Here is a 144,179-nt window from a genome sequence, read left to right on the forward strand (position 1 = left end):
CAAACCGCAGCAAACGATTTTCCCACGCACAGCGACCCTGGCACATTCAAAAAAAGAAAAAGGACCTTGATGAGCATAATCGAAATTGAATTTGTTCAGAGTGCGCAGAAAAACTTCGATCGGGGTCAGGAGACAAAAAGTGGTGCAAGTTGCAGTTTCCCATCGTTAAAATTTGTCCGAAACAGAAAATAAAACTAATTGCAAGGCGGCCAAATGCGTCGCGTGCACGGCGAGGACTTGATTAAGCCATTGGTCCTTGCTGCGTCTCTCGCTGTCGCTTTCATCCCGTCCTATCAATTGCGCCCGACTGCCACTTGAGATCGCTCGTCAGAGGGGTAGGTTACGCATATCACTGGCAGTGGTTCGGGATCTGCGTGTACCTCTCCCCTGCGGCTTTATGAATTATGTGACTACTGCGTAAAATGTTTTCATTTGACAATGCCGTGACGCAGCAATTTCTTGTTGTTGTTTTTTTTGTTTTGTTTTTTTGACAATTGCCGGAGATTCCAGTCCTGTTGCTGCGTTTTTTGTGTTTTCATTAAATACACGTTGGATATAGTCTCGTCTGTAGTAGATGTGAGGCACTTGAAAAGGTATTCATGGAAATTCTGCTTTTGTGCCTTTCATGTTTATAGAGGACCAGAAATGTGCTGTTGTTCCAAATTTAATTAAACAAACTGCCAAAAGCAACACATGGGATATTTTTATGTAAACAAGCGGCAATCGGATGGGAAACTAGTTTCGGGCCTAAGGGGAGGTAAACTGTTCACCGGTCGTGATAAATAAAATTAGTTGAATAAATTTGTGCTCGGTATGCACATCAAGTGGGAAATTAGACAATAAGGTATTGAATAAAAGATGAACAACAATTCAAGCAGCATATGTACAAATTTCTCTTAACGATATTATTTTAAGCCTTTCAAGAGCACCCATGATAGCTCATAACAATGACACAGACTCTTACATCCGCATATAAGAGACTTCTTCCTATTCAGCAATTATAAGAATAGACTTTGGTAAAGGGAAAAGAGGCAGCTCAGCATGGGTATATTTATAATTCAATGATCAACTGATCTCTTCTTGTGGGAAATTAGTGTTTTTTTTATGGAATATAGTAGGCCAGGGACACTTTTCATAATATTTGCCAATACTCATTTAAAGATCAGTTTATTAAACGCACTCGGTCGACGGATTCACTGTTAAAGTTTATTGTACAGAGAAAGTTTATCGTAGTGAGAAGATGAAGAGATTGAAGAACAAGAAACCTTACTTCAAACACAGCTCGCTTCATATGCAAATCAGCTTGCAAGGATCTCTTAACTGAATTTTCAGCCACAGTCAATTAAGCGCAATTAATTGAAAAAAATATTTATTGTTAATCCCTTACAAAAAGCGGAGATGCAATAAATAATTAATTACACTACTCTTTTAAACTTTCAGAATGTGAAACGTATTTTCAATGGAATTGTTTTCATTTTTCTTCTTTTATTCAACATCTCATGTGTAAATTTCCTTAGTGAATAAATCTGAGGATTGGCAGAATTCCATTTAATTTTTGGAAGCACTCTGCTTTTTATCCTTTTGAAGAGCAACAATATATTTAATATTTAAGTTTTTAACAGAACAATATAATTTTATTCTACAAGTATTGGTTATAATTTAAATTTAAGTTGAATTTTGTTTCGCAGGGGATGAAATCCAAACAGATACGGAACCTGTTAAATGAAAACTGTTAAGAAATAATTTCCTGACCTGCGAGTGCGGAATCTAAATAATCGACTCAAATAAGTATTATTAAATTAAAATGTTAATTTATGCGTAGATCATTGTTTGAACTAAAGTTCTCGTAATAAAGTTGAGCGCATATTTGAAGAATATCGCTTGGAATATGTCTGCACCACTTAAATGGCCCAATAGTTTAATTTAACTTTGCATCGTAAATACAATTAATAATTATTATCATCTCACTTTTAATTTGAAACACTTTATACAAAAAACTGTCTAAAGTTAGCTCTGCAGAATTAACTTATTAGTCATGTTGAAGGCAACATCGAGTCCTACTACTTAAAAGTCAATATACAACTATAAATTTTTCTTTGATTGACTAGAGTTGTGGTGCCTTCCAAGCTTTAGATAAGGATTTGTATTTGTGCATCAAATTTGTAAAAAATTTGTAGAAATAACATTTTTCAGCCTTTTCTGTTGATTTATAGTTTTGCAAAGTGTAATGAACACGTTGTTAGGTAAAAGAATCATGGCCTGTTAACCAACTTGTGATTGCTGTTCATTTCACGTTTTCAATCAAAATTGAGTATTGCATTTAGGTTTTTAATTGCTGCTCTGATGGTAAAATAATTAGAACACGAAACTCTTCTCATTCATTCATATTTCTGTTTCTATTTAACTAATTTGAATGAAATATGCACGAATCCGAAACCATATTTGCACAGCTCGTTTTTTTTCTGTTTCCATTTGATTGTTTGCCTGAGCACATACATTTCACGATATCGAAAATATTTTCGTGTTTATTCCTTATCGTATTCCACTTGCAATTTTTATCGTTTTTCCTTACAATTTTTTGCTCAACATTTGTTGTTGGCTTCTCCCATAACTGAGCTATGCAGGTATTTGCACTCCTCACTGAACATATTTGCAGAATTAAATGCATTGCATATGCATTTCTCGCTATTGTTTGCCATTTTTGTTGGACCCCTTTCTGTTTTCTGTGGATGGACAGATGTAAAAACTACAAAAACCGAAATTGTTGTAATATATTGGAATGTGTATTGTTGTGCAATTTTTTATAGTTCATTTTTTTGTATAAATACTTGAACATTTTATTCGTAAAAAATTGCATTTATACAAGTATTTTCCTTGTTCATGGATGCGTGCCAAATGCAACAACAAAATAAAAAGACTACTCCTAGACTTTTGAATGACTGTACAATATTGTTAGATTATTAAAAAGGGTAAATATAACTTTCTCAAATTACTAATGAATATTTTGCCTCTCAATGGAGCACACAATACAAGTAATCTGATACATCAAATATGCTTTTGTAAATTTGAAAAATATGTTCGATGCTTTTGAAAGTATCCGCCATTTATTAGAAATTATAGTACCATGAATAGCAGAGAAGCTTTGCCCTCCCCCTTACCACTCACAGAACTCACACAACTCACACCTCCCATTGGTCCACAAGTGTACTTCAATTGGCATTTGCGCACGAAACAGACAAAACAATTGCCGAGATTTCTGAGATACTTTTTCAGTTGTTTTTCAGCAACTATGCAAAAGGAAGGAAAGAAACCGGTGTGGACTACACACAACACCACACAACACAACACAACACCACACCACTCCACACCACTTCACTCGACTCGACTGGTTTGCTAGTTGAGAGCTGTAGTGGTTTGCTAAATGGGACTGGGAATGGGTGCTGCGTGCCTTTTAGGATTGCTATTTCAATTGAAATTTGCTTATTGCAAAATGTTGTTCTGTTTTCGTAGATATTTTTGACTGTGTACATAGAAATATATATGTATATGTGTCTGTGTCTGAATGTGTGTGCGTGTGTTGTGGGGAAGAGGTTAAAGAATTTCTAGTGTGTTGCAAATTGGCGGTAGTGTGCGTGTGTGTGTGTGTGTGTGCATAGGCGACGCTCAAAAATATGCTGTGAATTTTGTAATAAAGTTGCCAAGTATTTTGGAAAGAAAGAGAGAGGGAGATACACGGAACATTCTGGCGTAGTCAGGGGCCACCTGAGAATTGAGCTTCTGCAGATAACCACTGACCAAATAAAGTACGAATTAAACTACAAGACTGTCACCACGACTTCTGGCCGGAAAAAAAAAGATGCCAAATTATGCTACGAAACTGTACGGAAATCGATGCAATTTAAGATGCTACCTAAATTTTTACTTCTCCCGTCATACTGATGAAGAATATATGTAAGTATTTACATATTCTTTGTGAAGTCTTTAGCATATAGGAAAGGTAGACAAAAATGAATAATTGTGACAAAATTATAATCATCAGGGAACGGCTTTTGATAATCCCACAATATAAGTATAACTAATTCGAACTGATTTTCCTTATTCTCATTGAGATCGATCACTTGGAAGTGCATCGTAATTCGTCTCTCTTTATCAAAAGAATATAGAACATTAAAATACGTTCTACTATAGTTATATGGGTTCTCCTTATAGGCTACGTTTTCTTCGTTTAAAGGCAACCGCACTACGTTGATATCCTTGTGAATTTTGGCCGGCACCTTAACTTTGCTATGGACATGGGGATTATCAAATGCGAGAGACTTAAATGACTGCAAATAGCTAAGATAATTGCACTATGGGAACCGCCTATAATTGAGACGGATAGACCCAAATAGAGAAGCGGAAGAGTCAGGCATCTTATTGCTTTGAATTGTAGAAATAAACTGAAGAGCCACATCTAGATATTAAATAAAAACCATTTATCGTTTGATAAAAACTATCACATTTGCTTAGTTATCTATTGTATTAACATAATGAATTTGGTGACTCACTGGTAGACTGGTAGCAACAGCGTTCTAGATAATACTGAACGAACCAGTTTTTTAACAAGCAATGTGCTAATGGATTATGAAATATTTATAGAACCCCATCATGCTCCCACATTTATTTTGAATGAATGAGGTCTAGTTTTGTTGAAGAACGAGTAAAAATTCAAAATATTTGCATAACATGAACTTACACATTTGGCAAAAATTAAAAAAAAATAAAAACAAACAAACATAAAACATTTACGGTTAAAAATTTCATTTTCTGGATTAATTTAATTCTGCTAATTTTTCAGATTACCGCATTTCCCACGTTTTATCACTGAAGAAGCTTATCAGTGTTTGTCAGCTAAAATTGTTCAAATCATTATTAAACAGCAAATCGAAACTCATTCTACAATTTTAATTAGCACATTTTGATATGACTTTGGATTGTTTGAAGAAGAAAAGTGAACACAACGAAATTCTACACCACAACACTCCACACTTTCACAATAAATAATTCTTTTCTAATCTACATGATAATTCATTTAACCAAGAACTTGGGTAATACTTGTAGATAAGGCAGTTGTTGCTAATTGGAAACTGAAATTTCAAACAGACGTTCAATAATAATTTTTTTATAATTAATTAAGACGCAGAGTGCACAAAAGAGTTACAAGTATTCATTTTTATGTTAACCTAACCATAACAAAATAATCGTCTATGTTTTCTTTACCTTTTTCTTGGATGAATGTTTGGAAATTTTTCTTTTTATAAATTTTCTATAAATAAACCTTACAACAAGCTTAGTTGCAAACAAAAACACTAACAACAAACTGATAATCAACGCATATACGTCCAAGTTGTGGGCGGCTATGAAGCTCATGTGAACAACAGGACTCTGAAGGTGGGGCGCACCATGATGTCGTAGGACATATTCCGTCCAGTAGAGTACGGTCTGACGGGCCGTCATGGGACGATCACGATATACCTGCGAGAATCGCTTCACATTCTCTGTGAACTGAGAATCCTCTAATACCTTAAGAATATTCTCATGGAAATGTTGTTCTTCCAATTCCAAAAGCTTCATACTCAGTCCGAAACCATCTTGCACCATTTTTTCCGCATTTACAGGTTGATCGCCGAAGACAGGAAGTGCTAACATAGGCTTGCCATGATATTGGGCCTCCGAAACACCACCCTTGCCGGCATGTGTGATGAATAGTTTGATCTTAGGATGTGCGAGAATGTCATCCTGTGGCAGCCACTTCGAGAAGAGTATATTTGATGATTTTCCAGGTGTTTTATCCAAGTTCTCCCATTTCCAAACAACGCGTTGCTTGAGTTTCGAGAGCACATTGAACATTTTTTGAACAGTTTCGGGCTTTAAATGTTCACCCTGAACATTGGAACCCAAGCTTAAGAGTATGGCATCATTCGGTGCTGTATCCAGAAACTCGGCTATATTTTTGGGCAACGGATCAGGCTGATCTTTGATATGGATTCCTCCAACTTCTATGACAGCGGGCACGTTTGGTCTGATGGGACCCTCACTGACCGCATGGGAATTAAAGAGAACCAAAGAGACGTTCTTGCCAAGATCCTCGTACCTTGGCATTTCGGGATCATCTCCAAAAATTTCACTGCAATTATGGTTGTTTATAAAATTTTCGTTTTTCCCTTCAGTTGTGAAATATCTCACGTGTAATATTCAGAATTGCGTTTCTCAATCACCATATATAAAGCTCGAAATGTTAAGCTGATGAACAAGGTCTTAACTCTGTCTGGCAACGTCATAGTCTCTCCTTGCTTCAAGGCCATATCAAAAAAAGGTACATACGAAAGTTCCCTCGGATTCCCCAATATATTCGCAAACAACTCATTTGTCGGCAAGATTGACGCGATCACCACAGGCACCTTTAACTTCTGCGCGACACCAATCTGATAGTTGTTCAAGAAGAATCCGACTATAACCAAATCAAACTTGTTGTCCTTGTTCTCATAGAGATCTTTCACGCGTGGGCTCATCATAACATTGCGCATTTTATCAAACATAAAATTCATTTGTCCCATAAGGTGAAACGCCGCTTTAATCATATTCGTATTATCTATGCTTGCTATATTGCCTAGGCTAGCTTGTCTTCCCCGTTCTTCCTCCTCAGTTAAGGGTATCATAATTACGTTAAAATTCTTGTGGGTGACTAGTGGCTTCATGACTGTCACTATCGTCACATTGTGTCCATTCTCGGCCAGCACTTTTGCCATAGACAATTCGACGATCAAGTGAGATGGACTGACACTAGTAAATAGGCCCAATATATTCGCGCTCTGTACATTTCCGATAAGCACGACCGTTAAGGCCAACACTGGAAGCAGTCCATTGTAACGAGCCATCTTGGCGGTTCGAGTTTAAAAAGTAGACTAATTTGCAAGAGACGATAGTGGGCCTTTTATAAACGTGGCTTATCATTTGCCAAATGTTATAAAAAACAGCTAATAAATATGGTCGTGGGGTGCATACATATATGAACATCATATCAACAAATTGCATTGATTAAACCGATTGGAAACCGGAATTTCTGATAATCTTTCCAAAAATAGAGATACAAGTTTCATAAACAAACACAAATTAAGATTAATAATACAATTTGGATTTAACTAGCTCAACAACTTCAACATTATCTTCAAATTGTTATTTCAAAAATATCTACATTATAAGTCCGAAGAATTTTGTAGAATCTTAAAACAAACGCTTACCAAGGTTGTTATTGGGAAATATGTTTAAGGCATAAGTTTGAAAAAAAATTTTATTTTATTGGAACTTTTGGCATAAATAACAATCGTTGCAATATAAAGCAGAGTGCACATAATAGCTATTTTTTTAAATGTAAATCTAACTATAACAATTTAATCGTTTATGTTTTCTTTACCTTTTTCTTAGATGCATTTTTTGATATTTTCTTATTTATAAATTTTCTATAAATAAACCTTATAACAAGCTTAGTTGCAAACAAAAACACTAACAACAAACTGATAATCAACGCATATACGTCCAAGTTGTGGGCGGCTATGAAGCTCATGTGGACAACAGGACTCTGAAGGTGGGGCGCACCATGATGTCGAAGGACATATTCCATCCAGTAGAGTACGGTCTGACGGGCCGTTGCGGGACGATCGCGATATAGCTGTGAGAATCGTTTAACATTCTCTGTGTACTGAGGGTCCTCTAACACCTTAAGAATATTTTCATGGAAAGGTTGTTCTTCCAATTCCAAAAGCTTCATACTAAGTCCGAAACCCTCTTGCACCATTTTATCAGCGTTTCCAGGCTGATCGCCGAAGACAGGAAGTGCTAACATAGGCTTGCCATGATATTGGGCCTCCGAAACACCACCCTTGCCGGCATGTGTGATGAATAGTTTGATCTTAGGATGTGCGAGAATGTCATCCTGTGGCAGCCACTTCGAGAAGAGTATATTTGATGATTTTCCAGGTGTTTTATCCAAGTTCTCCCATTTCCAAACAACGCGTTGCTTGAGTTTCGAGAGCACATTGAACATTTTTTGAACAGTTTCGGGCTTTAAATGTTCACCCTGAACATTGGAACCCAAGCTCAAGAGTATGGCATCATTCGGTGCTGTATCCAGAAACTCGGCTATATTTTTGGGCAACGGATCAGGATGTTCCTTGACTTGAATTCCTCCAACTTCTATGACAGCGGGCACGTTTGGTCTGATGGGACCCTCACTGATCGCATGGGAATTGCAGAACACCAGGGAAACGTTCTTGGCAAGAACACTGTAGGGTGGCATTTCGGGATCATCGCCAAAAATGTCTCTGCAATTAAGGTTGATTATAAAATGTTCGTTTTTCCCTTCAGTTGTGAAATATCTCACGTGTAATATTCAGAATTTCTTTTTTCAATCAACCAATATACGGCTTGAAATGCCAAGCTGGTAAATAAAGTCTGAATCCTTTGTGTAAAAGTCATAGTCTCTCCTTGTTTCACGGCCATATCAAAAAAGGGTACGTACGATAGTTCGCTTGGATTTCCCAACATATCTCCAAACAACGCATTTGGTGGCATGGGCGACGCGATCACCACAGGCACCTTTAACTTCTTCGCGACACCAATCTGATAGTTATTCATGAAGAATCCGACTATAACCAAATCAAACTTGTTGTCCTTGTTCTCATAGAGATCTTTTACGCGCGGATTCATCATGACATTCTTCATTATTTCAAACATAGATTTCATTTGTCCCACTACGCGAAACATCACTTTAAGTATACTCGTATTATCACTGCTAGCCATATTGGCTATGCTAGCTTTTTTTTCCCGTTCTTCCTCTTCAGTTAAGGGTATCACAATTACGTTAAAATTCTTGTGGGTGACCGGGGGCTTTATGGCCGTCACTATCGTAACATTGTGTCCATTCTCGGCCAGCACTTTTGCCATAGACAATTCGACGATTACGTGAGATGGACTAGCACTAGTAAATAGGCCCAATATATTCGCGCTCTGTACGTTTCCGATAAGCACGACCGTTAAGGCCAACACTGGAAGCAGTCCATAGTAACGAGCCATCTTGGCAGTTCGAGTTTAAAAAGTAGACTACTTTGCAAGAGACGATAGTGGGCCTTTTATACATAAATGCCTCTTATCACTTGATAAATGCTATCAAGAACCGCTACTAAGTGTGGTCTAGACATGCATATGTACATACACACTATATACGAGCAGCATATCATCAGCATATCAACAAATCGCATTTGGAAAATCCAATTATTGTGAAATAATGTTTGGTGCTCAATGCATATTTTACTTAATTTATTGTAAATATTTTCAGATATTGTATAGAATGCTTTATTCAGATCGTCAGAGTTCAATTATATTGATTATCATTTACAGAAATATTAAAGTGGAAGGCAGAAAGTTGACATTTCATGCTTAAATAATAATAGGTAGAATCTTATCAGTGGCTGGCTAGTCGCTGCGATGTGAACAGTCATCATAAGCCAACAAAACTAGTGACACGTTCCATTCTAAATTTCAGTGTATTGTCTACTTACGTAGGTCAGCCAATGACTTGAAGGTTCTCTAATCTTAAAATGGCCCTATTAGTGATTGTTGGTTTGATTTTTTAGCATTTTTCGTTCCTAGATTTTTTGTTCAAGTGCATCGACCCAAAAGTGCATATTAATCCTAGAAGAGCAAACTCGATGAGATCGATTTCTCTAGTCATGCTGATTGAGAATATACTTATAAATGCTATGGCGTCATCCTACAAGGGTCGCGAGGTACTATATGTATGCTACTGTTCCTTTACATAATATTTTTAATTAGATATAATTTTTTAATTATTGTGATAACTGATAACACACCACATTTTTAATATATCGTCAAAAAAGTTTGTCGTTTGCAGACCTGACATGGTCGGCTTCCTTTATAGTATGTGGGCCCGGCGAAGAGAAAGAAACTCCTTCGTGCTAAATTGCCTCGCGAATTGTGGCAGGCGTAGTAATTATTACATCAAGCAATATACTCCTAAGCTCCTAAATAATATAAAATCTTCAGCAGATATATACTCGTATAGAAATCAAATTTTGTTCCAGCATATTATTACTGGGAATTATTCACAGATATTCCCTTGATCAGAAGAACTGACCTATCGTAGGCGCGTGAAAAAAGTATCCTCACTAACACGAACAATCCAGAAATCATGGTATTTTTATGATCACGCAAGAATTTAATCAACATTTTGAAAATAATAGTCATACTTAGAGGTGTAAAATATACTTGTAAAAAGATTCACAATAATATGAAAACTTTCTTAGCTTACTTATAGAATGTGTTTACATCTGTAATGGACAGAAATGCACACCGTTGGAAGTATTATAAAACTTTACTTTATTTTAGTACACAAATAGTTTATGTTTTCTTTACCTTTTTCTTTGATGCATTTTTTGATATTTTCTTATTTATACATTTTCTATAAATAAACCTTATAACAAGCTTAGTTGCAAACAAAAACACTAACAACAAACTGATAATCAACGCATATACGTCCAAGTTGTGGGCGGCTATAAAGCTCATATGGACAACAGGACTCTGAAGGTGGGGAGCACCATGATGTCGAAGGACATATTCCATCCAGTAGAGTACGGTCTGACGGGCCGTTGCGGGACGATCGCGATATAGCTGTGAGAATCGTTTCACCTTCTCTGCGTACTGAGGATCCTCTAGCACCTTACGAATATTTTCATGGAAAGGTTGTTCTTCCAATTCCAAAAGCTTCATAGTCAGTCCGAAACCCTCTTTCACCATTTTTTCCGCGTTTCCATGCTGATCGCCGAAGACAGGAAGTGCTAACATAGGCTTGCCATGGTATTGAGCCTCCGAAACACCACCCTTGCCGGCATGTGTGATGAATAGTTTGATCTTAGGATGTGCGAGAATGTCATCCTGTGGCAGCCACTTCGAGAAGAGTATATTTGATGATTTCCCGGGTGTTTTATCCAAGTTCTCCCATTTCCAAACAACGCGTTGCTTGAGTTTCGAGAGCACATTGAACATTTTTTGAACAGTTTCGGGCTTTAAATGTTCACCCTGAACATTGGAACCCAAGCTTAAGAGTATGGCATCATTCGGCGCGGTATCGAGAAACTCAGCTATATTTTTGGGCAACGGATCAGGCTGATCTTTGATTTGAATTCCTCCAACTTCTATGACAGCGGGCACGTTTGGTCTGATGGGACCCTCACTGATCGCATGCGAATTAAAAAATATCAGTGATATGTTCTTGGTAAGATCCTGGTACCTGGGCATGTTGGGATCATCGCCGAAAATTTGCCTGCAATTTTAATTTCATATTCATATTTGGAATCATTTTCTTTTTAAGGTATTCCTCACTTGTAATATTTTAAATTCTGGTTTTCTAGGACAATGCTGAAAATAGAAAATCCAAAAGATGTGAGGTAGCTGGTTAAACGCTGCTTAAACGTCAGTGTCTGACCATGATCCACGGCCATATTAAAGGTTGGCACGTACGAAAGTTCGCTTGGATTGCCTACCATATGACTGAACATTTCCGATAGGGGCATGGCGGAGGTTATAACCACAGGAGTCTTCAACTTGTGCGCTATTCCAAGCTGATAGTTGTTTATGAAAAAGCCGACTATGACCAAATCGAACTTGTTGCCTTTATTCTCATAGAGATCAGTCACGATCGGACTCATTGTAATGTCTCTCGTTTTATCAAACATAAACCGCATTTGGCCTAGGGTTCGGAACATCATAGCAACTACATTCGTGTTATCATTGCTTGCCATACTGCCTATGGAGGCACTCATCTTTTTCTGATCTTCCTCAGAGAGAGGTACCCGCACAATGTTAATATCCTTGTGGGTGATCGGCGGCTTCAGCGCAGTCACCACCGTTACATTGTGTCCATTCTCGGCCAACACTTTAGCCACAGACATGTGGACGAGCAAGTGTGAGGGACTCAGGCTAGTAAATACGCCTAAAATATTCGCACATTGCCCACCGCTGATAAAAGCGGCGGTTAATGCAAGCAATATAAGCGAACAATAGCTACGAGCCATCTTGGCACTTTGATTATTTAAAGTTGACTGTTTAACGGACTGGCCGGTATTGGCCTTATATCAGGGCTACTTGTAGACAGCCGGCTGATAAGCACAATCAGCTCTGGGCTTATAAATTCAGACCTCGCTGGGCAACATATCAGCTTTGTTGCGAAATATTTCCTCTCTCAAGCATGTTTGCCTGGAAATATCATTGCTCTCCCTCTCTCTTCGCCATGGCGCTAGGCAACAATTAATAGCTTAGCGCCATATCGTGAAACTGGCGAAATATTCGAATTTCCATGCCTAGTCTGAGAGAGCTTATCAGTGCATTGCAGCGTTTATGCAAAGATTGCACAATCATCAGCACGAAACGCCAATAGCAGCTGATAAACAATATCACGCAAAGATTATCAGCCTTTTATTCTACAAATATAGTTGCTTTTTTGTTTCTGATAATACAGTATGATTATATGTACTTATATATATGTAAGTCCCAGTTTTTGATTTCACTCATTCACGCACGATTTCACTTAGCTTACGAATTTAAAATCGCGAATTCGAATTTTAGGGAATTTCGTCTACATGCTATATATTCCTTCTGATAAATATGTTTTACGTTTATTCATCTAAGACTAGCAATGAAATTTTAAATTCCAAAGCTATTTCAAAAAAATGACAAACAACAATATGAGCAACAATTAAAAAGCTTAAATATTATTAAAAATATGGGAATGAAAATGCATATGGGAATGATTCATTGGCGGATTTCCAAAAACAAACACGATTTAGCGGAACAATATATTAAATAGTGTTTGTAAAGCAGGAATATGCTCAACAAATAAATGGCCTAGAACAAGTTTGCTTAAATAATTTGGTTTTAAAAATTGTTTTCGTAAAATTATAAAACTTGTTTTTTAATACTTTTCAAATTAAAGTTAATTTTGCAAGGCGATGGCTAAGTATTTATGGCCACAATTTAACTCTTTCGAAATAAACAAAATTTATAAATAAAAATGAACTACAAATAAAACTTAAGTAAACAAAGTTGAGGGTATTATTTACTTACAAGATTCATAATAAATAAAAATTTAAATTAGACGACAAAAATAGTGAACTGTACTAAGTATATGTTAGGATTCAAGTTGGTTTTTCTTATGTTTGAAATCATTCACAAACAGCCATATTTTCAGCAATCAATCCGTCAAAATTTCCCGCAAATGACAAATAGACAGAACATCATATTCCGATAGTTTCCGTGTTTAATTCCTAACTGTGCTCCCCCTTTTCAATTAAGTTATATGTATGACTTCAGCTGTTTCTAATAAACTTGTCCACATCACTATTCCATTCCTCAAAGAGAAAAAATAATGGCTCATTTATATGATTATCGCACTAACTACTCTCATAAGTCGGGTTATATGGAAAAAAGCAGCATTCAGTATATTCATTTGGTTCTCGCAGCGATGACAAACGGTTCAAATTCGTTGTCGCACTCATTTGTTTTTCATATCGTGACCTTTCTTTTCTCTATAGCGAAGAATTTCCAGTTGTTTAGAGTAAGCTTCGATTCGGCAACTAGAAAGTTGAAGCGTCGCGAATATCGGTACAACACACACATTATTACCAAGGTTTTTAAATTAGTAATTCATTTACTGCCAATTGTTTTCCTTGTATTCGAATGGAATTATTCCGATGAGTGCAACCTTTTGTCGTTGGCAATAGAAATAGTGCAGCTATACGTAATCGCCCGCTGCTTCTGGACTGCACATAGCAGATTCTTTAGCGAACACCTAATTCGCTGTTACCAGAGCTTTGCGGAAATGTACACAGAGTACAAATCATTGCTGGCAGGTTTTGGGAACACACTCCTAATATTGGGACTGCAGTTGATTCTCTACGTGCTGGCTTTCTTCTACGAAACCTATAGCTACAGGTTCACAGATCTGTCTTGGCTCTGCTTAAACTATGTGGAATACTTTGGCTTGCTGTACATAATAGAACATCTGTTTCTGGTACAACTCTGTGGCCATTACCAACAACTCATTAAGAGTGTCAAATCGAACCCGTTCTCCAAGCGATACTATCTCTCAGTTATTTGTATATTGCAACGTATCCATAGCTTGCAGCTTTTGCAGTCGGAAATATCAAAGGGCATGCAATGGTTCGTCCTGGTCTTGCTATTACAACTCATAATGGCAATCGGTATTCTAGTACAGCCATCTTGGTATACGACATGGTATGATTTAAGCCTGTGGTTTCTACTGGAAATAGTGGGTCTACATCTGCTTCTGCTGCTTCTATGCGAGCTTTCTAAGCGTTTACAACGGGCTGGCAACAATGTTTTTGAGGAACTGTGCGGCATGACCGGCTACATTAGATGCGATGGTAACGTTGAGTTGAAAAATATTCGACTCTACAGATCATGTCATAAAATGGTACGTACAGTTTTTATAGCCTGTACCCAAAGGGTGAAAGGCTATACTAGTTTTGTGCGCATGTATGTAACACACAGAAGGAGGCGTGGCAGACCCCACAAAGTATATATATTCTTGATCAGGATGAGAAGCCGAGTCGATATAGCCTTGTCCGTCCGTCCGTCTGTCCGTCTGTCCGTCTGTCCGTCTGTCCGTATGAACGCAAGGATCTCAGAAAGTATAAGAGCTAGAATAACCAAACTTGGTTTCCATATTCTCCTAAGACCGAGAAAGTACGAGTTTGAGTTTTTTTTCGATGCACCCCCCCACTCCCCCGCAATTCGTGTTTTTTCTTATAACTTCCGTAATTCTCGGAATTTTGAAATCAATTTTGGTAGGTACATCCAGTTAGTACTAATGTGTCCGTGTGCCAAATTTCATCATGATAGGTCAATTCTGAAGAAAGTTATAGCCATAAGTAAAATCGCTGCTCATGCGCTGCCTCTGTCGGCAGCGCTGCCCGCAGCTGTTGTTGTTGTTGCTGCTTTGGTTCAACTTTGTGCTGCATACATACACGCATATAAACACGCATAGGTACGTGATGTAAATGTATGCTGTTAAAACTAAACATAAACATATATTCTAATTTAATTTAATTAATTAATTCATTAATTTTTTTTAATAATTTAATTTTTTTTTTAAATTTTTTTTTTTTAATTTTTCTTTTTTTGTGGAGAGTACAGGCTATTTTACTGTCGGGCTTGCTCGACTGTAGCGTTCTATCTTGTTATATTTTATGTTTTTAATAATTTCGCATTATCCAATCTTTTTTTCACGTGTACAGATGTTGATCCACATTAACTTTAGGACAATAGTTGGAGCCGATATACATTTCTACGGTTTGAAGTGTGACTATGGAATGATATTTGGACTATTCGCACATTTGCATTATACGCTTTTCATATGTTACCTGTTTAAGGCTTTCTAGTAAATTTAAGTAGGTTTAAAGATTAATATTACTTTCAAAATAAATATATGTTGCTAGAAGATAAAGACGTTTTTATACCCTATACACGTAGGAAGCATCTCCGACCGCATAAAGTATACATATATATTCTGAATCAGCATGACGAGAGAAATCGATCTAGTTCGTCCGTCCGTCTGGATGAACCCAAGGATCTCAGAAACTATAAAAGCTGGAATAACCAAAGTTGGTATCCAGATTCTCCTAGGTCCGAGAAAGGACGAGTTTATTTTATTTTTTTGGATTTGCAGAATTTTTGTTTTCAGATATGTCCCTGTGTCGACATGTCCTTCTGTCTCGTAGAATCTTTATGAAACTATATTAAATAAAATATTTAAGCAACTCTCTCTTTTTCCAACATTTTCACTTGGCACCTGGCACATTTTTTCAATCTTCAAAGTGTTGTACAGGGCGATAAGTTCAAGCAGTTTTCCTGCACTCCTTAAAAAGCTATAGCACTCAAAATATATGTCATATTTTTGATTTCCAATATAAATATTACTCGCATACACCAGGGCAAATCTGTATCTAAGATGGATGGTCGATTGGTTGAAGTGGCGAACCCCTCAACAGGACCTCCCCGCGTGCAGCCCCATACCAATATGCTTGCGAAGGCGTTAAACATTTTGTACAGGCGCTACAACCAGGAACAACTACGTTACATGGGGCAAGTCTACAACGCCTTGCTGTGCACCAATCTGGCCTGCGCCTTGGGCATGTGGATGCAGTGGCGCAAGCTCTGTCAGCTCAATCTCAGCTTCGCCATGTTCATGACATCGGTGAGCATCATACTGACCTACTACCACGTGCTCATGGGCTCACCAGCCTGGAATTATTTGCTCCTCATGGGCTTCGTTTCGGGCTTTGTGCTGGAGGTCTACGCTCGTCTGGCCTTTCAAGCTGTGGGCATGCTTACTTGGCGACTGCTGATCAGTGGCACCTTTTGCTTTGAATTACTTATTCTATCGGCGCTCTTTGCGCCGCTGGAGCCGCATCCCTCACGCACCACCACGCGCTGGCTGTGGCGCATACACTTGAGTCTGTTCGCCGTTAGCATCTTGAATGGCTACATACGCAGTAGGGGGCTCAAGTTCTTGCTCGTGGCCTCGCATTTGGCGTCCGCCTATCTGACCGTGCCCTACGACACCAAGAGCCTCCTCCGTCATATGATGCACGGAAACCTCAATGTGGTGCTCAGCGCATTGATCCTGTTCATGAATCTATTCGGTCTTATGCGGGACATTCTGCTGCTGACGGCCATGAAGAATACCTACTCACAGGAGAAACGCGTCGATGTCCCTGGCAATGCCTTGCTCCCCAACACTGTTTTAGTTTCATAAAAATAAACCCAAGTTGTTTTCGTTTTGTTCAAGTAAACTGGTTTATTGACAAGCAATAGATTACATGTCGAAACGACTCATCGTGCAGCTTTTCATCATTCGATTGTCTCGCTATTAACCCTTTGCCCTTCAACCCTTCCATATTGGCAACCACCACTAACTAATGGTCACTATGCGTGTATGGAAGGCGAGCATAGAACGGACAGACCTCCATACGTATGCACTGAGGAAAAAAATTGTTTTCCAAATGTAAACTTATACTTGTATATACTTTTTCAAAAGAATCTTTATAAGTGTTTTGAATGGAACAGAATTAAATAAGAATTTAGACATTCTGTCGAAGCATTCATTCGAAATTTATAACATATTTCGAATTGTATTTCGATCAAACCAATTACAATTTTGAACTCAAAAAAAGGAACAAAATACCTCCTTTAAACAGCAACTAAATTTTACTGAAATTCAATTCCATCAAATCCATTCGAAATCACAGTTCACAAATCAAAGCAGAATATTAAATTAAAACAAATTTCTTCCGCTCGATTCCTTTAATCGTATTGCTGAAAGATCAATTTCACATCTATCCTTGAAAATCTTGCTAAATTTCTTCTCATTTCGCTCCTGAAGTATTGAAATAAATGAAGTACACTTTAATTTAAATGCTATTGTAGCATAACTTAATTAAATGGTCATACATTTTTTCAACTCAAAGAGACATCGATCTAGACATGTCGTCGGTCTGTCCAAATCACCAGTTTTTAATATCGGTTTGATGATGAATTCTTAATGGAACTTTTATTTAATTTTTCTTCACCTTTGCCATTAAAATACATTACTGAAACAGTATTTGAAAAGTGGAGTTACTGCGGAAATGTAGTGGATGGCGCCTCTTCCGTCAACTTCGATGTTGACCGTTGCTATGCCAGTTCACAAATATTATAATATTTAATAATTTAATATTATTTCCATTCGTATTGAAACTCGAATGTTCTCGATTGCTTCCCCATTATTTTTTTGCGTGTACATTAACTTATCCGTCTGCTTGCTTGCAAATTCTTAATTAACACGCACATATCTCACACAGATACACACAAATGTATTCACATATGTATGCAATGGCACATAGAGCTCTCGCACACACGCATACAAATAAATATTTATCGGCTGTTGTGGATCGGAGCTCAGTTACTGCAATGGGCAGTGCTGGTCAGCCAGCCTGGCAAACCCGCATTAAACATTTCCGCTTCCGTTTTGTCCTTTTCGTTTTGTGCTTGTGTGCGCATTTACACTTTAATTTTTTATGCCCTCTGCAGAGGACAGTATTATTAATTGGTGATGAAGTATGAGACTCCTGGGAAATGATGGGATGTTATGGAGACGAATTTAATGCTGTTGACTCCTTGAACATTTGCTCTCTGTTCCTCGCTGGTATCCACACGGAATAGGTTTTGCAGTATTATATTGATTTCCCATACACTATACAGATAAAAAAAACAATGAAAAAACTTTACTCACAGTTTTTTCAACTTAATCAAGTTCTCTGGTGTAGGTTTAATCGATTTTATGAAATTTTTCAAGCAAGTATTTCCATAGCCTTTCATAATAATAGCATTGTAAACAAAGGAGACGTTGAACACCCCACAAATTCTAATGAGCTGCGAACTAGATAACGAGAATAGCAACAACTTTACCCAAATCGGTGGAAAAAAGAAGTAAAGCAGAAAACTGCAGACCCACCAAAGTAAATGTCAAATATTTGATTAGCCCCATTAAATGGGCGCCAGAACTCTCGCTCTCCCATACTGCCAACCCCAACTGACCCACATGCGTCAAGGGTTGTTGTCCAACAAAACCTACATACAACAGCAACAAAACTTCATTATAATTTTGCTCATTACCCCATGTCCATGTTCATGTCCGTCCATGTTGCTGTATTCGTGGGGGTCTCCATGTGCTCGTGCATGTACTTGGACGTTGCCTGCCTACAATTTGAACCACTTTTAACCCATTTCTCTGGCCAACAACGCCAAAAACAGCAACAAGAACAACAACAACAACACCAACGAACACTTTTCATAATTAAGCGCTGTACAAGTAATTTCTGTTCGTTTTTCCTTGCGCGGTCGCGTTAAAGGCTTCATTTTCACTTTGCTTCTCAATTACATTCAACTTATTTTTTTTTTTTTGGGAGGGGAAAAACTTCTGTGTAAAAGTTTTTTTGATAGACATATGATTGCCCGAACGAATGAAGGGTGGTACGCATATTTCAATATTTCATTAACTCAACTCATTCATATTTACCCATTTTGTTGTCTGCAAGGGCGTGCTTAGTCATTAAACCCCCATAGCCTAATGGCACACGCCCCAGCCAGTGGGATGGGTAGAGCCTAGCTAGGCTCGAAACACACTCGTATCTGTGTAGAGGATGAGAAATGTGTAGCGCCCACCTCGATTACCATTGTTTATTGATGCTTATATAGCTCGTAAATCGTTCTTTTTTTTTCTTAGCCATAGAACGATCCTGAGAAACTGAGCAGCCGCGAATGCCGCCCACTCCTGCTCCCACTCCCAACAGCTTACACTTGCCCTTACCTGCCTGCCAGCCTCCTCAGCTCAGCTCAGCTCAACTCGAGGAATTTTCAATTAGTGTCAAGAACGCCATACCCGGGCTTAGTGGGTCAGTGGAATGAGCTATAGGAGCGGGTTGGACTTGTCAAAAATTGTTGACGGAGTGCGTGGAATTTTCATAATTATGCAGCCATGTAGCTCAGTTTGACATTTTAGCATGCATATTTCATCAAGATGACAGCCACTTGCCAAATTGTTTGTCCAAACCAATGCTTTGACTATTTACATAATACACCCCTGCCCTCCCCGCCGCAAATAGCACAAAACACTTTGCATTTTTATAGACCAGAAACACGTTAGTCGTAGAAGGACCGACAGCCAGCTCTCCAAAGTGCATCCAAAAGTAAAAAGGAGGGAACAGCATAGTTTAAAGTGAACATTTTAGAAATATTTGTATTACACTGGCATTAAATCATTTCCTTAAACTCATAAAACTATGAGATCAAGTGTCGGAGTGCAATAAATTGTCAACTTATTGAGACATTTTTTCTTTTTTCTTGTACGTCTTACAATCAACTTCAAAACTATGTGGAGACTCCTATTTCTGAGGTTAGCTAAGACTCTTCAGCACACTTTTTCAAAAACACAGCGTTATCGCGTTTAGAAAAGCTCCACATTCAAATATGTAAACCATTCCGCTATAGTGCCGAGGTCCCAGCGTTTCATGTTTCAGCCACAAATACTGGCATTATGTATAAATAAAATACATGAGTACCATGCTCGCCAATGTCTATAATTTTGGTGCATGGCAGTGGCAGCTTTGAGCATTTGTTATTACTACAACTATAATTTAAAATAAATACCAAAGTAGTCGCACTAAACCACAGCAGAAAGGCAACAGCGGCCCAAAGCTATTAAAGCCACCCAGCTCTGGGCAACGGACCTCTGCTTGGACTTCTGCTGCTGGCCTTATAATAAATTTATAAATGAAAATATGAAAAATGGTTGCTGCGTGTTTTTGCCAAACTACGCAAACCAAGAAAGGCACGACAACGTAAAATAAAGCGGTAAAGAACGTTTCGTAGTCGTAATTGTCGTAATCATAGTCGTTCTTTAGTCATCGGCTAAGTGGCGAAAGGCTAGAGGGCTGGGAAAACCGCTGACCACCTTTCAGTGGTCTAGTTTTTATACTTGTAGTTATTCAAAATATGACCGAACTGAATGAAGGCTAATTTTCCAAAATATAAAAGAGCATGATAATACTAGGAAATTGAAAAATATTGTTTTCCATTAACTACGCTCTGATTAATTTTAAGCAAATAACAACCCTTTGAAGAGGCTGAGTAAGCGCTTACACCTATTTACTTCCCTATAACATATTTTCTTGACCTACATTCTTATATTCCAGCCAGATCATTAGGTAATTCTGCTTGCTGAAAAACTAATCCCCACACAGAATTTTAGAATTCATGCTCATGCACACAACAAAATATTTATTCTTGCTACTGCATAGAAATAAATATAGAAATAAAATTGAAATGCATAACTAGTGACATATTTTAAACTTTTTGACTCGCAAGTAAAAGAAAAAAGGAATTGGAATAAACTTTTGCTATATTCATGCGTCACGGTCCAAACGAAAAAGAGCAAATCGCCCAGAGCCTCACAAACAGAGCACACACGGACAGGCCAACACACACGGACGCATTCTCGGCCGCATAAACTTAGCCCCTACAAGTATGTATGTGTGCAGCAAGATGGCCACGGCAAGCCCCACGACATGCGCCATTTTGATTAGTTTTTCATATGTGTGCGTACACTTAGAAAAAGTAACATATTATAGAGAGAAATGGATATTTAAAAAAATACACATTTGAAAAATTAGGAAAAAGTTGAACAATAAGTATTTGCTACTCTTTAGATCTAACTTAATTATTTGAAAGACACAGATATAGCTCTGTCTTTTTAAAATTAAGAATCCTGCAGCTAGCTTCGTTTCTCGGAAAAAGATCAGCTTATATGATGGCATAATATTTAAATGTAAAAGATGACTACATCATGATCAAGTTTCGGGATGTAAGTCCACAATGGTTGAATTCTTTTTCACTTTTGTTCTACCATAAATAGCAAGTAATAATCATTCTGAATACATTTTCACAATAACTTATTGAATTTTTGAAATAATGAATGAATGGTTTTCAAGCCATTCTTTTCAATTCATAATCTACTTCATTAACTTAAAGAAAACAATAAGCTTTCAGTATATTTATTATTCTGAAGCTATTATTATTGAAGTTATTATGGGTGTTTTGTATAAGTAGTGCCAACATATGAATTAGAAATCATTATTTTCGTTTACTTGATTCAATTTCAAGCACCTCTTCAATTGCGAATTTTATAAACTGCTTTTGAATTTACTATTCCTGACCCCAATTTTATTCTTAATAAGTTCGTGTAGAGTTTTAATAGATTCTCCATTGCTAAGACCACTGGAAATTGTATCAAATAAACGAAAATATTAATATTTATTTCGTTCAATAATATCGTAAGAGCGAAGCTTTATTTTTTGACAAACCAAGCAATAATACGAAATTTCTCTTTGTCAATTGGTCGAATGGCATTAGAAACTTAGAGCTTAAATATATTCTCTCAGTGTAGCTGCATACACATGTGTGTAGCACTTGTAGGTGGACGGCACTCCTATGGGGCAGCGAGGGCGTCAGGCACTGCACAGTTCAGCGCTGACTTTGGCTTTGAACAAATGAAATCAAATGAAACATTCAGTTGTTGTTGGCCTGAAAAAGTTTTCGACGATTTGCTGTTGTTGTTGTTGTTGTTGCTGCTGTTGTAGATGCTATAGCTGGCTGTTGCTGCTTTTGGCATTGCCTTGGCCAATTGCACTTTATGGCCGCTGTTGTCAACTTAGCGGGCACACTCACCCACTCACCCACACACCCACACACACTTACACTCATGAGAGCTCGTAGTATCATGTTTTGTAAAGTTCCGCAGGCAGTTGGACTGAAAATTAAAGTTGCAACAGGCAAAAAGCGAAAATAAATGGATGAGTATCTTCTGTTGACTTTGCCAGTGCATGTGGGCAACAAAAACTTTCGCCATTTTGCTGGGGAAACAACTTTCAGTTGCATTCGCAAATGTCTTGGCAACACTAAGCACCGAGCGACGTTGCCTTGCAGCCAGCACATAACTCAGCCAGCACCACTTTAGCGCCCCATTCTCCCTCCATCCGCCCACACTGGTGCGCTGAAAAAAGAGGGCAGCAGCTGTGGCGGGCTAAGCTGAGCGTGAAAAAGAAACATTTGCATATCCTGTGACCCACTTATAATCATTTTTCATGAACGTGTACTCCGTATATGGCAAAACACACAGCCAGCGGAATGGCCAACAGCAACAGCAACATTAACAACAACAGCTAGTTACAGCAAAACGGGCCAGCAACAATGGCAAGAATAATAACAAAGAATGGAAGAAGAAAACATTGGCAAATACGCGAGCATGCAGCAGCGCCATCTAGTGTGCAATATTGGCTTAGGCACGCCATGAAAGTTTAAGGTGTTGCTGGCAAGAAGCAAGAAGAGGACAGACGGATGGCTGGACGGACGGACGGACCGACCGACGGACGGTTGGAACAACGGAAAGGGAGAGGAGAGATTGTATGGAAAATTATGCAAAAATGAGGTTATGTTTACCAGCCAACGTCATTTGCATAAATTGTGTGGCCGGATCTGTTGTCAGTGTGTGTACATATATACATATGTGTTGGTGTCTCTTTCTGTACATGTGTGTGCGTATGCGTGTGTATATGTGCATTGAGCAGTTGTCAAAATGCAAAGCGCCAAGTCAAATAAAACATGCAGACGAATAAACAAATGTTAGCTAAATAAAATGTTGGAAAAAGAAGAAATGACATCTTGTGTATGTATGTGTGTGACATGCATGGGGAAAATTATGGAAAATTCTATTTCGGTGCTCATTAGCGCTGCACAAAGTGTCAGCGTAATTAATAATATACAAAAATTATACACATGCATGCATTCATGTGAAAGGAAGAGAGAAAGCATTGGAGGAACTGCAGCGCAGAATGTAAACACGGCTACCAAGTATTTTTATCATTTCCACACGAGACTGGAAATTTATTTGCCTGTAATTAATCAGAGCAGTGCGACTGAATGTTGCTCCAACATGCTAGCCAGAGAGGAGGGTGGGTGGTGGGGCAGTGGTAGTGAAAGCAGAAGCAGCGAGAATAGGAGAAAAATGAAGCATATGTTAGTGCGTGTGTGTGTGTGTATGTGCATGGACACACTCTTACACTGATCCGCATAAGTATTTTATTTACTCAATTGGATTTTACTGTGCTCTGCTTTATCTGTTGCCAACATTTCTTGCAAAATCGCATTCCATCAAATATTTGCAATTTGAGTTCACTGCAGCGATTGAGAACCGATTAGTTTCAGGGCAGCAAAGGGGAACAGAACTCCCGAAAAGAGCAGGACCTACCAACAATGACTACAAAACTGCAGATCAACAAACAGAGGCAGGTGGCAGAAATGGCGGAACTGGTTCCAGATAACACACGACGAGAAAATCTATGGTTACGCTACAGACTTCGATTATGTCTCTTGAATAATCCGGGCAATACTCCCTTTTCGATTCTATAAATAGCGATTGAAATCAAAAATACCGACAGTGTTATTACAATCAATTTACAATTCGTCTACTCATCAGTTTTGAAATTTTAAATCGTTTTAATTTGTCCTTCTTGTATAATATTCTATTTATTTGAATATTTTAAGCGGCTACTGTAGAAAGTTGTGCATAATTGACACACGGACAGACAAGAAACCGCCACCGTGGTATCTGCGCCACTTTCGTGCCATGTAGCAGTGAACTTACATCCCTACTCCCCTCCCCCTCCGTCCTCTTCTTACCCCCTACTGCACCAACAGGCCCTTCGTCAGTTTCTGCTAACACTTTTTTTGTGACGCGTGTGGCGTTAAATTTTCCAGCATTTAATTAAAAACATGTCGCCCTAGTAGTCTCCGATGTCGACACAGCTTGTTGCCACGCTTGTTATAAGCAGCCGCAAAAATGTAATACATTAGCGAAGGTCCACTGTACCTAGCTTATATTACACTGGCATATTGGGCAGCAGTTCATCGCACTAACTGTAAAATTAATCAAAATGTAAATTGCCAAATCCATAAACAATATTTATTCGATCGCACACATGCACATACGCGGGTCATAAATATGCATATGTTTGTAACACGGCGCTAGGCTGCGCAAATAATCAGCTTAGACCAAATTTTTTTTAGTCAAATAACATTTAGCCAATACCTAGAAAACATGCTGGCTGCTTTGGCTGTTGTTGTTTATTTTTCTTATGCAGATTGAACTATTTTCATTAAAGCGTCCATGATCAAATAATACAAATAAATTTGAATGAGGTCGGCAAAATAAACTTGCAGCATTAACATTACTTGCTGGGGAAATTAATGGAGCTGTTTAGTATAATTGAGTGCTGGATGTTTTGTTCTTAGTTCAACCTATAGGGAAAATCGACGTTTAATAAACTCACATCTGTAGCATTGCTTAAATAAGACTAAACTCCTAGTTTAAGCTGTATTTGTATTTTTTGAAATCTTCAATTTAAGTTGTAAATAATAACATTATAATTAAAGTTTCACATTTAAAAAAAAAGTAGCATTACTTACAACAGTTTGCGATACTTCAATGCTGGAATGCTGCTATGCTTAGTGTGCTCATAAAAAAATCCACAAATTGGAGGATTTCTCCATATTAATAAAAAGTTAACTTATTATTTTAATATTGTAGAATTAACTACATAGATTGGTCAACTCCTAGAAATGTTTATACAAGAAGGTTTCTTAATAAGTAAGAGACTACATAATTGATTTGTTTCATCATTTTTTTAAAATTTTCGCATTTCACAAATTGTCCAGTTTTAGGTAAATGAAGCAGCTCTTATTTGCTTGCCTGGTTGGCTTTAATAGCTGCACTGATTTTGGTTGCGAATTGCGCGTATTTTGTGGGTTTGCCTTTTGATGTGTGATTTAATTCCAGTTTGATTGTTTTTGCTCGCCTGCCATTTATTTTTTATGTGGAAAATGTGCAAATGTGCGATGTTGTATATAAAATATAGCATACACATACATACATATGTCTGCGCACACATATTTAGAAGTATGCACTTTTTCGTCTGGTCTGGTGCATTGAAATGTGTGCGCCCCAATAAATTTTATTTATTTGCAAAATGTTGCCGGTTTATTGTGCCTGCCGCGTCTGCTTCGTAATGCGCTTACACAAATATTTAATTTGCCACGATCGAAAATACACTCGACAAATGCATTCTATGTTTTCTCAAATTCATGAAATTACGAAAGGCATATTGTATACCCTAAGTACCAATCAAAAGTAGTCCATAAAGATCAACGGCGAACGTGACTCAAATAGTTTGACTCCACAAAATAGTAACTCATTTCGTTTAAACTTTATTTTTATATCCTGCTCCCGTTGGGTTAATAAGCACCGATCCATCTATTAAGACCGACTTTAAAGCTGTTGAGAAGTTTAATGTTCGGTTATCAAAAAGATCGTAGCGATCGTGTAGAGCAACCCTGAGTCTAAAATATTGAAAGCAAATGAATATTTAAAAAAAAAAAATAGTGACTTTTATTATTTGTAAAACTAGATTCGCGAGTTAGGCCCAGAAATGCATTCTTCTTTTGCTCACTGTACATTTCTATTAATTTATTTATGTAAGAACACATACGAGTACATTGTACATGCGCGGCCTGCTTTTTAGGTATGTATGTAAGTACATATACAAGTATGTATGTATTTAGGTCATATCGTTGTGTTCAGAAAAGGCCGCACTTGCTTCCTAATGCCAACAACAGGAATTACGCAATTCACGTTCATAAGCAGACGACCTTGACCGACAGCTTATTAGCAAAACTGCATTAAATACTTAACCATAAGGTTTGGGCTATAAGTGCATCACAAGCCCCCAATTCATAGCCCACTCTATGCCACCATATGCGCCAATACTTGTTGTTGTTGGAAGGTCATTTGTAGCACAAGACGAAGGAGCAACGAAAAAATATTTGTAGCCAGTTTGCCAAGCGCAGCAAAATTGATTTATGCAAATTGTATGAGCTCCGACTTTATCGGAGTTCGGTCAGCCGCAGCCTGCCATCCCGGGCATTCAGTTCATTTATCTGCCGCAAACACACACACACACACATGAACATACATGGAAATGTTTAGATACGTACGGGTATGCATATGCAGAGCATATATCAATCGCTTGTAAGTTTTGGGCGGAACGTGACATGAATTGGAGTTAAGTGATTCTAATAGTTCACGTGCGCCTTTTGACAAAACGCGATGCGAAGCCGGCGGCGGCAGGCCACGCGGCGCTTTTGACGAGCTATTCACTGGGCCTGCAGCTCGAGCCGCGCTTCCGCTTCCTTCGAGCCAATAAGACAATAGACCTCAATTTCCGTGTCATGTGCTTCAACGACTTTCATTCGAAAGTAGAGATGGGCACGTGAATGTAAAAATGTTGTAGAGAAAGGCACAATGTGGTGCTCTTCTTTTTCCTTTTCAATCAACAATAAAAGTCGTACATACGAAGAATATAACATACATTTCTTGACCATTATCTGTTATAGTGACTTACGAAAAAGATCAACTGCACAATATTCAGTTATGTTATTATTAGAAAGTCCTTTTCAACAGATATTTAAATGTTTACGTTAATTTCATAACATCATATACAATACATCATTAAATTACTTTTTATTCTTTGAAAAAACTATCCACATTTCATAAAAATGTTGGTTATACGTTTTCTAAATTTCATATGTATAATTAAGTAAATTTCTTTGAATTGCGCGCCCATTCGAATGGCGCGCGCATAGTGTGACCAGTGTGGGTGTGATCGTGGAATCAACCCCGTGTGAGCGAGATCCAGTTAATGGGAACTGGATCGAGTGTGGTTCTGTGTGTGTTAGAGAAGCAACGAGTAAAGACACTAGAAACTCGCTACGCTCGCTAAAGTAATGTCTAAACATAATTCCTTAATAGCCGTGAACAATAATTGTTCCCCGACACATATGTATGTATATTTTTTTTTAGCTTTCGTTACATTACATTTTTGTTCACGACCGTTGACTACTGTTTCACATCCCTATGCGCAGTCACTTGCCAGCTGTCCCATCGCAAGCAAATTTTGCAGAAGCTCTTGTTGTTGTTGTTGTTGTGGCCAATGCCGATGTCGTTGCTGTGGGCAAACGCGGCATTGCTTTGTTTTGTTTATGCATTGCGCATCCCGTGCGTGCTTCAAAACTGTCAGTTAAGCCGGGCTTCTCTCTTCTTTGCTTCTGTCTCTTTCCCTCTGCCAACCGAATGCCCACCTTTCCCTTTCGTTTCTGGCCGCAATGCGTGTAATGGACACGCGCCACCTGACTCAATATCAATTTCGGCTTCTCTTTTTCTCCTCACTTCTAGTTCACCTTCTGTTCTTGTCTCTGCGTTTTTAAGTCAAATGAATTTTTTATGTACTAGCCGCCCTACTCCCGCCATTGCTGCTGCCCCTGACGGACCCAACACTGTCAGTTCGTTGGTTGCTTTTACGTGTTTGGCGTTTTAAAAATGTTGCTAGCAAGCAAGCTGCCATTTGAAATATGTACATACACACATATGTACATAGGTATATAAATGGTTTTAAAATACTTTGTCGGCCTGCGGCTGCTGGCCCACAATTTGCAAATTAAGTTGCTGAGTTTATTTTGTGCGAGGTTACAGGAAATAACATCAATTGCCAAGCCAGCTATGAATCTTTTGATAAAAGTTTGAAAGGGCTCTTAAAACACTGACCACGGTCACTATTTCAGTGTTAATAAAATTATCCGTGAATTATCCCTGAGTTTTCTTCATAAGAAAGCCAGTTGGACCGAAAATAGTTGAAAGCCCTGCCAGCCGCAATTATAAAATTTTTTCCTTAATCGGCAACATCAAAACTTCAAGGCTGGCGAAAAAATTTCAACAATGGCAACACTTTGCCAACGAGAGAGCGAACGCCACTCTCTGAGACGAATGAAAGAGGAGAGAATTAAGAAAATGTGCATACATACATACATACATACATGAGTCAAAATATGATTATGATGTAATTTATATTTAATGGCTGTGCAAATAAATATGTAAATCACAAGTTATAAAACATAAATAAAACAAATTTTAAATGTTGCACACATGTGTTACACCGTCATACGAGTTACTTTCAACAAGTAGCGCAAAAAAAGTAAAAATAAAAACATAAATTAATGCTCACTTACACATTCATATAGGAAGATCGATTTGATTGCCAGCAATATACTTATGTTAATCTTCTTATAATTAATTGATTAAGAAAACATTTGAAAACACTTAAATATCACAACAACTTGAAAAAACTATAAAAAAAAATCGCGTTTACACACACACATGCATATTTTGGCGCCAATACGATATCAATACCCGCACTTTGATATTTGTACATACATATGTACATATGTATTCACTGCCATCATTAAATTGATATTTGAATTATGAATTATAATATTTACTAATATTTTTGCGTAACTAAACAGACAACCGACGCGACGCGCTTAACAATTTAAAGAAAACTAATCCGCCTATCCTTTTCGCTGCACACACGCACTCATAAATGCTCTCTTTTGAGACGAAAGTAAAACAAAAGAAATAAAAAAGACAAAAGGCACACACCCACACACTTTATGGCGCCAATACGATTTTAATAAACGCACTATAATATTTTTACATTTGCCAGCAATATATTTATGTTAATCTACTTATAATTAATTGATTAAGAAAACATTTGAATCACTTAAACATCACAACTTGAAAAAAAAAACTATAAAAAAATCACGTTTGCACACACACACACACATTTTGGCGCCAATACGATATCAATATTCGCACTTTGATATTTGTACATACATTTGTACATACGTATTTACAACGGCATTATTAAGTTGATATTAGAATTATGAATTATATTATTTACTAATATTTTTGCGTAACTAAACAAACCACCGACGCGACGCGGTTAACAATTTAAAGAAAACTAATCCGCCTATCCTTTTCGCTGCACACACACGCACTCATTAATGCTCTCTTTTGAGACGAAAGTAATACAAAAGAAATAGAAAAGACAAATCAAATTAGATAATTGAGAGCAAATCAACATGGGTGTAGGATGGATAGCAGTAAGGGTTTAAAATAATATATTTCAACACACATATACATTCTTATGTACAAACATAACTTAAATTCTTTAATTTGTTGAATTATATAAAAAATCAAAAACTTAAGTACATAGTTTTATAAATTAAACGAATTAAAATGATATATGCTTACATAAAATAAAACGCAATCCCCCTTGCTGCGATCCTTGCTACGCCCCCCACACATGCAGGCGCGAGAGCTGATTTACAGCTATGGTTTTGGCGCCTTCCTTTCGCTTTTGCATTCTTAGAGAGAGCATTGTGCAGAAACTGCAGCAAGGCTTAGTTTTTCTGTACCTGTTGAACGCGTCGCGCCGTTTTTCGTTGCAATTGCCGATTATTATTAGAAAATGGTTTGTTTCAATTTAAATTATTAGTTTAATAATTTGCTCATATGTAAATAGGCACATGTGCATTTATGTGTAATGTGAATGTGAGTTGTGAACATTAAAACGTGCAAAGTGTGTGTTTTATATTGCGCAATTGCCGCGCGATTTATATGCCGCGCGCTTTTTTTTTTCTTTCTTCTTATGCGATTGTGTGATGTGCAATTTTCAAATAAATGCAATAAAAATTTTTATGCATGTGTAAGTACGCACTTATTTATATATTTTAACACTTCCATAATACTTTATACATTTAAATTACTGTTTTATTGCGTGCATTAAAATACATATGTACATACATACGAGTTCATGAATGTATGTGCATAATCATATAAGATTTTGTAGGTACATACATACATATTTAGGTTAGCGATTGCTATCTCTTTCTGTAACATGTTAACAGTTGGGTTGAGATTCGCAGACAAAATGTCGCCATAGGAGAAAACAAAGAGGCACACAAAAAACAACTGTACGGTTGTTGCTTTTATATGCCGAGAGTGTTGTAGCAGTTATCTTTTTTGCCGACAATTGTGTAGTGTGTGCCGCGAGTTTTGTAGCCGGTTTCTTTTTGCCGACAATTGTGTAGTGTGGGTGCGAGTTTCGTATTCGTTATCTTTTTGCCGAGAATTGTGTAGTGTGGAGAGATTTGTATGAAGTTGTGTGGATGGTTGAATGCTCCAACTTGTAACTGAATCAGAGAGAGCAGGAAGATCAATTGGTAGGAGCGAGACAGGCTACTCTTGAAAATTTGTAAGATAAAAAAAAAGAAGCATGGAAGAGAAAATTATAATCACTCATAAGTAACAAGTCGCGGCGATTCCGATTGTTTTGTTTTTGCCAAATAAAGAAATTACATTAAAGATTTATAATCATAAATGTCATATACATATGTGTGTTGTTGTTATTATTTCTGATTTGGCTCAACTATCTTCTGTACACATACACACACACATATCACTCGACTCTGCATTCGATTCTCGTTTTGCATTTCACTTTGGTTAAACCGCTTAGAACTGCTTATCAATTCTGATAGCCAAACAACAAGAGAGTCACAAACCGTTAAGTGATTCCGAAATGATCGTTTTGAAAAGTTGTTCTTAATGATTATATATATTTTGGAGTTGACGTTTTTATGGATTATATGGATTTACAAAATTCGCCAAGAATTATTAAAAATTGTTTCTTGTTTGGTAGTGAAGGCATGTACATACATATGTACATATAATTCAAAAGAAATGCATACATATGTCGCTCTATATCGCTAATAAATGTTCACTTCATTAGCAATTGAGTAAGGGAGAGACATACTTGTACTTCAAATAACTGTGCGATTAAAATCAAATATGCTAGTGTAATTACTTAAGAATATTTTCAGTTTTAGGCGAGCTAACAGAAATTATTCAATAAAATTATATTTTATTTTATTTATTTATTGACTAAAAAATAGTATAAGCTGTACAAAAGAATTTCAACGAAGTACTTGGGAAAAAGAATCTCATATGGTTGCAAAAAAAGGGGATATTATTAGTATTATTATGGATTACCACGAATTTCCAAACTAACTGCAAGGAGCCAGCAAATTTATTATTTACCCAAAGCTTATAAAGAATGCGACTCCATCTAGAAGAGGGTTATCTTTTCTTCTATAGCATCGTCTGGCTCATTATATCTCCAAATCAATATTCATTATAGTGGAGGTTCCAAGCAGTCATCATGTAGACTCAAGAGCTTTAAGCTTAAGTCGCAGCACATGGCACCAGTTTAAGGGACTGCCCCTTCTAAACCATTTTTGCGCACTCATTTGACTCTGTGCGTGACTTTTGTTCGAATTGTCAGAGAACGCCAATCACAATCACAGTGTCATGTGTCGTATGTCGTATTTCGTATGTCGGCGGTCCAGTGGAGGACACAGTCAAGCCGCAAAAGAAAAGTCATTAGGCCATTAAAGCAATAAATAATTAAAAGCCATTGTCGGCGGGCGAAGCACGACCACGCCTCACGCCCTACGCCCCATGGCTCACACCGACAGACCCACAAAAACCGACTGCCAAATTGTGTAAATGTGAAAATGTCTGGAAATGCGCTAATCATGCGCTTAACATCGCACCACGAATTTATCACTCACTCACACACACAGCGACACAGTCGCAACCACACACACACACACACACATACACGTACGCATACAAATTTCAATTACTTATGCCAAATGGGGCGGGGAAAAGCGCAGCAGTCGCATTTTCACAGCATTTCCCAGGCGAATACAAGAAAAATGCGACGTGTAAAAGTTTTGCGCCGCAAGCAAATCCTAAAAAATGATGCTGGAATAGTGCGTGCTCGAAAACCGATCGGTGTGATTAATGGAAGGGTACCTTTAAAAAAAGAAATTCAGCCACAAATAAAGAGAGAAAGAGAGAGGGAGAGAAAACAGCGCCGTGCCGCGGCTTGCCTCCCGAGAATACCGTTGGGGGGAGGGCGACAGGCAGACAGACAGACAGTCAGTGGAGGCTTTTAGCTGGGAAATTAGTATGAGAAATTAACAAGTGGCAGGCATTGGTCATGTCAGCTTAACGGGAAAGCAAACCAAATGAAAAGTGAAAGTCTGTGATGTGTGCAAGCCATGGCCATCATGCCAAAATCCTTGATGGGCATCAGCGATGTGCAATACCGTTTCATGTTGTAGTGAACTGGTTTTAGCTTAAAGATAACTGAACTGAACTTTAACTCCTATCTTAATTACTGATTCTCTAAGAAGAATACTTTCAAATAAGAGGAAATATATGTATAGTTGATTTTCATATTTGTTCGTACACGTACATCGATCAGATGCTTATATATTATCATATTTTATTGCACATTTCGTAGCTTCTTATATTCATATGTAAATCTTGGGTTTTACTAATGAATCAATTGTTTTAATGCACCATTAACTGAACTCAGCAAATCACATATTTTAATTAAAAATGAACCGGTTCCTGGCGAACTGCCACATTTTGAGTGGGCTTGGGGCACACTTCATAAACTGGCGGCGCATGTAAAAACAACAGACGAGTTGTTGGCATATAAAATTTCAGGCTAATGTGTGGAATTAATCCTTACAATTTGTTGCCTTTGCCAAATGCGAGTTCAAATCAGTCGACCGTGCACCGCACGCGTTCCCACTTGCGACACGGGGACGAAAATGTGGAACCCTCGATGCTTCTGCAACAAGCGGAAAGTTAAGATTCAGTTGCAGGATTAGCAGGGAATCGAAACGAGACCAACAATGCTCATGGTTTGACACAAAACGGAAGTGGTTAGGCATGGCACAAAGAAAGCGAAAGAGGGAGAGATTGAGAGAGAGTGAGAGAGGACGTTACTCGGGGGAGAAATAGAAGGTGCGAGTGCTGGGCGCAAACATTGACAATGTTTTTTTTATTTTACAAATTTCTTGTCGGCTTCGCCCAACAGTGAAACGTGAGAAGAGACCCACTTACTCAATATTTCCAACCCACCCCCTCCCCCGTGCCCTATGCCTGGTATTCGTCACCGTTTGGCATTTTTCCCGCTAGCCTGTCGCTGCAATTGCACTCGAAAAGTCGCAGCTGATGTTGATGATGTTAATGCTGATGATGATGAAGTTTACAGAGTCCCCCACCGCCTGCCGGGCTCGGTCACTGACTCTTTACCAAAAATTTGATTCAATCCATTATTTTTATTTGTTGTGTTTCCCTAGCATTAAATCGCATATAAATAAATTTTCCTCCTTTCCATTTCCATTTCGATTCCGAGCTTCCCATTGTATTTCTTCCGGCTGTTTTCATCAACCCTGGTGCAGTCCCAGGTGTATTTGTGTGATATATTGCGCAGTTATTGCACAAATTTTGAAGAGCTACCCACCCCGATGGCCTGGGAATGCATCATATGTGCGACGTATGTCGAAATTTTGAAAATCCAATGCGCTTTTCCAGCATTCTTGCCATTTGGAAATTAATGCAATTTACCATAATAGGGTGTTCGATTACATTGAAGATCGATCGATCAGCACTAAACAAAGTAGGAATAGCATTTGTTCTTAATTGATGAGGAATACTGAGATTTGAAAAGTAGCAGGCACTTACAGAGAACATTTCCTGCTCTATTTCTGAATAAAATAATTTAATAATTTAATTTAATTTAAGCCATCAAAATCACAAAATAATAATAGGAAGGGATTTTCCGAGACAACGCGTTGTTCCTGAATAACTTTCTCAATTGCATAAATCCAGTAATTGTTTCGATACGGTTTTTCTATTAAGCCTCAGCGAGACAATGAACAGAATTATTACAGAAGCTCTTCATCAGAAGCACTTCATCAGAAGCAATACTAGACGAAAAGATATCAGATTATGCACGATTCGCAACTCATTTAGAAGTGGAAATAATCACATATATCGTATAAAAAATAATATTTCATTTAAATAAGAAGAAAATTTAAGCCAGAAATTGTATTCAATACAACTATAGTGGCTGTGCAATATGCAGGGGCATATGTGGTCGCCCAATAGAATCTATCAATGATCTTCCAACATCTTAAAGTGGCTAAAAAAAAGTAGGCCAGTATAGTACGTGTATATATCCTCTACGTTAAGTAAGCGCGGGAAAACACCAACAATTGAAATTAACAATATTGTATTAAAAGGACATAAAAAGACATAAACGTTGTTCCACATACTATCCATGACCATTTGGTGATTCACCTGTAAATTAATAATAATAATCAGAATTATCCAAGTTTAAATTATTTTTTGCTCGGATGCTAGAAAAACTGATTGCTTTGGTTTCATATGAGAACTAATACATACCTTATCTGGAGATGCTTAAAGAATATTTGGAAACGTAAAATTATAAAAATGTAGCTGAAACTGAACTTTGAAAGCACAAAAGATTTCCTGGGACCTTTATGGTCATCCGATGTGAAGGCATTCTCAAAAGCTGAGGCAAAGTAAAAATAACCCTTAAACTATTTACCAATTTTTAATTAATGCAATCTCTACCCATTGTTTTAATATATTTTAACTGCGTCCTGCCAATCAGAAATGGAAATATTTGCACATTTCCAAAATTTCAAAGCGCTCCGAAGCACTCAATTTATTGCCTCCAACTAGTCAGCGAGTGATGGCTGACCGCATCGCCTGCCGGCAATTCAATGCTTAAACATATGTCGCTATGAAATATATGTGTACAAGTAGTCCCCCCTGGCACAGCTAATAAACTCATATTATTGCGATATATGTACGAGTATATGTATATGTATATATATAGAGGCAACAATATAACGACATGTCGCAGGGTAAATGCTGGCAGTTATTTTTGCCAAAACAAATACAAAAAACCCAAAAATTATGGCAAAATATCAAACACCTAAATCAACCCCTCCTAAAACCCTAAACCCGGCGACACTTGCCCAGCACAAGCGAATGAACCCGATGAGGAGAAGTGTAAGAGCAACTGACAGATCGACGAATTGTCGAACGTGGCGGAACTGGACGTGGGCCGGCGGTCTGTGGCAACAATTAAGTTTCCACATGAGCAGCATTTAATGTGCAACTGATTTTCAACATCTGTTTTCATTTTTGATTTCCTCTGCGGAAAAAAAGCATGCGACCAAAGGCAATGAAAAGGAAATGATACAGACGACGCGTCGGCAGCACCGACGACGACGACGACGAGTTCGACGTTGACGTTGACGCTGACGCACGAGCACACACAATGCGTCGCAGCCGTACAGTGGTCCGCAATAAGTAGCGATTGCTCCTGCAAGCTGGACTTATTGTCGATGCATTAATGTGCTACCAAAGATTAAAAATCTAACCGAAACTTTAAAATAAATTAAAGTGCCCAACTACTAGGAAACTTTCGGACCTCTGCGCATTAATCTTTGAGAATAAAAATAAGTAATTTGCATACACAATTGTTATTTTGAAAAGTAAAAGATTTCTTATTAATTTTAATTGAAAAACAATAATTTTTCTGATATACTTGTAAAATTAGACAAATCTGTGTACAAATTATATGCCTGTCAGATATTTCCAAAGCGACTTCGTTGACCAGGATTTGACTTAATCTCTCAGCGGAAATATTGTGGGATCATTTTGGCCAGCTTAATTTCGAAAAGGCTGGATTATTATTTTTGTAAATGTACGAGAAATGCAATACTTCGGATTGAATTCTACGGCAAGCGAAAGATTTGTCTGATCAAGAAACTGTGCATCTTTTGACTTCTTCTTAAAGAAGAAAATTTTCCAAAAAATAATTGCTAAGGTTGCAGGGCTTATTTCAATCGCAAAGTTTGAACTACCGGCTTTATATTTAATATAGTATTTCTAATAGTTCCAGTTGAAATTAAAACCATAATGAAAGAAATGACAAGTAACTTGGAAATAAAATATAGATTTCATCTAACTTCCGAGGCTCTTCCGATTACTCAATAATCTACAAAACTCACGTTAGTTTTTGTAAATTAATGAATATAAATGTTTCTTGATATAATATCATCTTAAATTTGAGTTTTGAACAGCAAGAACACATTTTCCGCACCACTGTGCTTCGATCTAAAATTGGAATCGAGAAAGTGTCAGAAAATATAATTTTGATAGAGGTCTGTCCGGGGTGTGTGTGTGTGTGCGCGCCACTCTCTTGGATGTGTCCTTAGCACGTGTTTTACTTTGTAGTTTCGGATATGAATGCATCATATACATATGCATGGAAATGGGAATGGGGATGGGAATCGGAGGGCCTTGCGATACAGTATAGTATTTTAATGGGCCTGCACTTTGCGTTTTGGCTTCACAGCGGCGCTAATTAGCCGCAGCCACTTGATGTCTGCAGCTGCATAAGACGCGGGGCATTCATAAAATTCCAATTTTAAATTGGCTACGTAACGAGCTGCTGCATGTTCTCTATAAAGGAAGGGGTTGCTTGCGGACCCCAACTATTTTGGAGGCATGCCGTATACGGTGTGTAATGTGGCATCTATTTATGACATGCAACGTGTTTTTAAGTGGCTGTTAGTCTAAGGCTGCGCCCAGCTGCATTTCCATTTCCCCGAACCGCTCAAGGTGGCCAAAGAAATGTTCGCGGCTAATCCTTTGTCCGTGCCCACTGGCTTGACAATTGTCTGACACATCTCTGACACTTTAAATGGCAGCAGTGCTGGAGGGAGGGCGCGGGCGGGAACGGGGACGAGGGAGCGAGCGGTGACAAGTCGCCAAAACACTTTAGTTGCTCATTAAAATTCATCCTCGCAGATTATTAACATTTGCATCTAATTTGCATCTGTAAGATACATGGCCGACAATTATGTGGCGCATATATCGAGACAGCTTCCATGCCCCTACACACATACATATAAATACATATATATATTTATATGTATATACGAGTATACGAATACATACGTATGTGCGGCCTCTCTGCTTATTTATGCATGCGTTTCTACAATGAAAATGTTGTCACCGCACACACACACACACACACACAGCCGTAGATGCACATACATTAGCAGTTGCATAAATTATGCGACACACACACACAGATACACACGCATACATATATGCATAAGGAGGCAAACTTGCGCGTCGGTTCAACGAGGTTAAGTGTAATTAAATTATCAAATTATTGCCAAGTCTTAGGTTGCAGTTTATAATCTGCACGTCAGCTCGTATCTAAGTTTAAGGCTTCATAAACAGGCATTAGATGGTTTCAATTAGTTCTTGCTGTTATTATTGTTATTGTTGTTGTTGCTACTGCTGCTGGTCCAGCATTTTATGTTAACTCACAGCCCCCAGCGGCCCTCTCCATAACATCAATGGAAAAGTCTAATAAATTAGTATAACAAATCAAACAGACAACGAAACGAGGCCCCAAGGCAATAGTTGCAATCAACTTTATCTACCCATCCACACACACACACACACACACACACACACACACACACACACATATGAAGCGAGGCAAACCACATGTCTGGTCAACAGTTTAGGCTAAAAGTCCCAAGTCCCAAGGCAAAGCACGCACAAAAGTAGGCTACACATTTAATAAACTCTATGAATTTTGCATAAGTTTTGGGCCTCTAGCCTGGGGGAATGAGACCAAAAAGTATACAGTAATTATAATGAAAAGCAAAATGAACGATTCAATGCGTCAAAGCGGAAACTTGAATGCTCTCAAGCAAAAAATGCAAGCTCCATGTCAAAAAATTGTGGCTTCCCTTAAGTACACAAAACTCGGAAGCCAGCCAGTTCTTGGAGGCAATATACCAGGAGTATACCAGAGAAAGGAATAGAATAAAATACCGATAAAATACTCTGCCTATGCATACACGCTTTGAGGATAGATAATTAATTGGATTCCACAAAAAGACTGAAGAAACAAATCAAAAAACTATATATGTATTTAAATAATTATACCTTTGTTCTTGTAATCCATTATTGGTTATATTTCAACAAATTTAAGCATCATCATTCTTCAATACTCATGTAATTAATTGCCTAAATATGTTTCTGATATTTCTTAAGAAATAATTTAATGGCTAAGTATATAAAGTATACTATTAATATGCAGGACCAGAAAGCGTAAGAGTTTATTTATTTATTTATTATTATTATTTACTAGTGCGACAAGAAAAATACTTATAAATGACTGCACTAGCCACAAAAACAAAAAATGTTAATAGAAAAACATTTAAGACGACGTAATGATAATTTGAAATTATTATAAAATATAGCTGTGGCATATAACTAAAACAATATCCTGCCAAATATTTAGACCAACATCGTGCATTTATATACATTATTGGAAATAACATGTCCTTTTCTTGTTCTTAAAAGAAAGATTATTAAATAAAAATGTCAAATTAGAAAACTTTATTTAGTTGATAATTAGCATGCCTGAATTCATTTGACTTATTTAGCAGGGGACCGAGGTAAGAACACAAATGATATTAGCATATGAGGAGAGCAGAGATTTGTCCTTGATAGTAGAGATAGCAGTCCTCACCTTCACTTGGAACTTCCGCTCATTCAGGTGTGAGCATAGCACGAGGCCAAAGGAGCAGGAATAATGCTATTGAACCATAAAAACTTGAAATCTTTTGGGCAAAACTCAACTAAATAAGATTATCTTGACGGCTCGAAAGCATTTCTAAAAACTTGACCAATACAGACGATGTATTCATATTTCAATTCATTGGCATTTTGTTGCAATAGATATTTTCAAGTTCCCAATACCTATTCAGCTTTTCAAAACTTGATTTTGCCAATATGCTCGTGTGCCTACACATTACAGAACTGTTGGGGCTCTTTGATTTGGAGAGAGTACAATAAGCCATGTGTAAATTTGTCTATGAAAGCCACATGTAAACACATACGATGGAGGGACATGCATACTCGTATGTTTGTACACTTGTGTGTTTGTGTGTGTGTGTATAAGTGTGTGTAGCATTTAATTTTTGCACATTTAGCAGAGCTGTAAAACAAATAATAGATTAGCAACTAAAACAATAATGAAAATATTATCAGGTAGCAGGCGTGCAGCGGAAGCTGCCACAGAGTGGAAGAGAGACGGAGACTTGGAGGGAAAGAGTGGCAGGAATATCGTGCATTAGAGCATGGGAGACCAGCAATTAACACACTCGAGTTATGCAATCAGTTCGCAGCACTTTGATAGTTAGATAAACAAATACAAACACGAACACATACACGTGCATGTGTGGGCATGAGCATGAGCACAAAGGAAGCCAGCAAGGACGTGCAGCAGGAAGCAGTAGCTGATAAAGACAACACACACACACACATGGGCACACAGTTGAGACAAAGTGCAATTCAATGCCAATACAAATGCAAGGTAACATGCAAATTGACAGAGCGAGTGAGCGAATGGCAGGACATGACAAACACAAACAAGCAAATAGAGAGTGAGATGGAAAGGGAAAGGGGCGGAGCAGGGACAGGGACAAGGAAAAGAGAGTAGGTGAGTAGGAGAGCCGGAGAGCAGGAGAGACGAACGGAGGGACAGCCAGTCAGGCAAACACATGAATTGCATTAGTTGCAGGCGTTTCGAGAGCCGCCGGCTTGACAATTTACTTTGTTATATCCGGTACCGAAAGGCAATCGGGTATACTCGATTGTTGTAGAGCAACAGTCTAGGCCACTTAACTGTATGTTCATTATTCAGTTATGGGAAATGTGTATATCTATGGACCAAAGAAATTCAGAAAATATTACAACCATCGTCAATAGACTTCGTAACAATGTTGATCTTATCAATAAATAAATGGAATTTTTATTGTTTAATTTCTCTTTTAACTTTTTTAAAACAACTAGCCTCAATAGACTTCGTAACAATGTTGATCTTATCAATAAATAAATGCAATTTTTATTGATTAATTTCACTTTTTAACTTTTTATTAAGCTCATTTGTTTCTTTTAATGTTTGTCTGTATGAACTGCCAGACCTTAGTAGAAATAGCACGTAGTGTCCACAGATTTGGCACGTATGTTCAGCTATTTTAATTATAAAACTAGTTTAAAGGGTTTCTTAAAATGTATATCATTTCAATGAATAAAGCAGCTTATTTTAGTTTATTAATTATTTTCCAACTAATTCATAAATAGGATGATCCCTTTTTATAAGTCTCTCTGCATACTTGTCAGAAAACATATACAATTTAGAACAACCTTTTTCAAAAGCCAATTTATTGCTGATATTTATTGAATACATCAAATTTCTGACATGCCATAAATCTTAAACGTATAGGTATACATAAAAACTATCGTTAAAATGTAAAAAAAACCTCTTCCTATTTATTTCAACAATAAATCCAGAATAGAATTAAGGAAACTCTAAAGATACTACAAATTATCAAACTGCATTAAAACAATGCACTCATTTGAGTAATATCTGTAATTACAATAATTTATAGGGCATCGCATAGTTCAGCTCAGCCGATCATTGCGCTGCGTAGCTTGCTTTTGGTTTTGGGTGTTCTGGGTTGGTCGCCTGCAGCCTGCCTCCTGCTCGTCGGCATGCAAATAGATGACGTCGGTGACGCGACAGAGTCGAGTTTGATATATCCATTGCTTATATATGTATATATATGTGTGTGTTTGTCTGATAGCGACGATAAACTGTCAAATTGCTGCAATTTAACGCTTGATAAAAGCGCACAGCAAGCGGGCCGACCAACTTGGTCGACCAAGGCGATTCAAGGATCAATGCGGCCCAGCCGTTGACAACAAGTTTGGACAATTATGAGTTGTGAACCAGGTAGCGCAGCGCACTGCCTTATTGTGCCTCTACGGCAAGGTATTGTTTCATTCAAATCCCTTTTATTTGTTGGCTCCATAGAGAAAGTCAAAAAGGGTTTCCCTTACAAAAGGTGCGTTGCTTGTTAGGCATGTGTGGAAAACACCGCAGGCTCAGCTGCAGGGTTGGTTCCTGGTTCGTTTTTTTTTTATTTTCGTACATTGTTCTCTTGTATTTAACATCTGACTGGCTTAAGCGATTTAAAACATTTTCATTTTTGGTCGAGCCATGAATGACGTTTGTAATTATGAAGAACGACAGCGATCCCTGTATCCTGAAAACGATGCGCCAGACAAAAAGTGCAGCCAGGCATGCGCCCTTCACCGCTCACCACTCGCTCGGCAACGAACTCAAGCTATTTAAGCGATTTGCTTTATTAAAAGTCGTAATCATAAAAATAAACAAACATTTGCGAAAACATTTTCCACCACGATACGAAATGGCAATGGCAAAAAAATTGGGAAAAAAACGCTGTGCAGGTAAACAACCTCGACTTTTAAATACTCTACATTATTATTATATGACAAGACAATTTATTGCAGAGTTTGTATTTATAGTTTATTTTATATTGCCAATATTTTTGATAATTACCTGCATTAAATGCATTAATCTTACCAGCAATTATAAAACATTATTCTTTGTATGGGCTTAGTAGAAAAACTTTACTTTGACAGTAAAACTATAAAGAAATTTATTTTTCCGAATAATTTCTCAGTTTTGGTTTACAAACAGCATGGACTCAAAGCAAATACTTTTGGTCTCAGTGCTGCTAATTAGGAACTCTATGAATTATAAATAAGTAACCATTGTTATATAAATAAAGGCGTATGTTCAACTTTAAAAGTATAAACGCATTATAAATTAAGTTTAGCTCTGCTTTCAAACAATGCAATGATGTGGAAAAGCGCTTACACTAGTAATTAAATTGAGAAAAAATTTGAATTAAGAAGGAATTCTTTGAACCAAATTATTTCTATATATAGATGCGGCAGCTTTTCGTTTATGTTTATATGTCTAGGAAGTCTATATATATTATATGTCTAGGAAGTATTTTAAAACATGATATCAATGACAATTATTATTAAAGTCCCACTACACTTTTTGAACTCCTGGAGATGTTCACTTGAGTTCCTTTAGAAAGTTCTCATAAATGATGTATTTAAAATAGTATATATATGTTAAATTGGTAAATGCAAAAGTATTTGTGGCTTGTGTTTTCCATTTTATAAATATATTTCAATTGTGTAGATTGAAGCGTAATCTTCAATACTGTATAGGGTATGTCGCAAACCTACCATGATAATACATGTACCCTCATAGCGATTTTTATAGATAGGTGTAGCGTAGGCATAAATCTGTCCCATTTTTTGTGTGTTTTTGCACAGGTCGCGCACATGTCGTTGACTGCCTGCCTGTCTGTCTGCATCCCTGCCATCCTTCCTCTCTCCTGCTTTGCTCTGCCTTCCTGCCTATCTATCTATCTGTGGGTTATAGCATCGCAATAGCATCCTGTCCGCCCTTGTGACGCTTGGCCAAAGCCGCTCTATGCATTATTTGGCACATTTTTAGGCATTGGCAGAAATCTGTTACTCTATTGCACGGCATCTACAGCCACTGTCGAAAATTTCGTTCATTCATTCATTTCGTTTCGTTTCGTTCGCTTATCCTTTTTATAGCTTGTTTGGGGATTTTCATTATTACAATGACGTTCTCGTTCCCGTTGTCGTCGTCATCATCGTCTTTGTTGTCTGCTGTTCCGCTATCGTACTGGGTACTTGGTCCTTGCCCATGTTTATTTATAACTTGCAATTGTAATTAGGATTACTTTTTACTTATTTGCACAGTTGTTAGCCACCGATGCTGAGAGGCCAAAAGGCCATGGCATAAAAAACATATTTCTGCATTTTTACGTTCGGCTTTGTGCGACGCATTAAAGTATTTGTCGAGTTGGCTTAAGAGCTGTATCTAGTTAGTAGGATATGTACCTCCTCTTGCATCTTCTAAACGATACTCTCGAGAATAAATGGCTGGGGCCAGCTGGTGCTTTGTTTAGTGACTGGCAGATGAATACAAGGATATGAAGATAAGAAATAATGACGATAGGATAATCCAATAAATATCAGAAATGTCTGGGAGAAAAGTGCAAAAAGTGCGAATCGACCTCAATTAAATGAGTTAAGATTCCAAAGAGTAGCACTACCTAGGCGATAAGTGTTAAAAGAAGGAAATGCTCTTCTACTTGGGATCATCAGAGCTCGGAAGTAGATATTAAGATAGTTTAATTTTGAATTTTCGATACATTTTATCAAGGGGACTTCAGTTATGTCTTCCATAAAAGCCGAAATGTTCTAAGGCCAGGGACCCCACTTCGAAGCAATGCGAACACACTTCCTAAATGGAGATAGGTCCAATAGGAAGGGGGTTGTAGTGTGCGACGGTAGATCGAGAGGTCCATAAAGCATTTCCCCTCCTTCACCCGCAGACGAAGGTAAGGGAATAAAAAAATAAAAAAAAACTTCTGTAGAGTTTTTTGAACGTAGAAAAAGACAGTGTCTACCATCTTCTCAATTGATGCTCTGATGCAAAATACTCTTATATACCAGCCAAACCTTTACTCTGTCTCCCCCCACTTGAAGAGCTCCACAAATTTATTGTTGTCGACAACAATTTCCGCTAAACACTTCCCATAAAACAATCATTGAGTTTCCCCCTTCAAAATGCAGAAGTAACGGCTGATCATCACATCGCAGTACATTAATCAGCGAGTGCCTTTTTGAACTCATTTTTCCAACATATTACCCATAATTATTACACGCCTCTTTATCGCGTCCCATCTCATAGATGTCGCATAAAGTTGTCAACTGCCCAGCAACAGCCATAACCAATGGATATCCTTGCCTAGCCCTGCTCAACCCTTTCGGGCAATGTTTTTTTTGTTTTGTTCATTCTGGACCCCCACACACATGTGTAATGCGAAAAATAAAGTCATTCAGACGGACAGACACACGACGACTGTTACAAATTGAAAGCGCAAAAATGAACATCGAAACCGAAAAGTGCAATAAAAGTAAATAAAACGAAATGAAATAAAATAAAATCGTTTAACACTCAACTCAAAAACCAAATGACAGAGACGACAATGCGACGAATTGAGAGCGCTTTTCACCCATTTGAGGGCTAAGGGACTGAAGGGTTTTGGGGGGCAGCATTGACATTAAAGTAAATAAAAACATTTTTTGTATTTTCGTAAATGGATTTCAACTAATTTTCAAGCGCACAAAACCGATTGACAGCTGCACAGTGGTGCGAAAAATGTATATTCATGGCTTTAAATATATTTCTATAATTAAAACTTAATGAAAACTTTTATGTTGAGGCCTCACTAGAATAATTAACTTTAGGGACGGCTTCCTTTTAATTTGCAATCATTTAATATTTGTAAATATGTATGTAATAGACATCCATTTCAATTCCCCATTCTTATTTGAAAACATTACTGAAGCTAAGTTGTAGCCAGTTCTATTAAAATATTAAAATAGATTTGTATAAAACTTTTGGATGCACACATATATATTTTTGTAAGATAATGCAGCAATACATGCTGTCCAGATCTAAATCTAAGGCTAATGCTAATGGAAAGCTACTGAATAACTACAAGTATTCTTCCAAAGAGGGTTTTAAATTGACCAACATGTGCACCTTCAATAGAAAATTGAATAATTCGAGTTATAAATAATAATAGGTAGAAAATAATGCAATAAACAGACACTATAGTATTTATATTCCCGAATAAAAATACTTAATAATATCGTCACAAAAATGTTAAATCATAAAACATCTTTAGTCGCTTTAAGTTTTTCCATAAATTGATTAATTTATAGTATTTATCAATCAGAATAAATGATTATAAATATTTTCTATTATAAGTATTACTGGAAAGGATTGGAATATATGTAGAACCACTGTATATCATTGAGGTGGTGTCAGCAGCTCGCCCTCCCTCTCTCTCTCTCTGCCAAAAATCGCTTGCCTTAATGACAGGCGTAAAAAACAGCAGGCATTCACTCAGTCATTCAGTCAGTCACACAGTCAGTCAGTTAGTCATTGAGTCAGCCCGACAGTCGATTGTACTGATGGACAACTTGACTGACAATCGAAAGTGTCAATTAAAAGAAGGCAACAAATTGACGTACAAGTGGCTCGGCTTCGGGCCAACGTTATTATTTTATTATACATATTTGATTTAAACGTTGAAAATCGACGCATGTGGTCGCTTGTCATTCAAGTGAGAAGCGTGAATGGCGGATGGGGGTGGAGAGGTGGAGGGTGCGCGCATTTTGGCATCGATTTGTGGTCAACGTCGTGCCACATGTGGCATGTGTGGGAGAAGTGGGAGGAGCAGGAGGAGGAGGAGGTGGTTCTGCGTGTTTGCTGCTGTATAGCATGCACTTGTAGACTATTGTGCAGTGTAATCGAGTTATTGTAGCTGTTGTTGTTGTTGTTGTTGGCTTTTCTTTGCACGCACGTCAATTCTCATTGAAACGTAAATTGGCGAAATATGCGTGAATTAAAACAGATGTCAAATGAGCGCAACGGACGCTAAAGCAGGCGGTCATTGATCCAATGGTGATTGTTGTAGTACTAGCTTTTGTTGTTGTTGCTGTTATTGTTGTTGTTGCCATATGTGGGGTAGCGAATCTGCCCGGCAAGTGCTTTGATTAAGGCCTTCGGGGTTATACTCGCACGAGTATGTCTTGGCTAAGTAAACAACGACTTATGCTTAACTTCGTCGAAGTTAATCCCAATGGAATCAATTTCCGATATGAATGGATTTTAATACGAGGGGTACATTCTACGCGCGTACAGATGTTTGCTGTTGCGAGTCTGTGTGTCAAGTTCCAGAACTTCTATCTGGCTATTTGTATAAACACGAGTTGCTATTGCCCTCCTGTTTGTTTATTTTAGCAGATTGATGTTTATGCAGCGGCTAAAAGGCATCAGCTTTGACAGGGTTCTTTGTTCTTGGCAGCTACTGAAAGGCTTTGAATTGCTTCTTTTTTTGCTAAGTGTACAAGGCAAGACAAAACTATGGCTCTTCGATGAAATTTGATTAAATAATGAACTTAATTTCTTAACGCATCCCTATATACTTGCCCCAAAAATGTGTTCAAATTAAAACTCCTTTCTTTCTTACATATAACCAGATAGTCTCTTCTTCTATATTTGACTATGAGAAGTGTCATTTGGCAAGCAAAGTAATCTAATTTTTAGATGACTCAAAAACTCATCCATCTATGTTACAATTACCATTTTAGAAAGTTGTATTTGCTCGTGAATGGAAAGCACTTTAAGCACTTTTAAATACTTCTTAATTGTGTAAAGCTACTAAGCTTAAGACAAGTGATTATTTTAACTTAATTAGCCAACATCCAGTTTTTATATTTAACAAGTCCTGTGTAATTTGGGAAGCAACTTGTACTTTAAGTTGTCTTGTAGTCTAAGACTCTCTGATTTCAATTTTGAAACTGTGTCTTCAGGATCAGTTTCATAATTTGTAAAGTCGAACCTAGGTGAGGTCGCGTTTTATTCTCTTTTCTACCAATAGGTGGCCAGCAATAGGACTACAAATGCTTTTTATACCCTAAGGGAAAACGGGATGTGAACAAAATATATATATTCTTCATGTTTCATCGTGATAGGTAAAGGATTGTTAACAGGGTATTTAAGAGTTGGGCCCACTTGACAAAAGATCAAACACATTTGTAGAATTAAATGGTGCCGTGTGTAAAATTGAAATTGAAGCAATTCTGTTGCCAATACGACTAGAGTATTCCCCCATTGTTTGTGGATAAATAAAATATGCATAGGTTATTTAAAGATTTTTCAGTTGTATATTTTTATTAATTTTCTGCCTTTTTAGGTTGCGTTTTTCATGATTTATTACCCATTTCTTTTGTGTTTTGTGTTCAATTGTCATTTGTTTTTGTTTGTTGTTTTTAAATTTTGCTTATGTTGCGCTTAACAACAACGTTCGCATTGTTTTTTCTCTTTTTAAATATTTCAATTAATATTTATTGTGTTAATTCTGTTACCAATATTTATAATATATTACGCTTTGTTTTAAATTATATCTATGCAGCGTGGCGTGCGCTTTCCTCACACACACATGCCAAATGTTTAGCGTCGTGTTTCGATTGTTTGCAATTTCATTTCTATATCAATGTTCAATAATACATATATATATATATACGTGTATGTACGTGGATGTGTGTGAGTGTGTGTGTGTCACGCTCAATAATTTATTGAAAACAAAATTTCTCTGTGGTTTTTATTTTTCAGTTATTGAAATGATTTAATACTAGATATATGTATATATATACTTTGCATCGAAAATTACATACAATAAATGCATTTAAATTAATTTAGAAATTAAACTAGTCTAAAAATCAAATGTCAAGCCCACGCACACATTTGTTTGCGGCAATTATTTAGTTTACAAAAAAACACAATAATTAGTTTATAAATTTTTACAAAGTACTTTAATGCGCTTCCTGTCGCTTCTGCTTCTGCTACTGCTCTTTGTTTTTTATACAAAATTTAATTTCAACTTAAAGGCTTAATACTACGTTCGCGTACCAATTATTACATATGTATATGTATATTATCATTATTATTATTATTATAATTATTTATTTATACAAGTCTTGTAAGTAGGTTTGTGATTTCAGATTTCAGTGTCGCAGAGTTGCATTGACAGTGTTGCAAAGTGTGTGTGGGTGTGAGTTAAGTGTTGAAAACTGTAGCTGGCAAATTGGAAAGTTTGCAAAAAGTGTTGACAAACGCGAAAATTGAGTGCTGAGAACGAACAGAAGGAGAAGAATTGCTGAAGGCATATCTAGTTTATACCCATTATATGCCTAATATGTTAATTAATGTTTCAAATATGTTTTAAAAACTTTCTAACCTTACTTTTTAACTCTTATACTCATGCTCTCTCTCATTGCTTAAGTTGCATTAAAAACTTTTCAAAAATTTGCACAAACAATTTGCTTTATCTCTGTGTCTGTTGTCTGTATCTCGTATGTGTCCTGTTCTTGTGCCTAACTTTTGTATGTTTTTTGCCTTTTGTTGGTGAATACTTGACTTCTGTTGTTGCTCTGTTTATGCTACTATTTAGACTATTTTACGGTTTAGTTGCTGCTTGGTGTGAGTTTGTTTTATTTTGTTGCTATTTTCTGTTGCAACGTGTTTACTTGTTGTTTATTTATTTAAATGCTGTGTTTTGCTTTTGCTTTTAATTTGGATTTAATTGTTTTCCGTTTATTGAACTACTACGAAGCTACTACGTTTTTAACATTTAGTACTGTTTTGTGATATTATTTAAACTAAACTAAAAAGGAACATATACATGATTTACTTTATAGTACTTTTTATCTTTACTTTCTTCGCGCGTTTACAATTAATATTTTATTTAAATATTCATAGTGTTGCTTTTTCTTTTATTTTATAGTCAGAGTCGTTTAGGGTAATTAAACATTAAACATTTGTGTTACAAATTAAAGGTTTTAGCATTAGAACTGAAAAAAGATATTTTTATGGTTTTTTTTTATAGTTTTTTTCTTTTTAAATATATATATATAAGTAGTTGCATAATATTCAATCACAAATCATTGATGAAAACTTCATTATACTTGGTTTTAGGCGACGACGCTCTGCATGCTCTTGGTCCGTTAAATTCCGTTACTCTTACTACTTCATACCTCACATAATATTTTGACGCGGCGTTGTTCTCCTCCTATGCCTCTTCCTCTTGCTCATCATCTTTGTGTGGACACACAACTATGTATCTGACGGATACCTCTAAGATTTATACACAGAAATTTACAGTGGGTTTAAGTAGTGTGGGGGGCTCTCTCTTTTTTTGGGGGTGGGTGGAAGGGGCGGGGTGCTAGTACTAGACGTTTTACAGGCATTTACAGTTAGTGTTGCAGTTGCAATTTTCGGAAAAGGTACTAAAAATCAGTTGAACTTCATTATAGCTAATATATGTATTACCTTTACTTTACTCTCATCTCGTTTTTTAAATCGTTTTATAAACAAATTGTGTTGCTAAATGCTAGACCTTAAATTCGTTTTAATATTTTTTTGCTTTTATGTTTGCAGTTGCATCTTGTCTATGAGAAACTAGTGCCCATTTCTTATCGGTTTTTGTTTTTAAAATTCAGCTCTTCATTTTGTTTTGCTTTAATGTTTAATATATGCTTTCAACTACCGATTGATACATATCTATTTACAGGGTGCTGTTTACGTGTATTCGTTGGCAAATTTTCTGCTCATGTACGGCGCTACTTGAAGTTTGTAGGCGATGTTGCTAATTCAACATTTTTGCTCAGTGGGTTTAATTTGTTTGTCGCCGTGTGCCCTCCCAACAAACACTGTGAGGGCACACTGGCGGTCAACGTACTAACATTTAGCTCTAACGTGTAATTTTTCTTTCTGGCATGTCCTTGTAGAGTTCAGCGCTGCAAGTACAAAGAATGAAGGGGTAAAGGGTTAATGTGGTTACAATAAAGGAATTAAAACGACTTAGCATTTTATTATAAAAAGTTATTTGTTCGTTTTTAAAAATAATTGTCTATAGCTTAGCGCTAACCAATAGTACAGTTTTGATCTCACATGCAAGCAATATGCATTCAAATGTGTTGCATTGTAGAGCTAAGCTTTGAAAAGACATTTTTGAAGAAAAAAATTATATTTGGACATACTTGTAGAATTGCCTGTCTGGCCGTTTTACGAGTAAAATTTATTAGTTTTGGGATATCCCAAACATCTAATTGGGATCTGCATTTCTTTACACCTAATAGTGCTTTGAAATTTTACTCCAAAGTTTTCTCTGCTCTTCTAAATTCTTTTATCAACTTGGGAAAAATCCCAAACACACATATCTCTATTGTAATACTGGTTTGACATTTATATATTTTTTAAAAAATACATTTTTTATAGTTAGTTTTTATTCTTCTTGTTTGGAATATCTTGCCTAAAACAATTTAATTTTCTTCCAAATCCAAGCCATTTATTTAAACTAATTAAATTGCAAATTCCAGTTCGAATTTAAATTTAAGGAGATGTGGACCCAAATGATACCTGTATGAAAATGTAATTCCAATATATTGAAATTTTTAATTCTGCAAAGCTAAAACTTAATATAGCTATTTATCAGAAATATAACTCTATCTTATTTAATCCCACAGGGTAATTGATTTCCTCATTCGAACAGAATTAAATTGGATTTAATTTGAAGAAATGTTAAATTTCAATCTTAAACTCACCTCAAATCCAATCAATTTTTGGTTTTCATCAATGATACCACAGCCTGTTGTTTTGTGTTCTAATAACACCATTTCCATTACCATTTCCATTTGCATTCGCATTTGCATTAGCAGTTACTTTCGTTTTTGTATTCGTGTTCGTATTTGTTGTTGTTGTTGCTATCGTTAGATTTGTTGAAGCTTCACCATTGGCAGCACTTTTCAGCGGATTACGATTGATATGCACGCCCACTATATCGTCCTCCAGCGCCATTGTCGGCGACAGTCCACTCGGTCGTTTGTAATCGGAGACAAGAGAATCCGTCACTGCATCGCGTGTCAGGCGCAATGCCTTCAGATGTTGTCGCTGTTGTTGTTGCTGTTGTTGTTGTTGCTGATTGTCGCGCATTGTTGTGGAATTTGGAGTGAAGGGCTTTCCATTACCGGCATATTTGTTGTTGTGCAGCGTTAGACTGTATTTGGGCTTAACGGAGAGCGTTGCGGCATTATTTGTGTTGGCAATACTCAGATGCTGCTTCTTGGGCATCGTGCTGACCACGCTAAGAGCACGCGGCGTGCTGCCCACGTTTGTTTTGCCCTCGCTGCCCTCTCCTCGCACTGCAGTCGCTGTTGGCGCTGGGCCCGCTGCCAACTTGAGTGAAGCTTCGAACTAGAGATTATCGGGATAGCTGCGGAAATTATAAGTCCTGGCGCGCTGGAATTCGGCGGCGGCGCTGCTGTTCTCCCTTCCGCTGCTGCTATACGGATTGATCATGGGCGCCGTAGATTGGGAATTCATGGTGCCCATGCCATCGTCGTAGTTGCTGTGATCCAGCGGCTGTTGACTGTGGTTGCTCTTACCGCCTCCGCTGCTGACGGTGTTGGTGTTGCTGCTGACGCTGCCGGCGCCCTTGATGGGCTTGAAAATGGCCGTGGTCGCATAATACTTCTCCATGGGCGGTGGCGGCACAGTCGGCGGCCGAGGGAAAATGCTGCTCAATGGTGGCGGTGGCGTGCGTCGCACATTCACGTAGCCACCGCCGGCGTTGGCCATTTTCGAGGCTGGCATGTAGTCCTGCATGTGGGGCACCGCATAGCCACCTTCGGGCACATCTAAGAGAGCGGGGAGAATGGAAAGCAAAAGGATTTCGCTTAGTCAGGCAAAAAGGCGAGTGCCGGTGTCGGCGTCGGCGATGTAGCCACAAAAATTTATTTGCATTAGTTGCCGGCGCCATATTTTATGGCTCGCAACGGAAATGCTTGCGGTCATGGGGGAATTGAAGGGACGGAGCGGGACAGAGGGTGGTAGGTGGGGCGAGACAATTCGCATACACACCTGTATAGTCTGGCGTCATATTACATTGTAAATCATTAACCGCTGCGTAGCCATTCACACCGCTGGTATACATATTCACATTGAAGGGCTCGTGGTAGAGACTGTTCTTTCCAATGGAGTCGTTGTCATCGACGCTGGCCTGTACGTGGTGGACAGAAGAAATGTGTAAAAAGAAAATTAATATTGTTGTTTAATCAAGCGACTAGTAAAAGCATAAACATTTCATAGATACCACCAGCATGCATTCAATTAAGTAAGTGAACGATATTTAAAGGATGGAATGGGAACAGTCGCAATTTTTCTACTTCCCGCCATTAATTCTTATTCTCATACTACTACAATGAAAAGAATGCCCCACAACTCTTATAAATAGGAGGGAATAGTAGATCCATTACCAGCCCTATTCAACGCTAATTGTGAACGACATTATATAGCTTCTAGTGTATATTGCTAATCAATATTTATCATTTATTTATTTAAGCCTTTACTATGAGAATAACTATCTTTAAAGGAAACATATGGCTTGTTTATTTTAATAAGAAGATTTCAATTAGATCCAGCCTGAAGAAATTCGTATAGTCCAACTTTTTATGAACAAAGATATACTATATTTTCTAACTAAAGAGATAATCTATTAATCATTTCGCTTACTTTTTAAGGGAAGCATTAAATAATAAATATGTGAGATTTTCCCAACTGAAGTCTAAGAGAAGCTAGGAAAGTATAAGACAGGGGCAAGAAAACTGAAAGAATGCTTTGAAAATAAGATGTGTTGTACACTTTATTTTAAAGATAAAAAATTCTAGCGAATTTTTCTGAGTTTCAGGAACTCTTCTTTCCATTCGCATTCGATTTCTTGAAGTTGATCTACCCTATCTAGCCACTTCAGAGCTCAAGTTTTTAACTTCCACTTGCACGACTTTTACACCAAATTCCAAGATTAAATTCTCGCACTTCCCCGGGCAGTGCTACCGAGCAGCACTTAAATTTCATCCCCCGCCAATCTGTTGGAGTACGTGTGTTAAAAAGCTGCTGAAAAGTTGTATTAAATAAAATGAAATAAAATAAATGCCGCCGCCATCTCAAGTGTGCAAAGCTCACGTAGACGGGCACAAGCAATGTGGAAACGCTACGCTACATTGAGCAATTATGTGGAAATTTGAAGGAAAAATTGCAACTGGCCAGGCTGTCCACTCCCACAAACACACACACATACACACCTACATATATAGAAAAAGCCATAATAAATGGACGTGCTGGTCAGTCATGCTGACCATATCCACATTTCCACACACACACACACACACACAGTCCGAGACCTTGCGAACTTACCTTAATGCTATTGCCATTGGGCCGATGCTTGTCGACATTGCCGCCCAGAGTGTTGGGATTGAAGCTATATTGGAATGCATCGAGGACGTTACTGCCACGCGCTCGCTTCGTGCGCGACACGATGAACAAAATAACGGCCACCAGCAGGATAATTATCGTTGTTAGTACAACAATAACAACGCCAATGAAATTCGCCTCGTTCGGCTCCTGATCAATGGGCCGTGGTGCAATTACTGTAAAGTGGAGCCAAGAAGGATAACGGTTAAATTAACATGCAACAGAAAATTTTGTCAAAGCCGCCGCCGACGTCGCGGCCACACGACGAAATTAAAAGTAAATATTTTTAAACTAAATAATTAGTGTGCTGTTTTAAAAATTTTTAATTGAATTTTGGCATTCACGCTACTAGTACTGCTACTTGTATACTTACATTGCGGTCCGTTGTTGTAGTTGTGGCCACCACTGGTGGCGCCACCAGCGGCGCCAACAGCCGACACACCCGCCCCGCCAACGCCGCCGCCACCACCACCAGCCGCGTTCATTTTATTTTTGTTATGATTGTGCTGATAGTCGTTGCTCTGAAGCGGATATTCGCGCGTATCCTGTGGAATGGCGGCCGCATTATTGCGCTGCTGCTCCTGTTCGTCTGTGAAATTTCCCATGGCGGGCACTGCAAAAATATATAGAGTGCACGGAAAGAGAAGGAAAGAGTGAGTTGTTGAAGAAAACAGTTAAAATGTGCAGGCATTAGCGACAGCAGGCGCCGCTCTCATTCGACTCAGTTACACTTAAAAAAAATCAACCAACATTCAGAAATGTTTCAGAAATTCTATAAATTTGAGAACAACGTTTATTCATTTCTCATTTGTTGATTAATTTTAAACGTAAATTAAGAGTTTTCTTCAATTTAGAATAGAGCTCTAAAAACATAATGAACTCATTAATTTTGAATAGAGCTCTAAAAACTTGCCAGAATGTGAAGCTTGACAGCGCTATTATGTCATTCTATCATTCTAAATTAAACTCAGCCTTTATATGTATATTTCGTTACTTAAATTTCCTAAGTCTCCTGAGCTTATGTGACCTCGGAAGATCTCTAGCTTGTCTCAGACTAGTTTGTATTATTTCTATTATTTCATGGTGTACGTTTGTCGGTTATTTTAATACCAATATATGCTGGAATGGATTCCCTAAGTTTCTTCACCTGTACCAATTCTTTATAGCATATACTTAGTAAAAATTTAGATTGTAAATATTTTTTCTAGAACTTGCTATAAGTTCGTGGTTTTTTAATCTTTTTTGCCGAGTGCATCACTCCATTTCAATTCCAGCTTCAAAAAGTGCCGCAACACATCACACAGCTGCGCTTCAATGATTAGTTTTTTCCTACTTCTTTACATTTCTATTTTTTCTGCTCTTTACACCTTTCGTTCCACTTTAAATTGTTTCGCTACGCTTTCTTTAGTGGGTCGCTCGCTACCATTACCTACACACGCATACAGACTCGTAAGTCTGTGGCACCCTTCAGTCGGGTATGTCGTCTAACGTGTTCATTTCCTGTCAACTGCTGTTGCGCTTTGAAGACGCTCTAAATCGGCGTTGGGAACGTGGGCATAACTAAATATATACAGATGTCGGATTTCTTTATGGGCGCTGCATAATTTTGAGTGGCAAGCTAGGCTTTTGTTTACAGCACGTGGTGTGCGCGCCTTTTGAATATGCATGCATTTCTAATGATTTTATGCAATTTGGTAAACCCATATATCATTAGAAATGGCATATTATAATAGTTATGGCTTGGGATGACGCTGCCCAACTTTTACTTATAGTTTTCGGAGTGCTCAAGCTTGTGTGAAGCGCTTAATATACACAAAAATACCGTATAGATCTTTAGTTATGATAGTGTGTAAGGCACATATTTAAATCTAGATAGTGCATTATAATAGAAAGATGTTGTAAGAGGGGTACAATAGTATTTGAAATCAGTAGAACTCTGCCCAGTTTTAGGGTGTCTTTAAGTTTATCCAAAATTCCGTTTGTTTAGTTTGGAATTTCTATTGATTTCCCACAGGCCTCTGACAAATGCGCCCATAATGCTGCTTATTAGCTTAGGCTTGGCAACCCTTAGCCAGGGGCTATGGCTTTTCTACGTACACCACCAACACCTGCTCATTGAATTCAGTCATCAAGCTTTCACTTTGATCTGTAATAGCCAGCTTATGGCTTGTCTTCCCCATCATACCACCCCGTCAAGCAATGAGGATATGCTACCTAACTACAACATATGGCACTGGGTCCGTCCAAGTGTTGTCATTTATTTTGCTAACATCTTGAGGGCATAACAAAACAAAAATAGGATGGTATGGGCAGCTTTTTTAAGCATTCCTCTCCCTCTTGAGTCGAAATGCTCCCGGCTAGCCAGAGCGTTGAGTGGGTGACCCCATTTCTAGACCGTAAATGGCGTAATTATTGTGTGAAGTTGCTGGCAAAACTGCTGGCTGGTTGGTTGGCTGGCTGGCTGGCTGGCTGCCTTGGCTGCTGTTTTGAGTTATGTCGCATTCTTAGGCACTCTCTCAGACCCCTTAGCGTTGAGTTTCTTCAGCAATGCAAGCCCCAGGACGGGTGTCCAGGCAACGGCGACGCGACGTTGAGAAGGATGATGATGATGGGAATGGCATGCCTGTGAAAGTTGTGCAGTCTTTTGTTTCGACATTGCCATTGTCCTCTTATTGTTGGCACTCGGTTGTGTCGTGTTTTTTCCTTCGTCTCTCACTCTGGCGCTTCCTCCCATGCCTACTTACTTACGTGTATATATATAAAAAAGGATATCTCGCATCTCTCTGTGGTCGTCATAAAACGTTTAAAATAATTAAAATATTTCGTGCCACATTTATCACAGACGCACAGAAATAAAGGAAAGGGGAAAGAAATCGTTGGTAGTGGTAATGGGAAATATGCCGCATATCCTTTTATCATTGCATTTATTATTTTGGCGTGTCTTTTGCTTTGTTGTCATCATGTGCCTTTTATAACTAATTCGCTTTGTAAAGTCCCAGGGTCGGGCATTGTGTTTGTCCTCCTTTTTTCCTTCTGTGGTTTGCTTTTGTACTCGTATTTTTCAAAAGCCTTTAAAATATAAATATAACTCCATAAAGCACAACAGCAATCAGCGCAAGCAAATCTCACAAATTGGGGTTAAATCTCTACACTGCCTGATAAAAATATACGCATACACTTGAAAGATGCTGTGCACAGTACGTGCGTTTCTTTTGTTTACCCTTACCCTAGATTTTTTAGTTGCCTCAGCGTGTGGTAGCTGAGGTAGCTGGGGTCGTCGCTACGGCCTCTACAGAGTCTCTGTATATATATATATATATTTTTCTCAACTCTTGAGTGCGCCTTGACACCGAAAAAAAACGAAAACCAAAACAGCTGTTTCAGCTACAACTCTGGTGCGTGACAAATGCGTTTCTTGTCGTGTAATTGCTGCCTGCCTGTGGCTAGGAATTCATTCCTTCCCCTGTCCCTGCTCGAATGCAGCGAAAGTGCAGCATGTGGTTCGGCATTTTTTGTGGTTTGTTTGATATCCTTGAACCGCTCGGTATTGTGTCACACACACAAACCAACACAACTAACAATACCCGGCTATTATTACAGCTTTGTCATGCTTGAGAAGCGTTCTCTCACCGCTGTTCAGTGATCTGCAACTTATTTCTGATATCTTAATCCTAACCTTCTTAGTCGCATTCTTCTTGACAATTCGTCGCAAGGGTTTTCAAGATGAGAAAGCAATAAGCGAACAGAGATTATAACAGATTATTTCTACATTTAAAGATCATTTTTTGTACGTCTGCTTTAATGTAGAGTATATAGAGATGATGTATAGAGAACACAAAGCCGTGGAAATAATCAATTGATTCACATAGATTTTTGATTTCTTACTCTACTCTTAATTTTAATTTATTTTGTTCTGAATTGGAGATGGGAATATAAAACTCATGAATGGCATTATATTTGCTTGACTTCAAACTATGCTCAAAGAATATTTATTTAAGGTTTAAACCAATATTGTGTTAGAACAATTAAAAATAAAAATCTCTGCGAAATTATTCCCCTAAGAGCTGAGAAGGGTGCCAAACTTTATTCCAATCTGTGCTGTTCTTCCAGTCATGGTTCAACCCACTTTCTTACGCGCACATGCACATTCAATTGAACTATTTAATCCCAACAGATATACAGATTTATAGGCAACTTCCTTTATGAAACTATTAAACGAACGCACATCCCCAGCCCTCCTCGTCCAGTATCTGCTGCCATCTGCAAACAAATCCCTATTCATAGGGCACGCTCTATTTGACTCATCAATCAAATGGGTCTGGCAGTTTTTCCCCTCGCGCTTTTCACACCTACCGCAGCAAACAAAACAAGGCATAAAGATTTGACTCGATTTACAATCATCCCCAAATACAATGAATATAAATGATCGGATGGTTCAGTGACCGGCGTGTCGATCATCCTAACTGGACTTTTAACAGAAATGTTAACAGCGTTGTCGCCCAGTAAGTAATTTTCTACCCCTACGGGGCAACAAACATGCCATGAATATATTCTATGTTGTCGTTGTCGTTGTTGTTGTTGTCTAAGTAGTTGCCAGTATGCGAATGCATATCGAGACGACGGAAATCCCAATGCCCAAATCCTAGTTCGCATTGCACTTGGTACAATTTAATCGGGCCTTGCATGTCAGGCGGCCACGGCAGAGGCACGCTCGGCATTCATAGGAAATGTAGCTGGAAAATGCATCGCATGCTTGGCCTGCCGCCTCATTCAATGGATAATGTGTAGGGGATATCCATAGCGGCAGGAATGCTGTGTAGTGCAGGGGGGGTAAAGATCTCTGCCAACTACCCTTGAGCCCGAGATTTTTGTTTACTTTAGCACTAAGTCTGCCTCTGTCATTCCGGTTTTGTATAGCGCTCTGGCAATGCTTTGGGTATTTTATTGACTACCCATCCATCCCATTCCTGGCTCCTCCCTTAACCAAGAAACCAACATGTTTACTACGTGCGTGTTACACAAATTTCACTAAAGAGGTCTTCTCTCTCTCTTTCTCCCTCTCTCTTCCTCTCTGACAACGTTTATCTCGCCTGTCCCATTGTTGTTAGCCAAATGTTGGAAAATGTTTTGTGCCGCATCTTGGGCATGTTAAGTGTAATGCATTGCATTTTGTATTGGAGTGTCACATACTTGAAAGTGAAATGAAGCTGAAAAATGCATTTGTACGTACTTTGCCATGTGAATTTTTTCAATTTTTTCCATTTTTTTCTCTCTTCTCCCATCGTTTTGTCAATGCAATTTTCTGGCAATTTTTCAGAGCAATTTTTATGCATTTTATATGCTACGACTTACCGGATATAAAACTGATCTCCGACAGCATAATCCATTTGACAGCAAAATACAAATTGATTTTCAAATATTTGCCCACACGATGATGCAATTTGATGGTCACATCGCGTGCATGGTCCATTATGGTATCGGGCATGTAGGAGAATTGAACAGGCTCCCCGGAGAAGTAACGTCCGCCAATGCTAAAGAAGACCTTGGCGTGCACAAAGACCTGTAAATGGCAAATATATTTTAATAAAAAGCCATACAATTCTATATAAATGAATAACTCATCAAAAGTTGTGAAAATGCCTGTTCGATTGGATATGAAAGTTATAAAAAATTGGTTTGAAAGTAAATAAGATTCAGATTTGATATGAACGTTATAAAAAATTTCTTTCAAAATAAATAAGATTAAGTGGTAGGACCACCTATAAGGGTTAGAAAAGTAAAAGGTTTTTCCATTCACAGTAAATATATGCTGGAACTTTTGCTTCAAAAATTTACATAATTTTTCAAAACAATTCATGTGGCACTCCAAAAAGAACACATAATTGTAAGTGGTAATAAAAAGTAGTGCTCTAATATAATCTAGAGGCCCAGTTTTAAATTTTCGCGCGAAATGAATTTAAACCTTTAAATGATTGCAGAATTTAAAAGAAGATCATACTTTTAAAATATCAAAGATAGAATGTTTTGAAAAATGTTTGAACAAGTAATTCCACTTTTATCATATATTGATCATCTATTGAAATTCCTCGACAATTGTGCAATTTATAGTATTTCTATTTATAGGTTAATTCCTTATCTTAACAACAATCTGTTAAGGTAGATTCACATTCTACACAAAAATGTTAAACACTTATTCTTCTACAACAAGCAGTATGTATTGGCCGGCAAAAAAAAATTATTTTCTAAACATCACTGTTCACTTTGGGAGCCAGCTATCATGAATATATGGAGATATAATTTTCGGTAATGGATTTTGAAGAAATAAGCAATATTAGCCTCTCCTCGCAACTTATAACAATTGTTTCCATGGCACTCCCTATACCATTTAGTAACTATATCAAGTTTCTACATGGATTCCCGGTACGCTTTTGCTCACTCACCTGCACATCCTTGGTATACATATTGTTTGTATGCAAAACGATGGCGCTGAAATTGCGAACCGTATCGAATTCGAACACAATTTCAACGGGTTTGCCTAGGAGGCCGGGCGTGTCGTTGCGCCAACCAATCCATTCATAACCTGAAATAAAATGTGAAGGCATTTAGTTTGTTGGGGTCTGGGGGTTGTGGCTTGTTGGTTGTCGGTTGAGGGTAGTGCTGCTGTCATACTTATATAAATATATATGTGTATGCTTAGAAAAAATCAATAGTCCAAACACTCGCACACATATGCTGCAGCAATATGTGTTGGCATGTTGAGCTCTTTAAGCCTAGAGGCGACGACCGCAGGTCGCATACCCATGCACTGCAGTCAGTTTCCGAGTTAGTCCGATGGGCAATGGGGGTTGCAGCCAAAAACAAACAAAGCTCACGGCAGGAAGGCCCTAGTCACCCACCGGCCCTCCTTTTGCTGCTAGCTACTAGCTGACTGCTCATAACTAGAAATTATGGCCAGTAACGCGACATTTAAGCCATTTTTTCTGTACTTATGCTGCCGCTGCTGCTGCTGCTGCTATTCTGCTGTTTGTTTAGCGGGGCAGTGCGGCAATTTCCCTAATTTGGGGGGACGTCCCTTTTACGTGAGCAGCTTAGGGCTAAAAATAGGTACGATTCGTCGTAAGCAGGAAATATTTAAGTCGCCTCACAGGTCATGCAATATTAACTGGTTGGCCCGCAAACAAGTAGCAAAGCACAAATTACACAATTTCCCCCCAAAAAACGTGGGGGCGTGGGCAGCTGGAGATGTTGGCCTTTTCGGGGGTTAGTTTCTATGGAGCAAAATCAATAGAGCTCATTGGAAGTCAAACAGTTCAGAGTCCATGGCCAATATCGATTCAGCTACCATGCAAATAAGCCGAAAATACGCGCATAATAATAATAATAATAATCGTAAAAGAGGCAGCAATGGCAATAACTGGCAGTTTGAATCGAAATCATGGGTTTGGGGGCCATTCGAAAACTTTTTGCCTGCAACGTCATATTGCGCGTCATTTCGGCGGCAAACTTGGCCAAAGGTTTTTATGAGCTCAACTGTCGTAGTCGTCGTCCTTTGTCTGTCTGGCTCTGGACGCCGACTGCATGTCTAATTGTCTCACTCACTCATGTGCCTGCCCTTCGCTCCGATTGCGAACTTTTCTACTTAAATTTCGCATTGCAAACTTTTCAATAATTTCGATTATTGGCCATTTGCCAGACTGAAAATGCGTTGCAAACGAATTGGCGAAAAAAAGAAGAAGTTGCTTCGGACTTTGCCCGTTTTGGGGCGGAAATGAATGCCAGTGTTGCCATAAATTATCAAATATGCATAATGTTTACATTTTTACAGCAAGACGGCGTCTCGACTGTTCCGTCGCATAGTTGAATTCCGGGTAGGTTTACTGTGCCTCTGGCTTGGAAGTGTGGGGTGGGAGAGCGGCTCCTCCCCAGCAAATAGTCGAAGTTATTATTTATTTTGTTTATTGTTGAGGCAAATTATTTGCCAGCAAAAACTTTTGGCCCGGTCGGCATTTTCAATGTTCAATGAAGTGAACGCCACTGCTGTGCATGCCCGAAAGTTTAGGTAGCCGGGGCCTTATGCTTTTTTCTGCCGGCGAAGCGCACGGTTTGGGGGCGCAGGCGATGAACTTTTGTAATTATTTGATGTTAATCAGTTTGCTCTGTTGCCATAAATCTTGTGGGCTAAAGGGAAAGCTTTACGAAGTGCCTTGACATGCAAAATATATGCGCAAAAGTTATTGTTTTCGAGGGTTAAAGTCTTTTCAAAGGATGCTGCAGTCAAATAGGCGCCCACTGCGGGGCCCACAAATTATGAGGACTGGCTCTTTTACTTTCAGTTTAGTTACTTTTATATTGTTGGCAATTAAAGGGTGCCTTAATAATTGAGGACGAAGTGGCGCCCAGTTTGGGGCGCAGAGAAAAGCTCTACTTGCGGTCAGTTAGATTTCTCAAAATGCCGCTTTGCACTTCCAGAGAAGCAGTTTGTACTCACCTTTGCCAAATCCGTGTATGTCCGTGCGGAAATTATCTTTGCCCTTTTGGCCATCCACCAATTGACCCAGACCATCGACATAGCGATCGCCCTGCTCATTGCCATCGTATGTCTTGTCCGACAGGTCCACTTCCATGCCGCGTTGTACGCCCTTCGGTATGCTGTACGAAACAATGCCCTCTGTAAAAATAGGAACAAAAAATGTAAACATATTGTTAGTGAGAAGCATTTACAAACGTACTATATATATGCATATTTGGAGAGACATTCCTGGAAAAGAGTGCAGCACACATTGATCGACCCTCTGGTAACACGAGACATCGCCTACACGTCGCACACACTCACGTGTCATTGCCGTGTTCTGCCCGGTTCGGTGACGCAGACAAACGACTGACAAACTGTTTGTTGTTGTTTTTATGCTCCCAATGGCTTTGTTTTTGGGTGTGAGTGTTTTTAAACTGCGGTAAATTTAAAGTTTTCCCTGTGCTGTTGTTGCCTGGGGTTAGCCGACAACTTTGGCAGTGGCAGGATATTGAGTTACTTGAAACATAATTTCGTTTTGCAGGCACTTTTCTCTTTGTCTTCCCAGTTGGTTTTTGTGGTTATTTTTAGCAAAGTTTTTCAGAGGATTGGGGTGGGGCGGTCGGCTTTAGTTTCTGTAACTGGCAATGTGTGCTACAGTTTTTCAATGTCAAAGTCAAAGGGAGTATTGAGTCATGGATTTGTGTCTGACTTTGAAAAGTATGTGCTAGTGTAGAAAGTGTAGGGAGCGAAGCGAAGCTGCCTTCGGGTCAGCTCTTAAAACATCTGTCACAAACACTGTCTCCATTACATGCAGTAAGCTAAACAAATTGTCTGTCTAAAACAAACAACACCTGCACACCGGCTAATTATTGCGACTAAGCACACAGACAAATACAAAACAATTGCATTAGATCGAAAACAGAGGCAGACGGCAGCAGGCAGCAGCAACTAAAAACAACAGCGACATTAAGCACAAATAGTGTTTTGCCAGGCCAGGCACTCAAAATAATTACAAACCCCGGGCCTAATGCATGTGGATCGTTGGATAGCTGGTGGTCGCTCGTGCGTTTTACTGATTCACTAACATTTTATTTACACAATGTAGGAAAAACAGGACACACAGAAGCACGCGTGCAGGACAGGACAGTCAGTCAAAGAAATTTTCCAATAATTACCCAAAATCACATAATTACATATAATTACTATGTAGGTGGGCAGAACAGCAAACAGAGCCCCCCAAGCTCAAGCCCAAAATCGAAATCGCCTGCGACGCATTGGGCATAGATAATTATGAAGGGATTGTGGTAGGGGGAGGAGTAGGAGTGAGGAGGCAGCAGACATGAGACGTGTGCCACATTTAGATTGCAAATGAAAGGTAGTGGCTGGCATTTATAAGCCTGGTATGTGGAGAAGCGTGCGCCTGACCAGTGACAGCTATTGATCACATTTGAATGAAGAGGCTGCTGGTGGCATAGCACACGAAAATAAAAATATTAATTATTATTTAATGCATCAACAACAATGGCAAGGGAGAGCCGAACGGCCAGTGAAGTGTGTAGGCAGGTCTGCTTAATTATATGCATTACGAGCACGGCGTGTGAAGGCAGTTATAAAAAGTAGCTGGGCGATCTGATGCTACCAGAGATAAGCCCTCACACACACATACGCTCACACATACACATAACAGCGACAATGACAACACAAATAAGTAGCGCATTTAATTAACTGCTAAGGCATTTAAGGCCGTCGTTTTTACAATTGCGTCGCGACGGAAAGTTCACGCAATATATGCCCAGCCCTGGCAACTCCACATGTGTCCTCCTCCCCCCTCCCCCCCACCCCTCCCACACAATCGTTGGAGTACGAACAGCAGGCCATTGCCTACTCCTTAACCCGTATTGAATCACTACCCATTCCTCAGTCCGGCTCAGTTCATTTTTATGTAAGCGCGCCATTTCTGCTTGTTATTCGCGTGTTCGCATGCGATTTTTATTTGCGTGTCGGGACAAAATGGGGCCTGCCAAAAATGGGGAATACACTCGCGCACATACATAAGTGTAAGTCCGGGTGTCTGTGCATATACTCGTAAAGAGACCAACAAGGAGTCGCGAGTGCGTGCAGAGAGGAAAACAGTTGCATTGGTTAAGCCAGAAAGAACCGAAAAACTGGCGCGCACAGACAGTACAAGCATATAAAATTTAATTTGCTTCCTTCTTGCCGCCGTGCATGGATGTCACGCAAGGCATTGACAATGACAGCGACAGCGACAGACGACCGAGAACCGAGAACAGACGATGAAAGATATGGAGGGCAAAAGGGGGCGACGATGATGCGGTTTTCTCCTGCTGCTGCTGCTCCCGTTGATGAGTCAAATCGAGCGACTGTTGTAATGAACCAGAGCAGGGCAGGCGGGCACGCAGATAAAGTTAAAGTAAACTGCTTCCCTAAGTGGAGCCGTGAGTTGGGGCTGATTGAGTTTTGGGTTTGCACAAAGCACACACCACTTTATTTAATACCAATGCCCATTTCGCCCATCATTAGATTGATGCGGCTACAGATGTTACTGCTTAGCTAGGAGATTACTCTTCTAACAAGTTCAGATATCTTAATAGAAGCGCTGCACACTTTAAATGTAACAAAGTGGCGCCCAATGAGGGGCTGAAAAAAAGCATCACCAGTTGTGTGATTGCTTTAATGCAACAAAGTTATCCTTGGCATATATTTAAATATATTTAACTATTATACATATATAGATTAGTGAACGCCTTCAAATAAGTCTTCATATTTTAAACTTTCCCTTTTAAATAACAATCGGCATTAATTTGCTTCATAAAAGGTCAGCCTTTAAAAATCCATTCATGTATAAGCTGGGATTACCAATCATATATTCATATTTGGTATAATAATTGCCCCTTGGCATGCCAGTAATTAAAGCATTTATGGCAAGGGATCACCAGCTTTTCGAATGCGCCTAACTCTTAAGCTACACTGATTAAAAAGTTTTGGTTGGTATGTTCCGCATTTACAGCTTTACACAACTACCGAGTGCACCCACTCAAAAGTTGGACTTTCAATTTTCCATGGCCCACCTTTAGGTTTACAGCAGCAGCAGCTCAAATGCCACCGCTTTCAACAATACGAGTACACAAAATGCCGAATCGAACTATAACTAACTCGCATTGGGTTTCAATGGGGGGCTATGGCGTTTCGAGTCATAAATTAGTCACATTTGTGCCCATAAATCGAAGCTCAGCACTAATCAGTTGCATTTATAAAATGCACTTTAGCATACGAGTCTGCATACATTAAGCCAATTCCAATTCCAAGGGCTTAGCTGTTGTTAAATCGTAACAAATTTGTGTTTAGCTCTACGAAATCAGAGTGTGTCACTTGCCCTAGAGATAATCTGCGTCATGACGTGACCGAGGCGTCTATCTAGTTCCCCCCTCCCTTCCCCCCACACACGACGCTGCACTATTAAAACCCATTTGTTTATGATTGCGACGGCGCTTCCAGTCAAGCGTCGAAGGCGACTCGACCCGGCTCGGATCGGATCGAATCGAATCAACTCGCTTGCCCAACATTGGGTGTGACGAGCTTGGCGTCGTCTGATTTTCCATATAGGTGTGGCCATTGATTTGCATTTAAATGCTCGCAGCTAGACTGACTTGGCTTGCCGGTGGCTGAATTTATGGCCACAATTTATAAACAATTATGATTTTGGACTAAATTTCTTGGCGCTGCGCATCCACAAGATTAATGTGCTATAAAAAACAAAACAAAAAACACAAAAATTTGTCGAATTTCTGATTGTCATTGTGCTCATAACTTTTCCTCAAAAAAAGAATAAAAATAACAGAAGGCTAGAAAACTTGTATTTGTCTTCTTTTTATTGATTTTCAGCAAGCGCCGTCTGTGGTTCGTCTAGACCTGTCTGCTGGTTTAGAGAGTCAGCCAACCAGCCAGCCAGCCAGCCACCCACCCACCTTAACGGACAGCGCAGCCCCCGCAGCTTATCTCGTTTAATTTGCATATGAAATGCGCTATGTTGTGTACAAATGCCCCATGGCAAATCAAATGACATGCCCACAAAATGCCGGGGACCCCCCATTAGTGGCCAGCCTGATCCCTCCTCCCCCTCCTTCTCCTCCTCCTCCTCTGCCACAGTCGTCAGTCAGTTTGCATGTCTAACCCCAAAACCAGAACAAGGGTATGTGTGTGTGCATAGTTTGTGATCCACGGCGCCACTTATCAGCCTGTTGGTTGGTCTAGAGGTGAGGGGGGAAGGACGGGGTCTGGGGAACTGCAAACTAAGCATACGTTGCGTTAATTTACGGAATAATTTCGACTTCCGTGCAAATCCCCCAGTGGGCCATTCGCTGTTGGTCTGGTCAAACAAATTGTCATTAGGCGCGTTCTGTTCTTAATGTTCTATAGCTGGCGAGCTGTAGTTGTATTTGTAGTTGCTGTTGTTATCGCGTACCTGGCCAGGCAGAAATTATATAAAAATTTGTTTAGCCAGACTTGTTTGGCCCGCACTACTTGACAATTGCGTGCAAACATCGGCGACGACGACGGCGACAACGACAACGACAAAGTCAAGCAACAAAAACCCAAGCACAAGCAGTCAACAGTCGCTCAGTGATGTCACTATAACGATTTTTAGGTGGGCCCTTCGATATATATTTATTTGAAAAATTTAAATGAAAGATTGAAACTATCTCCACTTAGCCGAAGCATTACCTTTCATAGAAACTAATATTCGATTTGTAAAATGTTGCCACTCATATCATATATATTTTTCGAATACGATAATATAAGTTTTAAGTTAAAACAAACTTCCTGTCTGATATTTCATTTTAGCAGCGAAAATTGTTTTAATGTTAAGAAAACCTCAATAATTTTTCAAATTCGAGACTTGAATAGTATTACAAATTGGAAGAACTATTTACTAATTTAATTTTATTTAAAAAAGCTGAAGATATATATATATATATGATTCTGATATTTTAAAAATAAGAATGTAAATAGTATTGTGCATCTTAATATTTCCAGTTCTCCAGATAAGTAATAATAAACCATATCTAAGTAGTAAATAATTCCCTACTATTTTCACTACTATTTTCAAAATTAAAATAAAATAACATTTTCAAAATGCAATTCCTCTAGAAAATATTGACCAATAATTTTTAAATCAGTACTGGTTCAACGGAGGATAACTTTAAATAAATATATGTGTTTAAGAATAACAAACAAGCTGTACGAAAAATAGTTATCTATTATTTATTTATTTGGCAAGCGATTTCAAATTTTAGCTTTTTCCTAGCTCGTTTTGATCACAAAAGAGGCAGCATTTTAGCGAAAAGCCAGGCGACCAAGTTGTTTGCTGTTTCTCGTTGTCGTCTGCATAGTTTGTTGCCGCTTGTCGTCTCTGCAGCTTGGATTGTTGGATTTGTTGCCAATGTCTGCACGCGATATTTTTCAAGTACATTTTGCATGTTGCACACAGAAACACACACACACACACGTGCAAAGAAAACAAGTCGGTTGCGTGGCTCATATGAGGATTATTTTTTCATGCCACAGAGAGCATGTGTTAGAAAATGTTCAGCACTTTGTTGCAATGTTGCAAGGGTATGGCATTATTGGAGTGGAAACTTGTACGAGTAATGGGGAGTAAAATGTTTCAGTAGAAAGTATTGTGAAATGGGCAATACAATGACATCCTAATGGCGTGATTAGAATAAATCTTGTTAATATACGAGTAATTCAACTGTTTTCTAAAGAAAAAAAGAAAAGAAAAGAATTACGCCATTTTAGAAGCCAATTAGAGCGAAAAATTGCGGAGAATAATTAAACTTGAAAGAAAAATGAATAAAATTCTTGAATTTAGCCTCATTGAAAAATAAATAGGAGTATCAACACTTGCCCACATAATAACATGTTCTTGCCTTTGAAGAGCTTCTGTAAGATTTTCTTCAAATTTATCTAAGCGCAGTTTGTTTTCTTTTTTGTTTGTCTTTTTTTATTTCTTGCTGCATACCTTGTTAAGACGCCAGGCATGTTGCAAAATGAACTTGCACCACACTATCGCGTATGTTAGCCATAAAGCCGATCGGACAGCCACTAACTACACACTTAAGCCGCTTTGCCTTGTCTAATAGCGGGCTAGGCCCGGACCAAAACTCCTTACACCGTGCACCACCGCCTATGGCCTGGCGATGATAAATTAACGCTGACACTAAAACTCTGTAAACCTTTCCACACTATCATTGCTCATGTCGAGTTTTTATCGCGCCTGTTTAAATTGGCAGCAGCGACTTACCTTCCCAGGGACAGCCGACGATCTCGGCGCGCAGGCAGACGGTCCGATCGTACTGTCCATACGGATATATGCGAATTTTTGATGCAAAAATAATCGGTTGCAATGCATTCTCCACTTCGCTGTATGTGTTTATGTTGCCCGACAGTATCTGTGAGTGGAGAGAGGGAGAGAGGGGAGGAGAGAAGAAGAATTTGGCGTGTTAGTGAATGGGTTACATTAAGTTTTTATTACACTAAGCAACAAAAGAAAATTTATTTTAATCGAACAAAAATACAATTTTGTATTACATTCACCAGGAACTGTTAACTGTGGTGAACAATTTGCAAAAATATTTGCAAAATCTTTCCAGATAAGTTGACTTTTTAATGTTTAAAAGCGAATCGGAAGTAATAATAGTTCAAATCAAAAATATTTTAAGAAACTTCTTTAGAATTTGTTTGCATATGTCAACTTTAAATTGTACCAATTACACATTTAATCCAAGCTATATATATTTTTATTCTCCATTTAATCATTCTGTTTATGATTTTGCAATGAGCTCAAAATTAAAGTTTTTAATTGAAGGTCAATAGAAGATTTATTCTCAGCTTCCACAATGTCTTTTGGCAAAAGCTAAAGTTGTCTGTCTTATGCTATCTCTACTGTAGACTGCCTTAACTTGTCATAATTTATAGGCCTGTTGTTTAACTTCTCGCATTATATCGTTCATTCTACATAGCTGCAGGCATATTTATATTAATTTTCTTTAAATGCTCAGTTGCGGGACTGCAAGCAATTTTGAATTTGTTGCTTGGTGTGCGGACTGGACTGCACCTTCAGTATTTTATTTTTATTTATTTTGTTGTTGTTGTTACTTACCTCCTTGCCTTGTGTGTTCTTCCAGCGCTGCCATTTGTCAAAGCCCGGTCGCCAATATTCAAGCACATAGGCCTCGGTGTACTCCTGACCCTGACCTTTGCCAAAGCGACCCTGCGTGCGTATAGCGGTGATCACGTGTGTCTGCTGCAAATCAACCTGTAGATATTCCTTCAGTGCATTGGAGACCATGTGTTTGGGACACCAGGCGCCGCCATTATTATCGGTTTTCAGTCTGCAAGCGAAGAAAAATGTTCATAGACGACTTTATTAATTAGCCAGGACTTTGGGGGGTACGACGCGATACTATATATCGGTAGCTGCTAAGCAAGGAACCAGTTGCGCATACGCCGTGTGGCCGAACGTATAGCCGATGCCGCCAGTCAAACTGTCGAGAAATTTTTATAAATTAATTGACATTAAGCGTTGGCACCACACAGCGCCAGCGCCAACGACTGCGACTGCGGCGGCACCAGCACCACCGACATTTGTGGCAACTTGCTGAGCGAGGAGATGGGATGGCAGCCACAGGCTTTGGTAGCCCGTCTGGCAGCATGTCTTGTTCGTTAAGCTGTTGCGGTTTTAGACTTTGGCCAAGGCACAGCAGGATGTTGTCTATGTAATTAAGGATTAATTTAAGTTATACACAGACCATTGCCACCGTCACCACCACCTCCAACTGCTTGCTTAAATGAATTTCGCCCTAGAGATGTGCGCAACTATTTCACGAAAGATATTGATAAGTCTCTAAGGCTTTAGATGAGAATCGAATTACTAAAGAACTACTAAGAATTACTAAATCGATAGAAGTTTTGCAAAATCTTAATTCTCTGCAATTCTATGTTTTATTTAAACGAGAATTTAAGCCATTAGTACATCCAATTTTGTTACAAAAAAAATTAGCAGACATCTCCAAAATTTCTTACGATTTTTCAATTGTTAAATCCCTGAATATATGACAAAATAATGGCAAATTGGTGGCTATATAGTATTTTTATATACAAGTATACAAAATAGTTTAAACTGACAGAGAGAGTTTCCTTTTACAGTGCAGCCTAGCAATAAAAAGTGGTTGGGGAAAATTCAATCTCACGAGTGGGAAATTAGACTGCATTTATTGTCTGAAAAATCGGAATTTTTGAATTGTATTTTTGATGCTTGGATTCTTTTGGGATATCTATTTTTATTCTATTTATTTATTAAAGGAAATTTAAAACCCAGCCATTAAAGTGCAAAGAAAATTCTTAATTCTCTGACAAGATGGTTGCAATTCAGTTGTCACTATCACGTGCACATCTCTTGTGGAGCCCTCGCTTGGGCGCCTCCTTCTGCATAGTACGTATTGATATGTTAACTACTACAAATACGTTTTTCGGTTTATATTTCAATTAAGTCTTACATGCTTGATTGCATTTTGCTGTGTGGCTGCTGCTGCTTCGAAGCACTAAGGAGTACATTCAACGTCACAATCTTTTTGCCTGGCAATGGCTTTTGGGCCTAATGTTTAGCCATTACTCATGCTTGGTTTCTTTAGGCCCCTGTCTACGATGCTGTTGCTTCCCCCTTCCCTCCCCCTCTCCATCCCCTATCACGCTAGCAAATTGCTTCATTTTGTTGCCTGCCAGCTGCTGCTTCGAACAGCAGGTTATTGAATTTGATTGCAATATTTATTTAGTAGCCGACATGCGTTTAATGCATTTTTGCAATTTGTTATTAATTTTTATGAGAGTAGTGGCTGTAATGTGTGCAATGACTGCAATTAGTAATGTTTTGCATATGCACACATATAGACATATACTATATCGGGTATGTGGAAGAGGAGCTTTTGAAGCAAATGGAGTGGAAATTGATGTGATAAGAATGAACATGTTTGCTTTATAGCTGCATATATTTGCATTTACATGTCGGTCGATTGCAGATAAGTGGAGTAATATTTTACCCCTTTCTAATTGAGTTCACACCATCCATTTTGTCAACTATGGTGGATTATTCTATCTGAATTGGAGCACCACTTTGTTCTTGAATCGTTAACGCTCTCCTTTCACCATTGACTTATGGTTTCTAACTACCATCGATTAGGAGAGTGCATGGTTTTTTAGTTTAGAAGAAACAAGGAAAGTATTTAAGGTGCACCTACAGGAACAAAATGTTGAACGACTCAGACTTCAGTTCGTATTTATAATTCTGCATAATTGAGGATCTTGAGATGGTATTGCCATATATTTCATGGTACTTAACAGCCTTTGAACATCAATCAATTGGAACTCTCTATGGTTTTTACAACTCGAGAAGTCTCTAGTAAAATACCTCAGTATAAAAAGAATTGCAAAATATATTTAATAAAGTAGGTATTTCATATTCTATTATATTTTCTTAGTCGCTAATAATTGCTGTAGGAGACACAGTTGGCTTCTGACATGAAAATCTGACGCTTTACTAAATTTGGCTAACAGCATCTACGCAAAAGTAATTGAAATTCAAATAAATTCAATAATCTATTGCAATATCGTCATGTAACTCAAAAGAAGTTCCTTTTTGGCTTAAATCTTGACCATTGTTATTGCCTTATTGTTCACAATGTAAGGACAAACACGTTCAGCATTTCAGGTTAGCTAAACGCTGAAGTTTCTCTATTTTCTCGCACCATTGCAATATTCATTACCAGCTGCAATTATGCTCAAGTGCATAGATCAAAGTTACTTTATTAAAATGAGCCACGCACTTCCTTTACTCTACTCGCAGTAAAGCCTTGGCTACAAAAGCGAAAAAAGGTCAATTTAATCTTCATAAAATTGCTGGGGTCTTGGCGCGTCTGCTGCCCAAGAAGAAGTCCACTCGAAAAGCAAATAACCCAAAGGCAGGAAAAAAGATGAAGAGAAACGTATAAACATCATTTAAAATGCTAATATCCGCAGTTATGTGCATTTCAACTTGACTTTAATTATTGTTATTGCCAAAGTTAACAATCTGCGCCATCGTCGACAGCGGCTGCTGCTCATTTCAAACCAACTGATGGACTGACTAACTGACTGGCTGGCCTAACTGGCTTCCCATCGAGGCGGCTGGGCGGACTTCTAATCAAATGCCGCTCGCTGCAGCTTAGAGATTTTCTCTTCATTTTGCTTGCTTTTTTACATTTTTTTTTGCCAGCCAGCTAGCCAACCAGCCGGCCTGCCTGCCTGCCTTTTGCTGTTTTTAATATGTAAGTGGTTGTAAATTTAATGGCCTGCCGGCCAAGGCTCTAGCAACTGAATGAACAGAACAGGGCGAGGTAATGAAAATCAAACAGCTCCAACTGTCATTAAACTAATCTTTGTAATTCAATAGCCGCAGTCGCCGCGACGTCAACTCCAGATAGCCATAGCCTCGAATGTTCACATCCTGTCCAGGCCCTCGGGTTGAGTTCGTCGGTCGAGTTTTCTGTTTTCTTTTTGGTTTCTTGTTTTGTCCAGTAAGCAAATGCGCGTGATTTGTTTTAAGTGCATGTTTTCGTAATGAATTACTTAAAGTTTGGGGAACTACTACCTGATGGCGGGGGAATTGCTTGTGTAAATGCACGGCAGCCACAAATTAGAATGCTGGTTGCACTTTTTGAACTTTGCCAAGCCAAATGCCTGGCCATGAGTAATGGCCGCCAGCTGGTCCGTGAGACTGTGAGAATTATTGGCTAGATGGGGAAAACTGTTTGTAATTCGCAATTTTGTAAGCGTGTAACAGTTTAAGGAGTTCTTCCATAAATGCATTGCGTAAGACAAACATAATTGCAGGCTTTGTAGCATCAACAGAAATCTTTGGCTTAAGCTGACAAACAATTGTGTGATTAGAAAGACAAAGGACTAATTAGAATTTCAGGATAGTCTATATAATTGATAGATGAATACGAAAAACTTTAAGATGGCAGTGAAAAAAGGTTGCTTCTTTTGATCAAGTCTTGAATGAAGCCAACTTTATAGCCAATAGTTGGAAAAGCATTATAAATATAGACTCGATTTTTGAATAATGTAGATCGCAGCCATTAACTTTTTCTTAGACAACTTAGCACACCTTTTTAGGAGCTTAAATAATATCTAAATAATATTATCTCAGAAAATAGAAATTTCAGCAACTAGAATTGACATTTTTATTGGAATTCTTACTTTGGTATATTTACATTTTCTTTTATTAACTTTTTATACCGTTTCCATAGTAAGTAAGGCTCTACATTTTATGATTTTATGATTAAAACCTAATGTAACTTTTGCAGAATTGTTTTGTAGAGCTATAAAGAAACCAATCAGCTATTTCCCAAATGTATATCTTGTCTCTTGAAAGTCTTTGACATTACATTAAAAAAGAGGACACCCGCATCTATTAAAGATTCGTTTAGTTGTTAACAAAAAGTTCTAAGCTTAGGTTTATTAAAGCCTATCAGAAACAAATAAAAATGTTCATTTATTTTCATATCCCGTAATTACTTTTCACTCACAAGCCTCCATCACATCAGCATCAGGCATTAAGGCTGTCAAACTTGCCACTTCCCACACCATCACTAAGCCACAAATAGCCAACAAGATGACCTCAGGTGACTGAGTCAGCCCAGCCAGCCAGCCAGTCCAGGCAGTGGTTAACCCGCAGCTACCCGTAGTCCAAAAAAAACACAAAATAAAACCAAATCAAAGCACATACACACACACACACATATGCACATTAACTGCCAAACTCAGTGCTCAATGCCCAATGCCAATGCTTTTGTCTTTAGCTTTCAGTGCGGCCGTTTATCCCATTGCCTGTCCGCATGTCCGCTTGTCTGTCTGTCTGTCTGTTTGTCCGTTTGTCCGTTTGTCGGGCTGTCTGTGTACGGCTCTTTAGTAAAAATTCCAGTTAATCTACCACAGAATGAAGAGAAAAAATGTATTTTGTTTATCTCAACGTGCTCATCACGCGTCGTTTTGTGGTTTTACTTTAGTGCCGCCATAAAGGGTTAATGTTAATGATGCCTTTGTGGTCGTCTCTGATGCTGGGGAGTAGCTGTTCTTGTACTTGTTGTTGTTGCTTTTGTTTTTGTGTATTTCTTAGGCATGCTGCTGCCATTCAGTTGGCGCATCAGCCCTGCACTTGAGTGTTTTTTAAGTGCTGCATGTCTATAAAAGCAGACAGAAAATTATTACAACAACTACTACAACAAAAAGGAGAGGCAAGAGAATCTGAATCTGTGGCAGGTTCTAAAGTTTACTTAATGTTTGCATTGATTTTGCCGTAACTCACGTGGTAATTGACATGTTTATGGGCGGGTTGAGTGTTCTAGTATGAGAACTTGTGGTTGGGTGGTTGGGTGGTTGCTCGCACCACTTCTTTTGTCTGACATTTTATACTAATTACGGTTATATATAGTATTGCCGGCTCCGCTGCCTTATGTATGTTGTCATCAATCATTGGCAATTGCAAAACTTCCGCTCCAATCTTTTTCTCTCTCTCGATATACCCGCATTGCCACATACAAGCAAACAGCAATATCAACAATAACGACAACAACATCATCACAACCACCAACCACCAGACTTCCTGTGTAAGTCGCCAACTGAAGACCTCATAAAACTTTAATTCAAACGAAAAACGCGTCAATAAAATGTAAACAAAAAGTTGTCTGCCCTCGTCGACACAAATTCAATGCACTTCTTCGGTCTTTCCTCTGCACATCCATCGTCGTGATTTTCCGCAATTTTATGCGCCCTTTTCTGTGCCCTATACCCCAAAGGCTTACAGAGCATAATGAATTGTTGCGGATGTTTGTAACAGAAGGCAGAAGGGGGCTTGTCAGACTCGATTTATAGCATATATTACTGGTCAGCTTGATGAGCGTCTTCTTCGCCTCATCAGTTCGCCCATTTGTTTGTCTGTACGAGCAGCGATGTCTTTGTGAATAGTGGAGTAATGGTATCTATACTTGGCACATGGTGTTATATCATTAATATGCGTATAAAGTTTAGAAAAGTTTAATATCTGATATAGATAGAGCATTTAAGGCCTTGATACCTGATCTCAGCAATTGAATTGGAGGTATTTAGGGAGCTTTAAATACAATCACGTTTTAAGCCTAAAACAATTTCCTGATCCTATTTGGCAAATGCTGTTTCGTCTATCTCTTTGCGCGTCTGTTCGACTGTATGAACTACCGTATTGCCAAGAACATATCAGTTAACTATATATATTTCTTATCTAACATATTTATTAAAATTAAATATGTTTTCTAAATTAGAAAACTAGAAAACTGTAATTTTAGAAGAATTTCTACCACATACAGAGAAGAAATTATAGTCTGCCGTCTAGAGGACATCCCACCGTCGACCATATAGTTAGTTTTCCTTCCACTTCTAGTGCTCTGTAGTCAGCAACCACTAACCGGTTTTCGCTTTGGGTCTCTTATTTTATTTTAGTTACTTTGGCTACCAACTTGCATTGAAATTGCATTTAATTAGTTGGAAAGGTTGCTGCCGACTGCCTCTTGGCTTGCCTCCGAGCCAAGATCGCGGTCTCTTTTTCTATATCTACTCTTTGCCATATCTCAAACACATTAAACGGTTGCTGCGGAGGAAATCATCATCAACAACAATAGCCTCGCACCCGTGCATATTCATGAACAGATTTTTCCCCATCGACCAAACTCGCCCGGGCGATGATGTTATCAGCACTATTTTGTGTCCAAAGAGGCGTCTAAAGTACACAAAATATTTCTACGCTGTCCGACTGATATGCAAAATCGAATAAATAGACGCATACCGATATATAAATGGGCATACTAAGCATACTCGTATATAAATATGTATGCATATGCATATTTGTGTGTATTTTATGGGGCAACTGTTTGTGTCATAACATAAATTTGTTTTGTTGTGTTGTTTGACTCTTTCATGAATCGATTGACGAGTTTAGTTTTATTGACTGCGCTTATCGCGCTAATGAAGTTGTCTATAAAATTAGCAATTAAATGAACACGCCGCCGAATAGAAGCGGCAGATAAGAAGCGGCAGCTTTTTTTATGGCCGCCATGGATCTTCTGACGAACTTGACTTGACTTGACTTGAGATGTCGCAATAAAGTCAGGCGACATAAAAGCTGACTTTAAAGTTATTCCCACAGAAAGCACTTTATTTCTAGCAGCGATGCTTGTTAGTGATTGCGATTGATTTAGATTGAGTATGAAGGAGGGAATCTCTAATGTTTCAGAACCTCGAACATGGTCAAATTATTTGTATATATTTGAATTAAATTGTGGATTGATTATTGATATATTGATTATGAAAATGTGTACATAAGGCGAAAGGTGTGATCATTCTTTAAGTATAGTTAATACATAACTCAAGAGCTATCACAAGACAAAACTTCCTCAAAACTTTGATAATAATGAAGTCTCAACAATGTTTATTGAACGTAGTTCTTATAAAACTACATGGAATTTTCTATTATGTCTTCCAAAGTTCCTCTTTTCTCCACCAAGTTATAGAAAATAATCTCAGTTTTAAATTTTAAAGCTTGGCATCCGCATATTAAAGCTCTTATAAGCCCTTTCCATTTACGCTTATGGCGCTATAAGTTCAACTTATTTCGCTTAACTTACCTTGCATGTTGCGGTCCAACGAAGCCCGTGTCATGCGCCGAGCTTGCGGTTATTTGAGCATCTGTTATTGCGCCCGATTCCATGCCCAGTGGCACATTGCAAGTAGCTACAAAAAATGAAGAAATTATAAATATACATTTAGTATATTTTGCTCTTAGGGTGGAAGATACAAATACAAAAAATATGTGAAATTTCAAAAAGCCAAACGCTAATTAATGGCTTTTCCAGCAGTCCAAGTACTCGTGCTTATAATAAAAAGGCCAGGCCACATAAATTTAGACCCTGAGCGTCAACGACGACGCGAAGTGCAACACGCCCATCAAATCTATCAAAATAAGTCAAGCGTCAATTTGACTTTTTTGACATTTGCCGGGGCCCGTCAGTTTGTGGCGTTCTTTCCTTGGCGTCTTCCAGTTGCCTTACATGACTGCCCGGCACGCCCAGATCAGAGCATGAGCTACAGACAGAAAAAAACAAACAATTTCTCTGCCAATTTCCCATATATGGGGGGAACTGAGAAAACTTTCAGTTTAAAGAAGCACCATTTCTTTGCAGCCCAAGCGAAGCAAATATATTATGAGAATTATTCAGACGAGAAAAACTTAATTTAAAAATTGATAAACAATTTAAAACAAAGATAATAATTCTCGACAATATTTTTTTCCTGCTGTGCTCCTTCCTGGTTTAGTGATGGGCATATAAATGTATTTAAAACAATTATACTTCCATTCTGGGGTTCCAAATATTTCAACATCAATATTTATTAAATGACTTTATTCATTTATACATGCATTCATTTTACATTAATAATATTTGATATTTTTAAAAAGTAACTCCTTTAAATTTAAATTCTAAGAATTGTTTTTAACAATTGAAGCTAATCTCCAACTTCATGAATATTGACTTTTTTCAATATGAACTCAGCTCCTTCACTCTCTGATAACTAGTTAACAGTAAGCTTATTAGAAAGTAGAGCCACGGCTCTTATCTCTGACAACTTTCTAAACAAATTTCGATTATTGTTTTCAAGTGTAGCAACTAAATGCTGGCCTATCACTTTCCCATGCTCCCGGGGGCGCATCTAGAGTCACAATTTTTGCAACTGCCGCTTATTTCCTTATACAAGTACATACTACTATATACAATAATAAACCAAACACTTAATCATTGCCAAAGTCAAGCTGGCAGGCCGCATCCACAACGCTTTTCGTACCCTTTACGCCGCATCGATGATGACGACAACGACAACAACGACGTCTCGACTACTTTACTTAATTTATTGCCTACCGATTGCATTTTTCCTATCGCGCTCTCTAGGCTGCGGCTTTGATCCGGCGATTGTGAGTTTGAGTTGCCAGCCCGCGCCTCCTCCTTGGCCGGCTGTCTAGGCTGTCTGACTGCCTGCTGACATTTTCGCCAGAATCAACACTGATTAGACATGACTTTTGTTGCCTGCGCCTGGACGAGAGCAAAAGACTAGAACGCAGCAGCATGCCCCACCAACGCCCATGCCGTCAGTCTGATTCTCATCCCCATCGTTAGCCCCATAGCCCGCCCGCCATAAGGTGCGTGCATTCGTTTAGAAGTTTATAAATAAACACATTGAACCTGGCCAAAACGCACGAGGCTCCAGCAGCCGCGCAACTCTATGTGCACTGTGGAATGGAGAGCTGGATAATCGACGAAATTATGTTTTCCCAATTTAAAAGCAAGTTTTCAGAACTATTTCAGATAAGAGACTACAAGTATATTGAAAGAAATTTAAAGCAGGCTATAACAGTTTTATGGAATATTTTAAACAAAATTTTTTTCATATTTATTTACAAACTTGTTTTATTTTACAAATAAAATTCTATTATTTTGTTGAGGTTTTTCTTCTAAGCATTTAGCATTTTGCCTTCTTCGAAGCGTATTTATTGTAATAAACTCTATCTGCTCGACTTGACCAACAAGTTCTTATGCATTACTATTACTACTAGAACCCATTTCCACAATTTCACAAAATAAAAGAAAATTTTGGCAAACATTTACCCTTTTTCACTCACTTTGGGGTCAAATTCTTTCTATATTTAGCAGTTTTGGCTGCGATTTAACTATCAGTGATGTTTTACATTGCACAGCATCTAATTGTTTGGGTCAATATTTAAGCTTTCTAGTCCATGGTACTCTTGAGAGTAGTGCGGAGCACTTTGCATTCGCACTTGATTGGATTTGATTGGTTGCAATGCTAATGCTGAGTGAGGCAGCGGCACGAGGTGCGTCGTGGCGGGCATGGTTGAGAGCAGCTAGGAAAAACGTAAAGCCGGCCAAGTTGTTGGGTCAGAAGCTGACTGCATGACTGGCTGACTGCATATTGCAAGTGCATTCATTTGGAAAATTGTTGCATGTTTTGCTAACTCAACTCGTTCGATGTGTCTAGAACAGCAACAGCAACAAGCACCACTTCCTTTGCTTGTTTGCTCATGTGTTGGGGGCGGCCGTTTGTAAAGTGCAAATATTGCATAGCAACAACAGCAACAACAACAATAATAATAACAACAACAGCAGCATCAGCAATAAATGCAAGCAACTTGTAACCAGGCAGGGACATGGGACATGTTTATAAATTTGTATTTATGTATGTATTTGGCTTGCTTGATTAACTATAAATATTATGACTGGAATTTGATTTCTTTGAAGACAATTTCTTAACTCGTAACTCGGGGAGGCAAGACAACGAATTAGACCAAGTGGGTGAAAGAAGAGTTTTTGGCTTAACTCAAAGCAATAACATGAACTGACAAATATATTCTATATTCTTTGTCAATAACCACTTCTTGAGGATAAAGTATCCTACATCTTAAAGAAAAAGAGTTGAAAACAGTTAGGCAGAAGGAAGAACAATTTTATTCTTAGCGCAAGCATATGGCATATTTCATACTAGTATGAGTACAAAATATATAACTAAGATATTTTTTTGTACATTTTTTAATTATAAAATAGTAGTACGTGTTTATGAAAACTTAAAGAGCAGTGTTGGCCAAAAGACTTAACTATGAAAAGGTCTGAATACCAACAAACCTGCTTTAAATGGATATTTTGAATTATGTTGAACCCACAAAATTCCTCTCCCAAAATAACATCAAAGCTTTGCCGCATATTTGTTTCGGCATCGCTTTAAACATAAATCGCAATTCGCCGCCTTTCCTCGATTTCCTCGCAAGTCTTTTAATAGCAGGCTCGTCTGTTTTCATTTCACTTTACTTTACTACTCCCCCATTGGCGTCGACCAGGTCCACCAGGTCCAGTAGTACTCGTATACCTACATATCAGCGTCATATTTATGAACCGCTGACATGCGATGGCCATTGAAATCGACCCATAATCCTAAAGCATGCATCTATGGCTTCATTAAAGCCACGTTGACACTACTGTAAGCCGCACGACTGCTTAGAAATTTCGCAGCACAAAAGTTTAAAGGCAGCATAAAAATGCCGATATGCCCATTAATGAGCGGAGGAAGAAGCCTCAGAAGCAATGGCAACAGCAACAGCAACAGCTACAGAGACTGCCACCCATGTCCATATAAGCGAATGTTGCAAGCAGTCTGCCAACTGGACACAAGCCACAATGATATCCAGGCAGCGAGCGCCCCATGGAGCGCACACTCGGAGCTTTAGCCTGGGGGCACCACCAACTGCTGTGCCGCCTCGCCTGTCGCTGGTTGAGGCACAAAAATGATGAGCAACATAAAAATTGCTTTCAATGTCAATTAAAATAAATTTTTCCAAAGCAATGACGACGTCGACTACGCCGATGAAGCCGAAGCCGAAGCTGAAGCTAAAGCTGGAACTCATGAAGACTATGAGATCTGAGAAGACTATGGCCATGGAAGTCAATGTGCCACTTAAATAAAATAAAAATTGTTTGTGATTTATTCGACTGAAAAGCCGCAGCACAAGCAAATTGATTGATGCGCACCTTTGACTGTCGGTCGTTGAGTTCATTTATTTAATTTTCAAAAGCACACCACAACAAGTATCTATAAATACCGATCAGAGTCACTATTTCTCTAAGTTTATACGGCATTCCAGCATAATGAATGGGGCTTTTAAAAATTGCTAAATGCGACAGAGAAATTGTTTAATTGCCTGTCTGAGCTAAAATATGTTTATATTTGTGTTAGCAATCGTATTTATAATACAAACAATTTTATTTTGGCTTTTCACTGCATTACTTTATACTTTTCAGAATTTTTGTCTATTTTGCCCAGATATTTTTTGTAATTATTAATAAATATTTCTATAAAATATATTCCACCTTTTCTCGTTCTCAAATACGCTGAGACCAACAAGTTATTGTTAATAATGTTGAAAAAGCTTTCTACAGTTTTTACTATTTTTTTTATACTATCACTACTGACATGATTTAGTCCCCATAATCTTTTGAAATCTGAGCCGATTACCATTCCACCGATCTGATCATGAAATCTGTCGGGTTGTGTTTTTAAAATTATTTCCACTGAATGACAGCTTTGAAATGAAAAAAGCTACTTTTCAGTTTTCTTTTTAATTGAAATGTTTTCAATAAATTGTTTCTTCTTTTTTAATTCGTCTTTAAATATTTAAAAGTATAACTCCAATTTTGAATAGAATAAAGTTCAAATAAAGCTCTTCAATATTTGGAATCCGCGAATTAAGGTGCTTGCATAAACCTGTTTATTATATGTAAAGCAAGTGGATGATACTTACCAATATCGAAAGCCGCAACTGTTGGCGTCTTCAGCATTAGACAAACGATGCCGACAAGCAATGCCGAAAGGCCGTAGTGCCGGGCCTTTGAATTGCTGGGGCAGGTTAAACGTCGACGCTGATTGTTCGGTTGACGTCGAGGAGTGTGGGAGGCAGAGCGGGAGAAGCGGGTAGTGGTAGTAGTATTAGAGCATGTGGTGGAAAGGCACTGGCGGGAGACCATTTTAGCTGCTGTTGTTATAGTAGTAGTGGTTGTAGTTGTTGTTGTTGCTGCCACCAAACTGGGCGTTGTGTGCGGCATTGTTGTAGAAGTATCCATTTCTTAGTTTTTAGCAACAAGTTGGCAGTTTCCTCTCTCTGGCATGCGGCAGTGTGATCTGTAAATGAAAAGAAAACGCAAACAAATTATTTATTAAATATATAGTGTTGTGCATAGCATAAATATAAGACACTGGTTTTAATCAAGCGCACAATGCAGCGCACAGATTTATCGCCTTTCTTTGCGCTTCTCATGACGACGCTCTTTTGCTTCAAGCGCCATTTGCTAACCCTTCGCTTCTAATTAGTTTTTCTTAGGGTAGCCGCCACGCCTACATTGCAACTCATTAAAATTAAAAGACATCAAAAGAAATTTGCAAACTAAACACAGGCCAGGAGGCAACAGGAGCGGGAAATGAAGCGGAGACGGAGTTGTCCTTTTCATGGCATGCTCGCTCATCTGCCGCCTTTTGTGTTACCTTTTTTTTTTTGTGTTGCTCCTCCTTCCCTATCTTTTTTGCCGCACACTTTGCATAAACTAAATAAATTTTCTTAAAGCGCCTAGGCATGTCATAAAAGTGGGTTGAAGAGCCGTGCAAGTGGTTGTGGATGTGGAAGTGGGTTGGATTGGGTTGGGTTTCAGTGGTGGGCCTTAGTCCACCTGCTGCAACGTCTGCTTTAAATTGCTGCGCCAGCTGGCGATGTTGGCTCGCTTCTGGGTTCGGAAGAGAAGAGCCAAGCTTTTTGCTGCTGTCTGTTGGCCCGCTTTTCTTTTTCTGCCAAGAGACGACGACGGCGTTAAATTAAAGCGGAAACTGGCTCCCAGAGGGATGAGACGAGTCGACCAATGCAGTCAGCCAGGCCGTCAACAAGCGCTCGCCTTAGCTGCTTTCTATAGCTCGCATGTGTCTTTCAGTTCTGCCTCTATCTCTGTTCATTTGAGAGTGTGTGTGTGTGTGTGTGTGTGTGTGTGTGTGTGTGTGGCTGCCTTTGCTTAAGCAAAATTGTTGCAAAATAATGTTAAATGAAAAGCACAAAGTCATCAGGCCGGGCAGGCGGCCGGGCAGCTGACTCGACAGCGTCCGCATTGTGCTCATAACTTAAACGGGATCTTCTTCTATACCCTATATATGCAAGGAATTGCTGAATATATAGATTTATATGCATTTTCAAGACTTTATTAGTTAGATGTTTTATTCGCCTCAATTTGTTATTTTGTTTGTCTGTATGAGCGGCCTGATTTTGAAAAGGACAAACTCTATCTATTTACTTGCAATTTTCTTGCAACCTTTGATGTCAAACAGTTGGTAGGAACTATTCACCGAAGACCAATTATAAGAATTGTATGAAAGCTTCATTGAGGGTCACATAGTACTGGTGGCGTTTGAATGTTGATGGACGGGTCTGCGAATTTCCATCGCAAGATAATATTGAAAGGAATCCTGCAAATAGCACAGAGTATAGCAATGTCTAGCTCACTCTCGGGTTTGGACTCTACTCGTCCACATCGCTCACTTCATTCTGGCCGCTGTTCGAGTATATGAATGCGTTGTCTTCGTCCTCATCGTTGTCGTCGTCGTCGTCACGCACATTCACTTTGCATTCATTGAAGCCAGTCCGAGTCGATTTGCCACTTGGCACACGAACGAACCGGCATTGACAGACAACATGCAACACATTTGGCGTTTGCATTTTTGTTTTGTTTGGCTCTGGCGCTGGCATAAATTGAGATTCATTCGAGCTGAGCCAAGAGTGGAGTGATGGGAGCGATGGGAGCGAGCACAAAACTTGCTTTCTAATTGAAGCGACAAAAACATTTAAGTCAGCGCTCTTTATATCTTAAGATTTCCATGCTGGCCATTTAGTTGGAAGACTGCAACAGCAACAGAGATTGCTGACAGTTAAGAGATAATACCCATTGGATTATGTTTTAAAGGCAAACTCACGAAATCTTCTTTGTTTTTTGTCAAAACAAGCAATGGTTCTGTGATTAGTTAGGTCGAGAAAAACAAGCGCTTGGTGTCCAGCTCGACTTCTTTATAAAGTTGAGACTATAGAGCAGTTTTAGCTTGTTTGGATTGAAGATTTATCACTTGATCAGTTTCTTAGGCAGGACTTAAAACAGGAATGTTCGTTTTTTCTTAATCTATCTGCCACATCTTGAAAGTGATGCGCTCAACAAGCTGTGCATTTAAATACAACACTAGAATATGCATAAGCAGAGGAGAAGGTGCTCTGACGCCCTGCCCGATTCTTATCTAACAAATGAGCTCGATCTAGTCCTAGTCCTATGCCTGCAACCTTTACTGCAACCTGCCACATGCTACGAAAAAAAAATGGCAACGTCATGTGGCAATTTGTCACGCTGCTGTTGCAGTCGCAGATTATTCCAAGCTGACTTCATACGCCCGCACAGCTGCAACATCGAGCGGCACGGCAGGTAAGCAATGTTTGCTCTATTCAAAGACTCCACAACAACAACACACTCCCTTTCCACACACGCTTGTCAATAACTCAGCGCTTAATTGCTCATCTTTCAACGTCGCCAGTGTGCAGGGCCATGGTCGCCACACCACCTCATTGCCTCATCGCCGCATCGTCGGCGGCCTTTTGTGTGTGCCACACGATGCCAACAAATTAGAAAATTTTCCTTCTCTTGCTTGAAAGCGGAGCGCAAAAATTTATGAAAAATACCGCTGTCATAGTTTTAGCTTGCTGCACTTTTTCTCCGCATACATATAGTAGTATACAAGGCATACTTGTACATATAGCATGTTCCCTGTTCCCTGTCCCCTATCCCAGAACCTGCTGCGCCATCAGCCGCACAGCAACACACAATGTAGGTTAAATTAATAGTGACACTCGCTCGTGCGCGTGGCATTGCCGTGAGGCAAGCGTGGTTGTAGCTTCTTGGCGGACAGGCGGCTTGCTCTACACTTGGCGCGGCCACTTGCAACTACACTCCGAGAAAAATATACTCATGTATACTCTATTGAAGGGAATTACAGAGAAACTCTGTTAGGTTTTTTTAGTTTAAGGTTAAAACTTATTTAGTTTTTAGAAGCGGCAAACCGATAACGATTACAAATAGCATTAATAAGAGGCAATAAAGACATTGATTAACTTTTTTTCCCCAAGTGCAAAAAGCACAACACCTGGCGGGTCTTTGATATTTCAGCCAAGTTTTTGTGATGCCTACAGGCATTGGAGAGAGGCTGGCCAGAGGACGAAGAAGTGGAGAGGAAACTGCTTTGGGCGTAACGCTTCATTCTGTTGGTTTTTTGTTTTTGTTCCTGTGTTGTTTTCATTTTCTGCTGCATTTTTCGTGGAAGCGCGTTTGGAGACTGCAAATTTTTCATAAATTGAAATGTACAGTTAGTTAATTACACGCTCAATTGGCTTTAAAAGTGGCATTAGCCACCAGCCACACTGCAACACACAAACACACACACACTCACACTCACACAAGTAATGGTTAGACGCAAGACTGGCAATTTCTTTGGCGGCTCTTGGTTGCATTTTTAATGGTTGTCATAAGAGATTTATCGTCCAGTGGTCAACGGTTGATGCATCTGTGCTTGAGAAGAGGGGGGAGCTGTCTATGAGTGATCATTGGCTTGCGCAGCTGGTGTTTCGCCAGTATCGGAGTGTGATATAGTAGCTCCGGGCTTCAACTGGTAAGTTGTAGTTGTGGCCTGTGGCAATGCGTAGGCACTGCCTGCCCGTGGAGGCCGCAGGTAGGTACTGAACCAGAATTGCAAGAGCCCCTACTCTAGCAATACACCGCACACTATTGAAAAGCTACACTGTCGATTGTTTACATGAATACCTAACTTTTATTTTGACTCTGCGTTATTATGTTTCTCCATGAGTTATTCTATAAATAAAACTGGTAGTCTTTGAAATCAGAAGCACACACCTTTGTCTTACTTTTGTGACTGCCAACGGATTTAGAAGAACTATTTATAACAAATATATATTTTTTTTCTTTAATTATTATCAATTAGCAATGTTTCTGTGTATATTAGAAATTCATTTTTAGTTCAGTGTATTCTTTCTGAAAACAAAGCTGTATTTATTTGATTCGATGCAAATATTTATCTAATTTTATAAAATTTACGCCCATTTTTATAAAAAAAAACTATGGATGGCGCAGGTATTTTTAATATCGATATCGAATCAATATTTTATTACTTTCTAACTTAAAGCCTCACTCCTGCGCTCTACAATTTCCGGAATAGCTACAAATAAATTTCATTTCAGAACCAAACTGTACTTCAAACGATGAAATGCTGCATATATTTTTGTTTCAATTTTATTTCATTTATCTTTTTTCTCATTATCCACATTTGATTTATTGAAATTCCTGCTCATTTACTGACTGGCCCTTTGGCTATGTTTACTCGATGAGTAAATTAACCAGCTCATCCATCAAAACAATTTCAACTTTAAATGTCAACACTTCCACACCAAACAGTGCCATAAACACACACACACGCATACGCACACACACACACGCATAGAGAAAAACTAAACAAATTGAGACCCGCTAAATTTCAAACATTAAAACAGTGCTGACTGACTTCCTGATTAACTCGAAAAAATCAACAGCAAACACAACTAAATCCCCGCAACAAATACCACAGAAAAAATTGATTAATTGATGAAACAGCGCAACACAATTTCCATGGAAAAGAATTTAGAGCGCACGCACACACACATACTATGTACATCATACGAGTATATACAGCTATAAAGACATTTGTATTGTATGTATTGAGAGAGACATACAGTTGGCCAGATGGCCCGTCGACACAATTTGCATAAATCGAAACACAAAAAGCGCTTTCAATACGCTGAAAATCGGGAGCAAAAGATATTTATCTTGCCATTCCTCGCCCTCCCGACGTACTCGTCGTCTCCGTAGTCGACGAGTGTTTGAATGAGTGTCAAATTAAATTGATCAATTAAGCAATTGACGTGGCAGGCAGGCAGACTCGCAGACTCGCAGGCAGGCAGGCAGCTTGAAAAATGCACGAAATGCACAACAAAATGGTTGGGCTCCAAGCTCAAGTACAGAGGAGACAGGGAGATGGGTTGGGGCGGGCAATGACATGTTAGGCAGTGCAAGTTAATGCGACTTACATACAACAAGTGACGCAAATTGTGGCGCGTAAAGCTGGAGCTGAAGCTGTTGGGTGGGTGCTGAGGCTCGAAGCCACGACTCGACTGCAAGTGACAATTTCTGTCAATTCAGCGACGCTAATCAAGCAGGAGACAGCAAGGCATAAAAAACATATGGAGCACTGGCAGAGTACGAGACGGAAGAGGGGGCGAGTAATGCTCGTGAGTTGTACAAAGGGCTAGAGACAGCAATTAAGTTGTGTGTGTGTGTGTGTGTATAACACGATCGAAACTGTCTAGAAAGAATTTAAAAAAGATTTTGCTTTTTTTCTGAACAGAAAAAGAAACTTGGCTCTACATTTTGTTGTACCTTTTGTTCGGTAAATTGGTGAAATATCTCTAATGTTCAAATATATATTATAAAATATGTATGCTTTAGTCTGATGACTGATTGATTAAGCCCGCGGCCTGTTGTTTGTTTTTTTCTGAACAGTAAAGGCTATATTTCAAATGAAACTTGGCTCTACATTTTCTAGAAACTTTTTAATCTGTACGTTGCTGAAATATCTCTAATGTTCAAATATAAATATTTAAATTTTTTTTTTTAATTTGAAAACAACTATTTGCAGGAATAATCAAAATGTAAAATTCACAATATTTTAATGCTTAGATAGAAGGCATAAAACAGACTCTTCAAACAATGCATTAATGGCTTTAAAATAGCTTCAAACCCTGGACAGTTAAAGTCATAGCATTAGTTTTGTGTTGAGAGCAAAGTTTATGCTAGAGAAGTTGGACTGTTTATGGGGGAAGTAAATGCGCCTGGTTAGACAAATTGGCTACGACTGCCGCTACGACTGCAAATCCTCGGTAGCAGCGCCAGCTTAAGGTCTTGTCATGCGGGTAGGGTATCTTTTCTATACAACAACGTCATATAATCCATCAAGTGTGTGCTGCAGACAGTTGCAGTTCCCGGGCAGTGACAGGCGACGGCGACGGCACCAACAACAACAACAATTCGCATTTCCCCAAGTTGTAATCAAATCACATGACGACGCACAGATAACGAGGATGGGGACGACGACTGGGAGAGTGCAAAACTTTATTGAAGGACAAACGGAAGGGGACTGTCTAGCAGAGAGACAGCAACAAACAATAACAACAACAAATAACAACTAGCATGCAAGTCCAGTTGATAGAACAAAACCAGACAGAGCCGAACTGTCAGATAGAAAGTGCCAGCGAGTCAGACGGAGCTGACTGTCAAAAAGAGTCTCGTGGCTATTGTCACATTTGATGGCCAACACTTTTGATGATTTAATAAAAAGGGGGAGTGGGGCGTTGAGGCAAAGCACTGCTTCACTGTTTAAAGCTATATTCATTTTTATTTTCACTCCCAATGCTTTTTTGCTGCTTCTCCTGCTGTGGTTGTTGTGCTTTAACTTTGTGGCATTTGCATAGCACGACAGTTGACAACTTTTTTTCTGCTATAGCCGTAACTGTCTGTCGTTCTTTACATGCTAGGAGAGAGACCCCTTCCCCCTTTTATCCATATGCGCATATAATGTATTTTTCTATTATTGTGACAGCTGAGACATGCGCGCTTGACTGTCAACGCTGGCTGCCACTTGAAAAAGCCATCCAACCAGCCAGGAAGTTTCTTATGGCAGTTGTTGTTGCTGCTTCAGTCTGATGCTGCTGTTGACTAAGCCCGCGGCTTAAAGGCACTTAAAGCCAATGCTTTGAAGTGCTGCCTTTATGTCTATTGATTATTTTTTTTTCTCTGTTCAACAACAACCAAGTTCATTAAAGGCCCATCAGGGCGCACTTTACACGCCCACGCCCACAGAAAAAAACATTGTAACCGCAGATAGACATGGCGAGACACGAGGCGACAATAATAACAGCACAACAACAACAACAACAGTGCGGTAGCAGCAGTAGCAAGCAACAAACACGCCCACAAATCAACGCCTAACCGCAGATGTGGCACTACCGAAAAATACAGACAACAACAGCAGCAACAAAAAGAAAAGAGGAGAAGAGCAGCCAGCAGGGAAGCGCCATTTTGTCTGCCAACGCGGCCATTAAATATGCAAAAAGCAACAGACACATGCGAAAAAAAGTGTTGCATACTTTTAGTTGCTCGCAAAAAAGAGGCGAACGCCGCTGCGTCAAACCGCAAAAAGGCAAAAGCAGTAAGCAACAACAAAAGTAACAACAACAACAACAACAAGCGACTACTAATACATATATGCAGCCAACAGGAAGCCGGAAAAATAAATAAAAAGGCGAGACGACAACGTTGGACCCTGCAATGGCCATGGACCCCGGAATCCGCCCCCAACTTCCACAGCGGCCCATTCATTAGCATAGACACACAAAACGCAATATTGAATTTCTATGCTTGTATGGGAGTATGCGGGTGTGTGTGTGTGTAAGAGTGGGGGTCGACAGGTTGTCAAGCAAAAATAAAAAGAAGCAACATCGGGGGAGGCATGGAGTGAAAAAATGTTGCACGCTTTGGTAAGCTGAGAACAGGCGTCAAGTTAAGGAAATCACAGCCCTGGCGTGTGTCTTGCCACTTGGTGGGCAGTTGAGCGTGCAAAGGCGTTTGCTTTAGAGCAGGCGTAAACAGACAGTGAAGGCCGACAAGGGAACAGCTTAGAGATGGGCGCGTGACACGCCCATCAATATAAAGAATTATTTAAAAATATATATGCACACATTTACTATAAATCTACGATTTGTCAATGACATAACATAAAGAAATAAATGCACATGCGAGTATTTCAGAGATATACACATATTTCAGACTTCTGCATTATAGAAATATAATATGTACTAATAATCTACAAGTACTTTAGTTCAGAGCAGTATTGTAAAAGATAAATTTATTGCAAAAGCTTTATTTACAAATTATTTCTAAAATAATTTATATTTCATTTTTACATTATAAACCTTTTATATACTTAGTTTATATTTTTCCCGGGCTTTAGCTTATATCAACATTTCTTTAAAATGTTCGCGCCCATCGCTAATTCGGGCAGACAGAGGGCAAGTTGTTAGTTGGCCGCTGAAGCAGCGCCTAGGGATCAAATTAGTCGAGTTTCTTTTTGTGCAAAGAATGCGGCAAGTTTCTTGCGCTTTGCATGTGGACTGAAGTGGAAGTGTAGTGATGTGATGTGCTGTGTATGTAGTGGTGTGCTGCAAAGGGTTTAAGGGGGGGCGTGGTAATGCCAAGAGAAACGCATTTTAATAAACTCTCAAAGCAAACGATTTGATATGTGAATGAAGATGGGCTGGAGCGCTGAGTGGGCGAACATTCGTGAGGGGTGGGGGACATTCGTTTTACATGTCAACAAGACAAACAGGAAGCGAACAAACGTCTGTGCAAGGATATTAACAGGAATTATGAGGCGAAAGCAAGCGAAGCGAATGAGGAAAAGGGCGCAAATGCGATGAACGAACGAACGAACGGGTTGGTTCTGAAAAAGCTTTCCGTGCTCGACTGGCGCTCTCTTTTGTTTGTCGCTTTTTGTCTGCGGTTTGTCTGAGCCCCCAAAAAACCGCCTCTTCGTGTGTGGGCCAACGGAATTTATATGAATTATATGCTGGCAAAAAATTATGTAAAAATGTTTTCAAAAAATATTTTGTATCTGAAGCCCAGGAGGAACGGCTACGACATTGACAATGAAGCGCAGTACACATAAGTGCCTGTCAGGCGGCCGGCAGGCAGCCAGGCAGGCACGACAACAACAAAGCGCTGATTGACAGGAAGACACACAAAAAATATGAGGCAGCCAGGCAGTCAGACAAACAAGCGGATGGATGGGCCAGGCCAGACAAAATGCCAGCACATACGACAAATGCCAGTTAAGGAGAGGGAGAGAGGAAGGAACACGGGCGGTGGCAGCGAGTCGTTAGGCTAAGCAGCGAAGCGTGCCCAGGACATGTGGGTATGAGACTCACCCATTCACATTTTGGCAGTCCAAGAACCAACCAGCAGGAGGAGTAGGCGGCGGCAACCAAGTATCGATTTGTTGTGTGTGTGTGTGTGTCTGTGTGTTTGAGAGAGTGTAGAGGCTAAGTCCCCAAATAAAACAAAGAATTGAAAAAGGGTTCGCTGCAGTTCAATCGTTCGGGTCATGCAGGTTCGCTGCTATATACAATATGCCTATAATGAAGGGGACACACGTTCAAAAAGAATGAAAAATTCTCTCCATTAAGGGCTTGAATTATTTATTTGACGAAGGAACAAATCAATGTTTTATCATTGTATTTGCAATTAAACTTTTTTAAAAGTGTACCAAAAAATTTAAAATCAAACTTCGCTATTTTGTAAGACGCTCCTTTACTAAGTTTTCTAAAAAAGTTAGAGTAGCTTTATTTGAAAATAAGTATTACGACGCTTTTAGTGTGATCGAGAATAGTTTTTGAATTCATAGATAACAATTTTAGGTCACTCATAAGCCGAATAAAATACTGATTGATATGAGCTTTAAATAGACAGTCAAGAAAGCATTGCATTCTCTATCTCTGGCACTATAATATATCTTGCAATGAGGCTAGACTATATGCAATAAAGAAACGGAAAAACCAACGTATTTATGCACATTTTCATTTTAATGATAAATACTACGATATTTGCTGAGCACAACCGTTACGACGACCTATGTCCAGCCAAATTAGCAACGCTTGATTAATTTTTATGACGCTTGCGGCAAGTGAAAGAAACAACAATAAACGACAATAACGGACTGCCACTGCCGTGTTGGCAAGAACAACATTTAGTTGTTCGGGCGCAGCATGACGGCCCATCAACACTTCAATCCAAGAAGGGGCCCAAAGCAACAACAACAACAACAAAAGGCCCTGACAACGTTTATGATGCGTTATGTTGTTGGGCTTTTGTCGGTCTCTGTTGTCAGCGCCTCAGTCGCAGGTAAGAGTGGGCGGGCGACGGGCGACGGGTGGTGGTAAGGAAAAACCTTTGTTTTGAAGTTTAACAAAAAGCTGTTTTGTTGTAACATGTGTGCGCAGCAAACAACCCAACATATGTCTAATGATGCACAATTAGGCAAATTGTTTATAATTATATACAAACAGTGCAATGATTGCTGCTCTCTCTCCCTCTCTCTTTGCCTCTCCCACTTGACGTATGTGATGCATTTCCCTACAAACTTAGCACAACATTAAAATAAATATTTAAAAAAAATATAATAATTGTGGAAAATTTTTAATGTTGCACAAGCTGTGCACGTGTGTGGCACATTTAACCCGAAATGCTCACATGGCCTTTGTTGTTGCTCTGCAGACCCGACTCTGGTGGGCGTTGCGGGGCTTGGAGGCGTGCCTAGCTAAGTTCATTGGGCGGCTTTTTCGTTTGTACGCTCAACAAAATCTAAAAAAAACAAAAAACCTCTTGTACGCAATTGTGACACAGTTGTTGTCGATGTTGTTGTTGTAGTTGTTTGTGTTTATATGGGCAGCCCGGAAAAAGGCGGCTTGTAAAATACGATTGTTGTAAAATTTGACGCTTGTTTGAAATGCTAATGTGTGTGTGTGTGTTTGTTGCTGTTGCTCGAACGCTGGAAACGTTTTATTAGCCAGTTAGTTATTTAAGGCAATAGCCATTAAAAGTGCAGTTAGCAATTAGTTGCAGCACCTGCCTGCAATTCGAGCTACAACAACGGTGGATTAAACACAAAAACAGCCATGTATGGGGGGTCTTCTTCCTCAGTTACTACTACATATTGACCCACTTATAGGTGAATGGAGACGACACCTCATACACTAGAACCTTTCTCAGATATGAAATATTAAAAAAAAGGGAATATTTTTGGAACTGAATTAAAATAATGGTGAAACGGATCTACTTTTAAATGTAAGCCGAAATATATTTGACTTTATCCAACATTTCCGGAACTGAATTTCTGTAAATTGAAGTTCTTTCAATAAATATAGTATATATAACAAAGCGAATTTGTTTTAATACTGATTTAAAATAATGCTTTAACGGTTCTACTTTTAAACGTAAACAGTTTACTGTTTTTGCATGGAAAGTAGTTTTTATAGTTGGATAAACATTTTCGGAACTGAATTTCTTTTAATATAATTTAGAAACTAGTCTACTTTTAACCGCTTTTTAGATTGTACGTTGTCAATCTTTCATGTATCGTTGACAGTCGGAAATATGGGTATACTTACTGAATTCAAATAAACATGTTTCCCATAAAGTTCCAAAACATTTATATCCAATCGATGGCGATGGTTTCAGAGCCAACAAATTGTTATTCATGCGACTTAGAATTGCCAGAACAACTAAACAGAGTTAATTGAGGTTAAAAGCAGCATAATTGTCAGCTATACTATCTACAGTTATTATTATAATGGCTCGAGGATTGTAAAAACAATTTTCCTAATTAAAAGGAAAGATCTACATTTTCAAAAGCTCTCATGATATCGCTTTCAAGCACTTGTGTGCTTTTCATGAGTATAGCCTTTGTACGAGTATAGGAGTATGTCAAAAACTATTATCCGTTCCGCTTCATTACATACAGCTGCACAAACCCTATGGGCCGGTTAACCCTTCATTCTTTGCCACTTCAATCGGCCACATGTTCCGGAGAGTAGAGAAGCAGCGCTCTAATTACACAAACATGTCGTCCATTTGCCCAATTTTGTTTGTTGGCAACCCTCGAATTTTGTTATAATTTTAATAAATGACAAGTTCCATTGAAGCGCTTGCCACACACACACACAAACACTCATACACACACTACAAGTGAGCGTCCATTTTTGACACCTGGCGTGTGGCTCGACGACACTGGAAAGCCATCAAACACACTTGGGACTTGGGCCGCTCTTGCATTTGCATAGCGGGCCGAAACGAGACGAGACGAGGAAGCATGACTGATGGAAGAGACTGAGACTGGGCGGGGAAGAACAGAACTGCAAATGGATGTGGCTGTGTTGTTGTTGTTGGCCAGTAAATGAAACAGAAACGAGTTTCTGCCGCCGTTTTGTGAACACAATTATTATCTCTGGTCTCTGGGCGGGCGAGCGGGCTATCGGAAATGTGTTGACTGTGAAAAATAACATTGCATGTATGAGAAAACTTTTTCAAAAGTCCTATCAAGTGGATAGGTTTAGAGGGTGACATACATATACGTACTACCATAAGCATATGGGCACAGCATTGATTAATGGATCCAGTTGCATGCGTGTCTCGCTATGGAAATATATATACACTGAGAATAAATTAATTCAAATATATTGAGCAGAAATGAAAGAACTGATATATTTGCAGTTAAACATTAAAAGTAAAGAAAGGTTAAAATGTTAGAAATCTTTTTTGAAAATGTACTGTTGTTGAAAATTTGTAATTTTTACGAGTTTTTATTTTGCAGACTTTTAAGAATATTTCAAGAGCAACTTTTGGTTACTTTTTGTTTATTTTGTAAGCGATTTGATTAATAATTTCAAGTTGATAGCAAATCCGAAATAAATTTCGAAAGCAATCTAGCACCTCATGACAAGAACGATGACGACACTACTCTACAACAACTATTCAGTTCTTTTCCTTTTTTTTTTGCACCAAAGACAAAAGTTTTTATCTGTAGAATTGTTTATAAAAATACAAATTTAAAACTTTAATAACCGACGGTCTCTCCAATATTTTATACCACCACTAAAGATTACAACGCAAAGGTTTTTAATAACGGATTGCTGTTAAAATAATTAATTCAAATACAAAAGAACATCCATAAAAAACTCTCGCTATTGGTTTCAAAACTATTTTCTCTCAGTGCATGCAGCTCTGCCATATATGCATGCAAGTATATATTACCATGTATTGCATTATTTGGCAACTTAGAACTTAATTACCAAACAAATTTGATGTGAGACGAGCAGCAGCATTGAGTCTTCCCGCATCTTTTGATGGATTTGTGGCAGGGTGACCCATCCATGGCATGTACATATGTATATAGTATGTGTATATTATTCACGCAGCAGATCGGCGCTAATGACGCTTTATTGTTTTGTGATGCGTAAAATGTTTTGTTGTTGTTGAAGCGACGACAACAACTATAACAACTACAACAAAGACAAGGAGGAGGACGGCTAATTTCGAGCTACGCCTTGCTTCAATGCTTTTTTACAAATCGAGTGAGACTTTTGATTGCACAGACAAAGTCATGCAGACAGACAGACCTACATATATGTATAGACAAAGAATGACAAGGAGGGGCGGGGGGGATATGGCTAGGCAGACATGCATATGCATTTAGCGCTGCCCTTTACGGGCGAGCCACAGAGAGCCACAAAGGCACAGGGCGCGTTCAGAGAATGCGGGAAGTCGGCGGCGATTCATTTCCGCTACTGGCAGTGGTCATGATACGTCTTCCTCTTTCTATATACTATACGTTCGACAGTAGTCGGGGCTCTTGTGTCTGCTACTTCTTTTTGCTACTAAATACAAATTTAATAATATGCCTCACGCCCAGCAATTTCTGAGTGTGTGTGCGTGTGTGTGTCCCTTGATTTGTCGAAGGCAATTTTGCGCAGTGAACTGTAACCGAAAGTTAATTAGCTCGACAAAAACCATCATCCTCATCTAGGGGCTAAAGGCATTTACATATAGGGCAGACAAACATATGGGTAGCCAGCCTATTATAAGACATAGATGGGAATGTTGTCAAAGAAACTTGAAAGAATAAAAAAAAAATCAAAAAGGAAATGGAAAAGGAACAGGGAAACAGGAAATCTCGATCTTCATGTGTGGCATTGTGTGTGTGTGTGTGAAAAAGGGGTTTGTTTCTTCTTAAGCGACTGCTGGAAATTCCTATTGCAGGAAAACTAGCTGTAGATTGAAAAAAAATCAAGACCAAACGCAAAAGACGTTTAAGAACGTAATCAACTATTCAAAATGCACGATTTTAGTTTGATAATTAAGTGATAAATTTGCATGACTAATTAAATGCTGTTTTAATCACATAAAATATATATATATATATAATTTGGAGGGAATTATAAAAGAATGATATTTCTTAACCAAAACAAGAATCACACCTTTTTAAAGCAAATTTCTTGGCCAATATCGATATTATAATATAATACATTTTCTAGCTTTATCAATTCTTCTATTACTTTGTTACATTTCCTTCACACCTTTTTAAAGCAAATTTCTTGCCCAACATCGGCATACATTTTTAGCTTTATCAATTCTTCTATTATTTTGTGTTCATTTCCTTATAAGGTTTCCCTCGTTCCTCTATTAATAAATGTAGACAAGAATCTTGCGCTTTAAGCTGACAAGTTTAAATTTTTCAAGCTGTTATTTTTAACAAACTTTAGCTAATTAGGCGCCAGCAAAGGCAGCAAAAAAAAAAAACACAAAGTGAAAAATGGAAAAGGAAAACTGTTGAAAATGCCAAAGTCGTCTTAAAGTTGCAGGCAACCACCGAAATGTGGCACAATAAACCAAAAAAAAAGAAGCAGAAAACATGCAACAAAGCTGGCGCCAAGTCATTACACGAAATTTTTAACACACACACACACAACTTTTATGAGCTCCACACACTCACATACACATATATATATATACACCACCGCACTTAAAATTTTTCACAAGTATGAGGCATGAGGCACGAGGCGACCGCAGAGCCGCCGCCACTAAAGCGTTGAGAAATAATTTTTCCTGCTGCTCCTTTGCTGCTGAAATTTTACAAGAAACAGCAGAAATTTCTCAAGACAATAAATGGGAGAAGAAGAACTTAAAAAAGGCAGCAAGTAGCATTAGAGCATGGGCAAAAGGGGCGGGGCAGCTGAAAATGTTGCTACTTCGCTCTTCTTGGTTTTTTTTTTGTTTTGTTTTTTTGTTTTTTGTCGGCATGCTCGACTGCGCAGCAAATTGAAGAAATTGTGGCACCTGTGCGAGCGACTGCGGCAACTGTAAAATGTATCTGCTAGTATGTGTATCTTTTGTTTGTGCAGCAACTTCAAGCAGAAGAAGCCGCCACTGCCGCCGCCATCGAGCCTAACAAATAAACTTGCGGCCAACTTATGACAGTCGACTAGAGTCGAGTCGTCAGCGCAGTGCAGCGCAGCGGCTACAGGAAACATTATTCTTAGTTAGATGCTAATTAATTAGGAACAGGCCGAGTGGCACTGTTACAGGCACTGGGACGGGCACAGGCACGAACTGAACTCGGAGCCCGCCAGTGCCAATGGCAGGCCGCTTGTTTGGTCGACACAAATATGTGGGGACTACTGCCACTGATAAAACAGAGGAGAAGGTGCAGCAGAGGCAGAGGGAGAGGGAGGAGTAGCAGCAGCAGACGAATGGGGACGACATATTTTTAATGTTTGTCGAGCATACATAAATTTGCTTTTGTCTCTGCGAGGGAGTGACAAAAGTAATGGTAGGTGCTGATGAGGTAGTTGGGAAAAGTGCAGCGATGCCCAAACAAGGTTTATTAGACAAAGGTAGGGCTCTGGCAAATGTTTGAGAAAAGTTCAAATATATGACCTCACATAGTCTTCAAAGTGAACTAACAAAAAGTTGAAAGGTTAATAAAATATTCCTGCAATCAACTTATGGTCAGTAAGGCAAATAACTTGGCCACAAATATCATAATTTAATATTATTTTACTAAAAAGCAATAAGAATTCTATACTTCAGTAAAGCATTCTGCGGACTATATTGGCAAAACTAACTACTTTTCAACTTATTTGCATGTGTGACCACAAATTAAATTGCATTTTAAACTATTCTCAAATGAAAATTTTCACTATTATTTCAAAAAACCACATAGAAAATATTAAACCTAATATTGAAGAATTATTTGAATAATCTAAATAAGAAAGATATTTTTGGAAGTCTCCTTACTTTTGTGTTGTTTAATGGTGTTCAAACTATAATTATAGGAAGAAAAGGAAAATAATTATGAAATGATAATCAAATAATATTTGTGCAATTTGTAATTGATGAAGTTTCTTATTATATTTCTTCAATTTTCATTATAATTTTCAATTATAACATTCGTGATCGATTTAACAGCATCTCTCATTGCTTATTATTCTAAAAAAAAAACAAACTTTTTTACTGGGCTTTCTAAAGAACAACTAATGTTTTAGAAAAACTTTCAAATGCAAATTTCTGAGTTCACAAGCATTTACGAATAACTAGAACTGTTTAACAAACTCTCTTTGCGACTTAAATGTAAGTAGTTACAGCTACAGACAAACTTTGTTTTGTTTGCACAACAGTTTGTAGAGCTTAGTAAGTAAATGTTGCTTCAATCAAAAGCAATACATACAATTTAATTCCAGAGATGACTTCTATACCCTAAGAAGCATTGCCTTCAATTAAATTTCAGGTCTGAAATAAGCCTACAAGTTGCCTAAGCAGTTTTATTTGTTAATAATAAATATGTCAGACTTTCGAAGGTAATCTTTGAGAATATGTATGTCAGAGAAATGAAGCGATAAGCAAATTGAGATGCTTTCGAAATTCGTCGGGAATTTGTATTTGCTTTCATTTCTGAATTGTATAAAATTCTTTATAATTTGCGCTACTTGACTGACGTGGAGTTCCAAACAAACTACATGATTATGCGAATAAAATATGAGCCGCAAAAAGTTGTTTCCACAAATTATGATTATTATAATGGTGGCGCCTGTGGCAACCAACCACCGCCGCTACCACCACCAGCATCACCCCCTACAGGCATTAGAAACCGCTGCCAACTGCTGCCAACTTGTTTACACAGATTTTAATTGCTGTAATTATGATTTTTACACGAAATTAATTATGCATGCGCGGCACAGAAAGATTGCTGTATCTTTAAGATAGATACGCACGCGCAGCTAAAGGAATTCAATAAGCAAGCACAACAACAACAAATAAAGCGCATGTTTCGAGCAAAATCATCAAAGTTGTATGCAAGAACAACAACAGCACCAATGAAAATAGTGTGCCTGAGGAAAAACATTTTTCTTGGGGGAGCAGCGAGCTTGAGAATTTTAATTGCCAAACATATTTCCACTTAATTACCTCCACAGCAGCAGCGGCGGCAGCAACAACCAATTATGAAATGCAGCTAACGAGCAGCGACCACGAAGAAACGTCTCACTAGCCCGCCGCTCGCCCCTCCCCCCCATCCCTTGCACTATCCTTCTCCGATTCCCACAAAATGGGTGGCGATGTGTGAAGTTGCAAAAGATACGCGCTGCCAGATACGAGTTTTAAACGTTGCACTTAGCAGATAAAAATCGTGTAAATTGGTCGCCGGCAACCAAACACACACACACATAAGCACACTTAAAATATAAGTATTTGAATGAAAGATGATTAAAAAAAAACTGAATAAAAAAAAAATGGGAATTTCTCTCGAGTGGGCAGAGATTCCTTCTTAATGTTTACCTGACTCTGTGAATCTATAAAGTGCAGCGAGTTATGGCTGACCATTTGGTTTTCTTAATTCCCATTTAATTAATGTTTACTGTGCGCTTTTGACATTTCCATGTAACTGTGTGTGTGTGCTGTTTGTTTGTGGCTATAAAGATTTTCTAATGCTTCGAGAAAATGTGTATAAAACAGAGATGAGCTCTCATTAATGGGTATTTGCGCAAATACAATTCTACAGCTATAATTTATCGTAAAAGTATCATAATTGCAATGTTGTTTTGCTAAACTTCAACTTTTATAGTCGCCTTTATTGATATTCTTTGGAATTGGACAAATAAGTGCTGCATAAATGTGAGAGACTGCGGAGTCTATTTCGAATTATTCTGTGTGTCGCTTAAAGTTTTTATTTCCATACCACTTGGCTGCAAAGAATCTATAAAAAGTACGTACACTCGTATATAAAATAGTTTGTACTGACTAATTAATTGGCAATGGTTCCAAAGCTTTGATGAAAAATCTTCTTACAATATTATATTTTTCAACTCAAAACCGAATAAGTAATTGTTAAGAATAAATTTATAATGATAATCAAAAGCTTTCGTTTAATCTACATTTAATCTATAGTTTTGTTTTCAATATAAAAGAATTTATTCATAAATAAATGCTGATTTAAAATTGTAACTCCTCCTACTGGGTTAAAAAATTAATAACTGGTAAGGAAAAAAGCTGTAACAACTACAGATTCTACAAATAATGGAATGCCTATCGATCCTATATTAATGAAATGAAAATAAATTCCAGTTCAATGAAGAGAAGAAAATTGTTGCTAAAGAGTTCAATTACATAACTTACTAGTAGAAAGGTAAAATGAGTTTGTCATTAAAAGAAATGTGACGGAAATATGTTATATACACGTATGATATGCATTTATCTGTAGATGAAAGTATAGGCTAGGTACTGAGAGTTAGTTGAATGATAAAGCGAGCAGTGAGGGGTTTCTAATGTTTTCTAGTTTGTATTTTGAAAGCCAAGGAGGCAAATAAATCAAGTTGAAGCGAAAACTGCTGCATTTTGACTTCCTCTGGTGTTTCAAAGACAATATTCAGAAATGATCGAGCTTCTAATATTAAAGACACTAATCAATATCCTAATCCACCAAGTATTTGACGTTTCTTTGAAAATTGTTTTATTTTTGTACACCTTAACACCTTCTTTGTCTAAATCCAACAAAAACTAAAATTGGAAAATCAAAACAAAGGGCCAAATATCTTTTTCCACTTCCAATTTTTCATTAGTCTTCCAGTACATTTTCCATATTTATGTTTAAAGAGCATTTTGAAAATTCATGAAATGTGGGAAAATCTGCTTTTTTCTATTTTCAATTATTTATCACACAAAGATATCCTTTAAATCACATTAATATTTGTGCACACACAGAGACATCATTTCATTTTAAATGGCATTTAAGCTATTAGAAATTTCCAACTAATTATATTACAGAGCTTTGGTTAATTTTTAGTTAAGCCTGTCGATGATATCGCTTGTACGAGTATTTCTATTGAAAACTGTTGCCTTCGCCGGCAATTGATAATGAAATTCAATTTAAATCAAATAAATATCTATTTCAGACACGCAGCTGCACAAATCGTTTGCCATAATTTTCATTTAATTGATTAATGCTAGAACCTGATGTGTGCATAAATTTTGTTAATTGCTAAAAACTGGCTAAATCGGTCATTAAAACGGTGCGCGGATAGTTTTAATTTTGCGAGAATTTATTGTTTTTTTTTTTTAGCCAATTTTGTTTATTTTCTTATGTCCGTCTTGTTTATGCAATTGTTTATTTGTTTATGTTTGTTTAAATGGGAACACGACAGCCAATATTTGTCATCGATAGGCATTGAACACACTTGCACTATTTTTTCAGCTTGAACGCCACACAAAACAGCTTTAAGCGCTGCAAAAGTTCTCAAATTTCCGTACACCCTAGACTGCTGCTAGTTGGCTCAAACGGACAGCCAGTGTGGGTCAAAACAATTGTTAGTAATTGTGGAGTGAATAATGTTTGCTGGCCTTGAAAAGTGATTCCCAAAGAACTACTCGTTTGAATAGAATTGTATTGTCTTTAATTGAAGAAATATAATATTCAAGTGATATTTATATACACTTGTGAAATATGACAGTTTTGTGCGCATTTTATTTGCCTGTCTGATCATAGCTTGAATGAAAACTATCCTGATAATTAGCCATCAAAGGATACTCCTTTTTTTAATCACTTTACAAGTTCATTGGAGTTGAAGCTTAATTTTTCCAATAACTCTTATATATCTCTATCTAGATTAGACCTCTTTTTGAATGCACATCCATTTATAAAATACAATTATGTTTAAAGGAATTATTTAATTTTCTCTCGAAAAGTATCAGATATTTTATGAACATATGAAAAAGAGAAGTTTATCGAGCTGGGTTTATATCCCATCTGTGAAGATTTTAATACTTTTATTATTGCTAATTGTAATTTGATAAAAAACGTAAAGAATTAGAAGAAAAATGGCAATAATAGTAAGGATTAGGCTTAACAAGTTTTTTAATAGCTAAAGGCACAGGCTGAGGATTTTTATTTAATTTGCGCTTAGAATTAACAAAATATTAGAGCTGTTTTAGAATTAGAGTTGTAGTGGTCAAGAAAAGGAGTTAAGGAGAAAAAGGGAAGTTTTTGAATGGGGAACTTTAATTTAGAATATTATGGGACGCTATTAGGAATGCAGACATCAAGGTCAGTTCAGATAAGCACGCTATCTAATCAAATCAAATATTGACAAAATGTAAATGTTTTCAAAAATTGGTTTTAGATTTGCTTCAAATTGTTGAATAAATTTAACTGCTTGTAATTTTTTAATTCAGTGTAGACCTGCCTAGAATCAATGAACAAGTCTAGTTACTTGTATGAATAATACGTTTAACGAACTTGCTAGTTTTGTTCGCTTATTTCAGTTTTTGCATATTTTCTTTTTTCAAAATATTTGAACAACCTGCTTGCGCAAATCATTTAATACGTTTTATTTATTTATATTCAGGTTTCACTTTTTAGAGCTGATAACTAAATTGAATTCCTGTAGTAAATGATAAGCTTATTGCTTGAGATTTTTTCGCTGCTTTTTCATAATCTTGTAGACTTTAATGTCATGTTTATATTTGTAAATGTTTATAGCGCCATAAATTGTTGAAGAGTCGTTTAATTAATTTTCATTTGATTGGATTTTAATTGCTGGGGTTATCGTTGTTTTTATGTCAATCCCAATGCCAAATCACTCATAAATATTAAAACTCATTCAATTCACACTTCTGATGAACACTCGAGCTCGAAAAATTAACAAAGTCTGTAATAATTTCTGTTTTTCTACTCACCTTAGAGTTTAATTTGAAAATTGCCGGCGCATTAAATTCAAATTCTGCATAAATATAAATATATCCTTAAATTGCAGGCGTTTATAGCATAATTATATATATGTGTGTATATATTTGTGTATATAAGCAGCTATATATATATGTGTATGTATATTGGAAAGCGTTACACAAATGCCTTTAAGCGTATTTTAGTTACATTTGTACACACAAGCTAGAAACTAGAAGCGTTCAACACAATTCAAATGAAAAATAAATGCAGTTGAAGCCTTTTAAGCACTTTTCTTCTCGCGATTTAAAACGCACTTTCACACAATTTTCCCCACTTTTCTTCTAGCTGTTGCTGTTGTTGTTATTGCAGTTTCGTGATATGTTTGACAACACTTCAGCTTTTTACATAATCGTATTATTTTGATTAGCAGATCTTGGTTTGCTTTTGAAGCGGCAGCGACAACTGCTGTTGGCAGCAGCAGCGTCGTCGATAATACGAATAAATGCACAGTTGCCACATTTTTGGCTTTTCAGAAACTTTTTTCAACGACCAGTAAGTGGAAGAATATTTGTTTGATTTTCGAGATATTTTGACGACGCGACGCAATGCGATGCGATACGACACGACTCGACTATGAGACGCGAACCGACGACGCAGATTGAGGCTGCGCTTTCGTTGTTATTGCCACGAGCGTTCGATTGAGACTAAACTGGCAGTGGCTGCTGCAACCACCAGCGACCGTGCGGCGGCGGCGGTTTGTGTGGCGCGGCGTGTACCGTTGCTGCAATGAGGACTTGCTGCCTTGCTTGCTTCGCTTGTAACGCGCCGAACGAAGGTTGACGAGCGATTGAATTCAACGAGCGTTGTAAAATTGGACGGGAGCGGCGCCGCGGCCTTTACTGGCCAGGCCGTCCGTCGTATGGGGGCGCAACAGCAGCAACAACAACACATTTGTGGATGTTAAGAGACAGCGAGAGAGAGAGAGAGAACAGCGAGCATGCGAAGAGAATTGCAGCTGTTTTAGGTAAATGAGAGGAGCAACTAAACTAAAGAGCAGGCTGTTTTTCGTTCAGTTGGTTGTTGCTGTTTGTTTGTGGATGGTATTAAGAACAGCAACCAGCGGCATTTGAAAATGCCATTTAAATATAATAATTATAATAGTTGTTTATTATAAACAAGAAAAATAACTACATTTATTTTTGAATTTAAAAAAAAAAAACGGTAATTTTTTTAACTTTTCAATTTAAGGTACAAAAAAAAAGCAAATTACATTTGCAGCTCTTAATTGCTATACTCAGTAACTTCAAAAATAAAAATAATAATATTAAATACGAAAAGAGGCAGCTGCCTCGGCCAGTTCACCTGTCAAAGCCACAATACAAAGCAACCTGGCCGGCGCGTTTAACGAGACGCAACAGTCAACAACTATTTTCTCTTTGGCAACAACTCGCTCTTCATAACAGCGCCGAGTATAAGAGTTTTCATTTCCATTGCGGTCCCCATAAATCGTCTAACGCCTTTGACAACAAACTGAAACAAAACAATTGACTCTAACTGTTGATTACACACTCCTACAAAGATTCCAATTAGAAGGAAGGAAGAACTTGCGCGTTATAATGGTGGCGAAAATAGCCAGAAGTGGGGTTACAAAACTAATACTATAAAATGATTCGAAAAATGTATTGCTTAGCTCTAAGGCAATCATTTTAGCTTGGCTTTTCTGTTTAATTTCCTGTTTTTAAATTCTTTTCAATCTGCTAGTGTTTGTTTTCAAGTGGGTTCTGAAATATTTTGAGATCCAACCCGAATCTCATGAGAGATTGCAGAGAACCTACACATAGCAAAATTTGGCTGATGGTACGGTGTTGGGATCCATACAAATTATAGCAATATGTACAAAATTATATACAAGTAACTGTCTAGTTCGATATACTTAAAAGATAATAATGTATAAAATTCCCAGCAACAAACTAACAATTGTTTTTCCTTGTCATTTCAATATGATTTATGATGATTAAAAAAAAGTTGATTGAATAAATGATTGATCTGGGACTAGCCAGAAAATAGAGCTATTTATTTCTAAAGTAATAGAACTCCTGTGTTTTGGAAGACTGCCAGGCAATATGAATTGAAAGATAATAATAAAAAAAATGCTTTAAATTGAGAAGAAATCTAATTCAAATTAAAGCTCTTAAAAATATAAATCGAGAGAAATTCTGATGGGGGATTGGATTCCGTTTGTTGGTTTTAATTCGTTAATACTTTTGCAAACATGATAACGTTACTATGCTTGGCTTTTGTGGAATATTTAAACCATAACTTTTCTTGCTATATATTTAGACCCCCACCTTGTCTACCTTATGGTGTTGACAATAATATTCACAACCCCTTGGACAGAGTGTCTTGACTCCACTACTACACTGACAGTTTATACAGAAAAATACCTCATAAATGATTCACTTACGTCATCATAAAAGAGTAAACCCATTGCAGAAGTACAAGACAAGACCCATATGTGGTATGAATGTGTTGTGTGCTTATCAGACCGCCGCCGGCACTACTCGTATCGTGTTTTGTCCAACACCCGACCAATCCAATTTATGCTTGTCTTTTTTAATTTCTCAGCAAATACAATAAATAATTTGAGCTCGTAAATTTGAAATCGCCTTCGTTTTGATCTATTTGTGTCAGAGCTGAAATTGTCTCATTTGGCTGTCAGCGCGCCCACGGGTCTCGAGTCCCGCCGATGTTATCGATGCTTAGCCATCACCGACGCGCTTCCACCGCACAGCGCTGATGAATTCCCAATAATTGCGCGACACATTAATCAAGATATTCACACAACGAGCAGCGAGAGCTACCACTTACCCAGCAACAAGCTGCAGATACAGATACAAATTCCGATACAGTTAAGCTACAGTAGAACAACTAAACGGCAAACTAAACCAAAATTAATTGCAAACACAATTATTCTCACGCATCGTTTTTGGAAAACACAGGTCAACACCTTAGAGAAGTGCATATGTGACTAAAGAATACCCATCTTCTGCGATATATCAGAAATATTATTTCTCCTACACAAACGGTCATTTCTAAAGCGTACACACTTATCTAACAATAGCTTACCTTTTTCAAATCTTGTCGTTAGCTTAGTTTTTAGTATATTATATATTTTTCTTGTTGATAGTCTGAGCCGAAGTTTTCGATACATTTCTTCCAAAAAAAAATCATATGATTAAGAGCAAACTATAATCTATACACTAGGTTTTTCGAACAGTGTCGAATTGCCTTTTCAGATAATATATTTGTTTTAGAGCCACAAAAGCCCCGATAAGGAGGTAAACATATTTTAGAAAACAAAATACGATTCAAATATGCAACTCAGATGTTAAATAAGAAATGACTCTGATCTTACTATATTTCAATGGAAATATATATACGTCCAATTTTAAAGTGAATTGTTTGTCGTCGCTTTCTTATATTCTTTATGCATCCAATATTATTTTGAAAGACCGCCTTAGGGGTTTTTTTAAGCTTTTATACTGACTGTCCTCTTTCTATGTGCACGAAGAACATCCCTTGGCCCTAATATAAATAATGAAGAATGCTTTATAGCAGTCCTGATTACAACTTTAAAATATTTTTGTAAATTGATATATTTTATGTCAATGATCGCTCAATCGATTGTTCAAAAAATAAATCGATTTTTAGCCACAAACAACGAATAAATCGCTTCTGAAGCGAAACCTTTTGCAGCTCTCATAGGCAGGGAATCAAGATGTTAACAAAATATAAAAAAATGATTAAATATTAAACAGGGTGTGCATTATTTTATCTCACATTCGATATAGAGTTTATTCTCTGTTTATGTGCGTAACGCAGTTGGGGACAGGGATTGGGGCTGTTAGCTGGCGGCTCCGCTTGTCATAATGCGGCATTAGGGGGGCAGACAGCAGCTTAGTGGCGCAGATTTGCTTGCCACTTACCGCTTTGGGTGGCTCGCTGATAACTTGCATTTGCATTGGGAGCCTCGAGGGCAGCAGCAGCAGCGGCGGCGGCGGTGGCGGCAACTGTCGCTAATGTGCGTGGAGCGGTTTAAATTTATTGCGGAGCGTGAGATCTGGCCAGCGTGATGATTTATAGCTGGCTTGTTTGCCAGCGATATAAATGCCGAGATAGAGTCTTAGACGACGGCCAGGCACTTGTTGGCGATGTTATCTGGGGAACGGAACGGGCTTTACGGCCTCTCCGTTTCGGTGCTGTATCGTAGTAGGTTTGTCTCTCTAGAGTCGGGCAGCGCGCACATTTGATTGATTGGTCGCCGTTTGCTTTGGTTTTATGTATTTATGACACACGCCAGCAGTTGTTGTTACTTTCAAATGTTTGGCTTGCTAACATAGTTATGAAGGAGGTACTCGTATGTGTGTCGTCCGAGCAGGTGAGACCAATTCAGACCAAGAAACAAGTTCAGCTTCTCAGAATAGGTTTACGGTAACGCGTTAAGACAACAACTGCTATACGAGTTGACACGCAGATGAATGACAGCGACAGAATTGACTTCATTATAAGCAGCAACAATTGGAGAACTATGGACATTCTGACCTCATTCGGATTGTGAAACAAATGATTTCATTTGGGCGGATAACTAATGATATCTATAGAATTGTTACCATTCCAGAAATGCCGCGACAATTTTTAATTGGTATACTATGAAGAAATGTAATTGAAATGAAATGTAATCTTATTTCGAATCATATTTAACAATTCCAACTATTCCTAATACCGATTCCTACCTAGCCCACATATTAATTGAACTAATTGTTTATAAATAAAGGATTATAAATCAGTGTCGAGTATTAAACCGATTCCTGCTAATTGTGTAGCCAATGTGAAAGCTAAATATATTTTCTTTAGATGCACAGGCATTTTTAGATTTCTTCCATGTTTTGGAATATTTCCTTTGACGAGTAATTCCCTCATTCTCAGCTATATTTGTAGTTCGAAACGAGGCGAATACTTCTTCGTCTATGGCTTATATTCGCTTTAAGATAGCAAAGGTTTTTAATGTAGGCCAAAATTATAATAAGTTGTATTTGATAGAAAAGTTAATTAGCCCAGCAATCTACTTAAATTAGCGAATACTTAAGTTCATGTTTCATTTGCGATCTGCTTGCGTTGTCTGTTGGCCCCTTTGCCTCAAAGCCCATGTCTAGTTCTGGCCTCTTTGCTTGGAACACCCACATCCAGCTGAGAGCTCGATGGGAAGAAGAAAGCCAAACATAAACAACTTGGCTGAGAAATATCAGCGACGCGCCGCTAATCAACGTTATGATACATTTATCGAATAGTGTAAATATTCATTTATGATAACGCGCCAGTTGTCGTCAGTCGTCTGTCGTTATCGCTAACGTCCTTTGCTGTCGCCTGTCCTGTCTTGGTCTTGCACGAGTATATTTATCCTCTACGCGTTGATTGCATTTTTGTGTAAATTCTTTCTGCCCATGCATCGACAGTTTTTCGTTTTAGCTGCCTTCCCCGTGCCCGTCCCTCTCCGGTGTTTACTTATGCTTTAAGAATGCAAACAAACAATGCGAAGTGAGCGGCGCATGCGCAACAGTTTGCCTGAGTTATTGAATGAAGTTTGCCTGCCTAGTATGTACTCGTATTTACCCAAAACCTCCTCATCGCAATCGACAACTGGCCGGGCCGGTCTGGATGGGTCTGGTCTGTCTGTCATTCATTGACATGCGGCGCGTCTAGAACGCATACACTCGAAAAAAAAACACAGTTTGGATTGCTAAGAAATAGATTTCGGTCAAATTAGAAATTGCTCTTAAAACACTCTCACACGAAATAAATTTATTCAATTTTTGTCTTTAATCGGTTAATAATTTATTGTTAATCTCTATGGAATTTTTTTTTTTTTTTCATTTCATTCTTTTTGTCAGAACAGATTGAGAGAATATATAAAAATTCAATTGCTTCTCTACATAGTTTGTGATTTTAAATCGTTTCTATATCTCTAAAGTATATTGAATGCGCATTGAAAATTAGTTTTGAAAAATATAACATTGTTAAAGCCACCACGGAATCTGAAATGAATTTACTTCTCTAGCATCCAAGCTACTACGAGGGTTCAAAAATGTACAAATATGTCACTATAATTACTATGGCAACTAAATTTTTGCATATTTTAACATAAAGTTAAGCAGAAAGTGTTGTGAAACAGTTTAACAATATCATTTATATACTTACTTTGTCCAGACTAGATAAATGACTGATTGGTGATCAATGCATAGGCCATAGATAAGAGCTAGGAGGCCGCAATTTTCACACAAATATCCTTCCACAGTACAGAAAATTCGAGCTCCAATTGAGGGAAACGGCCACAATCTAGCTTCATACTAGATTTTTGAAACACAAACTAAGCTGCATTCACCGCATTTTTAATGAGGCGTTCCTATTTTTGAAAATGTTTCCTAATCGAGGATGTCATACCTTCAAAAAAAATTTAAAGATGTGAATAAAATATAACAAAGAGGCTGCTCTAACTCCTGGGTGTAGAGTTGGACAGAATTGAAGTGAGAACTTCGTTCAGTGCATGCATAGCATGTCCATATGTCTGCATAGATGTGTGCATATGTTTGCACAGCAACAGGCGCTCGTCAGATGCCTGTCTATTTGTCTGTCTTGTTTGCATAAATGAAATATTGATAATTGTTAAATTTTGTCATTGGCCATTTGCCCAGTTGGAGAACTTGTGAAAAAATGAAGGGGGCGAAAGGAGGGAAAACATTTGTCGTTTCCTGGCAACATATGCTGCTAACCAGAGAGTGTCTTACACGCTTACCATATATCTCAACTTGTGCTACTTTTTGCTCATCGGCATGAGTTACTTTTTCCGTTACCTTAGCCAACTGCTCGCAACTTCCCACAGGCAGTGCCATAAATTTTGTTTAACGCGTGCCAAGCAGCTCGCACAGCTTCAAAGTTTTGCTGCCGCCCTTCTTCCAACTTCTGTGAGGTTGCTGCTACCGACACGACCCCATCTCCGGCCCTCTCTAATGCGTCCGCCCCCGCCCCCGCATCCGTCTTGCCCGTCTGTCTGCCCCGAAGCTTACATTGAATCAATTCTCTGGCATAGCCTCTTCGATATGCGTCTCACGTACGCGCATATCAATTGTTGCTTCACAGTCTAAGGCAAATGACGGGCCCGGCTCCGTTTGCCAACTGACTGACTAAATGAATGAATGACTGGTTGTTCGCGCTGCGGCTTCTGGTAACGAACGAGCTGTCAATCAAGCTGTATGCTACTTATATATAGTTGTATGCTGCATATAGATATGTATTTTAAAAAACTATCATAGTTTTTTCTACATATACAGCAGAAGAAATGAATGTCCTTTTCTTGACCAGAAATAATTACAAATCATAAATAAATGTTCACTCAAATAACTTCAAATATGGCTTACATCAATACCTCGCAAGCATCTGTTTGTTATCAAGTTCATTGGAGTGTTTGAATGTAAAGAGAACTGCTATCCATTGCCACAGTAACAGGTAATAGCTCTGGGAAAAACAACTTCTTCTAAAATTATGTAAGTGTATCAGAAATGCTTCTTGCGATCTTTAATTTTAATGGCGCTGAAAGGGCGTTCAAGGTTAAGTTAGATTTCACCTAGGCCTTAAAGAAATAGGGACATAAAATATAGATTGATAGAACACAACAATTAAAAGAAATGTTTAGTTAAGATAGATATAAACGATTACTTATAGTTGTATATATGTGAGACAACTACCTTTTCCAAAACATATTTTATTTATTTAAAGTTTTTTATTAATAGTTTTAAAGTAATTCTAAATTATAGCAATGTGGTTTCAAAATAAAGCTAAGAAAATAAAAATATTTATGCAGATATATATAAAGCTGATAATGCATAATATGATATTTATATAGAGAGGCGCTAACGAATATTATAATCCATGTAGAACCCTCACGAGAATTTTTAAATGTTCTTGAGAAGTACTAAGAGAAATATTTCTGCCCAAACCTCGTAGCTCTAAAGTTTGTTTTTTGGCGAAGTTATTAACGTTAATTTAATTTCTAATTTTTTGCAGAAAATCATTTGTTCTTTTATTGTGTTTATAAAAAAAATAATGTGCTATATTCTACGAATTCCTTTACTAATAAAAAATCAAATATTTGGGAATCGAAATGCAGCCAATATACTTCAAAATGTATATTAGAGATAAAGGTAAGTAAAAAGTCTATACATCTGATCTTGCAAAATATTCCACTATCTAAAATCTAAAGCGCTTTTTTAGATGAAATATTACATAAGTTGCGAGTCTAATTGAAAAGGGGGAAAATATTATAAGCTTATTGAAACCATATTATTCTCAATAATAAAAAAAACTATTTTTAAAAACAATAGAGCAGCATAATTAGAAATTCTTGATATTAAATCTGATTGAAAAATTATTTGCTTACATTTAATCGATCTTTTTAGCCTTTATCGTTTCGTAATGTTTTTCTCTTTGAAATTATGTTTGTTAGAGGATGTAAAGTTTGCAGGAGCGCTGCTACTTGCAGCTACACCCAATTATTCGCCTTAACTTTAAAATTGTTCATATACTAAAGCCTGAAAAAGTTATAGGCTTTCCACCTCTGTCTGGCATTGATATATTGTAGAGAGTGCTAAAAACAATCAATACCCAGTTACTGCCAAAAATTGAAGTGTTCGACTCGGCAGACAGGCAGGGCAGGCAGTTCAACTCCCGTAGCTCCTCTGACGATTGTTAACGCAATTTTTGCATCAACACAAGCCGAAGATAAGCAGCAAATGGCAGTCACTCACACACACACACACACACTCACATTCTGGACACACTTCCATCAACTCAATCGAACAGTCGTTGGTGAAGCTTGGGACCTCATCCTAGACCGCATACAGCAAATTTCTGATAATCCTTCAAGCGCATCAACTGCAACACACACACACACACAGAGAGACACACAAACACACACACACACAGACCAACACTCACATGCAGACAAAATTTACGAACTCGTAAGTCAAAAATGTTTTTTTTTTTTCTGCAATCTGAAGAGTGCTGATGAAGCGTACTTTGATTTTGAGGGGGGAGAGAAAGAGGGGGGAGAGGAAGAGGGGGGAGTGGACTTGCTAGGGTTAAGCTGTACGACAGCCAGGCTAAAAAGCTCGTCGATGTGTTAATTGACCAAAATTTCGTACACACTCGGTTCGATGATGTAACTGAGACTCCAACAACGTTAGTCCTTTTAACGTTGCCATTGGCCTGCTGGGCGGACTCGCAGCTCTCAGCTCTCAGCTCACAGACCTCGTCTCTTGTCTGCTTGTCGATATTAAATCCCTGTAAAACTTAATTAGAAATTCCATTTTTGGCTTTTGGGCATTACACGTGGCGCGTTACCAATTATCGACTCAAAACTGTTGCACTGATCTCCTGCTCCCCCCTCTTTTATCCTCCCCTCCCCCTATCTGATTTGTGCCGGTCCAGTGAAGCGTAAGCTGCACGCCAATTAAAAATTCCTTTTGACTGCAGCAGCAGTAACGAAAAATGACATAAAAATGGGCTAACTATAACATTTACCCACCAGAGAGAGAGAGAGAGAGAGAGAGAGAGAGAGAGTGGGTGTATGTGTGTGTGTGTTTCTGTTTGTGTGTGTAACACTATACAACGATTTTTCCGAGCAAAGTCCCTTTATGCAACTTCGAAGGCAGTTAAGAACGCATCAGATATTCTGCAAGTCCAAAGTCTATACTCTAATAGATCTCTGACACAAAGGAACTTTTCAATTTGAAAAAAGAGGAAAACAACTGATGTGTTTGTAGTATTTGTTTAGTTTTACTATAAATGGAAGACTTTTTATTATTTTTTAAATAAATGAGAGTTTCTTTGCAGTTTAAAAGTAATTTAAATTAAGCACAAGCTGGCCTTAAGCTTAACCTAATGAGATAAATATATCTAAGGAGATAAAATATACAAATACAATTGTATGTTGAAAAGAAATTGAAGAATGGATTTTATGTCATGATATGATGTCGGAGACGTGGTAAACATTCTGGGCAATTACTGGCTTTATGAAGCCGCTTTTACAGCAGCATCGGGGTTATCAATACGTTTCATATACCGGAAAATCCAAACTGATGATAGATTTGAATGTAAATGAACGATTTTAATTAAGAAATTTCGAATCAATCGAAAAAAGAGTTTCTACAGAGTTTCTCATTAATATTTTTTGGAAATTTTGATAAAGCGAGACATTAAAATTATTCAGTCCTTATTATTATTGTTCTGTCCTTAAAATATCGAAGCACATATGACAAGTTATTGCTCATTTTTGTATGATATATAGAGGCTGCCTTTCTAGACATACGTCTTGGATGAGCTGAAGTCCCGATTAACCAGTTACAGAATACTTAATTGTGGCATAGAAATTCTAGGTAATGTTTGTAAAGATTTCTTTTCATCTCCATCCTTACTTCAGTTCAGTTTGTTTAGAATATTTTCCAGAGAGTGTGATATAGCATGATTTGGAGATTTATGTTGAATAGTGCACGGCTCGAACGGACGCACCATTGCACGTAGCAGCAGCGGAAATGCGTTTGCAAAATGGCGCCGACGTGCGTGCTAATGAACGGTTGGGCGGGCGGACTGGCCGGCAACTTGGCTTCCATTGCTGAAACAGCGATGCACGGCACGCAACAAACAAAATGCAGCTCGGCCATAGGCACGCAGTCAATGTTAATTCGCCAAAGTATCAGACAATATTGTTGTTGTTGTTGTTGTTGTTGATGCTGCCGCTGCTGCTTGCGTCTGATGCGGCAGCGTTTGGTCTATTGAAAAATCACAGGCCTGAAATTGAACACATTTTGTCCATTTTGTGGCTTGTGGTGCAGTCGGCGATGCACGACTAACAATAACATCGAGCCAGGGGCCAGGGACAGCACCGGGACCAGGACTAGCATTGTGGAGCCGTGCGATCTGTATTTAGTATTCAAGGCAGCGAAATGTTAACGTAAACGTAAACGCAAACCCACTGCGAAATCAGCAGAGTAATGACAGTCAACTGTCAAAACTTCAACTGCATGAGCAGCACGAGTAACAAATACAAATGCAAATTGTGTGAGTGTGTAGGTGTGTGTGTGTGTGTGTGTGTGTGAGTAGGGGTCGGAGCCGGAGCTGGCGGATGCTCTAAGCTTGGTCGTAGCCTGCAAACGACATCTAATTAAGAGCACTGGAATTATGCGCTGAATTTGAAGGGAGTTCAGGTGATTGATAAGTGGATAATGATACACTATGTACTAACGCCAAATTTGAAACTATTGAAGGAATAATTTGGCTGTTAACTCAAGGGTGTAAGTTCAGTCCATATGTACTCTCGATTGTTCAGTTGGGGCAATACGTATCAGTGGAAATAGCTCAGGGAAAGAACTACTACTTGTATATACATGTGTTAGATGTTTTTTAAGTGAAACTTTTTATCTGAAGCTCTTGCAAGATAGATCGATGGCGGCGTGTTTTCTTTCTACTTTTTAGCGACTTTTCTAGCCATTTATTAGCGGATGTTTAAAGCGAATTTTCTAGTTATTTAGTTAGTTATTTATTTGTGTTTCTGGATAAATTTATAACGATTCTTTCAGCTATTTTCTATCTTGTTATTTTTATCTATTTGCAAGCGGCTTTTCTAATCATTTTGTACCACATTTTCTAGCCATTTTAAGTGGGAGTTTTATTCAATAAAACAGTTTAATGCCTTCTATACGATTTTTACACAAATACTTCCAAGGCTGAACTAAAAATATGGCTTCCTTCAAGCGCAGTCACTTTCTAAGTGCCTTCAAAATCTCACATATTAGTACTTCTGCATTTATTTAATTATTAAACTAAGGCTCTGTATTTACTAACTGCATTTGTATATGCCCTTAAATCAGTAAAACGCAATTTATCACTCCTTATGCTATTTTAAAAGCGGTACAGATTCCCGTCAAACTTTACAACTTTTCATGTCGACTTACCAAACAATATTTCATTGATTTAAATTGACTATAAACTGTTTTTTGTGGGCATTGTAATACCTATATTAATCAATTTTAATATGAATTATATTTCTATGATGTGTGATTCTATGTGCACCTTTTCTAGTCTTATCTATGTTCTTCTTTCACCACAAAAATTAAAAAACAAATACTTTAGCAAGCGATGCGCAAACAGCATTGTTTTTTATGAGTATTGGCCGATATGTGCTGCAGTTTATTCTTCTACAAAATACATTTTCTACGTTTCTTTGGGGAGTATTATACTTTTAAACAAAAATGGTTTTTATCATTTCTAATTGAAAGTATAATCTCTGATTTAAAGATCTTTTATATGTGAAAAACGCTGCGAAATACTTGTTACTGCTTTAGGCGACTGTAAATATAAAATATTTTATTAATAAAATCCTAATAAAATTTGATCAGGTCTGCTTCCCTTTCCAATTAATGTTGTTTTCGAATTTGGCAAAACAGCTATTCAACAAGTACCGGTAGTACAATATTTTCGTGAATTTTATCTTTGGTCAAAAGCGGCCAAATAGTCCACATCCGCTTTCCGCCTACTACGACTGCAATTGTGATTGTGATTGGAATTGTGACTCAAAGCTCGTGCCGTTTACGACAACGCGTGTTGGCAACGATTTAAGCAATTTCAAAATTTAAATATTTCTACAGTAAAAACTTGTAATGTAACGATACGAGCGACACCTCGAAGCGACGACAATGGCAGCGACATTCGCCCCAAATGGTCGCAGCAATGCGTCATAAAAATTGAAGAGCCGTCTGGCATTCTCTCGATTACTTTAATGCCTATTTTTGCAATTAAATAAAAATGCCGTAAAACGCCAAACACTTCTTTTACGACACTTTTGAGAGCTCCCTAGCTGGCTGGCTGGCTGGCTGCCTGACTGACTGCTTGGCTTAACCCTTTGCGTATCGAAGGTGTCAGAAATGTGCGTGGCAAATGTCTAATTAGAAATTCATAAAAAGCCAAAAACTTCTTATGGCCGCGTATTAAAATTGTAAACGTGACGTTGTAAAAATCACATAAAATTATGGAAAAAAAGAAAGAAAGAAGAAGAAGAGGGACAAAACCCTGGGTGCCAGGGAGCCAGAATGTGTCCGAAAGAAATCATCCTTTGCGCTGTACTTTGTATGGCCTCTATTGCACAATGGGCCATAAATTAAGGCACAAATTGTCGGTGCACGTATCAATAATGACAAAAATAAAACGCAATGCGACGGATTCGATGAAATTTTGTTGTTGTAGGATGTTGAAATGGCGACGACATCGTAACGGCAATGCTTGATGATTGCCTCAAGTGCTTGACCAACGGGACGTTGCGTTTAGCTAATTTTGTTTTTGTTTATTTTACAGATTGTTTTGTATTTTCTTTTAAATAAACAAAATCAACTATTAAAGCAGTAAAGGGAAGAGAGCGAGTGAGGCAACCAACACACACACACACAATTACAAATTGTTTTCATTTGCTGCTGTTATTTCTGTATAATTTTTCAATTGAAGTCACTTTGTTTATGGGATGTGCGACAGTTAGAAGACTGCCTTTCTTCAGTATTTGAGTAAATATTATTTCTGTGAACTTTCAAAAAGCCATGTGTTGCATAATAAGCAGAGAGCAGAAATATTTCAGCACTAGAGAGTGGAAATTCTATTTTGTAAGCAAAACAGTTGGCAGAATTGCAGTCTATAGTGTAACGATACGGTCGAACAGGAAGACAATCTGTAATGAAGGGCAAAAATATTCACATGATATTCACAGTTTGTGCGTAATACTTGTATTTTGCATAAAATTAAACAGATAAAAAACTAATAGTCTGGATAAAAATTACATGGATTTCCAAAACAATTATTACTAACAATTCCAAGAATTATAGGTGCTATACCGCAATATCTTTAGCGGGAAAAAGAATCGAAGAGAAACCCAAATGTGCCCTTTCCTGGATCTAGACAAACCTGGATGCTAATATTGGAGATTATAGCTCTTTTACTTTTCGATATACAATACATACTTACTATTTTACTACTTTAAAAATCCACTTCCCTTTAAAAGGCTTTTCGTGCGCAATATTTTTTAATAGAAATAGTTGGGCGGGGCATTACTCCAAACTAACCGCAAAGGAAACACCTCCTACTACCTATTATAGAAACACAGCCAAAATTCTTATTTTAAATATTTACAAGTCAATTTGTAAAGTCATAGCTAAATTATAAAATGTGCTTCCAGAATTGGAGACACAACTGCTTAGCCATTGCTTCGTTGCCGATTCTCATTGAAGCCAGTTTAACCAATTAATTAACTAACTGAAGCCACAGTCGTTGCCACTAAGCCATACTCTATGAGTGCCTGCGAGTCGGCATTAATATTACAGTAACAGTAAGCAACAGACACCTTGCTCTCAAAAGGGCCACAGTAACAGCAACAACAACAACAGCAACAGCCACAATAACAAACATACACCAAAACGCAACCACAAAACATAATACATATGTAAATGTATGGAACTCGGTATTTTCCATGTGTAAGCTCAGCAAATTACAAACTAATTTTTAGCTTCACAATAGAGATGTGCAGGCATCGAACCGCATCGGAAACTCCAAGAAATCCTCCCCTTTGTATTAAAGTCATTATGAAATTGGTTTTGAAATAAATAAAATGGTTAAAATATAACAGAAGATATAAAAAATTTCAAAGAATATATCTAAATATATTTGAACAGAATTTTCATTTTCGTGGCATTTCTCATCAATTTTATATCCATTAATGAAGAAGATTAATAAAGCAATTACTTTTGTCACATCAACAATCATATTCCAACCGGATCTATATTGAATATGTTAGGCGTTACAACGTATAATAAATCTGATCCTTATCTGCACAAAATATTTTATAATCATTGATTTTATTTTCGTATTATAAATTGGAGATACTTAGAAGTTTAAAAAAATTTTTTTTACAAATTTGGATTAACAATTGAATAATTAGGTAAATAAGAAGGTATTTATATAATTAAGAAGAATAGTAAGTAAGCCAAATTAGATTGGCCATAATAGGAGCATCACTGCACAAAAAAAAAGAGAAAATAATTGCATCAATGTTACAAATGTTTGCGTGATTGTTCGAATATTTAGTCACGCACACATCTCTACAATTCTAGCTGCAAATAAATATGTAAAACAAAATATACAAAACCAAAAACGTTGTGGCCCAATGGCTGTGACTGTGAGAGCCCCTGGACCACGTCAGCACACCATTAACCACAACAACAACTATAACAACTGCAATGCAAAATGTAATGCTAAACAAAAGGGTTATCCCGGACCCGGCCCATGGGCGACGGGTATGGCCGCCACACCGCCACATCGCCACTTCGCGCGCTCTAAGCTGCTGCACTTCATTTATTACATTCCATTTTATGCAATTGCGCTAAAATCCATGTTTGCGGCTAATGGAAAAATTATTTATTTAACGAAATTTATTCGACACAACCATGCGGCACACAATTCCCCACACTCTCCTACACATGTGTGAGTATGTGTGTGTGTGTGTGTTGCAAATTGTTGCTGACATCAACGCCCTCTAACTGACCCCCTGGAGCGAACGAGTCGCTGTTTATTTGCGATTCTGCATTCGGTCACCACATTTATAGTTTCGATTTGTGCTTCTTTTTCGTTTTTTTTTTGCACACCAGATATACATACGAAACTGGAAAAATAAATAAAAATATTTTTAAAAACCAGAACTGCCTTGAATTTCGACATCGAAATTATCGAATCGTTGCTGATAGATCCCTATTGAAAGGAATAACAATGCATTGATAATAAAACGCCGACGCTTTCTCTGTAGAAATATTTCTAAAATATAACTCCAATTTAGCAACAATATATTTATTCTCTCAACAATAAATTCCACATTAAGCCGATTTATAAATACAATATATATTTGTGCTATATACATTCTATATAATAAATATGAAAAAGAAAAAGCATATTGATGCAGAAAATGTTATGTTTATGACATTTGGGGTTCAATTTGCGATTTCTATTTGAAAGCTATATATTGGAAGATTGAATAATAAAACTTCGCAAAACCTGGTGCCGAAATTATAATCCATCTTTTGCAATTACTTAGCTTTGGCTGTCACTTTAGACACAGTTACGACCAACTAGGCTCTACATAAGAACACTCCAGATTATTGTTTGTATTAAACAAATTATTAAATAAATCGAGATGGAAAGGTTGTTATTAATGGGATTCGAAAAACTCGCTCTTGTTCAGCCGTGGTAGAGCCGTGGTTTTATCAGCACCATAGGAAATATGTACACTTCTGTTTAATTCGATCTCCAGGGCAAATATGTTATTTATGAGTTTCTGAAAATGCTGCACTCTCTCCTTCTCTCTCCCTATATATAATGTAAAATACCATCGACAAACTTTATATCATATAGTTGGCTTGGGAAATATTAGTTCAGATACCGCGTATTTTACACTAAAATTGGCATTTATGAGTTGCTCGTAACAGTCTCGTAATTTATGAAATTGGTTAACTATCTGATATAGTCATAGGTATGATGTTTATTTTTAACTGAATGGCTGTAGCGGGGAAAAGAGTGTTCTGAAGAGACGTGCGGGCACCACTTTAACGTTCTATTCATTTTCTGCTTCAATTTTCTTACTAATTGCAAAATTTCTAATGTTTTGAATAATTGAGGGATGGCGAACGCAAAACCGCAACAAAAACTCGCCAAAGTAAATGAAGCAAAAAAAGGGAAATAAATAAATAAAAGAAACTTCGTAGCATAATTTTGCGCGCATTAATAACAAAATGAAGTGAAATTAATTTGTCGGAGAGAGCGCGCACAACGGAAAACATAATGAAAACATATTATTTGACGTTAATTTTTTGCTGCGACAAGCATATTAAAAATAATGAATAAGTTAAAGCGGGAAAAGATGTGAACAATAATCATTAGCATATGCCTGCGACCCCGACCCGTTCCTCCTGTGAAGAGACAGCAGCAACAGCAGCAGCCACAATGGCAACCCTGGTAATTATCAGGGCACAATGGTTGACAATAAGCAGGACAGTGTTAGCGGTCGTCGACGTCGTCGGTTGCAGACTCATTAAATATTCCCACAATATGCGCAGCGACCCATTGAGGCAGAGAGCGAAAGTTTCACACCCACAGACGCACACACAGACACACACACAGGCACAGCTGTTGCAGCCACGCCCACTGTGCCACATCTCCACACCCCCACTACTCCCTAGCTTAGCTCCGCTGACCCATTAGAAGGGGCCGGCTACACACTCAGTCAACGGCCCATCTTGCAAATGAAGAGCTTAATTTTAATTAAATTCTCAACGCAGCGCTACGAAAACAAAATTCTTTGCAGATTTATTAGAAAATGTTGACGCCCAAGACTGGCTTGCCTGGGAACCCGCAACTTGGAGACTTGGGCGGTCATCGCCCATCCCTTTGTCAATGTCAATTGTTGCGTTTGGCATCGTTATTCTTCATATCTCGCCGGCCATTATTGTTGTTTTCCAGCTCCGAGTCTCTTTGTGTGTTTGGATTTGCAGTGGAAAATGCGTTTAATGAATTTGTTTGCCATGGCGGAAAATATTTGTCTTCTGGAGCATAGCTTTTGCGACTGCATTTGCAAATTATTAAAAATGATTGCTTGTTGACATTCTCTGTCTCTACACAGTCTATATCTGTCAAAGTGATTGATCGGTAGCGTGAGAAATATAATAAGGGACATAGGAATAGCTTTGGAATCAGTGGGACGGGATAAGTGCTGAGCTGTGTGCACTGTGAGTGCAGAGCAAGAGAAAGGGATATACGTCCGGCTTGCCTTTTGAGAACTTTCGAACCATAATAGAACTACTAGAACTGCGCGTGCTAACTTTTCTTATACATACGCAAAACAAATTCATTTCAAACCACACCAAACTTATTACTTTACCGATCGGTGGAGAAAAAGGGTTTTACTAAAATACCTTTATTCTTTAAACTAATTGGCATTAATGAGTTCTTTATGCGCTTTTAAATATTCTGAAATGTGGGAAAAATCATGGTATGGCTGTCATGGGAACATAGATGTTATAAACAGAATATGAAGCCAGTGAAATGCTAGAGTCCTCGAGCTTTAGTATCCATAACAAAAATGCCAGTACACGTTTATTAAAAGGTGCGAGTATTTCTGGACTGGTCGAAATAAATACAGACATTAAATTAATGTCAGGAGGAACTCAAATACTTGTACTCACAACATGATGTTTAAATGAAAACACAATTTCAAATATGTTAATATTTATATGCAATCCTAGATAACAATATTATTTAAAGCATTTTGTGCAACAAACATATTATATAAACATTTTCCACATTGTCAGGAAAAATTGCCGAAAACAAACCAATTCCATTCTAGAATTTTTCAGAATTTATTTAAAATTCTTAAGCCTGACTTCACTTTAGTTTTCATTTTATTAAGAGTTTCGGCAGCTGTCACAAACTATTATCATGTTTGTTTTCTTAGTTTTCATTTTCATTTTTCTTTTGAATTTAAAAAATAAGAAAGCATACAAATAATATTTGCTTACAATAAATAAAAGACCATTGCATAGAGACAGCAATCAAATAGATAAGTATGGCAATGCTTGCTTCGCAGCGTCTAATTCGACTTCTGTGCTGCATGTATAATTTTTTTCATATATAGTACGAGTATATACGTATGTGTGCGTGCCCGGAAACTTAGTTTTTAATTTAAGCTACGTCCACATAACTTATAAAAATGCAAAACCTGACAGAACCTGTCAACCGCACCACTCAGAAAAAAGAACAAATAAATAAAATAGCAACACAAAAGAAATGACAACTAAATACATAGCAACCACACCACCACCACCACCAGCACCACCAACAACAACAACTAAAACTACGCACCAAAAGCAACAACAACTGGGTGGGGCTGAGCTGCAAGTTGTAACTGTCAAAAATGCAAGCCCAGGTCCAGGTCCGACTGTTGTAAGCTTCGACTCCGAACGCATTGACATATTCATGCACTCGTCGTCGCTCACTCAGCTAGTTGGCTGCTTGGCATTTGCATATTTCACAATGCATTTGTATTGGTTAACCGTAAGCAGAGCGGAGCAGATTAGAGTTCACAACTGACAATGGTACCTGCGGCAAAAGCTGCAAACACATTTACTCCTTTTAAGTAATTCCCTCCGCATGCAGCGTCGATGTGCCAACGCTCTATTCTAATCCTTAGGGCAGTCAATAAACCACTATTTCGGAATGGCCTTCAGTACACTCTTCGATTCGACTTGAATCGTATGAAAACATTGTCCCAGAAGTGGTCTTTACAATTTATTAAATTGCCAGAAGTACTAAGGAGCTATATCAGGAACGATACACGTCTAGTCTTGCCGAAATGGTGAAAAAGAAAGATTGCAGTAGCGCAGAGTTTTTGATTTGCTGTACATGTTGTGTTTGGTCGTCTTGGATGTAGTTCGTCTTAAATACTTATTGGATCGGATTAGTGACAATGCCGCCAACTTAAATATTAAAGAAATTGTCACTATCAAAACACCCACTTGATTTCAGGGTATAATTGTACACAGTAGTATATATAGTATAGTATATATACAGACCTTCAGATATAAAAATTGAAAGCTGCTTTTAATCAATCTATAAAATATTTATTGAAATAAAATGATAACGCCAATATTTTTTAAAATGCACTGCTACAATAGGTGGGTGCTATACGAATGATTTCTTGGGAAAAGGTTTTTAGATCCAACAATAAATACAACAGAAAGCGGTTTGTACTTCGTCGGGTCTATTGGTCCTGGCCGATTGGCCCAATTTCTTAGAAGTCGTCAGTTTGAAATGGTCTAAGTATTAACAAAGAACACATGAAAGCAACTCATGGATATATACTTATAATAAAATATACTCATGCATTATTTTGAAACTGATTATTTTACAAAACAAAAATTACTATAAGTAAAATAATAGAAGTATAGTAATTTTATAGATTTTGTTCATTAAAAAAGCTCTTTGTTCATATAAACATAACTTTTAAAAATGCGCACTCTTTCTCAAATTACTGATCTAGTTGTTAGGTTTGCTTAATTGAAGCACAAATCTACACCACTGTGCGACACTGAGCATATAAAAAATTCCATTTAACAGCTTAAATTTCTAGCCATATGCAAAGCAAAAAAAAAGTGGACGGCATAAGCCAAGCCGGCAGCAACCTGTCGAAACCAACGGACTACGACTACAAGTACACACACACACTCACACGCACACGCACACATGTGAGTGGAGCTGGCCAACAGACAGTGCGACAAATGTCAGTCAAATGCATGAGAAGTGGCAGCCATTGCCAAGGCGCAGTACACAGTCCAGTGTCCGAAAAGAGGGAAAGCCCATGGAGGGAAAGCAGTTCACTGCCACTGTTTTAATTTCTGATGTAGTTGTCAGTCAACGAGTGTGGCGGCACAAGTTGACAGTGGACTGTCATTTGGCATTTGAATGAAATTAGTTTTGATTTGCGTTCTGGCACACACACACACACACGAAAAAAAAGAAGGAATACTCTTTTGCGGTTTGTGTCCTTACCTGAGTGCCACACCAACATCTCTTCAGCATGTAGCCTGTATTGGCTGTATGCTTGCCTTGAACTCACTCACAAACCTCTCATTGGAATTGTAAATTTCTGGAGCAACTTCTGTGGCTGCCAATGATTTACTGGCAGAGGACAAATCAGTCGGGCAAGGCCTATTCATAGTTCGAAAACCTAATGCACATGATCCATTTAAGAGCTAGCTACTTACTTGATTTTATGAACAAGCAAAAAATCGACTATTTTGCACTGGGAAATGTTGATGAATCAACTGCTGGCATGAGGAACTAGCTCTGAAGGTGTTTTAATTATTGCATTTCAAGATAAGACTAATCTAAATCGTCAAATCTGTTTCAATTACTACTACTCCCACAGTGCTTTTGGAATCCAATATATCATAGAAAAGCTAACATTTGATTTAGAAACAGTTTTTTCATTGAGAAGTTTTTCATTTGAAATGATATTCGAACCAAATTTCAAATTGGGAATATTGTAATATCTAATGAAGTTTAATCACGCGTTGTTAGGTAAAACTGGTTCCATTAAACTTCACAAAGAAGAATATAAAAATTGGCTTTTAAATTTAATACATTATTATATAAGTTTCACACTATAGGCGCATTAAATCAAAACCAAAAGACCGCAACGCAATTTCTTCCAAAATAGAGTATTCAAACAATATTTGTTAAAGGTACGTGCCGGAAACACGTCTCATACTACTATTTAGAGTTCCATAGAATAATTGAATGAAAATTTTTAAAGAAAACAAAAATGAAAGAAATATATTCCCAGATCCGATTCCACATTTAAATAATTCTTTGCCGAGAAAAGTTTAAAAAACAATGACATCAGCTTTGTTGAATATTCGAAAACAGAACCCCATTTAGTTACTTTGATCTGATTATTTTTGGAATCTGATGGATTTGGATTACGGTTACTCCGTTGAGCAAACGGCCCGTAAGTGAAAGCCCGCACACACCCCCACACCCCCACACACAATTTCACACACACTCACGCATTTAACAAATGTCAAGTTGAAAATTGGCCTGGTCGAGGCATCGACGACCATTGTGTGGATTGTGGACGTCGACGTCCACGACGATGACGCGTCGACGCCATTTTTGTTTGCCACTACAAATACAGACATTTGCGTATAAATATTTAATCTGAATGCGCTTTCATTTCCACGAGGCGCAACGTAACGGAAACGTGCAACAGACATCCACAGCAACAGCACCAGCAAAAGCAACAACAACAACAATAATGGTTGCGCATAAAAATAAAACAAACTGCCAATGAAATGTGTATGTGTGTGTAAAAGTGAAACAAAGCAACCAAACGATAGCAGCCATCTCGCAGGCAGCGATGGCGGCACACGTTGCGTATGAATAATTTATTTAATGAACTTGTAGCGAGTTGTGCTGCCAATGCCACCAACTACCACCACCACCACCACCACTGCCACTACCGCTACCTATGATGCCAACTGTGGCAGCAACTTTTGTATCTTGCCCCGTTTGTATCTTTGTAGGAGTATCTTCGACGACTGTTGCTACCTTCTGCAGAGGATGTTATAAAGCACTTTTGTTTTTCTTTTGTTTCGGGCGATTTGTAGCTGACGCGCGTTCGAATAGTTCCTTTTCTTCGCTTACTCTGACAGTTGAAACTACATGTATATCATGTGTGTGTGTGTGTTTGTCTGTCTGTCTGTCTGTGTTTTGGAAGTGAGGGTAAGATGAACAGTTACTGTGAAGCACAACACTACATTGATTAAATAACATAGAAATATATTTGCTGTTGAAGGGAGAAATTGTTGATGGTTGTAAAGTTGAGTTTGATTTTTAAAACAGTTTGAGAATATTTAAATATTGTTAATCCACATAATTCGATGAAATACATAAACAATAGCAGATCCTTATACTTTACTTTAACTTCGTTAGATTGTTATTCAGACATTTATTTGTTTTCTTTTTGAGGCAAATACATACTCGTAGTTTTATTAAATGCATGTTCAACTCTCTATATCCAATATTATAATTTGGAAGTTCTTTGATGGAATGGTGTTTGGGAAAAATTAAAAAAATGTTCTTACATATCCAGGGGATTGTATTGAGACGAAATGTGATTATTTTCAATATAATAAGCTTATTTGACCCATATAAGTATACAATTTTTGACTTTATTGGCAACTAATATCCACAGGTTACAATAAATGGCAGGTAATATCAACTTTGTTTACGCTGCTCCAATTCTGTTATATGTACATTTTATGCCGATTAAAATTTTAAACATGATGAAGTGTTAGCTATTTGCGGAAATATGTAGTTTAAGTATTCAACAAGCAACAATTAATTTAATACTAGTAATCTATTCCCATAGGAACAGTATATAAATGATTAGATATAGAAGAATGTCATGAACGTCCCTCGCCATTTGGACAGTAAATTCGATGTTGCTGGTCTCTTTATATCCTCCAGCCAAATTATTTATTTATAGTTCATTTGCGAGTTGGCATTCAAAGTTGTACTCGTAATGTTTTCGAGGGCCATGTCTATGTCGTTGACCGAGGTGACGTCCAATTTATGTGCAACTAAGTACAACAGGAAATTGACTTTCGAAGGGTCAAACGGCCAGAGGACGAGCAGTGGCCTAAGCTCTGGACATTGCGTCTCGGTTACATTTGCGAATCTTTCAATTAGCACACCCATTTGGAACGTAACCAAGCATTCAACAATACTAACTAGCAAACTATTATAGAATTCCACTTGACTTGCATCAGCAGCAGCAAAAGCAATAGCAGTAGCTGCAGCAAATAGAAGCCCAAGGCATTAAAATTGCAATGTCAGCAGAACCCACGGGCGAACAGGACAATTATGCAAGAAACCACAGCAGTTGAAACAGGAGTAGCGAGCAATTGCTGACCAGGCCAGACCAGTTGCTGGCATTTGAAAGCAGCAGCAACACACCCACCACTTAATTTAAAATTTTAAAATCCTCTTAAGCAAATTCATTTGACCGCAGTAAAACACATAAAACCGCAACTTGCAGACGACAATACGGACGACGTCGAAGGCTATCTATCGTCCTCCATGGCCATACCGACGACTGATGGGCTAGAATTTCCCACTACAATGACAGACCTGCACTTGAAAATAAAATTGCTGTTATTTTGCAATATCTACAAAAAGAAAAATAATGGATAATTGAATTTGTGTTGGTCTGCTTCTACAAGCAACCGATCCACATGTTTCAAAATAATAATAAAATTACTCTCTTTTAACTTTTTCGAAACGTTTTACAATTCGTAACAAAAATCAATTCAATATGTGATTTTTTTTAAATAAAAATAATGAAGCTTAATAAAATTGTGGGTTCGTTTCTAATTGAAACAATATATTTAATTAAATCGTAGCGTTTCAATAAGTTAGTTTATTAAAAATACAAGAATACTTGTAATTACACAAAAAGTTCGACCGGTTCTTTATGCAGAAAGTTCCCAAAATGCTGAGAGAGTCCATAAAGTGGGGGTCTGGTGGTTAATAAACAAAAATATGATTATGTTTCTATTAAACGGTCCAAATCATAGAAAACATTTTAATTAATCCAAGCAAGAACGGACATTGGACCACGATTGATTCAATGAAAAGTTTTCTTAATAGATGCTAGATCTGACATACGAAGTAATCGTTAAGCTTTTCTCATTTCCAAAAGTCAACAGAGCACGGGAATACAAATATTAATTAAATCGGGCCCCTAACCTGCGCAAAAGATATCTATAAATATATCACTTTACAGTACGTTTTAATTTAAAAAAACCCTTTTGAAAATTCGTTTTTCTACATGTATTTCTGCGTCCAGTTGACAAATAACGCTCTAAGCTAATATGTGCCAACAATGACAGACGTCCTCACCAGTCGAAGGGCACGAGCCACTACTTAATACGACAGTTGTGGTAGATACTTTTGTATATCTTAAGAAATTTATTGAAGTATACAGGACAACAGCAATAGCAACAACAAGATGATAACAAAATGTAGCCACATTTAAGTGCATACAAGATATTGAAAGTTACACACAATGAAAGGAGTCAACCCATCGTCCGATTCATCATCCTTTTGTTTGGACATTTGCTTATTTGCTTTCAAGTCTTCCCTGTCAAATGTATCTGTTAGATGCAGCACTTGATTATCGTATGTGCCAGCATCTATTTTATATTTGTTGTCCATGCCAAGATATTTTCCCATAGCCATCAGGCATGCACGCATTCTATTGCTTTTTGTCCAGCGCTCCTGTCTCTGACAGCTACGAGTGTCTGACAGTTTTTGGCATATCAAATTTAATTTACAGGAAGGCAGAAGTCATGCTTTGTCTATTCTCTCTAACATTGACATACATATGCAGCTGCTGGCATCTGCTAGATACTTTACGTTTTAAGCACAATTAATCGAGTGCCAGTAACATTACATAATAGCCAGTGGCTTAGGTATGCGAAGATCTCAATCGAACAGAAATGAAAAGTTTAAATGCAACTGTTTTCATTTATTGTATAAATTAATATGAATGAATAGCGCCTTGCACTCTAATGTGTCGATTGATATACATTAAATATATATATTTGAACTATTATTTCCTGCAGTTCTCTTTACATTATTATACGTCCAAATTCTTTTTCGTTGGTCGCCGCCATGTATATCGGGGTCTGTCGGGACGTTTATAATCCTGCGAGATTCACGCTTATGCGCGCTGATACTGGTTTGGATACTGGTTGGGTTTTTAAAGCCATTCTCTTATTGAAAATATTATATTACAATTTGTTTGGAAATGTCAACTATAAATCGCCTAAAGAAACAAATTATTAAAATGGACATGTTGCTGATAAGGAAATTATTATATTATTACACTTCTTTTGTAATTTTCTAGTATATATATAAATAAACCCAAACAACAAACATGGTTCCTGAAAAAATCGAATGCTACAGACATAACACGCTTCAGTCGCTGTGGTTTATAAATAAATAAATAAAATTGTTTCGCCAACAACTTTTCTTAGAATTGAAACAAAAGTAAAGAATTATACATTTATTGCGAAATCAAAGTGAAATTTATATTGCTTTGGAATTGTACATTATTTTACCGAAATTCGATGGCTGAGGAAAATCTAAAAATAAAATAAAAAACTGATGATAAAAATGAGGAAACTGTAGAACCTCATCATGGTTATTGTCCAGCAGGCTCAGGTTTCTTCCTTCCTAAATAAATACAGAAACACCAGAAGTTCGCCAAATAAGCTAAATTAGAAAATTCAAGCAATCCAACCTAAAAATAACATGGTTGTCCAGACAAAGACAGCTAATAGTATTCAATAGCATTACTACTTGTTCAAATCAAATCGTAAACCATTCATTGCCGATTGAATTTTTTCGTCAGAATACTTTTAACCATGACAGGTATTCGCATATAAATATTTATATGCTTTTGTTTCAAGTTCCATTGCTGCAGCATCTGCTTTGGAATATCGCATATTGCTTTTGAGCCAAGTTCGTGACTGAAGCTGATAGCGGGAGGCCATTATGTATTCACAGTTCATTGTCAGTTTGCCAGTTACTTTTAAGTGCTACACTTTGCAGCTTTCAATAAATCGAACATTCGCTTCTCTCCTTGACTCGACACTTCTCCGAAATGAAAGAAAGATAAGTTGGCTATGCCCCCGGGCCATATATCTCGTGACGCGCAAAAGCCTGTTTCTTAATCAAAAATATTATAAAAGTTGCACTTCCAAATGCTACTCGTACCATCCCAGCACGATATATCAGAAGAAAAATTGCAACAAATCATTAAAAATGCATTTTCAATTTCCTTGCAATAACGTTAAAGTACCAAAAGGGAAAAAAGGAAGGAAGAAGAACGATAACCAACAGGGAGAGTACAAAACACAAAACTCGTTTCGGTTGTAATTTTCGTCGTCGTCGCGTCGGTGACACTTTGTCTTTTGTTGGAAATAAAAAGTCACAACAACTTTTATTTGCCACCATTTTTGACTGTCAACTGCAGAGACACGTAGACGCAGACAACTATTGTATGCAGGTTTGTCTGGCGAACTGTCTGCTACCAACTGTCAAGCTGACAACACTGGCCGCATGAGTATGCTGCTACTGTTGTGGAGGGTTGCCACCGAAAATAAGACAATGCTTAATAGTACAATAATTTTCGTTTTAAACACCCGAAACGAATATGAACTACAGTTTGTAATCTTGCTTAATGTTAATGCCATAAGTGTAATCGATCACTAATTTAATATGAATTACATTTTAAAATATTTCAGAAACTAACTCTTTAAAAGCAGCTTCTAATACGCAGTCTATTGAAACGCAAACTCTCTACAGTTCTGAGCTCTATGCATCAAATGTTTAATGTTCAACATCTCTAATGCATTGCTTTAAATAAACATTCTTACGCACTTACAAATATATTTCTAAAACCTTACTAAGTGGTACATTAAAATATTGAACTATATTTATCAGTTACCCATAAAAAACTTAATCCCTATACAGACAATTCGTAGTATTTTATTATTAGTTTACCTTCCAACATTTTCTGAAATATCAACCGAGGGTGCATGTAATAACCATTACGCTACATTATTAACAAAATGTTGGTGTGACAATTTTTTATTCAGAAGACAGCCATGAAGTCACGATGAAAATAAATCTTTTCTTTTTCATTGAAAAGAATACAAATTTGATTTTAATTTCCTTAAAGGCCTCGCAATTGATATTATCTGAGCATCAAGTCTAAAGCTTTTCTAAATTGAACACTTTTACGATCTAAGAATTTTTCCAGAAACAGAGTACAGAGTCTTGTCGTAAATAGTCCTGTGAAAGGTCTCTAAAACGCGAACAGTATTTCCCAATTTGCATACTAAAACAATAATGTAATAATGTTGAAGAATAAATGAATAACTTAACCAATATTTTAACAATTTTAAAATGTCTCTCGGCTTACGTTTGCTACTGCCTTGTCATTCCTTGATTCAAATAAATTATTAGGTAAGAATAGCTATTTTTTCTTTCAATATCATCTGCCCATTTGAAAAATTAATCAAAATTTTTAAATATTAAGCCCATGTGCCCAAAGCCACAGCATGCTGTTGTTGTGTCTGCTCTTAAAAATCACAAACAAATGCAGAAATTTTAAATTTCAGAGCTCAGATTCTAATACCAGCAGCTTTTGTCGTCTTCTCGAAACTCTCATCAAATCATTTTGTCCAGCTGTCTGCCCAATTATAATTGGTGCGAAGAATCTTCGCTGGCTGCGTCTTCTCACACTTGGCGCAGCTCATCTGAACTGAACCGTAACGACAGACGATCGTCGGACAGTCTCAGGCAGAGGGGAAAGGGACAGCAACGGGGGAAGCCCCATCCACACTTCTTGTTGCTTGTTTGTCTTTATTTTTTTGTTGCCCAGGCAGGGTAAACATTCGCACGTTTTGCGCTAAATTATTTTTGCTTTTTTGATGGCTCCTGCAACTGCCTTCGTCGGTTCTGTCGGAACGTCTCGTTAAGTGCTGTCTGCGCAGACGCCCTGGGACTGAACAGAGACTGAGACTAAGATTGGGCCGGGGCATGGGCAGGGGCCTGGGCTTTGATTATGAGGGCGTCTTCGATGCCGCGCGAGCAGCTGGCACTGGAACTTTGTGGTGCTTGTTATTTCATCAGCGTGCAATCAAATGAACGAAATGAGAAATGAACAAAATAAGAAAACAAACAGCATTTCTGTGAACTGACGTTGCAGGCGACACAGGAAACTGGTTTAATTGGTTGAGAACGGAACGCAAGGCGGCGACTGACTTGCACTTGCCGCTTTGTTTGCTTTTTTCGGGCATTGTCGTTCAGTCTGTAGGCTTTTTCTGGACTTTTTGGACCAGCCACTCTGACGATGACACTGCTGCCTTGGCATTTGTTTTAGTCGCGACTACGAAGCATGTGAGCACTTCATTAAACTCCACCCGCACCGAGGCGCATAAATCAAGAGCTCGGCACGCAAAATGCCCCACAATCCGAAGACCTTATCGAGCGCCATAGTCGACTAGGGTTATCCTTAATTTAACATAAACTTCATGATAAAAGAATTTCATTCGCTCTCCTTCTTATAAGTCGTTTAATGCATAATTTATATGCATAATTTATTGAAAACTAAGAGCAGGCAAAATAGTTGTTGTAATTAAAAAATATTTAGATTTAAATAAAACAAGCAGAGGGCAGTACTAGCAATAACAGAGGTAAAATGGGGAAGGTCTTGTGAAGAAGAGGAAGGAGACAGAATTAAAGAGGCAGCATTCTTCGTCAGTTATGAGTCAATCGTAAACCGTTTTCAGCTGGTTTCTTCCCATCGCATAATCTTACATGTTTCCAATATTTCTTTAATTTTTCTTAGTACACAATATTAAGTTTACATTAAAATATGGATTACATTAGGAAATTGATTAATTATGAGGCTTTAAACCTAGATGCCAGACTTCTGATATAGATAGATATAGACTTCTGTTAGATATAATTTAATTTTATTCATTTGTTTTCGCCCTCACAGAAGTTTAAAGATTGTTCAAATAGACAAATTGATGCTTAACATATATTTTAACTTCTCAACTATAGATTTACGACAATATCTTATATAATTGGTTGAAGAAAAGCTCGTCCTACCTGCATAGAGTAAAACATAATTCAATGGCTAACATAAACCTAAAGATATCCATGATCATACAGATCATATATGTCGACATATTATTCGTTTCATCGCATACTTCGCTGCAAACAAATATGCCCATTCACAGAGTATACGATGGAGCTTATCGAACTGTGCGGATATTTAGCTTTTGTTTATGTATCTTATTTTTTTGGGCAAGTTCAATTCAATTCAATTCAATTAGCAGCATATTTTGCACGCCGCCAACACAGTTCAATGCTAAGCGCACACCACAAGATACAAAAATGCAGATACGCAGAGATAGCAGGCAATTTATGAGCGGAGCATTGTCAGCGGGCAGCATGTGGCCGGGCGAATGAATGTTTTGACAGAGCAAAGATAGGGCTCATGGAGTGGGGCACCTCACCAGCACACCCGCTGTTCACACTCAGTCGCAGCCGAGCATGCGATCTTGAGATACTTTTGGAATGGATGTTCGACCAATCCATGAAATGGCTTGGCAGCGTGGAGAAGGGGCTAACATGTGGCGTGCTGCGTGGCGTCGAAATGATTTAAGTTCGCGCGTGTGAGTGTGTGTGTCTGTGGAAAGCAGCCAACAGATTGGCGCAACCACAATGTAATAGCTTAAAGCGGCAATGAGCTCAGCTTGCGGCCACAAAACTGTATTTTACTTGCAGATACAATATGCAGGAAGCGTCGGGACCGGCTAAACGCAGTTAAAATATTTTTGAAATGCGTTTATTTTATTGATTGATTGCATAATTGAATGAATGAATGTCCAAGCTCCGCCACTTGCTATCGCCAATTTATAGTAATATCAAGGTCGCTCTATTTCGGCTCCGATTATGTGTACTTCATAGATTGCTAGTCGTTAAGATATTGCTGGTGTTCTGGATGCCAATAGATTTGACCGTCAAAGCCTTCAAAAGACTACTAAAATGACCGATTTGAAGTCATTTTGATTTCTAAAAATGTTCGAAAAACACATAACCTATGTATGGTTACACCATACAAGTATAATGATAAATAATATTATTTTTAAGATGCAAAAAATGTAGGTACGACACTCCTTACTTGGTGCGAATAAATATATAAATACTTTGTTCGATTTACAATCATGGAACATACGCATCACTCTTTTATACTACATTGTCACAGATTTAGGCAAAAATAGTGCATCTGCTAATCTAATGCCTATTCGAAGTGTTTTAAACTGAAATTAACACCCATTTGGGTTACTTAGTTAAAAGAAATATTGTTCAGGCTGGTCCAGGACCCTTTAGGATTGCAAATTCAAATGCATAACTCTTTCCATTTCATATGTTTCTGTTTAAAGGCAACACTGTCTTTCCATCAACACTGCAGTGTATTAATAGCTTTCAATATACCATCATGAATTTCGGTGAGGAATCTTTCTGCAGCTTCTCGCTCGTAAGTTTCGTGATTTCTCCACCAAAATAAATTTGAAGTTCAACAAAGAAGCTACCACACATTTGATTGATGTGATCATTGACGATCGTGACGTGAGAAGAATTCAAATGAAAAGAGGAAGAAGAGGAAAAGAAGAGCGCACCTCAGAGGCTCAGAATAAACTGTGCACATCTTTCGAATCTTTATTCTCGGACCCATCTGCATTGCAGAGTGGCGTTTAATGACAAATAACAAGTATTTACATGCAGAACACGACACGGGACCCACAGATGCTGGCACTCACTCAAGCATGTTGTTGTTGTTGTAACCGAGTGGGTAATCGATGAGCAAGGCGCGTGCCTGCCAAAAAGCCACACGTTAAGGAGAGGGAGAGAGAGAGAGAGAACATGAAGGCGCCTGGCTCCAATAAAAGACAATCAACGCAGGAAGCAGTGCGTCGCGTAATTGAGCGTAAGTTGAGCCAAACAGTAACAGCAACAACAACAACAACAGCAGAAGCAGTAGAAGTAACAACAGCCGCGAAACGCTAGCGCCACCTGTCGTTCGGCTCAAATTGATTGCATTAATGATATGCTGCTGATGTTGTGGTTGTTGCTGTTGTTGTTGCTGTTGCCTTCATTTGCGCCGCTGCTTCTGCAACTTCTTGATGCAGCCCCTGCCTGAATTTGTTTTGTGCAATTTTACAGGCGGCCGCAGCGAAAGCTTACGATGATTGCCACGTTTTGAGCGGCGCAACGAGACACGACACGACACACACAGCAAGAGCGGCAGAAGTTGATTAAGCGACGAATAGTGTGGCAAGAAATTGCAGCTCGAAATGAAAGCAATTAGCACTTGAATGACAGCTTCAAGAGCGGCAAACAAAAGTTAATGAAACAGTTGAGTGATGCAGGTGACAAAATGTTAAAGCTGCTAAAAGCAATTGCCGAGCTTAAGAGCGGAACTATAGAGTGCTTAGAATAGAAACATACAAACATAATAAGGTAGACAAACAACTTTCTGCAAGCCAAGCAAACATTCATTATCTATCCCGACTTTATAGTTATTATCAATCAATCAGGAAATGGATATTAATTTGTAAGCAAATCTTTCTTTGTAAAACAAGGCTTTTTCACAAACTCAACACTTTAGTGGGTAAATATTTTCTGTAAGCTAAGCATCCATTCATTTTATTAAGACTGCCCGATTTTTCACTCATTCTTCACTAAAGCAAGTGTTTTTTTTTAAATTTCGACCCTTCTGGAAACATATTTTCGACTGCAAATTTAAAATAAAACAAAATTTAAGTCTTTATTCTCGTACACTTCTATAAAAAACATGACTAAAACAAAATACCAAAGAGATTAAATAATTCAATTGGAAATTATATTACAAAATGCTTATAAAAAATTCACATTTTTAAAATCGGAAAGAATATTTAAACGGTTTGAACAAGTGTTTTGTAAGAGTTGGAGAAGAGCTCTAACATATTTCCAATTCATTTCTAAACTTAATTCAAGACTAATTGTAGTAAATATTTCATTTTTGAAATGAGTTTATTAAGTACTATTCAGAATTTATGAAGTTAGGAGTATACCTCTTTTGATTCTCTATGAAAATTGTTGACAATTTTAGCACTTCGTTGAAGATACAGTCTTTGTGTCTTATTAGAAATCAGTATCATACCAAGAGACTAGGTCCTACAAATTTACAGCGTAATTGTAGCAATAGATTTTGTGCTTAAACTGCATATTGCGAAACCTTAACCTACTTAATACGCATTAAGCCAAACTAATGCTCTTCAGCTCCAAAGCCTACACACACACACACAAGCACGTAAACACAGAATTCTCATCTGTTTGTCGCGAAATCTTTGCGCATCGCTGCACAAGCTACACTAGCCGTCCACCCACTCCCCGGCCCACCCACTTGCTGGTCGTTCAGCCATGATTGTCCAGCTATCTGGTTGGTGCTGCCACTGCTTACACCACGCTACGTTGCACTTGCCATAGCCTACTTACGGGCGGCCGCGGTCGATGTCGATACATAATTCTCATGCAATTTAATTTGATTAATGAGGCGCATAAGCAGAGATAGCGGTGAGTCGAGCCGACTCGAGTCAAGTCTGTCGGATATTTGGTCGCATTGAATTAAAACTCTTTAAGTAGCCGCACCAATTTGCTGACCCAATTTCCGTCCGCCCGCCGCAAATCACAATTGTAAACAGCACGCAAACTTCAATTATTGGCCAAAGTAAACTACATCCTCGCAGTGTGTGCATAGGGTGGGGAAAACGAGGGAAAAGTGAAATTAGTCGGCGAACTGGCACATCTTATTCTTCTTCCTTTTCCCGATTCATCCTCCTGACTCTGATTTCGCGTGTTTAATTGCAAAAGAATTTGCGCGTAACTTGCAGTGGTTTTGCCTGAAACTGCAACGGGGGCGTGGCAAAGTTTTGCTGCGGCTTCGCATTGTTTCCAACTTGTTCGTCTGCATGTTAACTCAACCAAGCAAAAGCTTGTCAAACACCACACCATGTGTGTTTGTGTGTGTTTCATCACACTGGAAAAAACTTTAAGCTTTGCACGTAAAATTCACTAAAATTATTCCTTTTTGAAAACTAATTTGTTGCTACATAACTATTATTTCAAATGTCAAACAAACATATAAAACATGAATGAGTTATATTAAATAGTAAGCGAACTATGAAGAATAAAGTCTGAAATTCAATTTGTTATTGAACATAGAAATCGAGAATTCAAGAGAATCAAAATAAATAGCTTATAAGCTTTTTGTACAGGTGTAGATCATATTTTACAAATTGAAAACCTTTCATGATACCATGGAAAGCATAAAAAGAAGTAAGAAGTGTTACAAAATATATATAGACTAGAGTTAACTGTTAATGCATTAATGTGACAGTCTCGACATTTAATTCCCGCTAATTGAGACAAAAGATTTCATTTTTTATATGCTCTATCGTTATTTAACTCTTTCATTTTAAATTTAAATGTTCTGGTATACTTTTATGCATTCATTTCTTTAAACTCAAATTTTTGTATGCTTTATTTTATCACAAATATATTAAATAATATCTTTTAAATTTATTTTCGTTTCATATTTAATTCTTCCTTTATAAATGCATTAATATTTTGTTTAAACCATTTCCTTAGTGTTCAATTGTCTTTCAAAATATTTTAACGTTTATGTTGGATAAGAAATCAAGTCCATCTTAAATGTAAGCTGAAGATTTTAAGGAAAATGTGAATTATTATATGGTATTTTAGTTTATTTAGACATTTGGCAAAAAAAAGAAGTTGTTGTATGCTCAAGATTTAAGAAAAGTTGTCCGCTTATTGAAAATAATTGCAAGTCGATTTAAAAAACAAATTCTGCAAGTGTAAGTAAGGTTAGAAGCGACTGGGACAGGCAAGATGGGCCAAAGTTTTGGCACTTTACTGCCTGTTTATTTTCATAAGCGCATTTTAATTAAAAAACACTTCAAAGTGCATGGAAAAACTATTTATAGGAATAGCAGGGCGCGTGCATTGCCAACAAATCAAGGCGTCACCCAAGCAAAAAGATCAAAGCAGTCAATTACTCAACGCCAGACTCGGAAAGCACGGGCACAACTTTATGCCCAGGCGAGCACTACGAGTACAACACTCCAACACTCTCGCACACTCACACATGAGTGAGGAGAATTTTCCAAAACATTTCATAAATTGGCAACTGACGGAATCAGCAGCATCAGCATCGGCAACAGAGTAGAGCAGAGGCATCCGCATCGGCGTCGGCTTCGGCAGCATCGGCTACCTTAGCAGTAGAGTATGAATGAGTCTGACTGCGCGGCACACGCGACTGTCGCAATTACTTTGAAATATGGCAATGAGCTATAGAACCGCAGCGCATCCAAGTAGCAGCAAGAGGCAGCGTCAGCTTGCCAGTCTTTAAATTAATTGCAAGCGGGAAAATGTGAAGTAGCGAGGCTTTCGTTGATCATGATTGACTATAATATTACCTATAAACTGAAGTAAATATTTAAATGCGTCCACTATGCGTCCTACATTAGAAAAGACAGGATATCTATCCTCATTTCTCTACTTTTGTAAATCTAAGATATTTAAATAAATATTTTTTCATAGCTAAGATACATTCAACAAATTATGGAAATTATTGAAAATATATCAGTACCTTAAACTTCAAGCTAAACAATTAATTAAAAGCATATCATCTGTGACTAATTTCTAGTTCGAAAACCAATCTCATTTATCTAATTTTTCATTTCTATAATTTCTCTCCATTTTATCTTCCATTCCGTTTCTATCTTATTTCAATCAGTTTTTTCTTTTTCGTGTCAATATATTCTTTCTAATTTAATAAATTATCTCAATACTATTTTCATCTCATCTCTATTTTGTTTATCTCTAATTTTTTGTAATTTCGATATCTTTTCTCTACATTTCTGTTTTATCTTTACCTGCATAATCATTGCTTATCTCAAATTCATATCTCATTTTGTTGTCGTGTGTATATTCTAAATAGGAATTTCTATTATCTCCATTCCCATCTTCTTCTTCATTACCTCCATTTATTTATTTATCATTTGTATCTCATTTAGATCGCATACATATATATAGCTTATTAATCCTTTCAGTTTTATCTTTGTTTGATTTGTGTCCATCTCGTATCTTTTTCCATCCTTCAACTTCTCACCTCAATCTAAAGGATAAATATATACTTGATCACTGAACACAATCTGTTCAATTTGTACTATTATACATAAACGTGTTAGTAATGGTTATTAGTTTTCATTTGTTACCATAATTTCTGAGATACATTGGAGAAGCTATGCCAATATTTTGTAGGGCATAAAATCAAAAGATAAAGTAGGTGTGGCCAAGCACACAGCACACAGGAAATCGAAGAGTGATCGCAAATGAGGCATTAACGAAGCTGAAGAAGAAGAAGAAGAGGAGGAGAGAAGTATAGAAAAGGTGTTAGAAGTTGTGTAGAAAGCCCGTGTGTGCCTTTGCGGAAATTGGCTGGCCCCATAATGAAGAGTTGGCAATCGCGCGCGCATTCACGATCTACACCAGAGATATTCTAGGAACACAGTACAGGGCTAATTACATGGGAGATCGGTGAGCAGAAAATCGGTGCGACCAGCTGCTGGCCTCCATATATCTGTGCGCTGCCACACACAGAGCCCGGCGAATGCTGCTCGTCACACGACTTTCAAAATCAATTTCATATAACAATAAATAATTTCTTAATAAATTGCACATTCAAAATGCACTTCCTGCAATTAAAGGCGACCAGAGTCAGTGCAGCACAGCCAGACAATCCAGCCAAAGAGCCAAACAGCCGAACCACCAACCTACTGACAACAAGCGACCATGGCTCTGGCAGTGGCTGTAGCTGTGGTTGTGGCGGCGGCGTCGGCTCATGCAATAAAAAATAATTGAAAATGCAGTCACGTAAACGTTTTTCCAGCACGCTGCAGTTCTTGCTGTTGTTGTTGTTATAGTTGTTGCTGTTGTTGTTGGTCTTATTATAGTGGCTGCAGTTGCGGCAGATCGCGACTCATTAATCCACAACTTCAGTCGGCCCCATAATAAAAGCACGCGCACAAGTCTCTTATCAGTCCCGACGATCAACCACCACATCGGCGAGGACAAGCCGGGGAGACTGACTGAACGAATCATATTTGGGTTAAAAAGGCGTTCATGCAATTTTCTCCAGCAGGCATTAAACCAGCAAGATCATCATGATTATAGTTGCGATTATATGTAGTTGTGACTGACTGCAAATGATGCGTTTGATTGGGGGGCTTAGCCAAGGCGGCAGTTAATAAATTGCATTCCGACTTGAAGAGCCAGTGCAGGCTATGCAAGTGACATGGAAATGGGATATAGATTAACAGGCATGAGCTTGTCTTAAACGCAGTTAAAATAAAACGACTTCTAAGAAATTAAAGATATAAGTACAACCAAAACGAAGAAAACGCCACTAACTGACTCTTCTTCTAGAATATAGTAATATTTTTCAAAAAACAAAATTGTATTTAAATGATTGGTAATTCATTTTAGCTTTCGATCTACGCCTTATTCTTATGCATTATTATTGAAATATATATGACTTATTGAAAGTACTATCATTAAAAGATATCTATAAGTTATAGCCAGTCGTTGATATTTTTTCGTAGATTTGTTGTCATGTTATTAATCCGTATACCTTGTTCATTTTCCATGTAAATGTGCACTTTTTCCTTATCTCTAAAGAAATATATATGCGATTTTCAATTTTCAAACCGTATTATATCAAAATCGTGTAAAAACAGAATTAGGTGTATTATTGTTGAATGCAGGCATAAATTCCCTTTTCTAAGGCAGTTAAATTGGTTGAGTTTTATTACTAAATGGCTGAAAAAGTTTGATTGATTTCATCCATAGCATAAAATGAAAATATATAATATCGGATATTGAATTATTGCATTAAATGAAGAGACGAACCTTTAAAGAAATAGGGAACTTTTGAACACAATAAGAAGCACCGCAGAATCAGCCACAATTATGGGAAAAGGAGCAGACTACACGGGAAAATATGTTGATTGGCACGCCCATGATGCGTGGAATACCAACTCTTGAAAGAGCGCTGATACAATCGTAGGATAATATATCCTTAAATTATTAGAGAACAATAAGTGAGGATATTCTGTATAGGTATTCTAGAATTTTGATTCACTTCTTATGGAAATGGTATAATTGCAAAAGCTATAAATCCAAAAGCGCAAATAAACCTTCCAACAGAAAAAGGTAATTTCGTCTCCGGAACTTTTGGTGTATCAGCCATTAGCGGCACACTAATGGTCCTATATGTGGCGTACTACTATGTTTTTTTTTATAGTCCCAACTCGTTTATCCTCCGCATGTGGACTCTGACTTTTTCCACTCCAGATTTGGAAGGCATTGTCAAAACTGCCGCAACCAAAACAGGGCGGTACTGATGGTAGTGAGGCAGATCCCTTCCCCTCCTCTGCTGCCCGCTGTTCTGCTCGCTTAGTTTGCTTTCATATCACTTCTTTTTTTTGCGTATTTCAATCAAAATCAACTGCAGACGACGAGTCCAACCCCTGAACGAAAGAAACTTGCATGGAAATTACACGCACAAAACACACAAACTAATTTTCCAACAAATTAGACGCGCAAGTAGATGCCCAGCACATTGTGCTTTTCCACACCCCAAGCCCCCCCACCCCCCCTGCCCTCCCTTCCACTCGCCCACCCCGCATGTTCATAATTTATTCGCATTATTTTTTTGTTCTTGTACTTTTGCTTTTTTTTTTATTGTCCAGCGCAATTCGTGTGCGTAATTCTCTCTGTTCTGTTCAGCTGAGTTCTTTTGGGCTTTTTACATGTAAAACTTTACTTTGAACATGTCCGCTGGTTAGCAAGCAAGCAAGGGGGTGGCGGGGTGGCGTGTAGCAAGGTTTGATTCCGGCCCATGATAATTCCCATTGTGTGTGGCAAGTGGGAGGGAAGGACCGAACAGGCTACGTGTCTTATTTCTCGTCGTCTTACACTCAAAACAGATCTGTATTGTAGCTAAAAATATATATAATAAGGGCAGCTATGTCCTTTGACAAAAAATTACAATTTATTGCAGCTTTAATTAGAAATATTAAAGAATATTAAAGATAACAAAACACATATAATTTCTTATATTTCAATAAAAATTGGTATGTCCTGCATAGAATATTGGATAAATATTTATTTGCAACTTTATCTTCGTTTTTCCACTGCTATTACTTTTCTTTTTTTCTCGATTGGAATTTTTTTAGTAGCTGCTCTAAATGGTATTTATCTTTAAATAAATATGTAATATTTTCCAATTAAGTAAAAGCTAAAATATATTACTGCTTTTTGCCACTACTTTGGAAGCAAACTATTTAACTTAACTTTTAAAATTAAAATGGCAGAAAACTATTTAAATTGACTCAACTAAATGGAAAAGAAAGAATTCATTGCAACTTTAAATCGCAAACCATTCAAAGTCGTTTATCCCTTTCTTTTCTCTGAATTTGGATAGCTGGTTAGGTTGAATTTTGTTTAGTGTATTGGTCTCTGTGCAAATGTGCGTAAAACATGCGTTGCGCTCCTCTATAGCAGCAGCAGTAGCAAATACCGCTTCGAGTCGAGCTTTGCTGCATTTGATGTGAGCCATATTTTCCAGCAGCATGCATCGCCGCACAGCAGACACAGAGAGGTGGACTCGACATTAGCCGCCTCCACTTAAGTATACTTGAGATGTCAGGCATTTGCAGTCAGGTCACGTGACCTTAATTAGCAGGCGCCTGCCAAAAAAAAGAAAGGAAGGCAGAACTCTCAGCAGAAACCTTTGCCATGGTAATTGTGCGTAGCTTTGTGGCCTTTTCTTGCCTTTTGCTGCTCATGCCGCTGACATTTGAAGCGCACTACAACTATGGATAATACGGCGGTACATTTCTTTGTCACATTTTAAATTAATAAGCGGTTTTATGGTAGAAGTATACCCCCACCTTTTAATGGGCGAGATCTCCACTTCTTGGAACTTCACCGATGTTCACTTGAATTGCTTTCAATTATATTTTGCTACTGCCTTAAATCACTCGCCATCACAATCATTTAATTGAGTTGCACAAACATGTTGCATTCACGAGTCTGTGCATTGTAATGACCTCGACTGGGGTCAAGCCGGCCCAGCATTGGGTTGAGAGTCAGATAATCTTGTCGCTCCATTGGCAAAACTCATCAGCCAGAGAAAAGCGCAATAAATTTCAATTATTTACTTAAATGAACATTAACATGAATTGGCAAACTCAACTCACCGCTTGTGGAAAAAAATATACATATATACTTGTACTTTATTATTAAATGGACATTTACTCGGGTACGTGAGCGCAAAGAACTATCGAGTTTAAAGGTATGTGGCAATATATAATACTCGTATACAAATAGATTACCTCATGCATTTAATATACGCGAAAGCTCTTTACGTTTATTAACTTTTAGTCGCTAGTCATTTAAAATAAGTTCCAGGACCTACTGCAGAAGGTTGAAGCGATTTTCATAAAAGGTATTATTTCGGATTTTAGTTATTATTTAAATTAACAATATTTAATATATTTGGTTAAAAGTCTTCTCTTGCCTTCCGAAAACAACAAAGCCTTTGTTTTTAAATACTATTAAAAATCGCTGACTGATCACTATAAATAGTATTTATTTTTGAACTTAAAATCTTATCACTAACATATTATCCTTATTTTAAATATTAAATCCACATTTTCATTTTAATTAAATTTTGTTTGTATGAGAAAAAATGAAGGTAATGTAAAATATAAAACATATTTATGTGAAACTAAGCAGACACATGAAATAAGAGAGAGAAAATCTAAAACCGGAAATGCTCTACACGTCTAACAAACAAAGACAGTATCGATTTGTATGTATTTGCAGTGTGCGGAATACAGCAACTGCCAGCAACTAATCGGAAACAGTGCTGAAAACTGATTCTATAAGGACTAAGGTTTGAATAAATACATTTCAGTTGAGTACTTTTGTTTATTTCAGAAATGTGACCATTAAATTACCTGCAACAGTTGTGATAAAGCTGCCTCAGTCCATTAAAATTATTGTAGTATTTATTTTGTTTCAACGCTCAGCAGCATTGGCAATAAGGCAATGCTATGCTGCTATGTCAGACAGACATTTTCTAAGGACTTGCACAAGCTTTGCCACAACAGGGAGGCAAATCACAGTGGCTACTTAGTTGCCTATGGCAACTTAAGTCCACTGTCCACATGCTCATCTTTACTAAGCTTGCCAACAGGCAACTATTAAGTCGCCTTAAGAAAATTTCACTTAATTTTAAACAATTTCTCACACGCACACAAACAACCAGGGACGTACATACACACGCAATGCTTCTTCTGATGGTTTAGTTGTTTGTAATACCAAGGACATAAAAGCGGATTTACGCTTAATCACACACGAAGGATGCATATTTTACTGCCACAGCAACGTAGTGCGCCTCACATGTAACTCGTACCTGCTGGCATCCGCTTCGTCCTTCTGCTGCTCACTTGCCTTGCTCCTCCAAACCCCCTCCTCACCCATTCGCATGCACAAACGCAACCATAGCATTTTGTTCATTAGAAGCTCGCACGAGCACTGCTTAACCTCTTGCCAAACCAAGCACGAGCAGAGGCAAACGCCCGCCCAATCCTGGCCACAGTTTCAGTTCATTTTGCCTTGCTTTCCATTTTTTTCTTCTGCTTTTCAGTTCGGGTATTGCACTATTTTGCGCAAAGGGTACATTCAATTTATGCAAATGTCTGTAGCACACACATATTCACGATAGTAAGTAAGAAGTAGAGATCGGAATGGTATTGCACAAAAAGAGCTTGGCCAAAAATAAATTAGATAGCTCATTTGTAAGATATACCTTAGCCTACGAAAATATGAAATAACTGTTACTTATTTTAAATAAGGAAATGGGATACATTAGATTACTTATGGAAACAGATGCGAAATATCCA

General features: G+C 38.0%; 4 protein-coding genes across 4 annotated transcripts; all 4 read right to left on the reverse strand.

Annotated features, from left to right (window-relative positions):
• Window positions 1-5,244: 5,244 nt before the first annotated feature.
• On the reverse strand, window positions 5,245-6,917 carry LOC115626558 (UDP-glucuronosyltransferase 1-1-like). Its single transcript, XM_030521937.1, has 2 exons — window positions 6,226-6,917; window positions 5,245-6,166 (listed from the first exon to the last, which is right to left on the reverse strand). The coding sequence occupies exons 1-2, from the start codon at window positions 6,915-6,917 to the stop codon at window positions 5,245-5,247; spliced, it is 1,614 nt and encodes a 537-aa protein (XP_030377797.1).
• A 521-nt stretch (window positions 6,918-7,438) lies between these two features.
• LOC115626559 (UDP-glucuronosyltransferase 2A3-like) lies at window positions 7,439-9,109 on the reverse strand. The gene is made up of 2 exons (XM_030521938.1): window positions 8,420-9,109; window positions 7,439-8,360 (listed from the first exon to the last, which is right to left on the reverse strand). Exons 1-2 carry the CDS (start codon window positions 8,980-8,982, stop codon window positions 7,439-7,441), a joined length of 1,485 nt encoding a protein of 494 aa, XP_030377798.1. The 5' UTR covers window positions 8,983-9,109.
• A 1,270-nt stretch (window positions 9,110-10,379) lies between these two features.
• Window positions 10,380-12,099, reverse strand: LOC115626560 (UDP-glucuronosyltransferase 1-1-like). The gene is made up of 3 exons (XM_030521939.1): window positions 11,437-12,099; window positions 10,471-11,377; window positions 10,380-10,385 (listed from the first exon to the last, which is right to left on the reverse strand). The coding sequence occupies exons 1-3, from the start codon at window positions 12,003-12,005 to the stop codon at window positions 10,380-10,382; spliced, it is 1,482 nt and encodes a 493-aa protein (XP_030377799.1). The 5' UTR covers window positions 12,006-12,099.
• A 37,610-nt stretch (window positions 12,100-49,709) lies between these two features.
• Window positions 49,710-102,848, reverse strand: LOC115626345. The gene is given in 13 exon segments (XM_030521694.1): window positions 49,710-50,026; window positions 50,834-51,925; window positions 52,149-52,287; window positions 53,481-53,713; window positions 53,911-54,150; window positions 58,890-59,097; window positions 59,978-60,117; window positions 62,026-62,205; window positions 68,375-68,522; window positions 69,233-69,464; window positions 76,824-76,929; window positions 81,554-81,930; window positions 102,759-102,848. Coding segments are annotated over 11 exon segments (3,009 nt in total). The 5' UTR covers window positions 81,873-81,930; window positions 102,759-102,848; the 3' UTR covers window positions 49,710-50,026; window positions 50,834-50,861.
• Between the last annotated feature and the right edge of the window lie 41,331 nt (window positions 102,849-144,179).

This window comes from Scaptodrosophila lebanonensis, unplaced genomic scaffold (assembly GCF_003285725.1).
Source record: "Scaptodrosophila lebanonensis strain 11010-0011.00,11010-0021.00 unplaced genomic scaffold, SlebRS2 tig00000085-arrow-pilon, whole genome shotgun sequence".
Taxonomy (NCBI): domain Eukaryota; kingdom Metazoa; phylum Arthropoda; class Insecta; order Diptera; family Drosophilidae; genus Scaptodrosophila; species Scaptodrosophila lebanonensis.

Bases quoted from the DNA above. Each gene is read 5' to 3' on its own strand.
- LOC115626558 (XM_030521937.1), bottom strand. From the start codon at position 6,917: ATGGCTCGTTACAATGGACTGCTTCCAGTGTTGGCCTTAACGGTCGTG. The intron at 6,167-6,225 runs GTGAGATATTTC...CCATAATTGCAG, and splicing joins CGCAATTCTGAATATTACAC to TGAAATTTTTGGAGATGATC.
- LOC115626559 (XM_030521938.1), bottom strand. From the start codon at position 8,982: ATGGCAAAAGTGCTGGCCGAGAATGGACACAATGTTACGATAGTGACG. The intron at 8,361-8,419 runs GTGAGATATTTC...CCTTAATTGCAG, and splicing joins AGAAATTCTGAATATTACAC to AGACATTTTTGGCGATGATC.
- LOC115626560 (XM_030521939.1), bottom strand. From the start codon at position 12,005: ATGTCTGTGGCTAAAGTGTTGGCCGAGAATGGACACAATGTAACGGTG. The intron at 11,378-11,436 runs GTGAGGAATACC...TTAAAATTGCAG, and splicing joins CAGAATTTAAAATATTACAA to GCAAATTTTCGGCGATGATC.